Source organism: Paramisgurnus dabryanus, chromosome 2 (assembly GCF_030506205.2).
Source record: "Paramisgurnus dabryanus chromosome 2, PD_genome_1.1, whole genome shotgun sequence".
Taxonomy (NCBI): Eukaryota; Metazoa; Chordata; class Actinopteri; order Cypriniformes; family Cobitidae; genus Paramisgurnus; species Paramisgurnus dabryanus.
Genome location: NC_133338.1, coordinates 34,338,000 through 34,449,683, shown reverse-complemented (window position 1 = coordinate 34,449,683; position 111,684 = coordinate 34,338,000). Strand labels below are relative to the sequence as shown.

Below are 111,684 nucleotides of genomic sequence, written 5' to 3'. Positions count from 1 at the left end.
GTCACACAAAATTGTAAAAAAAGAAGAATTTCACATGGCAAACATATGGGGAGTGTGATAAATAAAAGATGGGTGTTAATAAAGATGAGATGCACATGGGATGCACATATACATAAAATAAAATAGCAAAAGCAGAATGTGTTCCAGCAGAAATCCACACAAACAACATTTTGCATGTGAAGAAAATGAAGGATTTCATTTTCTGAGAGGTGTGTTTTTGTCTGACTGTTTCTCAGAAACCACTTCACAGCAGCCTTTACATTTAAGTCTCAAACAGAGAGCTCATGCAGTTTGTTTTATATTCATTAAGTCTGTTTCAAACATTAGGAATGAAATATGAGTAATTTAATTGCGACCTAAAATTCACACAATTGCACTGGAAAATCTCTGGAGAATTGCTTGCATCACTCATTGGTAAGAACATGTCCTGCTTGAGAAGAAATTACATTAGTTCAAACCAATCAAAATATGTCTGTTTAAAAGTTCTGTGGCAGACTAATTTCTGCTCTGGCATTAAATGTAGAATTTATGTAAAACAGTTTCCCTTTTCAGCTGTTTGACACAATAATTTTCAGGTTAGCAAAGCTCATAACCCTTCATTTTTGTTTGTCTTTTTCTTTCCCCAACTGTTACGGTTTTATTGCTTGTCAAGTAATGATGATAAAATACACTACCAAACAGACTTCAACTAAAAGGAAAATGGGCATGTGAAAAAGGGAAACAAAGAAGCAGGCTGGCAGACAGTGATTACTGGGTATATCAATAGACAGAAACATACAGTATGCATAAAAGGCTCTGTGGGTTGAGAGAATAAACCTCACAAGAACCATCTCTTTTCCTAATTCGGTCTCTTTTTGAGTGTGTGTGTGTGTGTGTGCATGTGTGTGTGCGCGCGTGTGTGTAGGGTCAGGCGGTTTAGGTCAGTGCGGGTGCGTGTGTGGAGTTCAGAGTGAAGGATGTGGTCATGATGATGGGAGGTTTACATAGTGATGCTGTGGTGCAGCTATTGTACAGTATAGTAGCTTGGGCATAGATGTCAGATCACAGCATTCTCACTAGCCAAACTCAGTTTTGGTCACTGTCTGCCACTCAGACCAAACCACACATAGAAATCTTTCTCACTGTTTGTGCCTTTGCATTATGACAGCATGAGACAAATGTACCTGTCTGAGGAAAATATGTACGAACAAAAACGTTATTGCCACACAGCTGCTGGCAACAGAATGGAAATTGCATAAATAAAAAATTGCATGCTGTATGCTTTTTAATATCCAATACTGTGCAATATACTATAATTGAACCGGTATTCAGTACAGACAGATCAGAGATAGAAAAATCCTGACAGTTATTGGAAAAATGCAGTTCTTTAATTAAAAATGCTCTCAGTTTAACCAATTATGTGCTGAGTCAATTGGATCCTCTGTAATTTAAGCATCTCTGGAAATGCATTGGATGTTAAACGATTCTACTTTACTGATGATGTCATGCATGATGTGTATGCCTATACTTAAAAGTGTCTATTTTTGTATAACACTTAACATTGGATACTATCAAAATGCTTTTCACAATTACTTATTTGTATACACGATGCTAAGTACCTGTTTACATGCTCTTTGATTAACAGAGAAAGTCTCCTTTGATCTTTAGTCTACATAACCATATGTTGACAAAGAGGATGTCTGACTCAATCTCTTGAAGCATATAGGATTCCTGATAACTGGGGTCTTGATTAGTTCATTCATCTTAGATTAGACACGTTCAATTCCATACTTTAATCTATGATTTTTATAAGGATCACAGACGTAACAGCCAATCACCATCAGCCAAAGAGAAAGCAGCTCAGTGAGGTCCAATGACACAAGAGCTGAGAGGCATGAGTCATTTAGTGATAGCTGATCTCTCACTGTGTCTAAAAAAGAAAGTAAGACTACACTGAAGCTACACTGAAAATGATGCTGTGCAACTGACGCTACGATTAAGAGCTAGAGTTTAGTAAGAATAGTGTTTTCTCAGCTGTTTGCCAGATAACATGATGTATGTCCTATATTGTAAGTCACTTATGTCTGCCAAAATAGTTTATGTAAATATACTGAATCAGTGATGTCACAGTGTCACGCATCTGTGTGTGAATCCCAGAATAGCACACAACTACTTTCACTTACCTTACTCCAGTGATTTGGTGGATTATATAATCTCCACAATCTAAACCCATTATGCTTTCAGACCAAGTGTTCTAGAAAAAGCAAAAGAAGAACATCAAAAAGGAGCTATGTTATAAGCACCAGAATAATAATTTAGTTAAATCGCAGTACTTTCAAATAGTACATTGTTTGATTTGACGCAGATGTCGCTATTCTGCTCTCCATGTGGCCACATTAATTAAATGGATGTTAAATGTTGAGGTTTGTACTTCTAATTCCTCCATGCAGAGGGATAATTCAAAGCGTACTGCGATGACTCAGTGGTGCTGATGACAGAGAGCGTGGACCAGTTTAGGAGGCAAAGGCCTGGAAAAGAAAACGGTGCTGAGCTCGCGGGATCCTTCACTTACAAACACAACATTATGTCTCCCCCTACCGTTCATTTACCATTACTGACATACATATATTGTAAACAAACTGTTATTATTAATAATATTTTTTTACTTAACTAAACTTACCCTAAAGGGAAGAATACATTTAAAAAATAAGTATTTGTGTGTACATTAAGTGTCTATTTACTCATTTAGGCCACGAGTCCATACAGCAAATGAAGATGAAACACATGTACTGTATATTTAAGATATGCCAAGATTATTAAAAGAAAAGGATAGCAAACATGCAGGTGAAATATATGTATTGCATTTTACAGTCATAAGTCCTGTATGTGGAGTAAAAGCACAAAACAGAGTGGTAGATTTTTTTTAAAGAGGGCATATCATGAAAATAATTCTTTTTCCAAGTTTAAGTGCTATAATTGGGTCCCCAGTGCTTCTATCAATCAATAAAACGTGAAAAAGACCAACCCAGTAACTTAGTTTTGGTAAACCATTCACTGCAAGCATGTGAAGAAATATGTGACTGAAATGTATCTCCCCCTGTGATGTCAGAAGGGGATAATACCGCCACTTAATCTGCACTATCCAACCAAGGCACTGCCATTTAATGCAAAGATCACACCTACAAAGTGGCATTTTTACACTCTATAACAAATTATCTATATGGTATGTTGAGCTTAAATTTCATATATGTACTCTGGGTACACCAAATATTTATTTCACATCTTAAAAAAGCCTTGTGAAATGTCCCCTTTAAGGTAGTTGGCAAGAAAAGAGCCAAGAGGTCTGAAGCAACTCACACATTCCTCTCTCATTTTCAACATTATTGGGCACACTGGGCAGAAAATATCAACAGATACCACACTGGCCCATTTCTTTCCCAGAAAAATATACTATAAAATAATTAAAAAAGAAAAAAACAACAATTTAATAAAGTAATATTTATCAAATTGTATATACAGTGTAATGCATTGCATTGTTATTTGACTTGAGGTGTACTATAGAACTCTTGTAGATTATGTCTAAGATTTTAAACGAAAACATAACAGGTTGAAATTGTAAAATACGTGTAAAAATATAAGATAACCTTACGTACACGTATAGCATAAATCGTCTCTGTTGTCTTTGTAATATCTCTGCCCCACGCTGGGTGCACAGAGTAACTTCACTCAACATGAGTTTCACTGAGTTTACATCCGGGGCTTTTCCCTAGGCAATGGGAGGCGCACTACAACCGTTCCTTAGGCAAAGTGAAATAAATTCGCCGCACCGTTACACAAACTAGTTCTCTTGTTCTAAGTGTTCTTACTCATTCAGCAGTACTTGTTTCAACGCGGTTTGCAGCAATATTGAACTAATTTCCAAAGTGACAAATAATTTTTTGTGTTGTATGAGTTATTTGGTGTGTTTTACGGCACGGTTTTGCTGTCCCATTATCTCTCTTCTACGCGCATTGATATGCCGAGCGCACAAACTGGGGGTGAATGGAATGGAAGAAGAGTTCTTGTTTTGTATGTCAGTTTCTGTCTTTTTATATATATTTCGATTAAATTCAACCGAACAACGCGAAGATTCTCGCTAATAGCCCATTAAAAAACTTTAGGCCGGTAAAAGGAGTAATTTCATCCGCGGGATAGGATTTTGGTGGCGAAATGCCCGGCTGTTTGTAGATATATATTTAAATAATTGGTGAGTGTGTGTGTAAGTGTATGAAGATCGGTGTTTGACTGCTGGAAGAGTGTGTACAAGGGTAAGTGCACCTCGTTTTTTGTTTAAATCTTGATCATGGGAACTTTTAGAGATGGTGTCTTTCAACTCTTTTGCCTTTCTTTATTCGATTGTGTTAGTAGTGATTTGAGTGCATGTGAAAGCGCGGAGGCAGTGCAGGGGGGTTTTGTTCGTTTCTCTTTATTCTAGGAGTTGCGAGAGAGAGAGAGTACAGCTGCAGTAAAAGATACGTTATAACTTACACAATACACCACCGATTAACACCAAAACACTTTACAAACGCCACTTAATAAATATAACGGCGCTAATATGGATAAAAATACGGACTCCAGCGCGTGCCGTAGTTTTCACACCATGCCGTCAAACAGTAATGGGATGCCATTATAAAAGCACTTTGCGCCTACATGGACATTCAAACAGGAAAGCGAGACATTTTAAACGATAAACCGAATAAAGTGTGTGTCTGTACACCTGCTGTCTTCAGCTCGAACAGCCCTCGATGTTGAGCTACTATTATTGTTAAGAACCGCTAGGGCGACAAGACGTGTGATCATGAAAGATTTTTTCCCCCCAGTTCGTTTCCTCGGCACCACGCCTTGACATGTAACATATTCGCACAAACGCGAGAGTGCTGAAATGAAATATGCTGAAATCTGTTGTTCTATAACGTTAAGGAAAGTTATAGGCCCCGTGCAGTGTGAGTTTAATGTGTAATTGTGTGAGTATATAAAGTGATGGTGCTGTTTCCGGTGTGGATGCGCTGGAACGTTAATGATGATGATGATGATGACCTTTCTCAAGCTTTCAGATGGCGCTCGGTCCGGACCGTCTCGAGCTCCTTTCTTAACGTTACTCTCTTAATGTTATCAGGGTTTTACAAGATTGTCAGTGACGGATGTGTGCTTTTTTACAACAAGTACTGCATTTGCTCATTAGTTCTAGTGCTGAATATCGGTAAAACATTGCCATCAAAATCACACCCTGTTTTTGGTCATCTTTGAGCATGAATTTGATGCACGTGAAGTTACTAAAGCATACAGGTTGTTAAAAAGGTCATATTTTATTGTTTACAGTTTGTTATGTTTCACGCATGTCTGTTTGTTCTTCCATTTTCAACAATGTTGACTGTACAGCCATTTTTTCAACCTGTTTTTTTTTTTTACTATGGGTCAACCAGTTCGTTGTGCTTTAGGTGTCTGCATATACATAAAATCAAAAAATTAAATCTTTGTGTATTTAGATGAATAAATACTATTATGTTTATAAGCGACTAATTCAAATATGTGAAATTTTAAAGAAAGCCTATGCAACTGCTAACTGTATCTTTACACATAAACACACACACACGGATATTATTATTTTTAAAGTATTAGATGAATTCTTTCAGAGTAAATGCTAAAGCTAAAACCTGGTGATTAATAATTGACTGTTTAACATGAAGATATTATTGGCGTATACTATGCTGTTCTGAAGTATTGATATATAAATACTGATTGATGAGTTTTTACAATGACTCCAAATAATGGATTTTCCAGAAGAAGCTTGTTCTTTAAATCCTGTCAATCATATAGACATTCACCTCACTTCTCTCATCATTTTTTTCTCTTCCACTTTGTCTGTAATAGTTCAACCATATTATTAAATTAGTAATTTACTTAAATATAATTGTATTATATTGTATAGTCTTACAGTGGTTTAAACACATCTCATCCTTAAACCATTTCTTTTGCGAATAACAACCCAAGCCTTTTTTATTTCACAGTAAATGATTACAATAGCTCTTGAAATGCAACAAAACATATGCTGTGCCTGTTTGTACTGTGTCTGTAAATTATATGGTAATGAAGCTAGTCATGAATGTGAAGGAAATTGCCTTGTGAAATATCGTCAAATATAAATTAATTTTCAGTGCGGGCATATGTCAGACACAGAGTGACTTTACATCACGTTCTAATGTGTAGTTTGAATATCTCATACACTGTGGCCTGTTTACAAAGCCAACAGGTGAGTGTACGGTGTTTGGCAGTGTGATCAAACAGGTGTAATATGTGTTTTAGATCAGTCTGGCTGTCTGCCCTTACTGAATATAAAAGTCCCAAAAAATAAAATTTTCATGAGATCAATTTAATTGCTAAATGCTGCCCTAAACTGAATTAAAGTTGATCATAAATGCCTTCACCGATATAGAGAATGTTGTATTCTGCATTACTGTCCTGAGGCAGATGCATGAATGACTGGTACAGTTAGTGAATGCCACTCTGAAGATGAGTGAGAACCTCTTAGTGTGTGGAGTGCCCATCTGGTAGTCTCTGCATTCATCCTGATGAGAACAGAGCGATGATCTGTATAAGAAAAAGAGATGGATTCTGTGAGACATTTACAAAAATACTTACAAAAAGCATAAACAAAACTGTAGGGATAAAGTGAGTAAATTTTCACTTTCGTTGAGACTGTAAAACGTTCAGTCCTAAATATGCAGTTCAAGCATACTGTTAGCTACTTGCGTACCTGCTGTGTAGGGAACTTGCAGTGATTTAGCAAATAGTATTTTATTTGCTAAAGTATTTTATGGTGTCTGTTTGGAGCCTAAATCTATACCTACAAAGCTAATACATTCCTCCTTACGTTATGTCTTATTTTAATATGTTTTAGATGTGTTTTCAAAGCATTACTGTGTGTAAAGATGCGTAAGAAGATGTGTGCTCTTTACCATCTTCTCTTGTCTATTCCAGCTCCACCCCCCCACCTCTGCCAGTTGGATGGTGTTCAAGACGGCAGACGCTGGGAAGGTATAGAACAAACCAATTGTTATAATGGGGGTGCACACATTCTGACACAAGTGTGATGGTCAGCTGTTATAGTCTTTCATTGGCAAGTTCATAAATTTAAATGTTTATCTGGACTACATGCTGGAATTATTAATATTAGCAGTCTAGTAACAGTTATAGGAAGGTTTAGATAATATTTGATAGATTGTATAGAACACTCCTAAAGGCTGGAGGAGATTGAAACAGTTAACGCATACATCAGCATCATTTCCCCTCAAAGAAATATGACAGAGGGAGAACAAGATTGTGTCTGTGTGTGTATGTGTGCAAACACAGAGAAAGAGTGCTGTTCAGTTTGATCTGTATTGTTCAGGCAGGATTTGATGAGAGTAGTTCTGATTGAATCAGTACACTGAGATATATTCAACTCACACTGAGCAGATTTACACACACTGGCACACCCACACTAACAAATCTCTCACACACATTGTGAGATTTCGAAAATCTCGTTTTTTTATCTGTAATAACACTGTTACAAACCAGTCCATCAGTAAATAATTAAAAAAGCATCCTCTTGTTTTTTAGGCAGCCGTATTGGGTTTGGGAAAGAAAGGATCGATAATGGAGCTGCAAAATTTACAGGAAGCACTTAAAGTGGAAATCCAGATCCATCAGGTACCCCCCTCCCCCAACACACTCTGGTCTCGCCATGTAGTGTAATTGTTGTAGATGCAGTTTCCCTTATTGTCCTCTAGAGGTCAGTACATGTTTCCCACTGCTCTCCTGAAAATCCTAAAACTTTCTCTCTCTTTCTGCAGAAACTCGTCACCCAGATGAAGCAAGATCCACAGGTGTGTTTGCCTCACTGAACATTTATTTTAACTGTTTGATAGATACCCTCTCATTTACTCTGCTCTGTGGCCGCTGGAATAGTGTATCAGGGAGGAGTGTGTGTGTGTTTCTTGTACAGAATGCTGATTTGAAGCTGCAGCTCCGTGACCTGCAGGCCAAGATCACAGCTCTGAGTGAGCGGCAGGTGAGAGCTGCCCTCTGAGAAAACACCTGCTGCTGTATCAGTGTTCTCATGGAGCATATGTGTGTGTGTGTGTATGTGTGAGCTTGCTGAGTTTAAGTTAGTCGGGCAGGGAAAAAAGTACTTGGGCTAAAAAGTGGTCTGAATGTTCTGAACTTAAGGTGATGTTAGGTTACAAAAGTGTAACAAAGCATTGCTTTGTGTTGTGTTGTGCTGAATATTCATTTTTTGTAGTTCCATTACAATATGGTGATTTGTGTGTTGTGGATTTGTGTTGACAAACTAAGTATTTGACAGCACTGTATTTAAAGGGTTAGTTCACCCAAGAATGAACATTTTGTCATTAATGATGCACCCTTATACCGTTCCACACCCCTAAGACCTTTATTCACTTCAAAAAAACACATAAAGATATTTTTGATTATATACGAGAGTTTTCTGAGCCATGTAGACAGCAACTCAACTCACAACTTTCAAGGCCCAGAAAGGCAGTAAAGACATGGTTAAAATAATCCATGTGACTACAGTGGTTTAATCTTTATTTCATAAAGTGACAAAGAATACTTTTTGTGCTCATAAAATGTATTCATGAAAGCAGTGAGTTGCGTTGTTGTCTATGGGGACTTAGAAAGTTCTTGGATTTCATCAAAATATCTTCATTTATGTTCCTAATATAAACAAAGGTCTTATGGGTGTGGAATGACATTGAGTAATGTAAAGGATTTCTCCACTTTTATAAGAAAATTTCCTGATAATTATTTACTCCCCCCCCATGTCATCCAAGATGTTTTATGTCTTTGTTTCTTCAGTCGAAAGGAATTTTATTTTATTTTTTTGAGGAAAACTTTCCAGGATTTTTCTCCATATAGTGGACTTCAGTTAAACCCAACGATTTGAAGGTTCAAATTGCAGTTTAAGGGCTCTAAACAATCGTAGACCGAGGCATACGAGTCTTATTTACGAAACGATCGTCATTTTTGTCCGAAAAAATATTTACTTTATAACCACAACTTCTCGTGTTGCACTAGCCCTAGGATGTGTGTGTCCGCGATTATTTCGTAATTACGTCGAAAGGTCACGCATGACATATGCGAAGCGCATTTTAAACAATAAATTGACACAAAGATATTAAATAGCAACTATTGTAATGTCTGATTCACGGTTTTACATTTCCTTTGGTGTGTAAGTGTGTATTAGTAGATGTTAACGATATGCAAAAGGTACAAACCCCAAAGTAAATGATGGCGCGACTTATAATTTCCAACATAATCTCTTTTCTTGGACTACAACAAACTAACGGATTGTAGGCAACAATTTACTTCCTGGGCCCGTTGACGTGGACATAACCGACGTTATCATAATTCCTTGACTCATAGCCTGTAAGTTTATATAGTCACATTTCCGGCTGACGTCACAGGTATTCAGGCAGAATCACAACGTACAGATTAGCTGGCAAGTCAGGGACACAGCACTTTTCAGATCTATGAGCTTTGTACAAAATCAGAGCATTTGAGGAAAGCAGTATATTTGGAGCTACATAAACTACGCAAACACATTGTATCATACCAAATACATAAAATGACTGTGTTTTTAGCAATGAAATAGGTGCACTTTAATTAAGGTACATTCACACTCATTGCAGTTAAGCGGTGACGCCTCCCATTCACTTTTAATGGGACTTTTAACTGAATTGTGTATCCGTTGGTGCTGCGTCACTGCCTTTGCAGTGCAATTTCTCAACTTTTTAGATGGCAACGAGTGCGTCAGCCAATCAGATCACCTTATGCAAAAAACCTAGGCAGAGCCAGCCAATTACGTTTATGGAAGACCGGAGCATGTGTAGCGGTCACGGTGATTGCCTGTTGGCCACGCTTCAGACAAGCCTTCCTTCAAGCGTTAAAGCTTTTGTCCCGTGTGAATGTACCGTTAGTGTCATGCCTCATACAACAACTTCTGAACGGTCCTTTTTCTCAACACTTGTAAACACTGGAAGACCTTAACACAACCTTTCGACGTGATTGCGTAATACGTAAGGTCTAATACCTAAGGAGCCATTTGAAGCTGCATTGAATCTGCAATTTGGACTTCCAAACCATTGGGTTCAAAAAATTCCTGGAATGTTTTCCTACAAAAACTTAATTTCTTTTCAACTGAAGAAAGAAATACATAAACATCTTGGATGACATTGGGGTGAGTAAATTATCGGGAAATTTTCTTGAAATTAAAATGAAAATGTTCATTCTGGGGTGAATTAACGCTTTAAAGACCCCATGAAATTGCATGACAACAAGGGCAGTTTTCTTTCCTGGGTTGATGTTTTGTTGTTTAAAATATATACATCTGCTAAAAATAATATGCACAAACTCAGTTTTTGTTTTCATGGGGTCTTTTAACACACACACACAAATCTGTTCTCTCGCTTTTTCTTTGCCATTTGTGTAACTGATGATTAATGTGTAGGGATGATTGATTATGTGGTGTAACTCTGTGTAGTGTCCTTCACTATAGTTTACTGTACTGTGCTCTTAGTGCTGTGGAGGAGATGAGATAGAGAAAAGATGTTGTAGACAGCAGGCAAAGAGGAATTTAAATTAGAAGCTTTTTAAAGTAACAGAACAGAGCGTCTGCCATCAACGGGAGAAAAACTCAAACCTGATATCATCTCTCTTTGGGCAAAGAAAAACAAATAAGAAAATCACAAGGTCAGCATACCTTAAGGCACCATAGTGAAAAGATGCACAGACTATGTCAAAGCTTTCACATTCAGAAATAAATTTGCAGCCTGCAGCACAATATAATAAAGTGTGCTCTCGTTTTTGCTCACACACCCCCAGAATCTGTTGAGTTGTAGTGTCCAGAGATATTTTCTCAGATTTAGTAGTGTGTATCTAACAGATGGTTGAGGAAGCCTGTTAAAGCTGTAATAAGTGAGAGGTCTGTGGTGGGGGGGTGCTATTAACTGTCACTCCTGTCTTTACTAGATATCGATTCAACATATCCACAACTAAACACAAATATGCTTTATAGCACATTTGTAATCTGTGAGATGGATTTTCCTAATCATATTGTGTAAACCAGGCACTTATTAGTATTAAATACTTGTTCTTCTCTTTTTTTCCCTATCTTCTCCATATTTATTATTGAATCATGTTTTTTTTCTTTTTGTATGTGTACTCATTTAGTGTGTGTGTGAGTGGGGGCTTAAGTTTTTGATTCCAAACTGTAACAAATAGTCAATGATGTCAGTAAAAACAATAAATGCACTGATAAGATACCAATAATGTCAATAATTTAGAAGCACATTCTGCTTTCTTTATAGAAAATTATATTTGCACAGTTTGCAGAAACAAGCCCCAACAGTGTGATCAGGACTTGACCCGAACTGGAGGGACTTGTATCACACTGAAGGGGCTTATTTCACATAACAATCGACTGCCCGTACATTATCCCACTTATTACACTGCTATTTACATCTTAGGTAAGGTAAGGAACATTCAACATTGAATTGAAATATTTTATTAGCTCATTTTTAATGAATTCAGACCTTCCGCGAGAAAAACCTGTTTATTTTCGGTTTGTAAGAAGACAAGACTTTCAAATGTCACAAACACGCTATTTGGTTTAATTAATTGTAAATTTAAAGGTGCTCTAAGCGAATTCTTGGTTTTAGGCCATAAAACATTTTTTGTTTCATACAGTAAACATCTCCTCACTATCTGCTAGCTGGCTGTCCCCTGAATACACTGTATAAAAACGCGGTCTCTGTTGACAGGCCAGGCTTTACAAACTGAAACAAAAACAAAGTGGTCAAACCTACCACCACGAAACATAACAAAGTGTTCAGGCCAATAAACGACAAGAAGGATTTGGGAGTGGGGGTTGGGCACGTTCATGACTCGTTCAGAAAGCACGGAAGGGAGGGGGAGGAGTTAGCAACGTTCCGTTTTGTTTGAAAACACTTCGAACGTTAAAAAGAAGTGACATCACACAGATTCGCTTAGATCGCCTTTAATGTCATATATGTTGTTAAAAGACATATTTATATTACTTTTTTGTGTACTATTCAACTATACCTGTCAAAATGATTTGCAGCATCTGGGTTGTCTTGTGTTATTATTTTTGAGCAGTTGTAATATAGTTGGAATAACAAACCTGCAAATGTCACGACTGGCCCAATCAGAATCAAGCATTCCAACGAGCTATGTAATAATAGTACTGCAAATTAAAATCACAGGACGTTTAGAGTTACATAATTTGTTACTGGAAATTCACCTGTTATGTACATTTTTTCAACTTCATTGTTAAATTTCCATTCTTCCACATTTGCTTGAAAATGTTCATGCAAATGTTTCTGTTCCATTCATTATTATTGTGTAGGGTGATTTACATTTTTTTGTTTACTTTCTACTACTTCATATGCCACTAAAGCATGTCTGTATTGAATTGTTTTTAGAAAAAAAGGTAAAAATGTGTACCCCAGCTGTCACTGGGGCAGTACTCTTTAAAAATGTCTTAATATATCTGTAAAAATTTGGGACCAATATTAACATTAACATTAATGCATTTGGAAGAAGCTGTTATCCAAAGCAACTTACATTGCATTACAAGGTATACCAGCTTTTTTACCAGGTTGTGTGTTCCCTGGGTTTGAACCCATGACCATTTGCGCTGCTAACATAGTGCTCTACCCCTGACCTACACAAGATGTACCCTTGAAGTACTAATATGAACTCTTTTGGGTGGTTTCCCAGACAGGAATTAGACTAGTCCTAGACTAAAATAAATGTAAAAGCTGTCCAAACTGAAAACAATTTGCACTGACATATCTTAAAGTCAGTGCCCTTTGTTTTGCCTCAAAATGCACACAATTAATGTTTTTAGTAAGGCATGTTTGTTAAAACTAGTTATATTTCCTTAATAAACTAATGCCTAGTCCTTGTTTAAGCTAATCTCTGTCCATGAAACCACTCTTTTAGGTCTAAAGCGCTACCTTTTGAAAGGGTACTGCCCCAGTGATACCTACATATTTTGACTATTTTTCTGGCAGTGTGCAAATTGTCTAGTGTACAATATTTGGGGAAAAATTTGATGTTATTTTATTTGTATATTATAGGTGAAATGTGTCATTTCTGAGCCATTATAGCATCAGTAAATAGTCCTTATTACAGAGTAATTCATGAAATTCATTTAGAAATAGTAGTTGACATATGATTGAGTTTAGACAAGCAGAGCAGTTTTTGGAAAGTGCTTCAGATTTTTTAATCTTAAGGGAAGTCGGTGTACGAATGGCCTTACTTTAAGGTTGCCCATATATTAAGCTGGAATAAAAGGGAACATTTTTTAAAAATACAGTGTAAAATACACAACCAGACATACACTTTAATAAGCATAACTTATAAATAACGGTCTATATAGAAGGAATTTTCACATCATTCCTATTAGATCTTATATAGTATTACTGATGTTATACATGATTTTCAAACATGCCAACATTTCTTTCACGTGAACATCAGACACACAGTTTATAGTTACAAATGTTAATATAATGCTGTTAAAGGTGTCTGTTATTTTTCCATAATCTTGTTTCTTCAAATGCGTTTAAGGTGTTAGATGTTAAAGGCAGATACTATTGGAATTTTGCCTGAAACCGAGAGAGAGAGAAAGAGAGAGAGACAAAACAGAGTGATGTTTAGCTGTAGGAACTCCATGTTCCCACTTGCTGTCAAATGGGCCAAAATCCAGCATCACAAACTCTTATCAACAGCAGGCAGAAAGAAAGGGCATGAGTGAGAGAGACTTCATTGCAGGTACGAGTGACGGAAGAGGAAAAATGAACATGCGCTTGTTCTTTTTCTCTCCCACAGAAAAAGGTAGTGGAGCAGTTAAGGAGAGATCTGCTGGTGAAACAGGACGATATGAAGCTGCAGACACAGACGCTACAAGCCGATGGGCAAACATCTACTCATCTGCTCATTACACAGACACAGACATCGCTGCCTGCTGCCAGCCTCACCACTCCACAGGTACCCACACTATTACAAAGCACACACAGGAAGCTCACATTTTTCATGTTATTGCTTGCCTTTGAGAAATCGCGTTGCTGTTTTTTTCTCGCTTTTGTAAGTTGCTTAGGATAAAAGATCAAACACGGATCTTTACATAAGTAGAGCATTAGGGTTAGAAAAGTAAACTAACTGATAATTGAAGTTTAAAAATGTGTTGACCCTGCAGAACTCTGTGGGTCCTATGATTGCTTCAAAGACTCTACCTCTGGTGCTGAGAGCTGCCACACCCAACTCACCTATCATTATGACACCAGCACCCACTATCACAGTGGTTACAACCCTTGGCAACACTCTCCTGGCAAGCCCTTCCAGTGCAGATCCTCAAAACGCCCCAGTAAACCTCCAACCGGTTATCCAATCAACCAATCAGGGAATAGAGCCACTGCGAGTCATGTCCAAAAGCACCGTTGTTGTAAGTGTTTCTGTTATCATTTTACAACAACATGTTTACTCATTTTCTTTGGCAAACTACATTTGAGGTGGTAGCCAACATTATGTCTTTAGACTTAAGCCATGGTCACAATAGACTTTGATTCTAGAGGCCTATAGGTCAGTACTTCTTGTAATCACATGACTTGTCACCCATGAATTGTCACTCAAAGTTGCAAGGTAGAGGTTATTAAATTTGGACATTTATACACACTGAAATGCATGCTTTGTCACAGAGTTTCTCTGTTCATAGGCGTATACCATTAAGTCAATAAAAACCCAGCGTCTAGCGTGACCGTCCATATTATTTAGGAATTATGCACAGCCCATGAGCACAGGATTGTTTCTTTCTGACTCTAGTTGGTTAATTACCGTAAAACTTCAAATAATAGCCGAGTCCCAAATAGTCTCTTTTAGACGTCTGGTGTGACGACAGGTTTGGGTAAATAAACGCCTGTCTCAAATAAAGGCCTGGTCTGTTTTTTAGTTTCGGGTTGTATTAATCTTCTAAAACCCGTCAGATCGTCTGTTTAAGACAGTTCTATGGTGCAGATTGAACACGCTAAAGTTTTTTTTTGCTTACCGGTAGATGTCACGTGACAGACGCAGTCGTTCCATTACTCATCACTATGACAACACAACGAGCTTCGTCGCCAGGATTGAGGTGATGATGACAGTAGCGAAGTGGCAATCGGGAGAGTCTGGACTTTTCCCGGTGGGCCGGTAGTGTTTTGAGGCCGCTGATAATAGCCGGGTTTCAGTCTTTTGTCATGCATGCACTCCCGCCACACATTGTATTTCTCGCGTGGAAACACTGTTTATCATATTTAATATGCTGCAGCGCCCAAAATGTATCTGGCCGCACTTCTCTCTCTCTCTATCAAGCCCGTCTTCCCTAGAGTTCTAGTCGAGCGAGCCAATACAAAAAAAAGAGAAAGAGGCTACACAATAGCCAATCAGAAAATAGCACTGTTGTATCTGGGTAAGATTTCACGCAACAACCAATAAAAAAACATATCCTTATTTGCTTTATTTATACTGCCAATAATTTAAGACTCTTGTTATTACACAAACTAATTTGTTAAACACCATCAAATTAAAAATAAAACGTAATATGTGGTAACCTCCTGCTGTCATGCTGGAACAATTAAATTAAAGGCCTGTCTCTTATAGACGCCTGTCTTTTTTAGACGCCTGGTGTGATGATAGGTTTGGGAAAATAAAAGCCTGGGCTATTATTTGAAGTTTTACGGTACACAAATATGATAAATATGTTAAAGGTACTTGTTGTAGGAAGTGTGTTGGAACAGTTAGTATGCTAAAGACCTAGGTATAGTTCACTTTTTACGCATATGCGACAGTCAACTAATTTCGACATCAGAATAGTAAGCACAAACTTTATTGCCAGAATTAAGCATACCTTGTACCCGCAGGTCACACATGCACATTTTGGTTTATCCACAAGCTGGCAACTGTGCCCGGGGGGTGTCGATTTACAATGTAGACGATGAAAAACAAAACAGACCGGAAAGCTTGTAAGCTCTGGAGGTACCCTCAATTATCAATCATGAAAGAGTAGGAAGATGTTTACATGCGTTTTAACTAGTGGCGTTGCGAGCTTAAAGCTCCTTAACTGCTCTTTACAGACCCCTGTAGGCCAGGAGAGGTAATGCATGCATCCAATGCCCATGTTTGCATTTAAATGAAGTGTGCTTTGCAAGGCTGTGCGTTCGACTGTGCACGTACATGTAAAAAATGAACTATACTTCCAAGTTAAGAGTGTCTTTGTGTCACAAATAAACGGCTGGTCTTGTCACAGGTTCAAGCAGCCTCACAACCAATCAAAGTTCCTCAGTTTGTCCCTCCCACCAGACAGACAACCCGGCCAGCCACTCTACTGCAGGTTTGTTTCCATGGAAACCCTTCACACCCTAATGCCTGGCTGGACTAGCGAAAAGCCCTCACTGTTAAGTGTTAGTGTGCGTCTGTGTATCTTGGGTGTGTTTTCTTAAGTGCAGATGTTGTTTTTCTTTGCAGTGTTTTTTCTTTGTGGTCCACCTTGTTATATTGCTTTGGGTTTTATTTCTCTTTGCTTGTACAGTGGTGACATTTTCACTCCCTGATTTTGCTTTCGCTCTTTATCCTGAACCGATCCTTAACCCTGATCTTTCTATGGCAGTATTGTATGCTGTTGCATTCTCACTGATGGTGTATGTTGAATATGTGCATATATGTTAGGCATGGGCATGAATAATCACATTTTTGAAAATGTCAAGCTTGTATGCGTGTAGTTATATTCTTTGTTATGGAACTTGATATAGGCAATCCAAAAAAATATGCACGAGAAATAAATGAGTAGCTCAGATGCAAAAGCCGTTTCATTGGACGCACGTGCGTTGTCATGGTTACACGCATGGCACAACGTTCATTTTTGGTCTATTGTTTCTCAGCCTGGCTAGTGGCTAAGGCCTGGGACACACTGGACGATATTTACCATGGTAGACCACAGACATAGGGACAGTGTCAAATGATTTTTAACAGAAACGTGAGATAAAACAGAGTTTTATTTATTTATTTCATTTTTTGACAAATCGGGTGCGGTAAAACACTTATTGGGTCAAATTGGCCTTAAAATCTTCCTGTGTGGCCAGCCTAAACTAACCTCTAGAACTAATATCTTGTCGAAAATACAAATGTTTTGGTTTCCTAAAGACGAGGGGAGACGGTGAGCATGGATCAGTTTGTGAAGAGAGGTTCGGTAGCCAGGCAAAAGTTTAAGGATCTGTAGCTAACATTGTATACATTAAGTTTACACAATAATGTTAGCTCAGCGTAGTTTTTGATACACTTTAGCTATGATTTGACCTAAGGTAATTAGCTTTTTATGTATTTTGCTATAAATAACCACAAACTGAAGCAACACCAACCCCCCCTCCCCAAAGAACCACACTGAAAAGTAACATGTTAAAGAAAATGTCTAACTTTTAACAAGTAATATGACTCTCACCATGTGTGTGCTATGACAGATCCTCTTTCTTGTTAACCTTTGACCTTGGATGTAATTCCCAACATATTTATATTATTTTTAAATAATAGTTTGTATCATAAATAACACCAATGACACATAATCTGAGGACAAATATTCTTTTTAAATTACTTATATTAATTGATAATTATTTTGGGTTAGATTTGTATACATTTATTACGCCATCTACTTGTACTTTTTATTATATATAAAGGAAATGTTTATACATGATACTAAGGTGTTAAACAAAGTGAGGGGGACATATGTTTTTTTTACAAGTACAAAATATGCTAATTTTCCAACTCCCCTAGAGTTAAGGGCCGTTCACATTATAACGATAGCTATAAAAAAATATTGTTTTAAAAATTGTTTTAAATTAAAGACAAAATTGGAGTTCACACGAAGCGGAGGGTCTTGTATCACACTGAAGGGGCTTATTTCCCGATAACTACCGGCTGCCTCTACATTATCCCGCTTATTACACGGCTACTTGCCACATAAAAAAAAAACTGGACATGAATATGAATTTGAAACATTTTATTGGCATATTTGTTTTAAATTAACATTTTTATCCTTCCGCGAAACTTTGCACAGATGCATAAAATGATCGTAATACCTTATTAAGATCCTCTGCTTCATACTTGTCTGTCTCCATTTTTTTCTCTTTTAGCCAGTCTTTGAGATGTTTTAATGCCCATTCTGTATTTTTTTGTGTGTTGGCTTCGTAGCTGTCATGCTCTTATTTTGTCAAGTTCAGTCTCAGTAAGCTCTCTGTGTCTTGTCGTTGTTCGTTCTTCTATCCACTGTTTAAATGTTTTGTTTTTTCCGTACATGTTAAAATTATGGTTGTCCAGTGTTTGTCACAAGATGGCGCCAAACAGCTAGTAATCTTTATTGGCGCGGAGCGATTTTAATCGTACAAGTAGTACCGGCTATGCGTTATTACTTTGGAGCGGTTATTATTTGAAAAGAACGAACCTGCAAATGTCTCAACTGACCAATCAGAATCAAGCATTCCAGAGAGCCGTGTAATAAGCTGTTTTAAACAACTCTGGTGAAGAGATGTGGACGTTTACTTCAGGTGTGCTCGACTTTAAGCAGCATGCGTGTGAAACAGTGCGGGGTAAACGCTACATCTGTATCAAAACGTTATGATTGGCCCGAAGCTGTCAGGGCGTTGTCCGTTCTAATGCCTGTAATCGGGACTATTGACTGCTTCAGTCAATTTTATACTTCTCCAATCATTCAACACATAATTCTCCTCTTTCTCGTGTGTGTGAGCAGGTCAGGCCAAAACCTCCCTCTTCAATATCCCAAGCTGCTCCAGGTCAGGTCTCTATGCAGACCTTACAGTCACCAGTGAAACTGAGCACTGCCCTTCCTTCCTCCGGTCACGTCCAGCAGATGCGTATTCTCAACGGCCTACCTTGCCACAACAGCTGTAACACAGGCATCCTGATTGCTTCATCTACACACACGCAACAACCTGCTCAGACACACACACAGCAGTTAATTCACAACAGCTCAGGCTCTGACAACACGGTGAGTTTCTATAAACATCTATCAATTCAGCAATCATTTCCGACACAGTGGGATGTCATACATTTTGCTTCTTTAGCTCAAATTGAGAATTATTTCACCAAGCGGTCCAACAAATTCTTAACTGCATATGTGCATTAACTGGACCAGTTTTTAAAAACTGTCTCTGGTACATGTCAACACCATGCTGTTTTTCTTTTAGATACCCATAGTGGAATATGGGACAGAGCCAAAGACTTCATTGCTCATCTCGCCAGACACACCGACACACAGTTCACCTCCACAATCCTTGGATACACCATCTTCACCTGCACCCACCAACACACACACGCCTTCCCCCAAACATCAGGATAACCCTCTGGTATAATGATACAGTCATAACATCATGTTTGTTATAAAGAGGATGATGATTATAGTGGTGTGATGATTACTAAGATAATGACATGTTCTGCAGAAACTGGCCTTCATGCTTTCCTTGGGACTGGTCACGCGTGACTATTTAGAAGGTCAGTAGCATAAAATGTGTTTGTGTGTATGCGTGTATATTTGTGAGATGACCTTTCCTGCTTTGTGTGTGTAGAAATTCAGAGCAGGCGTCAGGAGCGCAAGAGACGGACAACTGCAAATCCCATATATAGCGGGGCCACGTTTGAACCAGAGGTAACAGACATTCACACAACAACAAAACAATACAAACAGCTCACAGATTAGAGATGTTTGAATCCACCATGCTTGTGTGTGTTTCAGAGGAAAAGGAGCTCAATGTCATATCTGAGTTCAATAAACCAGTCTAGCAGAAATACAGGTAAGTTCAGACACTCACACCATCTAAGTGTACTGTCCGGGTCCAAGCCTCTACTCATTTCAGTAGAGGATATTATTTAAAGAGTTGTTTATGCTTACTATTTATTCATATCACACATTTAAACTTTTGTAAACTCTCAGTGTACACTGCAGTCTCCAGGCACACAGAATCAGAAACAGCAGTATATTAATAATTCGTAAAAAAATCCATGTCTGGTCATCACAGATGTTGTTGTGAGGATAAAAATTTGAATCGTTTTTTTGTCAGTTGCGAGTGTATATTAGCGGGATTATTTGTTATTTTCCTATGGCATTTGAGCATCGGTTGAACCCAGAAGTGGTCTTTGACGTCAGATTTAACAAGCCCACTGGCGCTTTTTCCCTTGCATTTTCTGCCCTGAACGGTTCAGAATAGCTAACTTTTGGGGGGGGTTTATTGTGTGGAATCAGTACCACCATTTCAATCGATATGCTTCGTTGCTCCCGTGTTGAGCATTTGTTTGTAAAACGAGCTGAGCCCAGCCGCATGGTACTGAGCCTTGTCATACCACACAATCAAATGGGTTGGGCATACGCGTCAAACTCAATTTTGAAGAAACTATGACAAAAAATGAAAACATACTAGATTATTAATGAATTAAATGTTTTATCAACTGGCAGTTATCCTCCAGGCAGTGACGGACCATGTCTTTCTCTCATTTCGGCCATGTGGTGCGCGTGCCCTGTTCGCTATTCTCCGAGATGCACTTGACGGCCTTTTGTGAGGCGAAATTTTTTTTTAGTTAAGGTGGTAGGGTTTCCCAGCTTAGGTGGGCTGCCCGAACTGAAAAGTGCTGCGGGAAACCCTGCAATGGAAAAGCGATTTATGTAACCCAGTCTGTGAAAACCCATCCTTAAGTCAGTTTTTTGTGATTTATGTGAAATATAACCTTAATATCATTAATATTGACTGAGTAAGGCCATGTCAAAGATTGAAATCAATAAATGAAATCAAAATTGATGATACTCCTAATTTTATGATCAAATTATGGGGCGGTTTTCCAGACAGGGCTTATGCTAGTCACAGACTAAAATGTGTGAGCTGCCTTAATTTAAAAACATTTTGCACGGTTGATTGTCGGAGCCATTGGTGTAGTGGGCAGCTCTCCGACATGTGGTGCTTTCGCACTTTCGGCGACCCGAGTTCGATTCCCGGCTCGTGGTCATTTGCCGATCCCACACCCCTTTCTCCTCCCTGTAGTTTCCTGTCCTCTTCTAAACTCACTGTTAAATAAAGGCAAAAACTGGGCAAAAAATAAATGAATAAAAAAAAAATTGCACTGAGATATCTTAAGGGGATCACACACCGGACGCGCAGCTCACCGGCGTTCTAAAAAAATCGAACAAATTGTTTCCTTTGAGTATACGCACACCGGCTCCGCCAGGTGGCGCCTGTCTGCGCCGCCCAGCTTTGACTCAGAAAGTTGCTCAAATCCATATCGCGCCACACAGCGCCACTCACATAGTTTAACATTAAATAACATCATATTTGTCCCAAATCATTGACGATTAACATTGGCTGCTAGCGTATATTTAGCGTTTTGAAGTAGACGCTATCTAACGAAGCTCGCATTATTTAATGTGCACTTCCAGTTTACGATACCTCCAAGTTGTCCTAGATGCGACTTGATGCGGTGCGACGCTGAGCTACGCGGCCGGTGTGCGAACCCCCTTTTAACATATATCAAGTGCCATTGTTTTGTCTTAAGATGCACACCAGTATTGTTATTTTGTAAGGTATGCTTGTAAAAAACTAATTAAATGCCCTAATATAACTAAGGCATAGTCCTGGATTAATCTAAAACCTATCCAGGAAACTGCCCATTTGAGACTTAAGCCTGGTTTTCACAAACAGGGTCACATATAGGGTAGGTTCCCATTGGTGGGAATCATTAATGTGAAATGTAAACATCTCATTTTAATTATTATTTTAATAAAATCCAATGCAAAAGAGCTTTGAAGAACACAGGTTAGATAATCTTGGAAATGTGACTTCATTATTAACATTATTTTGTTTAAAAAAAAAACAAATCCTTCGAAACACAAGCCAGTCATTATTTCATGCTTAAAGCTCTTTCTCCTCTCATAACCTTTTTTTAACACCCCTCGTCTTGGACTAATCCGCACTGTTTTACTGCCTTCAGTCAGTCTCTGCCCATCTATCTCACACAAGCACACATTCAGCAGTAATGACTGTTTGATTATGTAATGTGCTCACAGGCACTCGGCTGTGGAGTGGTCCTGAAATGTGTGTGTGAGACAGAAAGAAATGACCCTGCAATGTGTTAAGTGGGATAATGAGTGTCTTTGGGCTGCTGTAGAAGTGTATACATTAGTAAAAGCGTCAGACGGTGTTCTCAAACTACTGTATAGATTCACAGTTTGGTTAGTTTTGCACATTTTACATTTGCAAGAATATCTCCTCATTAGTGTTCCTTCAGTTCTTGTGTTGGTGTCACAGAGCGCACATTCATCATTTTCTTGGAATAGAAAACTAGCAAACACAGATTGCTTCTCTTCAGATTGCTGCACTAAACAGAGGATGCCTCAGCTTGCCCAAAGGAGCTGTCACTGTTGCATATGCAGTTTTAACTGTTGGCAAAACTGAAGTCATTAGTAACGAAAGTGTAGATGTATCTGTTCAAGGTAAACAGAAATTGTAGATAATGTGATTTAGGCTGGAATCAGACTTTGTTAGTAGAAGTGACATTTTCTTTCGGGAATTTTTTTTTGCCTTTTATATTTAATAGATAGATAGATAGAAAAAAATATAGATTTTGTATTAAAGCAATACTATTGATACTCACTGAGATCTGTAATTTTACTGTTAATGCCCACAAAAATGTGGAGTACCACTTTATTGATGATAGAAACAATACATTAACTTAAAAACATTTGACATTATCTGCGCTATATATACAAGCCCTTTGATCCTTCTTTGTGGGTACAATTTCTTAACCCCATCTGCCTAAATGTACTGCCACTGGCTTTTACCAGCTGATCTCAGTCCAACATTTTCAGAATATGTTGTTACCCAGCATGCAAAGCTTCCTTTGTAATCTAACATTGCTCTCTTCCTCCCAACCAACCACCAACCCCAACCCGCCTTCTTCCTGCTACCCTAGCCAATGAGGACAGCTTGTCAGAGGTATGCTACACCAATGTTTTGTCTTCTTTCTTTCCTTTTCTGTTTTGTTTGTCCTTTTGTTTCATTTCACTCAGATTGCGGGGGTGTGGCGTGGGGGCCCCTCCCCCCAACCACCAGCAGCCATCATTCTGCCTCCCCAGACCTACAGCGGCCCACCACGGGCAGTCCATTCTCCCATGCCCTTTCACTCACCCCTCCATCACATTCACTCTCACCCAGCCCCAACTCGGCGGGGGATGTAAGTAGCTGTGATAGTACACTGCTGTTAATAAGACCCGATTTAGGCTCTGTCCCAAATGCCGCGCTAAACCCTTGCGGTCCTCCACCCCCGAGAGCACTTTGGTTATTAATTGCCGCGTAGACTGTTGAGTAATGCAGCATGCAACGGTCCACAAAGGGGGGTGCTTGTGAGCACTATTTGAAAATGCAAATTGCGCCATGTGGGACAGGGCCTTAGACTTCCCTATCCTAATGTTTACTATGCTTACCAGCAACATCTAGTGGTAGTGGAGGTGAATTGTGAGTGGTTGGTAACAGGGTTACAGTATTGCTAGATTATTGCTGTTCCCTCTTAAATAATTTCGTTTTTCTCACTTTGTTGCTTTCTTAAAAAAAAGGAGAAAGTCTTTATATCATTTTATATTTTTCAATTGTTTTTAACAGAAATATCTGATTTCTTTGATTAAATGAAGAATGAAAAGGCAGTGTACTAACTGTTTTACTTAAAGTCCTGCTTACTATTTTTTTATTTGGTTAAATTCAGAATGGAATAGAGTCAATATTTATCAGCAGGTATTGTGAAGCTGCTTTAAATGCAGAAACCAGGTAAATCCTTAGGGCACCTAAAGTAGAAAAATATTTCAAAATAATGCTGTCTATTTCCATTTCCAAACTCCCATATACTCAAAGCAGCCAACTGCATTAAGACCGCTTAAGACTTCGTAAGTTTAGTCAGCCTCATTTTCTCCACTTCATTTCTTTTCACTTCTATACATTAATTTTCCACATTCATTTTCATCGTTTTGTTGTACTGTATGTATACTGTACATTTAAATGCAGGATGTGATTAGGGGTGTATTTGAGTAACACACAGTACACGTGTTTCCATCAGATACTGCAAAAGGAAGATGATATTGAGTGGCCAGGGACACTTGCCATTGTCCATTCCTACATCTCTTATAAAGCAGGTGAGTTTCTCATACAACCATTGCTTTACCACTTGAACAGTAAACCTACAATAGGGGAGAGCAGGGCACAAAGTAACACTTTTTAACTTTGGCTCTATCATTCAAAAAATATTTAAAGAGCCAGTAAGGTGCAAATTTTAAGCACCCTATCACTGTTTATGAGTCCCAGACAACAGGTTTAAATGCATGCAAGGTCAAAAAACACTGTTATTTTCTCAAAATATAAATTTAGAATTACCCAATTTCTCAGAGATCCCCAAACAATTTGTGTGAAGCCGTTCAATGACTCAGTCTGCCTAAACCCCACCTTTCAGTAGCCTACTCTGCTCTGATTGGTCAACTGACACAGTATCCGCACAGATCAGTGGCACAGACCAACCATAGTGCAAAATGTATTGACCTAGTGCTAACATGATTTACTGAGAAGACATTATCGACATCAATACACAACATTCATCATTAATCCAAGCAATAAAAACAAGACACAAACTAACATTTTACACTCATTTAAGCAAGTATGTAAGGTAACCGAACTATAGCAAAAATGTAAACACTGAAGTTAGTGCACATGCGTTAGCCGCTTGCTAACATGACTCTTTGACAATATATTAAGAGTTTAAACAACGTCATCAATACACATCATTCATCATAAATCCAAGCAATAAAAACGACCACAGACACTAACATTTTACACTCATTAAAGCAAGTTTGAAACTTACAGGTTGTGGTTAGGAGACGCGTGTTGTTCCAAAAGTGGTACTAAACCATTTGGGTATCTTTTCTCATTGAAAAAGTAATTTTAACCACTGATTCTTCATATCTTCATCCAACTAGCTTAAAGGTCTGCAGGCAGGTCACAATTTTCGTTTCTCCCGGCAAGGCTGTAGGCGGAGATTATTATGCAAAGTGTTTGTATTACGTGGATAAAGACAGGCAGGAGATTCAATTCATATGATGACTCGTTTCAGCAATTCAGAGTCGACTCCCTACTTTAGAAGCCAATAACTTTATTAATCGTGCACTTTTTTGCACATTGTTTACATTGATGGACAACTACATGACACACTGCAATACAGGTAATTTTCGATTTTGGATCTGTGGGGCTCTTTAAGTTAGATTAATCTTTTTTTTACACAATCAACACACATCTCTGCTACAAATAAACACTTAAAGTTTGTTTATGAAAACTACTGTTATCATACAATTACACCAAAAGTGCAAAACATTCAACTTATTAATTGTAACAAACAGGGGGTTTGTTGTAACACCTTCTAGAAAATTTAGTTTAAATACAAAAAATTCAATAAAATTCTCTCTATATACTAAAGGTGGATAGTGTTTATCTATCTGCCTATAATAGATATCCACACATTCATCCATGCATGATCCTTCATCTAACCATCCTTGTATTATGCATCAATGCATATAAATATATATTTTTTAAAAGGGCTGCACAATTATTCCAAAAAATCATAGTTGTCCGGTATTTATTAACAGTTATCATTTTGGTTAATAGTATTTACATTGTATTCATTTCATTATGATTGTGTACCTGAGGCTTAATTGTAACACTGTTTTACAACTAACCCCACCTGTAAAAATATTTCAATCCCAGCTATCAGTTACTAGGAGTTGCTGTTTCAAAATAGTGTTATGATTATTAGGTAACAAGACAGTGGTGAAGATGAAGAAATTTACTTCCGTGCCTCCAAACCACTCTTTCTTTAATATCTTAACGAAAACACATCAAAACACAAAAATTCACAGGAGAACATAAGCACAGATGGCTTGTACCTGTATAAATATGTAAAGTAGCCATGTTACAATTAACCTCACATTAGTTTGTGCCCCGCTCACCCCTACTTATGTTATAAGCCTCTTATATAAGATTTACAAGTACACTTATTTCCTGATAGCTAAAGAGGGAGAAAAAGATCGTCTGGTGAGGTGGAGCACAGAGCTGCGTCAGGAGAGAGAGACACTGGAACACAGAGCAGGACAGCTCAGCAACTCTATAACGGTGAGAGAATGGTTAAATGGCATTAGTATGGCAAGTAGCCCGGTTTTATATTTCTTGGTGTAGCGTAAGATTGATTAATCCCATAACTAAAGCACGATGAGTCACTCTCTCATTGCAGACTGCTCAAAATTTTATGCATCCCTTCACGATGCACTAAATTTTGTATTCCATAACTATATGATGATGTGATTTCAGTTGTATGAGTCAACGTTGTGCCCTCTCTCTGCACAGAGTTGTATGGATGGCAAAAACAGCGTACTGTCCCGACAGAAAGAGATGGAGACCTCGCTGGAGAAAATTAGAGGGTTGGTACGTCTTATCAGAGGGATCCAGTTGCCTCCTCTCTCCTACCCAGAGTTCATCTCTCCTGTGGGCATGGCTAACGGAGATACGTACCAAAATGGAGCTTCCAAACCCAGCAGCTCCGGCACAGACACAAACAATAACACAAATAATGCGACAAGCTCCTGCGAAACTACGGTGATAATTAGCACTCTTACAAGTTTAAGCGATACCGTAAACCAAAATGCTACAAATAATAACACGGTTCAGACCGATACGACAAACACAAGTGGCAGTGAGGGAACTGACGACAGCGCACAAATAAAAAGCGTGCCCAGAATCAAAAGTGAACCCACAAACAGCACAGCTTTCAGCAATAACAGCAGCAACCAGGGGGTTCCCAGTACCAACGGAACGGTGTGTGCAGAAGAGGAAAATCTAAAAAAACATAAAAACAACAGTGACCTCAGCGTCATCCCACAAGCCCTCCTCGGCCCAATCGTACCCCTTACGGAAGTGACGGAGGGGGTGAAATAGCATCAAATCCTGCACCGCATTTGGGGCCTAAAGTGTGCCAGTTAACAGTATTGTTTGTGTTTTTGTTTCATCTCTTGTATCTATGAGGGAAAGAAAATCCATAGTGCCATTTACTACATACAGGAAGGAGGTTCCTAAAGTACCAGCAATGTGTATGCTCACGTATGCACACCGAAAAGATTTCTACAAAGAATAATGCTATAGAAAAGAGTAATAAAATTTTAAGATATCACACCGTTGTGTGCCTGATAAAGTTGCCATAGCACCTCTGAGTGGGAAAGCTTCTGAAGAAAGGGGTGAAGGTCTCATTCCTGTATCCCTCTGGAATAGTGCAGCTTCCTATCAGGTCCTGTAGCTCTGATCTAAGACATAAGATATGAAGTATTGAGGCGTTCTCTGTCTGTTTTGTCTGTGAAATGCAGCCGAGGTGCAGTTGTTTCATCTAGTTTTGAGTTGTTGTATCTAAGGCTCCAGACCAGAACATGGAGCACAAAATATGTTATCACATATAAAGGTCTTCCAGACGTTCTGCTGGAGATTTAACCAGAATTATCATTTTTATTTCTATATTAGTGTTTTTTAAACATTTCTGTAAATACATTTTGGTATTTTTACACATTTTTTCGTCATAAAATATCCTTAAGTTCTGTTTTGCCAAATAATTGATGCCACAGGGAACTGTTATTTTATGTTACTCGGAACATTCAATAGATATTTATAAGTAGTAGAATAGTATTTGTAGTGTCAGTCCTGAATTGTCTGTGAGGTACCAATTCTGATCATGCCTTATCTTCTGAACAGATGTGATTTAATGAGAGCGCAGTTTTATCTCAGTCACTGATCATTTTTAACAGAAGGGCATGATTTGAGACATACTGATCTCTCTCGCTCCATTAAAACTCTGTCTTCATATCCACGTCCTACCATGGTGTAGCAGGGGTCTCATGCCTTGTCCAATAACTTGGATTCCTTAAAGCTATAAAAATATATTTTTGGCGTACGCACATGCAGTCAAAAGTGTCCCATAAAACCAGTGTGCCGGTAACGTTATGCTTATTGGCCAGTTTAAGGGCTTCTGTTCTGTATCATCGTCACCTTACTAGGTGTTTTATAAACCTGTCTAAAAGCACAACACAGCAGGCGTACGTTTAATGCTTAGTGTCACTGTTTTACCATGGTGTCCCGGGGGTTGTTATCACAATAATTTAACATCTGGTTGCATTACTTGACTCGTATGCCCCTTTACCACTGTTTATTTCAAACAGTGCACGTGATCAAGCACAGAGGAAAATCGACAGACTGATTCCAACATACGGCCAACTGAGATACAATGTCGGGAAAGTTTAAACACTGTATCCTGTGCCAAAATGACACTTTCATAGTGTTTAAGAAAGCACAAGAAAAAAGAAACACGGTGGTGTCAAACACACAGGGGATGCATTGCTGTTGATAATAGACAGAAATCTCTACACAGTGATTCAATCTTACTTTCAGGTTTGTGAGTGTTTATGTTTTCAGTGCTGAACAAGCAGTTCTGGCCTACAGTAGCCTCTGTGTATTGGTTGCCTTATAGATATGTTAGGCTGTTTTATTGTAGTGTTGTCAGTGTGTTAGAGTCAGTTGTCAGCACAAGGAGTGAGATTTTCACTATTATGAAACAGAAGTGTCGGATCATTCTGGTTGTGGACATACTGAGCTGTTAGTGAGGACTGTGCCTGCGCTGCCTAGAGCGAATCTAATCACTACACATAACAACTCTTAAGTGCTTACATCGTAAAACACAACACGAATTGCTTGTATATTTATTCACTTTTTTTAAAAGACTGTAAAAAGTGTCTGCCCCTCTTTTTACATCACATCTGAGCTTTCAAAGATACAATATTTCAACAAAATCACACATTATAATAGTACAAATATTTTATCATAACTGCAAAAATTCCAAAGTGACATCCAGAGAAACATGCATTATGAACGAAAAGGGTCTCCCTTACGTAAATGCTCATTGGATGTGACATTTGCAAATGTCATACGGCTAAGATGCCTAAGGCCAGATGTGGCTAATAGGACGCAGTGGTTCTGTGACAAATAGAAAGGAATCTACTGTGTCTCCAGATTTGTGTGATTTCCAAATGAGAATTTTGTAAAAACCTGATCTCCTCAGATATTAATGTTTACTGAGAGCTCAGGCGTTTGTTCATGTTCTCGAGATGACAATTCACATTCTTACACCTCATGCTGTTACCTCATTCAGGTTGATGAAACCCTTAAGTAAAATCAAGGATGGATTATTGCAACAGAAAATATCACTGCTTAATCTAATGTCCTAAACTATAAATTAAAAACACAACTTACATTTATTTGTTGTATAAAAAGTGTCTAGATTCTTTCATAATAGTTTTTAAAAAAGGATGTGTATTGCTCTTTCGTTTCATTTACTTTTATACCATTTTGTATGTTTTGTTTGTTAATCTTGTGTGTTGCCTGATGTCTGTTTACCTTTTTTTCATAGTCCATTTGTAAGTTATTTGAATATATAACTTCATGATTTTGTTCTGTTGAGAAAGCTGGAGAGTATTACTGGAGCATTTGATCAATTTGTATTTATTTATTTTTATCATTTTTGCTAAATAAAATTGTAAATTTAATAGTTTCTTTTTGTTCTATGGACATAATTCACATCTGACTGAAGTGTAAGAGACTTAATAAGATAAGAATAATCCGTATACTACTGTACATTTATATGCTATATTCACAATACAAACATTTGTCTTATAATAGACTGTCCTGAAACATTATGGAGAAATATTTTACCCTCATTTAAGTGGATTTTGTCTTCACCTTTCTGCCTGCATATGAAACATCTAAAAAAAAAATGTCTGCCTAAAAATAACATTATAAAACTAGTTCTGCCCCTACTTGACATTTCAATCTCATATGGCATTTGAGAGTAAAACTGGACTGAAAGAGCATCCAAACATCGAAAATTATAATACGGATCTGCCATGATGCACACCATCTGCCCAATTTATGCAAAGCCTATTAAAATGACCTTAGCACCTACAAAAATATACAGCATGACTTACCACCCTTACAACCGGGTGGCTTACAACTACTCTAAAAACAAACGGTGCTATATAGCACCAAAAGTGGTTCTTTGCTCGTAATCATAGAAGAACCATTTTAGTGCTATAAAGCACCGGTGAAGCACCTGTATAGCACCTGTGTAGAACCATTAAGGGGCCATATAGCACCACATATGGTTCTACACGGGTGCTTCACTGGTGCTTTATGGCACTAAAAATGGTTCTTCTGTGATAACGAGCAAAGAATCACTTTTGGTGCTATATAGCACCGTTTGTTTTTAGAGTCTATTTAAACAGGGATGTTTAAATTAAAGAAATGTACAATCAGAAATAGCAGCAGTATCCCAATAACAGTGAAAGTAAATGAGCAGTATATGGTCAATGGAGCTTAAAGGTAAACTGTGTCATTTGCAAATGTTAACCTGTACCAGTTAAATGTGCAGAGACAACTACGTTTTTCAGTGATCATCCAATAGCATATGTTTGGGCACATTAACCTATTTGGGACCTGATGGGCCTGATACTATTTTTGGCACAAAAATGTTACATTGCACAGTTAAAAGTAATACTATAATGTGTAGCTGCTTTCATAAACTGCACAAATGCAGATAAAACTGTCCATAACAGTACTTGGAAATCCAGTAGACATTAAATTAAATCCATACTGATGTTTGGTTTGGGCACTGTGGTTGTGAATGCAGGGAGTATGTCTGCATTTAGTCTGGTCACCACTGCATGGTTTTGCTCCGTGTGAGTTTGCTTTTGAGCACATGCCTCATCTGCAACATACGTGACCGCTTGTCCATAGCCAGCAGATGTCGCTGAAACTCCTGACGCACTTCACGCACCAGCTGGCAGAATGAAGCCTCCACTGCTGTAGTGTCCTCTGCTACAGAGAGCTCAAAGAAACTGCACCTATATCACCAACAGCAAAGCTATGCTGTTACATATCAACAACAACCAAAACACAGCGGTGTATAGTATAGTTTATCAAAGAACAAAAAATGAGTCCATCTTTTAGTCACCCTCAAGGTGTACATGACTTTCTTCTTTCAGCCAAACACAGTCTGAGTTATATTAAATAATATCCTGGCTCTTTTCAGCTTTATAATGCCATTGGATAGTAGTGCCCCATATAAAAAGCTCAAAAAAAAAAAAAAAAGAGTAGGGGTGTGCCTCGGCATCCTGGCCAAACTTACCCATTGGCCTACTAATCATCCCCATATATAGCCTATAACTGGCTATATCACTCTGTCTCCTCTCCACTAATAAGCTGGTGCGTGGTGGGTGTCTGGCACAATATGGCTGCCGTCGCATCATCTAGGTGGATGCTGCACATTGGTAGTGAGAAGATTCACCCATTCATATGTAAAGCGCTTTGAGTGCTGCAGAAAAGCGCAATATAAATATAACAAAATATAAATTACTAACATTATAAAATGGAATTCCATGGTTTTTGATGGAATGTGCCTGGCTAAAAAAAAAAAGATGTACGGCTATGGCTTGAAGGTGAATAAAATATGGTCTCATTTTCATTTTGGGGTGAACTAATCCTTTAATAGCTAATGTAAAAGGGAAACTTATACCCTACGGATCCCCGGAACCACAACATTGAATAAAGGTAAAATTATTTTTTCTTCCTTAAAGGACAAGTTTTTTACACTTAAAGCCCTGTTTTCAGATTGTTTATGATGAAATAGAACGGTTTTGACTGAAATTTCGACCTATCTGCGGCTGCCCCGAGAATTTTCGGGAGTTTGTGTTTCACCTCCCACCTCTATAATGGGTTGTATAGGTGCACTGGAACAATCCTTCCTAAAAAGCATTCAACTTTCGTTTACAAAGACATGAAAGTCACCGAGTGGTCAGGGGTGTTCACTGATATGCTCACACAAAAATCGCCGCAAAAGACGCATTCCAACGGGTTTTATTGTAGTTTTTGCCAACTCCATTGACATGTATTAGATGTCTTGTGAGGTACGGTATTACTCCGCGCCGGGAACTTTGTTTCTATTCGTGCTATTGGCAATGGCGGATTAGCGCCACCACCTGGGCTGGAGTGTCTATTATTCAAGCTCTCAGCGGAAGAATGTACGGGTGTGAGACGTTTGGAAAAATAGGTCCACAAGTTAACAACGAATGCTAAAACAGCTGTTGGAAAGCATCTTTTGCAGCGATTTTTATGTGGGCATACATACCAGTGAACCCCCCTGACTCGGTGAGTTTCACGTCTTTGTAAACGAAAGTTTAATGCATTTTAGAAAGGATTGTTCCAGTGCACCTATAAACCCATTGTAAAGGTGGAAGGTGAAACACAAACACCCGAAAATTCTCGGGGCAGCCGCATATGTCGAAATTTCAGTCAAAACCGTTCTATTTCACCATAAACAATCTGAAAACAGGGCTTTAAGTGTAAAATACCGAACTTGTCCTTTAAAATAAGTGTTTATCTTCCAAGTAATTATATTTCTCATTTTTTATTTATGGGCTCCCATAAAACCCCACCCTTTAGGGGAAAAATAGGTCATTCTCAATTTTAGGTAAAAAAATTACCCAATGCTGGGTTATTTTAACCCAAATGCTGGGTTATTATCCCCCTTGGTTGCATAACAACAACCCAACATTGGGTCATTTTTAACCCAGCAAAAACAACCCAGCAATTTTTAGAGTGCACTCATCACGTGATACAGACCTGAGGTCTGAAGCCAAAGCCTGTCCTTCATCTGTCCTTACTTCTCGTCCATTCTCCATGTCACATTTATTGGCTACAATGACTGTTGGAATGCCTGAAAATATACAAACCGCATAAAAAACATTAAAATGACAGGAACTGAAGATAGATTATAAAGACGGAAGTACTGTGATGGGATATTTGTCCCCATCTCTCTCGCAATGCATCTATATATCTCATATTAGCTAGCTTACTGTTACAAAAGGCTGTTTAGTACTATATTAAGAGAGTCAAACTGTTTTTTGCCAGAAGTAAAACCTCTGAACTGAGACCTATTAAAGCAGGATGAGTCACAGTGATGAATAACAGTAAAGAGTCTACACATAACTTAAATCTAGCACAATACAATATGTTTTAACGTCCAACGAGGCACTGATGATGCCAGAACAGTGTTATTAAATAACAACTATTTGTCTACAGTATTAGTCTTATAGTCAGTATTACCAAGTGTCTGTTTAATGTGATCAATTAATTTCTTCAGGCGTGAAACAGCCTCAAAACTGCTGCGATCCGTCACTGAGTACATTATGAGAAACCCATCACCCCATTTAATGGAACTTTCCAGAGAGGATGAGGCAGGACCTACACACTCCTGAACACAGACACACACACAGACACATTTTAGTATTTCATCACCTCTTGCATGGGATGAGGTAAGTGAAGGTCTAAGATGATGTAATAGTGCAGGTGATGAACAGCTAGGCTTTCTCAGATGTGACTCTGATACACAATTCTGGAGCACAAAGGATGTGATCCCCATCAACTCTCACATAAAGCAGCCCTACAAGTTACCTAACCCTGTAAATTAACACATGTCGCTCTACTCTGTAACATGATCAATGGCAGGCGGACTGTTAAAGCCCCTCAGGCAGCCTGAGATTGAACACAAGAGACATGAAAGGAATGGAACAGTTCAGAGAGTCCTGTATCTCATCTGCGGTTTTAAAAAACATCCAGTTGTCTTTCTTTTTAATGGTGGATAAAATGTGCCTGTAAAACAGCAGCAGATGCAAAACGACACTGAGACGACCCCTTATTAGGTATGAAACAGGATGAGCGATAAAAGCATTATGGATGGGACAAAACTTGAAGTATAAAGTCACAGTCTATTTACGAGTTTTCTATGAAAGTGAAACATGCATGTGTTATGGATGTGACAAATAAGGAAACAAGTTTATGGGAAACAAAATACATTGTAGGAATTATGTGTAGGGGCAAACAAGAAGCAATAACCAACAAATGAAAAGTATGTCTCTTTAAAGAACATTTAATACTTATTTAATTTTATATGTGGATTTCAACAATATTATGGATGTGACGATTCTGATATTTACACTTACTTAACTAAAATAATAATACAAAATGCTTTAAAAACTTTAACAGAGATTTTGCATGGGCATTTAAACCACCAAATACTGACATCTGAGATATCATTGTGGTTCAAAAAAATAAAGTTGCCATTTGCATGGAATTGCCAGAATACAACTGATCTCATGCATGCCGTACCTTATTAACAGTGTCTAAAATCTCCAGTTCAATCAGCTCTTTATCCACGATTTTCTGACACCTGTAGGTGACCTCTAAGATACACACAAAATATATGGCAAAAGAAAAATTCAGCACTCCAGACTAAAGGAAAACCACTTCAACAGATTGTGCATTCTGTTGCCAGATTCAAAATGACAGGTTTCCTGTTTGCTCAGTCAATAGACAAACAGTGTATATTATTTGAATTGTGTTACCCCTTTTATGTTCATACTCTCCAATAAATCGCTTGGTGATGAATCTGACACACAGAGCTGGAGTTCAAAAGAGGAACAGATCAAGTCAAAAGTAGTCTCACAGACCTAGAATCATTAAAATCATATAAAGCACTGCATATTACCGGTCTTCCCACAGTTATCCCTTCCTAAAACCACCAGCTTTGCCCTCATCATCTTCCGAATAGATTCTGTCATGATCACTGTGGATAAAGAGGAAGAAATTATATATGATTCTACTATTACTGTTACTATTATAATACTATTATTATCAGTAATAGTATACTATATTATACTATAATAGTAATAGTATACTATTATTACTAATAATAGAAAAATAATAATAATAATAATAATAATAATACACCAAAAATAACAACCAATTGTTATATTACTGCAGATAATTAATAACTTTTTTAATAATAATATATCAAAGATAATAAACACTTAAGAACATTAGTGCAGCTTGGCTAAAACCTTTGTAGCACTTTTGAACAATAATCAATTTATAAACAACAATCTTTCATAGATGTTATAATAAAGTTAATTAGTGCAGCTAATGGCTACGATTTTCATTTAGATTGCATCCAGATCAGCCAGCGGATAAGATATAAATGCGGTAAAGTCAATGATGGCCTTATTCTCAACTTAAAATACAAAGAGTCAAAGAAAACGACACGGTCGCACATAAATACTTACTTTGTTCTCGAAAGTTGTTTAAAGAGTATAGAAGAATAGCGGAGGTCTTTATTGCAATGGTGGTCCAGTGTAGTCTCGCTGGTTTTGTGCTCTCCTGACTGCCTAAAGTAATGACATTACAAAATGAGCACGCGCGCGCGCACACACACTGAGCACAGGACGTCATTGTTCACCGCGGTCTCTCTTCTTATTCCACACATTCATCACCGGACGAGACTGCGACTCTCATTAAACAACCAGTTGATTTATCTCCTTTGACAGCCAAGCCGCCGGAGCAGCAGAAGCAGTCTACTTACTCTTACCGCCAACAATGCAATAAATTAACCAGTTAAATTCAAAAGGCTTTTACTTTTGGGCTGATATATCGTTAAGTGGTGTTTAAGAACACCAGTGTATTTGTCTTATGTTGTATCAGCATTTGTAAAGACAAAATTTCTAATGAGTCATCTACGTGTGTCTAATGTTAGGCACTAAACAAAATGAGAGTACGGACTTAATACATTTTAACTTTTAAAGGTTTGCCTTGTTTGGAAAGAGCTTTTAAGACAAAAGTCACCTTTTATTTATCCTCAATTCCAGCATGTATGACTATTTTTGTGGCGAGAACCCATTAATCTATACAAAAGTTAATCCTCACACACATTGGGGGAATGATAACTTGACATGTCCAGTTTACCTAACCTGCTAGTTTTTGGCATGTGGGAGGAAACAAGAGAACCTGGAGTAAACTAATACTCCTCTACAAACTCTACACATAAAGAGATACTGTATAAAAGCACACACCGTTGTTGTAATGTTTTATTATTGATTTTTTTTAAACTGATAACATCAAACAGAAGAAAATAAAACACAATAAATAAATCACATTTAAAAATCTCTTTCCCTTATTCCTTACAGTCATAATTCTGTTTATTACTAAAATGAATAAAAGCCTCCAAATCTGCAGTTCTTGTGTTTACAAAGACCACAACTGAGCCACACATTACACTGTGCAATCATAACAAAATCTTGGCACGCAGGAAAACAACAGCATATAGTGTGAAATGGTGAATCGTATTTTCTTTAGCTAAAATGGTTTTGGATGAGTTCCTGTCTAATTCTTAGAGCCTCTGGATCAACGGTATCAGTGGGATCTTTATCCTCCTCCGACTGATCTGTGGCCTCCGTCCTCTCAAAAGTCCAGGCATCAAGGCCAGATTGCAAGGAAATGTTATGTAGCACACAACAGGCCTGAATGATACTAGAGCATTTCTCTGGGGAATACTGCAGGTAACCCTTTGCACCATCCAGACACCGAAAACGTGTCTGAATAGCTCTGAATGTGCGGTCCACAATCTCATGCGTTGTTGTGTGAGCCATATTAAAGCGATAGTCAGCAGGAGACTCTGGGCTCTGCACTGGAGTCATCAGCCACTTCTTTAAAGGATAACGGTTATCACCTGTAAAAGTCATAAAACATTGTAGTAGAAGTACAGAGAAGTATTTCTTAGGAAACATCTAGAACAATTTAAACAACATAGCAAGCAAAACAATAGGTCTCACCTAAAAGCCAGCCATCGACATTATCCGTCTCTTCAAACAGCTTTGACACACCGGACTGCTTAAAGACGGCTCTGTCTGTCAGACTACCTGGCCAATGAGTCTCAGCACTAAGCAACAAGCCTCTGGCATCACATACTAATTGGCAATTGATGGAGTGAAATCCTTTTTTATTAAAATAGGAAGAGTCATCTGCATTAGGTGCTTTTATGGCTATATGTGCACAGTCCACTACTCCCATGACATTTGGGATTCCTGCTATTCTGTAGAACTCCTCTTTGGACTGCTGCTTGGTTGTCTCATCCCTTGTGAAGCCAATAAACTCAGGTGCTTTCTCAATCAGAGCTTTAGTAACATTGGAAACACAGCGACTCATGGAGGCCTGACTGATGCCAATCGCATCTCCCATCTTGCTCTGAAAGGATCCTGTTGTGTAGAAACCCAGGGCCGCAAGTATCTGAACATCAGGGCTAATGGCTCTAGACCTCTGTGTGCGTCTCAACAAATCATCCTTTAACAGTTCCACCAGGTAATAAATGAACTCACGTGGAAAACCAAATGTTGTCAGAAGAAATTCATCTGATACTGTTTCAATATCAAACCGATCAAGGGTTTTGTGCCCACGACCATGCAGCAGTAGGTCACAGTCTAGGATTGCAATAGATATTGCCATTCTACACATCATTCAGGAGGACCTGTGGACAAATGTTAATAAGTGAATGTAAATAAGTGAAATAAAACATGATTTCAATAACTAAACCACAGTGCACCCAAATACAGCATCCTAGTTTGCAGTGTTATATATAAATTCATTACCTAAACGTTGAATTACAGGATAAAATACTAGGTAAGTTATACTACAAATATAACATCGCTATGACAAAATCTGAACGCATTAATCGTTTTTTTTTAAGCCTGATAATTTCTTGTTTAAACAATATAACAGTATTTAGCATTCACTTAAATTAACAGAGCTAGTTACATGATTCAGATTTTCGTCTGACTATATTTTAAAGATAACGAAGCGCAACTAACTTTTAAAACAAACTCTTTCACATCACTCAACGGATTTACGTATAAGACAGACACAAAATGATTAAAAACGTATATACTTAAAATTGTTGTTTCATTTTCAGCACCGTGGATTGTTTGTGTACGCCGACATTCAAATTTGACGTCACGTTGGAATATTTTGCCTTTCGCGCTCTGCACTTTCGATATTTGAGTTTGCTTGTTTAATTAAAGCTGAAACAATGTATATATTAGTTCAATATATGGTATATTATAATGTGTATGTTATTCTTAAATATAATATGTTAGAATAAACATCCCAATGTTATTAGATATATTTATCTATATTTAACAATAAAACGAAAGTGGCGTTGTTGAATCGATCGAGCGACCACGTCATTTTTGACCTGGCCAAGAAGCAAAACAAACAAAAATGGGACGACTGTCATTATGTAGCGTTGTGGTGGTGTGATTTTTTGAAAATACAGACGTTTTTGTGCTGTATTTTGTCGTTTCAAACAGTCAGTCACTGCGTACTGTTAACAGTTTAATTTGGACTCTGTGATGAGCTGTAAGTATGTGCGTGTGTTTTGCTAAAGCGTTAGCACAGAGATATGATTGTAAACCATCTGGACATATGCGTTACTTATTGACATGATTTTCAATTATTTTTAAATGCATCAGAAAATATTAGATTAATGTGTTTTATGTCTCAGGCTCGTGTGAAAATGGATAGTGATCTCAGCCCACAGGACAAGAAAGACTTGGATAAATTCATCAAATTTTTTGCCTTGAAGGTATCTGCATTATTCACTCAACATCAAAGCTAAAATTCTGTGTTGCACCTGACCCAAGTCGACAAGGTGATGATGAGCCTTGGTTTGTGTTTATTTTTCAGACAGTGCAAGTCATAGTTCAAGCACGTCTCGGGGAAAAGATCAGCACTTGCTCATCCTCATCACCAACAGGTTCAGACTGGGTAAGACATGCCCGGGATGATCTCTGACAAGTGTACTGTTTTTTATATTGTAACTAAGATAAAATCTTTTTTTTCTGTGTTTATTGTTCTCTTTCAGTTTAATCTGGCAATTAAAGACATCCCCGAGGTGACCCATGAGGCAAAGAAAGCTCTTGCTGGGCAACTGCCTGGCATCGGCCGATCCATGTGTGTGGAGATCTCCCTTAAAACATCAGAGGTCCAATTTTTCTTTTAATTCACTGTCAATATTATGTTTGACTCTGCCTGACCTATAGAAGTCATTTTTGGTAATTAACTGTTTTCCACATAAATCATTCTGTGAAAATATAACCTTGATATCATACATATACATCAGGGGTGCCCAAACCCGGTCCTGGAGGGCTGGTGTCCTGCAGGGTTTAGCTCAAACTTGCCTCAACATATCTGCCTGGAAGTTTATAGTATGCTTAGGAAGACCTTAATAAGCTGCTTCATGTGTTTCATTAGGCCCTCCAGCACCGAGTTTGGGGACCCCCTGATACATAAATGTCAAAGATTGAAATCAATGCCTCACACTTTGTTGCTCCTAATCTCAAAAATAGATTGAGACTTTAGCTTGGATTCCACTGGCAGGGTCACATATTAAATATACTATGATACAGTAAATGAATTGCCTTACTTGGTAAGGTGATGCTTACCTTGGTGGTTCTGTTTACCCATGTAGGGGGACTCCATGGAGCTGGAGACATGGTGTTTGGAAATGAATGAGAAGTAAGTACCCTTACTCCCCCCCCCCCCCCCAACACACAAACAGAAAAAGCATTTAGCTATCCACATTTACATTATCAGCAAGTCTGTGCTTTCAATGGCAATTGTTAAGCAGTGTTTGCAGTTAATGATCTTTTTCCTAGGTGTGATAAGGACATTAAGGTGTCCTATACAGTTTATAATCGACTGTCTTTGCTGCTTAAGTCTTTACTGGCCATCACCAGAGTGACACCTGCTTACAAGCTTTCACGTAAACAAGGCCATGATTATGTCATACTGTACAGGTACATCATACATCTGCTCTCTCACATTCCTGTTGATAACACTTCAATTCACTTCACAATGCTACTTATATCATGTATATGATCATTAATGTTTTTTGTTAGGATTTATTTTGGAGATGTCCAACTGACAGGTCTCGGGGAAGGTAATATTATAGTAATAAAAAATAAATAACCGGCACGTAGATGTTCTCTGAAGAGCTTGTTTGTATTTATTTATTTGTCTTTTTCTTGCTGCAGGATTTCAGACGGTGCGGGTGGGTATTGTAGGCACTCCATTAGGCACCATCACTTTGTCCTGTGCTTACCGCACTAACCTGGCCCTAATGTCTTCAAGGTATACATTACAGCTTCCTGTATGCAACTTTCAAATATGATGAAACATTTTTTTTTTATTATTGTTCCTTTGTGGTGGTGTGATGTTTTTTTATTGTATTTAACAGGCAGTTTGAGAGAACAGGTCCCATTATGGGTATCATCATTGATCATTTTGTTGAGCGTCCCTTCACCAATATGGCACACATGCATCCCTGCAGCTACAGGTGCAATTAACACAAAATAAATCAGTTACTGTATGAATGTACCATGCAATATCATTTTCAAACAAAGTTACAATTAAAAATTGTATTTAGTCGAAAGTTCTACATTTCTATATAGGATGTAAAGAAGTATTACACATGTTGTAATTAACCCTTGTGTGAAATCTCTGCAATAGATTTTAAATGAGGTGGAGATAAACTTTTAATACCAGTATTTTACCTTTAGCTGGTTTATTTACATACCACCAGTAATATAGTGTTTCAAACTGTCTTGTTTCATCTCCCATCTCATTATTTCTTTCCACTTTCTCAGAGCACCCGGAGAGGATGATGGAGGAGCCTATGCCGGGATAGAAGACTCACAGGAAGTGTGCACTACGTCCTTTTCCACTTCCCCACCATCACAGGTAATAACTCTTGTCGTCATCTGCCCATCTGTCCTATCAACAGTAGCCCTTCCACAGTTTCTTTGCACAGGTGAAGCCTCATAGGTGGTTCAACATATTATTTAGTGATCAATTGTAAACTTTTAATATTACATCACTAAAAAAGACCGAAAAAAAGACAGTAATGCCCATTTATGATACCATGCCACCAGATTCTCTCTCTCTTCAGTATCTCTTCCTATGTTAGTGCTTTCATTTCTGTTTCTATGTTCTTTCTTTCTTTCTTTCTTTGTTCTTTCTTTCTTTCCTTCTTTCTTTCTTTGTGTAAGTGTGTGTGCACTGTAAGTCAGGCACATTTTAAGACACCTAAGCCAGCTCTGATGGCAACGCTGAAGGTTCCCCTCATGGGGCTTGGCATCTCACAGCAAGTGAGTCCAGTGTGTGTGTGATGTGTACACGCATGCAGCTGGATAATTAATAACAGAGTGTGTGTGGCCTGCCCCAGTAACCCCAAATCCACTGCTTATCCTTCATAACATCTTATAACCTTTTTATTAAGAGGGTTATACAGCATCACCTGAGCCTGTAAGTGATCGTTTGAGCACAGTTTCGAAATAAAGCACACTACAGTCACTGCTGTTTTCTCCTTAAGCTCACCTGCCTGCCATTCGAAGCCTTTGTGTGTTTGCTGAGACACACCTTCTTTTGTTTCTTGCTTTCTGCTCTGCAATAAAATTACAGGACAGGAAATGTTTTTCTGACATCTGATGCTGATCAGTCTTTCTGTGTCTTACAGCTGTACAGCTCCCGTCTGTCATATCAGACTCCACCCCTGGGCACTGTCGATTTGTGCCACCCTACAGCTTGTACTGCTGCTGCACATCCTCACCAGGTACTGTACACACTGTGCTGCCCACAGAACATTGCAGAATTGGGTGCATCTTTATGGGTAGTTCTTCCCTGGCTGATGTGAACATGTGTATGTCTGTTTCTAATCAGATGGTCGTGCCTGCTAAAGAGGGTGGAGTCCCACAGGTGCCAGCACAGCCAAATCATGGCACTGCAGCTGACCATGGTCGTACCCCATCATGTCCTACTAGACAATCACCACAACCAGCCCCACCCACATCCTGCAGCAAGTAAGAGTGTAATAAGATTCAAATTAATAATCATTGTCATCTTGTCAGATTAAGTATGATTCAAGAGCAAGGATGTGTATGTTATAGTGAGGTGAAGACTGGGTCCCCATCTGATGCTCCAGAGACGACCTTCACCAGGAAAGTTGGAGCTTTTGTCAACAAAACCACCACTCAGGTCAGAATACTTTCACAGCTAAGTGAGCAATACTGGGCTTTCAGCACAAACATTATTTTTACCAATAATACGATTTATTTACATACATTCATTCATAGATGTATAATGAATGTATAATAAAGGAACTGTGAGTGGCATTGTGGATAAAGCATCTAATGAAAGCATGTAAATGTAGTAACTTTCAAATGTAGTGTGTTCATATGAAGGATTTTTTTCTGATGTGCTCAGGTGACGATGACTGGTCTTGATCTCCCTTTTGCTGCCTTTGCTCCAAGAGCCTATGACCTGGAGGAGAATGACCCAATGGTATTAAAACTACAAAAATATATATATATATATTCCAGATATAGCAAACTTACAAATACAAAACAATACAAACATAATGATTAAAACAACCTGTTTCTAACAGTGTTAATCTCTGCCCGCAGGTGCATCCTCCTCCATCTCCGGACCCTTCATCCCCACTGCAAGGCAGTCTGCATTCAAATAACTCTAGCCACAGCGGGGGGCAGCCACAAGATGACTTTGTCATGGTTGACTTTGTAAGTGTACCAGCACATAGTTAAACAATGTGGGAGAATTAGCTGGTTCCCTTTCAATACGGTTCACTTCGCATTGCGTCAGTTTGCTGACGCTATGGGGGAAACTCCTGTTTACTCCGTGATTGAAGCCTATTGGTTAACGTCTGTAGAAAATACAGACCAATGACGTTTGAGCCCGCGCGGGGGCGTGGCACACGTCCCTATATAAGCCGGTGAAATACGTCAAGAGCTCATTACTTTTCTCCTTCAGCGCGAACCTTCTCGCTGCTCCGAAGAAGAAGCCCTTACTCGCCGTCGATCCAAGCACTGCAGCGGACTACAACACACCAGCGTGTTCCCCTGCCGCTTTCCGGTGAGACTAAAAAGAGTTATCTAAGAGAGCAGAAGCGCGTTGAGATAATGTCGCTTCGGCATTGCGGCTCCTGCCGAGCCCCTTTGCCTGTGGAGGATTTCCACAAGGAGTGCGTCATCTGTCTGGGTCCTGCCCACGCCGAGGCCGTACTCGCTGAGGCGGGCTGCGCCCACTGCGAGCTCCTTCCTATCGCGGTGCTGCGCTCCCGCCTCGAGATCTTTAAACGGAAGGCTTCCTGTGCTCTCCCGCCTAAACAGCAGCGGAGCCGTGAAGCTGGAAGACGCCCTGAGACCGAGTCCACGCCGGCTCATCCCCCGCGTGCTCTGTCTCCCCGCCGTCACCCTGTCACCTTCGCCCATGAGGACCTACGCCCCCTGCCGAGTGCTAGCGGCATGGTTTCCTTTGGGTCCGGTGACAACTTGGAAGTGATGTCATCCTCTGAGGAGTTAGAGGATTGGGCGGCTTCGGATGACGACGCCCACGGAGCCGCCGCTGATGAACCTACCGAGTCGCGTCCTCACGACTCTGAGCTCATCCGCATCTTGACGCAAGCTACGGCGGAGCTCAACATTAAGTGGTCGCCGCCGTCAGAGCCTCAACTCAGCCGGTTGGACGAATGGTTTCTGCAGCCCGGGCGCCGTCAATCGTCCCGCCAACGGCAGGCGCCGTTTTTCCCTGAGGTTCACCAGGAGCTCACCAAATCTTGGCGTGCTCCCCACTCCACCCGAGCTCAGAGCGCCGTCTCCCACGTCCTCTCCGTAGTGGACGGCGCCGACGAACACGGCTACTCCAAGATGCCGCCGCTCGAGGAAACTGTCGCCGCCCATCTCTGCCCGTCTTCAGCCGGCGGATGGAGGGCGAAGTTGAACCACCCATCAAAGCCCTGTCGCCTGACATCGACCCTGGCGTCGAAATCCTACGCCGCCGACGGCCACGCTGCATCCGCTCTCCATACGATGGCGGTGCTGCAGGTATACCAGGCAAAACTCCTCCGTGACATGGACGAGGCAGGTCCGGACCCGTCGACCTTTCAGAACCTGCGCAGCGCGACTGATCTGGCCCTTCGCCGCCACTAAAGTCGCCACTCAGGCTGTAGGAAGAGCCATGGCCAGCCTGGTTGTTCTGGAGAGACATCTGTGGCTGAACTTGACGGAGATAAAGGACACGGATCGGGTTGCCCTTCTTGACTCGCCCGTGTCACCGTCGGGGCTCTTCGGCTCCGCTGTGGAGGGGTTCACCCAGCGCTTCACTGAGGCACAGAAATCGTCGCAGGCTATGCGGCATTTTCTACCAAAACGATCTGCCTCAGCGTCTGAGACCGGCCGCCCAAAACCGCCGCCAGCTCAACGCCCTAAGCCAGCACCAGCTCAGCCCCAGCAGAGAGCTGAACCGGAGGTCAAGCGCCAGCGTCCTGCACGACCGGCTGGCCCGCCTCGACGCCGCGGTCCCCGTCCTCGGATTACGCTGGACCCGACGCCGGCGCCGCCTCCCTGAAGAGAGTCTGAGGAGGAAAAGAGGCTCTGGTCCCGCTTCGGCCGGCCCGCCCTCGAAAGTTCTGCGTGTTTCAGTCCCCTCGGGCGCTGGACACACCCTCGCTGTAACAGCGAAACAAAAATTTTTACCTTTTCACAAAAAGAGCAAATTTCCTCCTCTGTACACACAAACACACACACACGGCTTAACGTCCATAAGCATATCGACGCTCGCCGTCAAATTTCACGTTTGGCAATCCACCCCCGGAATGCCGGGCTGGATTCTAAACGTAATCCAACACGGTTATTCACTTCAATTCGCCCGGAGACCACCCCGGTTTCGCGGCGTTCTCTACACCACTGTCCCAGACGATCGTGTACAGATCCTCAGGGAAGAGGTGCGTTCTTTATTACTAAAAGACGCGATAGAGACGGTCCCGGCGGATCAAAGCGAATCAGGCTTTTACAGTCGTTATTTTCTCGTTCCAAAGAAAGACGGCGGCCTCAGACCGATATTGGATCTACGCGTTTTGAATCGCGCTCTTGCCAAACGGCCGTTCAAAATGCTTACAGCCAGACGAATCATGGCGTTAATTCGACCGGGCGATTGGTTCATATCAGTGGATCTGAAAGACGCTTACTTTCACATTCCGATAGCGCCACGTCACAGGCCGTTCCTAAGATTCGCGTTCGACGGGACAGCATACCAGTACAAAGTTCTGCCCTTCGGATTATCTCTGGCACCACGCACATTTACCAAATGTGCGGATGCGGCTCTCGCCCCTCTCAGACAGAGCGGCATCCGCATATTGAATTACCTCGACGATTGGCTTATTCTAGCACAGTCAGAGAGGGAAATTACTGCGCACAAGACCGTTGTACTCCAGCATTTGGAGAATTTGGGGTTCAAAATCAACCTCCAGAAGAGTTTGCTCACCCCCACGCAGCGAATCGCGTTCTTAGGCACGACGCTCGACTCATTAAAGATGCGGGCATGGCTTACACAGGAACGCGCGCTCACGGTCAGACGCGAGGCGGCATCGTTCAAAGCGGGTTCACATCTCCCTCTCAAACGATTCCAAAAAATGCTGGGTCTGATGGCAGCAGCATCCCCACTAATACCGTTGGGAATGCTGTTCATGAGGCCGCTTCAGTTTTGGTTGAAAGCGAAAGTTCCGCCCCGTGCTTGGTTGTCGGGCCGCTTATTAATCAAAATCACGTACAGCTGCGTGAAAGCGCTTTCGATATGGACATCCCCTCACCTTTTCCTCTCGGGCACGGAGCTCGGCTCCGTGAGCAGGAGGAAAGTGGTGACTACGGATGCGTCTGCGACGGGTTGGGGCGCTCACTGCGACGGCGAGCTCGCCTTCGGTGCGTGGAACAACCAGTTGTCTCAGCTACATATCAACCACCTCGAGATGTGGGCGGTTATCTTGGCGCTACGACACTTTCGACCGAAACTCCAACATCAACACGTTCTAGTGCGGTCGGACAGTATGACGGTGGTTTCGTTCATAAACCACCAAGGAGGGCTGAGATCTCGCTCCCTATCCAGGCTGGCGAAACGGCTTTTATTATGGGCTCACGCGAACGTACGTTCGTTAAAGGCGACTCACGTACCGGGTGTAGCCAATACGGGTGCAGACATTCTCTCGCGCAACGGTCCGCCGCCGGGAGAATGGAGACTGCATCCTCAGACGTTCGAGAGAATATGGACCGTCTTCGGCCGGGCGGAGATCGATCTGTTTGCATCAGACGAGAACGCGCATTGCCCGATCTTCTTCTCGAGACATCACGATGCCCTGTCGCAAGCATGGCCGGCGTGTCTTCTGTATGCTTTTCCTCCGGTGGCTCTGTTACCACAGGTCCTTCAGAGGATAAGAGAGACGAAATGCGCGATAATTCTGGTCGCCCCGTTTTGGCACAATCAACCGTGGCTCCCCGACCTATGGCAGCTGAAAACATCAGCACCATGGCCAGTACCGCTGAGGAAAGACCTCCTATCTCAGGCGAGAGGGACGATATGGCATCCACAGCCGGAGCTATGGAATCTACACGTTTGGTCTCTGAACGGCAACCATCACGCCTTTCAGGACGGGTGTTAAATACTCTAACTGAAGCTAGGGCCCCATCTACCAGGCGCCTTTACGCTCAAAAGTGGTCTATTTTTTCTGACTGGTGCACGACGAAAGACTTAAACCCAAACACCTGTGAAGTGGAGCATATTCTCTCCTTTCTGCAGGAAATGCTGGACAGCGGTCGCGCGCCCTCGACGCTTAAAGTGTATGTGGCGGCGATAACGGCGAATCACGCCCTTATCGCCGGTCGCACCGTGGGAAAACATGATCTCATCATTAAATTCCTCAGAGGCGCTCGCAGACTAAACCCACCGCGACCTAACACGGTCCCGTCTTGGGATCTGTCCACGGTCCTGAAAGCGCTGCGCGGTCCCCCTTTCGAGCCCCTCGAACAGGCTGACCTGCGCGCTCTCTCGTTTAAAACCGCTCTCCTCCTGGCGTTGGCATCGGTTAAACGAGTGGGCGATTTACACGCGTTTTCAATTGACCCGTCGTGTCTGGAATTCGGTCCTAACGATAGCAAAGTGATCCTTAGACCGAGAGCGGGATACATTCCTAAAGTTTTGACCACGCCATTTAGAGTTCAGGTGGTTTCACTTCTCGCCCTTCCGACGGCGGACGGCGAACAAACCCCGAACACGCTCTGCCCCGTCAGAGCGTTAAGAATATACACGGACCGTTCTGCCTCATACCGCAAGTCAGATCAGCTGTTCGTAAGCTTCGCGCAACATTCCTTAGGTATGCCGCTCACTAAACAGAGGCTATCTAAATGGATCGTCGAAGCCATTGCTTTGGCTTACGCCTCCCTGAATGAACATTGTCCAGTTGGTTTAAAAGCTCACTCCACGAGGGGTATGGCTTCATCTTGGGCTTGGTCTACGGGGATTTCTATCGTTGACATTTGTAACGCGGCCGGCTGGTCCTCGCCGTCTACGTTTGTCAGATTTTATAGCCTGGATGTCCCTGCCTTACAAGCACAGGTCTTATCGGCTTAATGATTCACGCGACTGCGTTTCTGTATGCCTTCACGGTGCGTTGTTAGCTCACCGTCATGGCTACCTATTAATAATTCATGCACAGCTCGCGGCGCGCTCAGAGAACCCGCCGTCTTGTGCTCTATTGTATATGCATCATGGTGCGTTTAGAAACTTCACTGTATGCGTATTACTGTCTCATATATGGTGCTTACACTTGCGCTCGCTAGAGCTATGTATATGCTGGGTTAGGGCCACATGCAGTGTCTCTCCGGTAAGGGCACCTCAGTCCGTTGTGTATGCACGGCGGGATGGGATTACGTTCCCCCATAGCGTCAGCAAACTGACGCAATGCGAAGTGAACCGTATTGAAAGGGAACGCTTAGGTTACTCACGTAACCCCGGTTCCCTGAAATAACGGGAACGAAGCATTGCGTCGCTGGCCGTGCTACAAACGTCTACGCAGCGAGTGTTATTCGGCTGCGCGCTTCAGTCGAATAATAATGAGCTCTTGACGTATTTCACCGGCTTATATAGGGACGTGTGCCACGCCCCCGCGCGGGCTCAAACGTCATTGGTCTGTATTTTCTACAGACGTTAACCAATAGGCTTCAATCACGGAGTAAACAGGAGTTTCCCCCATAGCGTCAGCAAACTGACGCAATGCTTCGTTCCCGTTATTTCAGGGAACCGGGGTTACGTGAGTAACCTAAGCGATTCCTTCTGCAGATGTTGATAACTATATTTTCATGCAAAGCTAGCAAATTGAGAAGCACTGCATCAGCAGAAAGTTGAGTGAATAGGGAGCTGATTAGAATAAGGTCAAAAAGAGGGACTGGAGGCCTTTTTGTGATTGACTCTACGTAAGAGAAAAGACTGACGGCAAAAGGGATTTTATCAAGCCCTTAACAGGGAATCTATTGATTCAGACAAGTCAATTATTCATAAAATAAGAAAGCCTAAACTCTGAGCTGAAAGTCAAAGCTATATGATTGCTGTATCATTTATCTAATGCCGACTCTACTCATTTCAAATCATTAATACATTATGTTGAGTGATGCAGTTTTGTACATCAAATTGAAGCTTTTGAGTTTGTGATTACTTAAGGAGGCTAAAAAAAGCATGCACTCTAGGGCAGTGCAAAAAATAACGATTCTCATGCGTGTGTCATCAGTAAAGCCGGTTACGTGATTAGATGTAAATTGCGATCAGCTGCTTTCATATGGAGTGGCATTTACTACACAGAACCGTAGTTCAACCGTAGATTATCGGAGTCGATTTTCCTTGATTATGAGCACGATTTTGCCTAGCTTCTCTGGGAACTACGGCTCTTTGTAGTAAACGCAGCTCCATCTGAACGCAGCTGATGGCAATTTACTACTAATCAAGAACCGGCATTACTGATGAAACAAGCATGAGAATCGCAGGCGTTTTTTTGCACAGCCCTAATGCACTCACACTGTACTTTGACCGATCCGAACCAAGGCATGCTTTCGTCATTAGGATGTGAATGTTTTGAAGAAAGCAGGAAGTAAAGAGCTATGTTAACAATGGATACCATCATAATGTTAAATCTATGTGTTTTTTGTTTATTCTGAGTCCTTTGGTGCACGATGATATAGACCAATTTCGTGTTTGCAAACAGAGATGACGTTTTTTGTGGGCGGAGCCAAACTGGTTGCAGAAAGTGACTGCTCCGCAGTAGGGTTGTGAAGTGTTTTAGCATTAAACCGTGATTTTTATGGATCCGGTGTTCTGTCGAAGTCTGATTCCCCTATGTTTCCCTTTAGTGCAATGTTTCTTATAGCGTTTTAATCACGTTACGTTTATTTTTTAGATAGATAAAAATTTTAAATGGCTTGGCTACTGTAATGCATGTATGTAATGTAAATGTATTGTTCTTTTTTGCTAAATCAATTATTTTTATAGTCTGAATCGCTAAAGTACATATAAAAGCAATACTATCATGTATTATATATAATAGCGTTTATTAAATATTTCATCATTTTCCTGTTTTTTATTATTTCTTCCTTATATTTATCTTACGTGTTTGTTCTAAAACTATTTTAAAAGTATTATGTTTAAACATACATTAAAAAGGCCTGTTTATATATTAATAACACTTTACATCATGTGTGTGTGTGTGTGTGTGTGTGTGCGCTATATTTATATATTTATTAAGTATGTAAACTTAATAATTTTAGAACAAACAGGAAGAAGACATAAGCTAAAATATAAGGAAATAAAAAGAAATAATAGAAAACGAAAAAATTATGAAATATAATTTTTTTTGTTGATATTATTGTTTTTTCAGTATAAAAAAACATTTATTCTGAATAAATTATAATTGTAATGTGATAAAAACGCTATAAGAAACACATGGAGGGAACAGACTTCGACAGAACACCGGACATCTTCTCTTATTATTTTCTATTCTAATTATTAAAAGATTTCCAGATTATTTCCTCGCTCCATTCTGTCCGTTTAAGGGCTTATTGTAATCATAAACACCTACGTTTATCTTCAAATGATGTCTTCGACGATGGTATTCTATAAAAATGAAAGCCATCTTTTTTGGCATTCTTATTCTGACACTTAACAGCACAACAGGACATTTTCTAGTGAGTTATCTTGTTCTTTTCACTCGTGTCTAATTCATTTCCACTGTTTTTCTGCAACCGCATTGCGCGCGCAGCTTGCAGTGACGTAACTGTGACGTCTACTCTAAATTGGTCTATTGCTTAGTTGATTTGTCACGTGTGCAGCCCAGACGTTCACATAAACCTGCTGCGCACATCAGAAGGTTTTTACGAAGGCAAATGAATGTTAGTGGTTGCACAGCTGACGTCTCTCCTTTTGAACTGCGCTCTGGCGCGATTTGCAATCACCCCTGCAAGCCGGCCAGGGTTCGATTAACCAAACCGCACCCGGTACAGACTACAGAGCGAATCCCACTAGTCAAATGAACCAGGCTTTAGGGGTCAAACGCATCAGGCGCGGTTTGGTTGGGATAATGTGAACGCAGCCCGCCCCTAGTCACAGGAGCCTGGAAGGCCGTTGTCCTGCAGAGTTTAGCTCCAACCCTGATCAAACACACCTGAAGCAGCTAATTAAGGTCTTACTAAGCGTACTAGAAACTTCCAGACAGGTGTGCTGAGGCAAGTTTGAGCTAAACGCTGCAGGACACCGGCCCTCCAGGACGGAGTATTGGCAGCCCTGCTCTAGTATGTGTTTTTGAGCTAAAAATAAATAACACTTCCTGTAGAAAAGTCCACCTTGTTTACTGTGGATTCTGTGTTTATGTGTGCTGAACAGAAACCTGCGTTCTCTAAGGACGACCTTCTGCCAATGGACCTGGGCACTTTCTATAGAGAGTTTCAAAATCCTCCTCAGCTTGCGAGTCTGTCTATTGAAGTCAGCGCTCAGTCTATGGCAGAAGACTTGGTAAAAAAACAACAACATATTCTCCACACACTACATACCTAACATTTTTGCAATCTGTATGGGGACCATTAAGTCAAATATTCTGAAATTAAAACATGAGAATCATGCAGTTGTATTACACATACTATTGGATACTCAAGAGTATTGTGTATTATTATTATTAGGAGAGAGCGGGACACAACCTAACGCTTTTTGGTTTTGGCTCAGTCATTCAAAAAATATTTGAGTTGATTAATTATATTTTTACACAAGCAACACACACATCTCTGCTACAAATGAACATTTGAAGTTTGTTTCTAGTACTTACCATTCTTGGACAATTACACCAAACGTGAAAGAAGTGCAAATGTTACAACTCACCCCATAGGTGGGGTTAATTGTAACAGTTAGTTGTAACACTTGCTAAAAATTAAGTTTGCTGGCAAATATTTCAATACTATTTTGTCTATATACTTAAAGTGGATATTGTTTATATATTCTGTCTATAATAGACAGGTACCCACACTATATTCATTCATCCAGCCCTTTTCTAACAATAGTTAGAATTAAAAATGGATACAAATGTTTAAATATGTGAGAAAAAGCAGCACAATTATGACAAAACTGTATTACGTTAGCAGTTTTCATATCGTAAGTGCTGAGGGGTTAGTTGTAACACAGCATTACTACTTACCCCGCTGGTTCAAAATATTTTCAAGCCCACCAAAAAAGTTACTAGAGCTGCAGACATATTCAAACGATGCTATGTTTTAGTCAACAAGACACTGATTAATATGACAAAGCATTGGATTTGGTATCTTACACACCCAACTTAGAAACCGAAAATGTTTACTTACATGCCACCAAAACACTCGTTCATCATCAACTCTCTGGAAAAACATTATACATTTCTAATAATTTGCGGGACAGCATCTTTTGGATGAAAAAAAAAACGGGAAATTTTTTTTTGTAACAACTGAAAAACAAAATGCTTAACCTTGTGCAACAATGTAAACAGTCCGTGTTACAACTAACCCTGCGCTCCCCTACTAAATAATGATTTGTGTTGATAATATATTAATTTAAATATTTGTTAGTGGTCAAAAATTCAAAAATTTTACAATACAACCCTTTTTGCAGGACTCGCTTCCAGGGAAACTGGCGATTTATGAGAAGAACATTGACGAGTTTGATGCTTTTGTGGACACCCTACAGTAGATCCTTTTAAACCTCTTTACTCTTCTTTTGTTCACAAATGAAGCATCTTTCATTGGATGTTTTCTTTAATCATGTTTTATGTCAGTTCTACCTTGAGAAAAAACTATTACAAAAATCATCATTAGGGAAAAAGTGAACAGAGCTTGGTTAAATAAGAAATCACCTGTTAAGATACAAAGAAAAACATTTGTATTTATTAAGATGACATATAGAACCTTGTAAGTAAATCTCAATATAATGAATGTATGAACCTGTACAAGCCTTTTCTTTGCCATAGAAACACAACCAGCTCTCTGGCTCGTCACTGAAACTGATTACTGTCACTGTAGCACTGACACTCATCTAAAGTCTCAAAATATGTCCAGTTTGTAAGGCTTATATGTGAATGATACTAGTGAACATTGACAACAATGAGTCTTACCTGCTTACCTGATCCTTGTAAATGCCCCCCCAAAATGCATTCTACAGTTTCATTCATTCTTTAAGGTACAGTTCATGATCACTACATGTCACGATTTTAAATATGAAGATTGCTTATTGTTTTTTTTCGTAATCTAGTTTAAGGCTTTATTTTACATCATTTAGGAGCTGGACCTTCTTCGACTGTTTTATTTCCCTCACTTTGTTAATATGGCATGTAAATGTTGTGTATTAAATGATTTATTTCAAAAGAGCTGTTCTTCTATTTTATTTTATACAAACTAGGAAAGGTGTCTCTTGCAAGTGAAATACAAATAATACTATGGTTAAGGCTTAGTGCATGTTATTAACCAAGAGAGATTGGCTCATGACTATTAATCGGTGTAAGTGACCGGACGGTTATTACGCAATATGTCAGCTGTTTTAATATTCATGAGAACCTTAGCTGTGGTAGAATTTGTAATACTTCCTTATTAGGGCAAATCGGGTGTTAGGTGTTATTTTCACCACAGTTGGACAATGGTTTCCTATCGTCCACAAAAAATCCTTTATGCAAACCTGTCTGGCTGTGCAGTTATTCCTGCTCACAAAAGCGACGACAGTTATATTTTAGGCGCCATAAGTTTTACTAGGTATTACGTAACTTGGTACGTCAGAAATTATATCTTTATAGTACAATGTGTACACAGTGCTCCACTATCTGCTTGTACTGTACACACACAAATTTCAAAATATAAGCGAACTGTCAGCATGGCACAGGTTACTGTTTATATCAGGAGTCTCCAACCTTTTTGTGAACAAGGGCTACCACAATGGAAAAACAAGGAGGGCTACTTTTTTAAATAGTCTACTCAAAACTTTTTTGTTATACTTGTTGAAATGTTTTATCACTGTTAAAATGCATAAAATCAGCCAAGCTAATATAACAAAAATACTAAAATTGGGGCTATTAATATTAAGTTGGTTTATATTTTACTCATAAGCTTGTTATTGATGTAGAAAAATCTAAAATAAATGTTGCTGTTACTTAAATTTGTTTTTTAAAACTATTAGTTTATTTGCTCACTTTATTAGCTACTGATATATAGTAAAACTAAAACAAACAAACAACACATCTACCACCTCTTACAATTTTTTACTCAGAATTCACAAAATAATGTACAAAAGTAAAGAATTTGAAAACGATGGAATACAATTTAACAGCCGAACTGGAAGAAAAGAAACTTCACAAAAGAAGTAATGCAAAGTTCCACCTGGAAACCAGAAATACACATTTACAGTACAGAAAAACAGGCAGGCATTTTGATACAACAAAATGGCACAAAGTTTACAGATTTGTCCAGAAAAGGAGGATTAAACAGCCAGTCATTCCAGTAAGGCACACAAACACGTTGGTTTGAGGGAGCTTTGCTTAAACTATTTAAGCCACTGGTCCACATGCCAATGCTCAGATGTATTGACATGAACAGGATGTTTACATGACACAATTACAATTAAACAGCAAGTTCATATGACACTTATTTGTACCTGCTTTATGAAACAAGCCTACTTTGTGCAAAATCCGTAGCATTATATCCATTTATCGTCAAACTGAAGCAAATAAGAGAGTTCCCGCTCCACACTATGATATGTCTTATAGATAAAAACACCAGCAAATGTTTTGAGTTTCCTTTTCTTAAATGGCATTGTTCATGACAGACAGTACATCTTACAGGTACAATATGTCACAAACCATATAATCTTGTATGGGGTAAAATAATACAACAGCATTACTGAACACACGCACAAAGATCTACACACACATTCAAAGAGAATATATTTGTATAAACACTGAATTAAACAGAACATATATAATAAAAGATATGAAATGCTTTCAAAACGGATCCCAAAAAGCCCTCCCCAAAACCTATTTAATTATTTGTCTTAAATTAACATTCCCCTTAAGTAATGTGTGGATATATCCTGTGCTGGCCTTACTGTATCGGTTCCTTAAACCACTGAAATAAACAGGTGATGCAGTGAAGGTGACTAGATAATAGAAAAAAATATTAGATATATTAAAAAAATGAAGATTGAATGAAAGCTCAATAAGATAATACATAATATCATAGACCTTACATAATAAAACAGAAACGTGTTAAAATAAGTGTTTCAAGTTTGAGTAGTGCTTCGAACTGGCCCATAGTTGTTTACTATGGCTCACAATTTTCATTTAATTTTGATGAAAATTCTTCTCCAAAAACGGCAATGAATTCACACTGGTCGAGTCAATACCACTAAATAAGCCCGAAAATGGACATAACAGCTATGTATTCATTGCTGGTTCACTGATTTAGGTCTCTATACAGTTATTCTGCCTAGGCAGTACCATAGTAACTTAGCTACAAGATTTCTGCGGAAGAGAAAAGGAAGTGATTGTCACAGCCTAATCTTTTGTGAAAGCCCAACAATAGGTCTTTTCATTTCAATCAAATTAATTCTGCCCCCTCGATTATTATTTCTGTGTAGCTTCATACAGTTTAAATACTCATGCATTTGGCAACAAAGGGTAGATACCAAGGAGGACGGTGCACGGCAACAGAGGGGCAACAAATGGGGTGGAGTTAAAGTCTTCTGCTGCTCCTCACTTGGTAAAAATCTCTTGATTGAGGTCAAGCAGAATGCGTGTGAAATTGTTGATTGGTCCGATCGCGCTGAGTGTCATGGCAGCATCTTGGCCCCAGAGCAAATTGGGCCCAAACACTACAGCCAGGTTGGGATTGGTCATTTTATTGACATCACTGTTAGCAGATACCTACACATATAAACACAATAATGACGTGAATAAAGAAGTAATGTAACTAGGAAATTAACTATTGAGGAAAGCCAATTAGTACCTGAGCAAGGAACTGGACAAGGAAGCGCAGTGATGCATAGCTCTCCTCAGTTAGTGACATCAGCATGTTTCTAATTGTTTCTGCCTTAGACTGGCTGTCAACATCTGTCAATAACACAACACAACACAAATAAGGTAGTTTAAATTTGCGTGTGGGTATTTCAGTACAGGAGGCATATATAAAGGTGGCATGTGAGTGCTTGTGTGTCTTCTCACTGTGGAAGTTGACAATGTCGTTGTAGAGTTGGTAGGTGAGCAGCGGCTCTGGCAGTTCTCGGAGGAAGGTTTTTAGGATCACAGCTGCCAAGTGGACATCACCCTGAGAGAAATTCACTTCCTCTCCTATACACACATAAGCATACACATACACCATTCAGAGGACTAATGCTTATCATTCCTAGTGACAGGAAGTATTAAAGTCCCCCTGTGGTGAAAATCACGTTTTTATAGTTGTTTATGTATGTGCTGTTTTAATATGCTTTAAAGGGCACATATTATGCCCATTTTTACGAAATGTAATATGTCTCAGGTGTGCCCAGAATATGTCTGTAAGTTTCAACTCAAATAAATAAATAAATTGTATTGCATCTCCGAAATGCCTCTATTTGGGTGGGAGCAAAAATGTGCCGTTTCCGTGTCTGTACCTTTAAATGCAAATGAGCTACAGCTCCTCACCTTCCTACCAAAAGAGACAGCGAGTGCTTTCAGTTAAAATAGATCTGATTCCTGTGAATACAGTCTGACACAATAGTATCTCACTAATAATGGTAGTGCACAGGTAATGCTAAAGAATTAGTGCTGCAAATGCAAGTTTCATATATGCATTGTGTAAAACCGGACTTAATAGTTATGTGTCCGAATATGCCGAATGTAGCATCTATTTACATATATATCTATGGTCAGAGGTGGTGAAGACGGGGGACTATTTTGCATATTCATATCTACAGTCCGAGCTGGGTGATCGAGTAGAGAACTAAATTACATATTTACAGATCCATGTAAACTAAATAAGGCAAGGGCGTATAGTTACATTTAAGCTGTTTTACAGCATGAAACAATTATGATGCTCAAAGATGAGTTTAAGTTTATGAAATTATCAACTACAGGGGGACTTTAAAAGATGTGTGCCCTGCATATCTGCATACAGATCAGAAAATCATGTGACTGTACCTGAGTTATATTTCTGCTTAATCTCCTTAACCTGAAAAACATTTGCAGAACGCCTGAAAATTCCCTCTGTCTGTAGACCTAAAGAAAAGATACGAGTGAAAGATTCAAAACAGGCCAAAATAATTTGACCTGCCACCTTTTTATGTCGTTTACAGCAATTTTGGTTTCTAGCAAGGAACGTAACAAAAAACAAGAAATCAGTAAGACACCTACCATTCTCCTGCAGGAATCCAATAGTCTGAAACATCACTAGTGGAATTCCTTCAGCGTTTGCACCCCTCTCTCTCAATCTATACAAACATAAAGTACAATAAAACTTTTGACACTCACATCTCACCAAACCACCTTACAAAACATGACATGGCGATAAAGAACTTCTCACAATTTATAAAAATAGTTGAATGTGAACAACATCCTATAATGTTTTGACAGATTAACATTTTGGTGATCATTCATTAGGTAATCATTAGGTGCTACAATAAACAATAAGAACATCACACATAACAGTACTGCACTAAATAAATGTTATTGCATAAAATAATGATACATAGATGCACATAATACTGCTCATATTGTGCGTGAGCTGTGAGAGGAAAGGGATTAAAAAAAACTCACATTAACAGAGGGACACCAAATTGCTGGAAAGGAAGGGAAGGACTAAGTGTGGGTGAGTCCAGTACAGTGACGGCTGACGGCTTCTGAGACAGACGAATCTTATCATCATACCTACACATGAATAGCAACTTCAATGCATCTCAATTTTGTTGACCACATACAGTATATTTAACTATTAACCATTCTTTCTATATAGTTTTCAGAAAAATTAGGGTATGTAGAAGATGTATGTAGTTTATTTCTTACTCTCTGACTGTTCTGGGGATCACCAGCTGTTCACACTTCACAACCTCCTCCAGCTCACTCAAATAATTGATGTAGTTTATTTTACGGCCAAACTTAAAGCTGTGAAAGCAACATAAACACATACAATGTAGGTTGTAGAGCACAGGAACTCCATATTCATATGAAAAACAAACTACACACTGTAATATACAGAATCCCACACTACTGTGGGACAGTATCACAAGTAAAATGTCCAGTATCATTATTAGAGCGAGCAACTGACCTGATGATGGGTTTGAAGAGAATAAGGATGGTTCTGATAAACATGGTGGGATGGACGATGTATAGTGCCTTGATATTTTTCTTATACCTGCAAACACCCATCAAAACTTCAGCTTAAAAATACGAACAAGGTTTTTGTATCTGTTAAAGCCCGACACCAACAGCAGCATCACTCACTTTCTGTCAAACTCCCGGTAGGCATCTCGAATCCAGTTAAGAGAGGGCTTGTTATCGCTGGTCATACCGTGATGAAAGTAGATGAGCGTATAGTCACTCTCCACATACTTATCAAGAGTCTGCTTCAAATACCTGCACACATTCATCAATGGATAAACACACATTAGCACTCTTACACTCTTAACACATCATCAAATTCATCAAAACTAACTTCTGTAAGCAAGTACAATATCAAGAACAATCTGTACACTTTTTATACGGGTAAACCAGTCGGGGGGGAGGGGGGTATTTGTTTTATATGTAGACCTTTATGGTAACTCAATTCTACCATCACTATAGTTCCTTACAGTTTTTATAACTTCACTTCATGAAACATGTTTGTCTTAAGACATTACAGTGCCCTCAACTCACGAGCACATGATTGAGTGCATGCAACACTCAGCATATTGGGTGTTGACAAAGTTAAAACAGTGGAACACAAAATGAAAATGAAACTGTTGTACTAAATATGAAGAGCTCAGATGCAAAACCATCTAAGTCCATCTGACATGTTTTCCTGTAAATTAGCATATTTTAATGGATTCTGCAAAGTGGTATTTCTGAATAGCCTGAGGCCGGGATTAAGCGGATTTGAAGTGAAAGTATTTACATGCTGCAAATATTTACATGCTATTTTGACAGAGGTGGCATTTAGCGGCTTTTGCACCTGACATTTGCATTTTTTACTAACCATCCCCTGGTTTTACAGACAAGGCTAAAGGCTAGTCCTAGACTTAAACACATGTTTGTGCTGTCTCTACCAGACAAGACTTTTACTGACAGATTTTAAATTATGCCTGTGCCATTGATTTATCTCAAGATAAACACCTGTAATGTCTTATTCGAAGGCTTAATCATGAAAGATGCTTAAACATCTTAATAGACTTTATGCCCAGCTGCACTACTTCCTGAACTTCAGCCAGCTCCTTGTTTCCTGTCTGCCATTATTGGACAAACTGGTTAATCCAGGTGTGCCTGACCTCAGTAGTCACAAACAAACTGATTAATCCAGGTGTCCCTGACCTCAGAAGTCACAACAACAATAATCAGACACACCTGGATTAATCAGTTTGTCCAATAATGGCAGACAGGAAACAAGGAGCTGGCTGAAGTTCAGGAAGTAGTGCAGCTGGGCATAGAGCCTATTTAAGGCTTAGTCCTGGCTTTAGCAAAGCTTTGACTGTGAAACCAGACCAGATAACTTGATAAATGAAACATAATGGGGCGGTTTCCCGGACCAGGATTAGCTTAATCCAGGACTAGGCCTTAGTTTAATTAGGAAATATAACTAGTTTTAACAAACATGCCTTACTTAAAACATTACCTGTGTGCATTTTGAGGTAAAACAAAGGGCACTGATGTATTTTAAGATATGTCAGTGCAAGTTATTTTCAGTTTGGAGAGCTCTTAAAAGTGTTTAAGTCTAGGACTAGTCTAATCCCTGTCCGGGAAACCGCCCCAAGGAGGCGGTTTTCTGGATAGTGCTTATCCTAACCCCAGACTAAAATGCATGTTTGAGCTGCCCTTATCTAAAAACATCTTGCACTGCCATATTTTAACAAACTATCTATCAGTGCCATTGTTTTGTCTCAAGATGCACACCAGCATTGTTTTTTGTAAGGTTTGTTTGTAAAAACTACTTGAATGTCCTATAACTAAGGCCTAGTTCTGAATTAATCTAAACCCTGTCCGGGTAAACTACCCCTAAATGATTTTGTGTCACACCATAGAAAATAACTAAATGTTTTTTACATTCCAGGAAAACCAATGAGTTACACAAGCTTATGCCTTTATAAAATTAACAGAATAAAACTTTCAGGGTGTAACTCACATAAACATGAGATGATAAGATAAGATGTCTTCTGCTTTCACATAAACATTCAGATATTTACAACACTAGAAAATCACATATGATTGCCTACATGAGTAATTTGTGGTGATCCAGCTGATGTTGAGGAGGCATGCGACAAGCGTTAAAAACAATGACTTTTCGACCAAAGTGATCATCACCTGTAAAAAGAGGGAGCAAAAGAAAATGTAGTGGCATTTCTGAGTGCTTTACACAGTGTCTAAAAGCTAGAAAATGTCTCACCCGCCACCTCCACAATCTGATGTCTTGCGATGTCATAAAAGGGGTCGTCCCAGGGCAGATGTGAGGTACCACCAAGATTTTTAATGTCTGAAGCTGAAGGAAGGACAATAATGAACATTAAACCTATGTACCACCGCTCTTTGATCAGAAGGAAGTCCTTATCAGTCTAACAACACTCATCAAACAAAATCATTATACATATTCTTTATTATCATAAAAATACTTGAAAAGGTTTGCAGAACAGAAATATAAATATGCTACTATGCATTTCCTAGAGTTTCAGCTTCTTAGATCTCACTTTTTCCACTGTACCAAACCCTTGGGAGCTCAGTCTAATCTAGATTTTAAACAAATAAATTATACAGGATTTTACATGCACATCCAGTTATCATCAACTCTCTGTACCGTGTTACAGAATGGCATGCGTATGTGTTGTAAGCGTGTGTTTATATGCATCTGTACACTGTGAGTAATGCTGCATGACTTCTTCGGTTTTCTACTGCCTCTTAAATAGACCATGACAATTATCGCAACTGGAAGCCACTTGGTTCTAAATATAGCCTATGATAAATATTTGTGATAAAAATGAGTTCTTGGCAGCTGCTTCCTTTTGTGACCAATTACCAGAACTCAGATTTTCTTCTGATAAATGATTCTGCAAAATAAAAAAATTGAAACTTACAACTCCTTGGGCACTCACCAGATTTGCTCAGGCTAACAGGTTCATCTGGTGGCCATTGATTGCTCTGTACCAGTTGAAGATGGTCCAAGGCAGCAGGGCTAGGAGAGTCATCCTGTAAGTCCACCAGCTGGTCAGAGGACATGATGGTCCTCTGAAACATCAAAAAAAAAAACACACAAACTGTCAGACAGATAAAAGAACAATAATATGAACTACACAAAACTATTTTTATCCATTCTGTCATCTGTCATTTATATTCTTATAGGCAGCTGGCACACACTTACGTGACTAGCTGACTCACACTGGGTGACCACATGTAACGAAAACAGCTCACTGCCAGTTTCGTAACACAGTCTTGCATTCAGTATCTTCCATAATACAGTACACAGTGCCACACATCACTTGGCCAATTTTATTTATTTTTTGCTTTGATACAGAATCTTAAATTTATATCTGGCATATTTCTGGTAGATGCAAATTATTAACTCAAAAGCCTGCAGATAGAGTTTACTGCAAATTCATGCATGTAGTGAAATTAAACAGTCAACACTCACTTGGTGACTTGGACTTGATCCAGTCTTTACTTACAGTTCTAGTTGGGGTCTTGCAATAAACAACATGCAAGCAGCACAATGCTCTTTTATATGCATGCCACTACTTCATGCCAACAACTGTTAACATCTCATAATGGGATTTTTTTTAGCAAGTCAGACAAAATCAACCTTCGTAGCTTCGTAACAGCTTTCAGAAACTGCATAAAAGATCAAGCTTTGCAGAAATAATTAAATTCTTTATATAAACACTTGTTTATTTAGGGGAACTGCGGAAGTGTGATAGTTAAATCAGTCGGTGTGTGTGTGTATAGCTGTAAGGCTACAAGCACAGGCGTTTTTTCAGACAGTAATCTGCTGTGACAGTCCCTTGAGCGGCAACGTTGCCGGCCATCCGTATACTAACAGGGCATCTCGGTTTTAACCTTTGCTCCTATTTATATCCTCAAGCCATATTAGAGCCAGCTTCATGCTTATCAACATCTTCCATATAATTCTGTTATCAGACCCACATCCATATATGACAATGAAAAGGTGACATAACCAAATCAAACTGATAAAAAAAGTGGAGCTTATCTCAGTTTATTCTAGTCATTGGCAATTTTCTTTATATTTTTAAGTCGTATATCCTTTGAGTTAGCTTAAGAGCCCAAGTCCAAATTTTGATTTATAGTTTTTTCTTATTCATTAAAAGGTTTACCAGACCATCAGCAAAAACAATGTGACTCATTCACAGTTGTGCTTCAGAGGCATCAGGGCGGCACTCTGTGAAGTCCACCATCCAGCAATGTAGTACAGAAACAAAGACCCCAAAGTTAAAACAAGATTTCTAATGAAAACCTGTTCACCTCCAAAACCAACAGATCTCTGTTTACTTATTGACTAAAACATAGCAAGAATGCAGTATTAAGCAAATCATTAACAGAATACTATCAGTAATGCCGCTAAAATTATGGATCAAGCAATTTTGCACTTTTTAAGTGAATGATGAATCACCTGTGTTGTTACATTTTTATGTTATTTTAAATAAAGAGATCTATTAAAATATAAATGCAATGATTATAAAGAAGAAAACAAACTGGCCCACTTTACACCTTTGATTCGGTTTCTGTTAAAGCTCTCTGGTAGGGTTCAGATGCACAATCTAGCAGATGAAAGCAGACAGGCAGACAGAAAATGTGGTGGTCTAAAACTTAGCAGTAGCATCATGTGATTCTGCTCATCTCTTACCAAATGATACACAGCCAAATACAGAATTAAAAATACCATTTAAAGATAGTGACATACTGATATAATGCTTTGATATATTGTTTTTTTATTATTTGTATCATCAGATAAATCTTTCTATACTTTTGTCATTTACTTGATCATACTTGACTTTCAGCATGTTTTTCATTACATTTTTGTTTTATTATCCACAGTGCTTTCCTAATATCGGCATATAAGCCACCAATTAAAGAAACCCATTATGAATGATCGTAACTATACAACTTAGCAAACACACACTAAGACAGGGTTTCACTGGAATTTACTTAAAAAAAAAAACTATATAAAGCGGATAGAAGTCGTCGACATTAAGAACGGTGATCACACTTTAAGGGTGTGCCCATACACACTGACAGACAGTCATGTAAGAAATCTTCTGCTCTTGACAACTCGCGTTAAACTAAAACAACAAAGCCAAAGGTTTAGTTTTCATTATTTGCTGCATAGGTTTAATACACACTGTCGTCAGATGCGTACAGATAGCGTCAGATTCCTCAGCGTTTCTAAGGGAACGCAACATCTGGATTTGTGTTTACATCGCATTTAACAGACAAGAAGCGAACATAGCACACAAAGGAAATGTAATCACTATTGTGCGATTTAAAAAAGGTGCATCACCGTTTCTCTCACTGACATTGATTAGGCTGAAGCCAGATGCTGCAATTATGGTTCGACAGTCTGCTAAGCTAACTAGCTGCAAACCTGCTTTAACTTAACATATCTAACAAGTGTTTCTATACGGTATGGCTAGAGGGTTGTGTGTCTTATCATCGCGGAAAAAATCAGCAGGTTACACCGAGGCAAACAAAGAGAAACTAGATTACCTAATTTTCAGCGCTCCCTATTGAAGTCCTCAGAACTCTGTCAATCTTGCAATTTTATTGCTGCACTTCCTGTTTGAGATCCGCGTAGTTCAGCGTAAACGCCCCGGAAGCAAGATAAATCACCCCCTTGAGCGAGTGGCCACGCCCCCCAGTGTGTCTCGAACGGAGGGCTGCATCCTCCGGAGGTCGCATATGCAGGCTGCATACGTCATCAAGTTTCGTTTATTTAAGCTAATTGAGCATTACATTCGCAAGTCATAAATCACATTACAACAATTTACGATTAATTAAGTATAATAATAAAGTTAATAGCTGTTAATATTCTGAAATGGGACAGTCTTTATAAGTCATGCAGCCTGCAAATGCAACCTCCGAAGGATGCATCCTTCCGTTTGAAAAGTACCAGTTCGCCAAATTACAGTGTGCTCTAAAACTACTGTTTTTGTTATGGAAAGCATAGAGATTTAGTACTGATAAATCGTCGTTAACAAATTAAAGCATTCCGAGTTGTGTAGCTCACCTTACTATTCTTTCTGTTACTGTTTTGGACAAACTGACCCAAAATCAAAATGGTCAAAAGCAAAATCTGTTATCTCATTAGAAAACAAACAGCATTTCTTTGACTGGACACAAGGAAAGAAACACACACATATGTACAACATAAAGAACTAAGAATTTTATTAATCAATTTGCACGATCAAATTTAACCAAAGTGGTTCTTGTGTGGTAAAGGTCCCTTTATAAAGGTTGGAGGATCATTCATCATCTGCTGAGCTTGTTTTGTCGATGACTTTCCTCATCCAGCGACGCATTCGGAACAGGTGTGTGTAGAATCCATATTTGCCATCACGGTCGCAACCCTCACCCCATGACACGATGCCAATCTGATACCAACGTTTATCTGTAGGACTCTGTGGGCATTGAGAGGTTTCATGAGGACTTTTAAAAATCTACTTATGAAACAATAAAGTCTTAAACATAATGACTCCCATGTTTTTGTAATAGGCTACCTGTGTTGGGCAAATATAGATGCATAAATATTTGACATAAATACATTTTTAGGCATTTTTATGTTTTTAAAATAGTTTTTTGTTAAATGCTCAATAGTAGTTTTGTCAAGTGTATGTTATTGTTTAACTTGAACGTGTTATTAACTTGGAAATACAAGTTTTTATAGGTGCACTTATATGCAGAATTCAATTGTTTTTTAAACAATTTTTCATACCTTCATCACAAAAGGCCCACCACTGTCTCCCTCACAAGCGTCACCTCTAGCTGAGTCTTCTGGCTTATAACCTGTAAAATAAAAGATGACACCTGAGTGCAAAAACCTTACTTGAAATTACAGTTGTCTGAATTTATAAGTCTGAAATAAGGATCCTAATGTGAAATAGTTTGGCTGGTCTTACCAGCACAGAACATATTGTCAGTGATTATGACAGAGGTGGATTCGCGGCAGATGCTTTGATCCACAATCGGCAAGTGAATCTGTTGCAGCACTGCTGGAAGATTTCCGGGGTTAGAGGTCCATGATTCCTTGAGGTTCCCCCAACCAGTCACACGGCCCTTGTAGCCAGCAAACATCAAACTTCATAAATGAGAGGAAAAAAGGAAGTTAAATCATGTATTATTACAAAATTAGTATTGAATATATATATACGGTCTCTATGACAACTTTTGAAATGAATAAAAATGATTGTTATTAGTACATTTCACCATTCATAACATAAGTTAGACCAATGCATAAAATAACCTGCTTTGAAGGTTAGTAGCTTATTAAACTATTTTAAGTACTGTTACTTTTTTGCGATGCTTTTGGTAGGCAGACAGACAGGGTGGATCTCAGCAGTAAAGGCTACAGGCTTCTTCATGTGCAGAAGTGCAATGTCTCTGTTCAGGTTTTCCTTCCAGTTATATTTAGGGTGGACAATTATTTCATCAATGGCCACAATCTTCTCAGTGCCCTTCTCATACCTGAAAATAGAAAAGGTTTCAAAAACCTCCAGTAACAGAAACATTACACAGAAAACAATGCTTACATACGGATTTTTCAAATTTCTACATGGAATTCACAATTTTAAAGCTTCACAGCCTACATATACACACACATATGTGACCATGTATGTGATATTCAGGCTAAAGTCTCAATGTATTTATTTTCACAGAATGTTCTTTAAATTATGTGGGATGATTTTACATAGAAAACAGGAAATCACAAAAGAAATGACTTTACAAACTGGTTCACATTTCCTGCATTCAGATCTGCCCTTTAATAGTAGATGTTATTTTCTTTGCCTCAGGGTTACTGTCATTGTATAATATACCTGTTGGCATCTATACAACTACACAAGAGTTTTAAGGGCTCACTTGGTACGAGAGTGTTTTCCAAGACGAACAAGGATATCATTGGTCGTGAAGTTCTTGTTCCAAGGTGGGTAAAGAATGCAGTGAGCTGCAGTCAGAATCCATTCATCACTGATTAGACTGGCACCACAGAGCAGCTCTTGAGGACTACGCTTATACAGCATTACCTGCCTAAAATAGCATCAGTCACAACATACAACACATAATTAGCATCAATAATGCCAAGAAAGGCAACGAAGTTCAGTGTACGAAGTACAGATGACTTCAAGTAAAGATTTTGAGTCTCAAACAAACAGTCACTGCTTATAAAATATATATCTGATGTTACTGCCGTTATATTCACCATGGAGCGCTGGCCACTTCAGCTTCATCTCCACGCACAATTCTGCTTCCAGTGTATGACTTCAACAGCTCCTTCTCATTTTTATCTTCTTTATTGATCTTCTCATATAAGGGGCGCACTCCACAATCTAACAAAATATATAATCATTAACTTTACACTTAGTTTATAACTAAATAAATCAAACCTCCTCCAGTGATAACATCAATAAAACAACAGTTGTGAGTCTCTTACCTTGCTCTCCATTACCAAAGGTGCGAGGGTTAAAGAAAGATTTCCTCTCTTCTTGAGTTGTTCTCTCTCGACCACCTGCATCCTCCACAAACTGGTCCAGAGGAGCATCTAGGAGTACATGACAAAGATAAATAGTTTAGTGTGGTGTTTTCATCATTTATCTAATGTGCAATCGGATGTGAAATATTTTTCTTGATGAATAAAATGAGTAAAAAGATAATGCTCACCACACAACTCAAGGTCACAATAATCAATGGTTATGTTTCCACTTGCTTCCTTTACATAGCACCACGGTCCATCCATATCTCCATCTGGATTTCTACAGTGGTTCTTTACCAGCTGAACTTCAGGCAGAAAATCTTTCCCCTTTAGCAAGGCTTGCACTTCTGCTTTGTTCCAATCCAGACAGGTGTGACCCCCCAAAGACACAGACAGATCTCCCGAGTAGGCCTCCCCGTTTCCATGTAGACAGTTACTTTTAACGTAACTATCCTGAGCCTTGACTGTAGGAGGTTGAGGAGGAGCAGGAGCAGTTTCACCTGAGGAGGAAAGACTGAGATGATCAGGACTGGTGGTAAAATTCATTTAAAAATATTGATTTATTGGTAAAATGTTCAAAAAGCAATGGCTCATGGACGAAAGCTTACGAGGACCAAACCAGCAACTTTCTGGTTACCAGTCCTTACCTTTAGCCATTCCACCACACCATGCTTATATGTTTTGGTCTGTTGTGTGATTTTCTTACCGCATTTTGGCACACTGCAAGACTCCCTCCTGACCGTGGGATCTCTTGTAAAACACCAGGGTCCACCACTGCTCTTATCTGGATTTCTGCAGCGGTTCGCCGGTAGCTGCGTGACACTCAATTCACTACAGGTTCCACCACTGCTCTTATCTACATTTTTGCAGTTGATCTCTGCGTGCTGCAGCTGTGTGACATTAATTTCACTATAGAAGAGAAACAAGTCAACATTAAGCTAGAGAAGCTACCACATAAGTCAGCATTTAACCATGATTAGCCAATGCGTTAAAATGGCACTGCTAGATACTGTTACATTGCATGTGCCTTTTTGCGGTTTAATAAAAAAACAACATACTGAATCCTGTGGGGGAAGTTGCTTTTCCAGTACTGGCACTCTCTTCCAGATTTGGTGACAGACACACTGCCTCTGTAATTTTCACCAATACCGATGTAGCAGTCATCTGTCAATCACGGATGCAAACGCAAGGGTTGTTTTACTAAACAAAACTTTGGGAAACAAGTTGCTACCTTTCACCAACAATGTCTGTTACAATAATTACCTAATTAAGTTTTAGTAACATGTTTGTTTAAGTATGTTGGAGTAAGTTTGCATCGCTATGTCGCGTAACACATTTTGATAGTCTGATTTTTACCAACTATCAGAGGCGGACACTACTTAAGTATTTTTACTTTCTACATAAAAGTACATTTTCAAGTATTCATATTTTATCAGTGTTTTTTATCTTTGGAAAACATACATTCCAAAGCATATTATCTTAATTTTTACTCCTCTACATTTCATAATTTCAAGTTTTTGGTTAATATGTAATATTTAAGTACATTAAACATCTAGTATTTTTTACTTTTACTTAAGTAAAAAGTACTTTGAAAAGTAAACGTACACCATTTTTTGTAATTAGGTATTAAATAAATTTTAATATGCAATATAAAAGGAATACACAGTATGATTCTATTCTTTAGAATGTAGTGAACATTTTTTAGTAAAAAGTAAATTTTTTCCCAAGACAAACCTCTCATAAATCACAGATGCTTGGAAAATGTACTTAAAATACTCAAGTAGGGTCCGCCTCTGCCAACTATAAGTGACTTCTTGTCAACTTGCATTCATTGATGTTTTAGAAGATTATGTAAGTGATGGTTTCCCATCAGACATTTTACAGACTGTCTATTAATACTCTGAGGGGCGGTTTCCCAGACAGGGATTAACTAAAGCCTGGACTAGGCCTTAGTTTAATTATGAAATAGAACTAGTTTTAACAAACACGCCTTACTAAAAACATTACTTGTGCATTTTGAGGCAAAACAAAGGGCATTAAGATATGTCAGTTCAAGTTGTTTTCAGTTTGGACAGCTCTTACATTTACTTATTTTAGTCTAGGGCTAGTCTAATCTCTGTCTGGGAAACCGCCCCTGAGAGTTTGTTGACATGTAGCTGCAAACTAATGAGAATTAGTTGAGAAGCAGTTTATAAGTAGGTATAGTGACGTGATTTATTATAAGTTGCTTCAAGTAAGTAGTAGGTCTAAAGCAGGGGTCTCCAACCTTTTTGTGAGCAAGGGCTACCACAACGGATAAAAAATCTGGAGGGCTACTTTTTGATGTAGTTTACTCTCAAAAGTTTGTTTTACTAGTTGCTTTTATTTATTTTAGTTGTTGATATGTTTTAGTATTGTTTAAAATGTTAACATAATTAAACCAATCCAAGGTAATATGTAAACAATATGTAATAAATAAATATTAAAATTGAGACTATTAATAGAATGTGCTTTGGCGGGCACCATACAAACTCTGTGCAGGCTTCCTGGTGCCCGTGGGCACCTATGTTGGAGACACCTGTTCTAAAGTTTACTATCGAAATAAAGTTTATTCACATTACCCTCTTTCTTCACGCATGTTCTCAAACTGTCAATATTTGTTTTTGTCCTTAGTAATGTTGTTCCTTTACAGTCTGTGGAAAGAAGATGAAACAGGAAAAATGTTACAAAGCTTTCTAAAGAACTTCAATGTCTTTACATTAGTTGCTAATACTACTCAACTCACACAACACTTAAATTTGTATATTACAGAAAAAGCCAGTGAAAACGCACTTTGTCCCTGGTTCAATAGAAAGTGTTTACACAAAATGTTGTCACTGTTTACACTAAACCTTATGTCAAAGTTTCATAGATCTATAAATTCTTACCTAAATATTTTTTCCAAAAGCTTTCCTGAAAAAAATGCAAGACAGAAATCATTCCAACAGTAATAATAAAGCCAGTACATTAGTGCATTAAATACTACATTAAATAAGTTTTTCAAATGCCATAAAGATATACTATCTAAGGGAAAGAAACATCCCATATACATTTAAAGCGTTTTAAATATGTTTCCATTTCCTACAATTCAAAATGCATCTGCTCACCGTTGTATCAACTCTCTCAAACACCTCTCGAGCTTCCTCGTGGTCACATATCTCTTCCACACATTCTCTCTCCAGATTCCCTGGCTTTAGCTCCTCGAAAAGTGTGTTAGCTCTCTTTGCCCTGATGATCTGAGAAGCTTCCTTATTGTCAATAAACACTAAAGAACAAAAAGTAAACACTTCTTTAAATGCTACATCTATACACAATACAATTATATGTTTTAAAAATAATGTTTTATTTGTATATAAACCTCAAGACTGTAAATTCCTGTTTCAGATCAGGTTCTTACCATCATAACACAAAGTGAGCTGGAGAACTTGACCAAGAAGTAAAGAGAGCAGTAAAGGTGCTTGCTTTGCTCCCATCTTTGTGGACGGCTGAGGCTGTAATCCTAAAAGGACGTGGAGCATCTCATGCAGTCTATCACCAACTCAGTCAGAAAGCTGCGCTTACCACAAGTTAATATTGAACTACCAGAGTTCAAAGAGAACAAAGTGTCTGAACTCTTTTTGATATCGCTCAACACTAACACTGTCATACACCCTCATATCACTGTGGAACATTCTTTACTTTCTGAGGAACATCAATAACAACTATATTTAATACAAAGTGATAACACTGAGGCTTTATATCTTTATGCCTGCTGATTAGATCTATTTAAATTTAAGGAAGAAATTAAATAACATAAAACAACTAAATAAATAAGTCTCTTTATTTCTCTTAAATCCATCAAGTTAAATAGTTTTCAACTGTTCAAATCTTACCCAGTTTGTACCTCTCAACAAGCAATATAATTTTTTTAAGCTAATGTACCAATAATCAGATTCCTGTTAACATAACAAAACAACAAGTGAAGATAGCTAAACGTTTCTTACGAACGCACACATTGTAATGTATCTGAACAGTTTGTAAATGACATCATCTTAATTTCTTCAACAAAATAGATATATTATGGAATTTCCTCCCACATTAGCGTATTTTCCGATAGGTTCTCTTTGCAAATGTGCAATGTCTGTATAAACAGTAAAGAAACAAGGTCCACTGCACACCGGAGTCAATATTTACTGATATCGGCAATGAGCAATCCTAAAACTAAAAGAACATCAAGTCATTAATTCAAAAGAGCTGAAAAGTTTATTTGACACAGGTGTAAAATGACTGTTTCAGTGATTGTAGTTGTTTTGTTACTTTGGTTAAAGACAGTATAAATTATCTTATATAAATATCAAATTTGAAACCAAAGCCTTTACTGTTACACCCCTGTTTCTATTTCTACAGTTTCAGCTACTGAGCTTAAATCATCCTGACCTTGTAATATGACCAAACAATTATTAACATCCTCTTCTGAAACTACAATACAGTTGTCGTTGGGATTATTGTCCTGGACAACTAAATCATTGGATTCCTGTTCCTCTATACATATGACACTAGAAGGCTGTTCTTGTACTACCATACACTGAGCATTGCTTTGCGGGACAACAATCTCAAAAATATTCTCACTGAGCTCAATTTGTTCAAGCCCCTTCTCAACTCCCTTTCCCAAAACTATTGAGCCATGATGGTAAACTCCAGAGTCCAAAACTACACCTTCGGGATGAGACACTATTGTGAAGTCCTGAGGGGGTTGAATGTACGCCACAGCCTGTCCCACCTCCGATCCGATGACGTCACTCTTCCCAGGCTTGCTCGATGCTTTACGTCCTGACCCTTTATGTCGACCCTGCGTTAGAACCAATTGTACAGCGTGGTGCTTGTGTGACTTCAAATGCCTCTGAAGACTCTGCATCATTGTGTATTTAACTCCACACACGTGGCACTGGTATGGCTTCTCCCCAAGATGAGAATTCAAGTGGCGCCGCAGCTTGGATGCCATCGTGTACCCTTTCCCACATTGTTCACATTTATGGGGCCTGTCTCCTGTGTGCAGGCGTTCATGGGCCCTTAGTGTCTGAGGGTCCCGTAAAGCCTTACCACACACAGGACACAGATACAGCTCACCCGTGTGTACAATCAGATGTCTGCGCAGTTCCGGCAGCTGAGAAAAGCGCTGGTCACAGTTTTTGCACTTGTAAGGTTTCTCTCCAGTATGAATGCGTAAGTGTCCAAGCAGATTCCCACGTTGCCGAAAGCTCTTGTTGCAGTGCTGGCAGACATACGGCCGTTCTCCACTGTGCAGACGCATGTGGTTCCTCAAAGAAGCAGAATTGGCCAGTTCTTTATTGCATTCTGGGCACTTGTGCTTAGTAACCTGGTAGTCAGGCCCTTTGCTTCGATGAACTTCTGTGTGGACGCGCAGCGAGGCTCGTCGCACAAAAGCTTTTCCACAGATGTCACAGACATACGGTTTTTCACCCGTGTGGATTACCTGATGGTCTTTGAGGTCACGTTTTAAGCCGTAGCTTTTGTCACAGTGTTGGCATTTAAAGGGCTTCTGACCTTGGTGCATTAGCAGGTGGGCTTGGAAGCTTTCCTGTGAGCTGTAGCCTTTACCACATTCAGTGCACATGTAACGCTTCTGATCTTGATGTGTAAATTTGTGTTTCTTTAGATGACACACCTGAAAAAAACGCTTGTCACATTGGTCACATTTGTGTCTCTTTTCTCGTAAATTAAGGAAAAGGAGATCCAGAGAGTCTTGCTTTGCTTTATGGTTGTAACCTGTCTGCTTTTTGTCGTTACTTCTCTCAGCTTTATCTGAAAGCTTTTTGGTGCGGCGTAACTCCTCCTTAGGTGTTTGAAATTCGAAGGAATCTTCGGCTGAGTGCACCTTTCGAGGTTTAGCTGCAAGGCGAGAGCTGGCTCTCAGGTTTTTCTTTGGCTCCAGCTGTTCTGATGAAAGGGCTTGTAATGTAGACTCACTGCTGTTTTGAATCTCCTCTCTGAGATTAAGCTCTTCGCCATGCTCATCTTTATTCTCTTCATGCGTCTCATCTTTCCCATTCTGCCCTTGGGAAGTAGAGGCTTTAGAGTCCTTTGGATTTCTTTTCATCTTGATTCGAGGTTTACTTCTGTTAATTTGAGGTTTTGTATCGTCTTGCATGACTTTTATATCAGTATTTTGTTCTGAACCACTGTGAACAGGATCTGCTGGATGACACAATTTGCATTAGATATTACAGGCACAAGACCATATCATATCACCATATCTGACCATCATCACGAACAGAACAGCACATATATTATGCATTTACTCACTTGCACAGCCTGCAGGCTGATCTAAAGAGGTCACTGCCAGAGCTTCCACTTGCTCTCTTTTTGGTTGTCCATATTTGCAGGCTTCTATTTGCATTGCTGCCGTTTTATCTTCTGGCTTCATAGGCTCAAGGAGGAGATTTTGTTGATCTGCCCAGAGGAGCAATTCTTTTCCAGGTTTAATGTCTTGGCTGACCTGAAGACACGGCCTTCCATCCACCTCAAGCAATCCGACATTCATCTCTTCCATATTCTGAGTACTGCAGGCATATCTGTGGAGGCAACAGAACAAGTAAAACAAGCCTGATGCTATAGTTTTTTCATAAATTGTGCAAAATATACTGATAACAAAATGCATGTAAGAAGGACAACAAATAAATACACATACCTCATCCAATACATTTCATCTGTGAGTTGCCCTTTGAACACAGACTGCCTTTTACTTTGTAATACCTGCTGAATTAGAATACATATTCACTTATTGTGGTATTACTCATCATAATAGTTAATAGAAATAACAACATACCTTTAAAAGCATCTGTACTGTTAAAATACATGAATGATATGCCAAAACAACAAATTAACTAACAAACAACTACAGTTTCATTTATTCACTTGGCAGGAAATGTAATTCAAACCAACATGCAGCGCATTATAAAATCTACATTTATGCAGAATTGCATTTAAAAACAGTTTAGTATATATGGGCAAGCATACCTCTTCCAACCTTTCCTTTGTGAGCATTTTGTCAGGTTCCCCCAGACCTAGCAGAGTGCCTTTTTCTAACCCTTGCCCAACACACCACAAACCCAGCTGTCCATCTATGGCCAGAGATGGGCCTAGAGTCAGCCCTCGTGGTAATGATCTCAGCACACTGTGAATGGAATCTCTCATGTTCACAGAGTCGTTATTCCTTCCAATGTATGTAGTCACTAGACAGAAATAAAAAATATTGATAGAAGATGGTAAACTGACTTTTCGAAAAAAAAGAAAGAAAAAAACTTTTCGAAAGCTTAATTAAAGGGATAGTTTACCCAAAAAATATCACCTGTATAAATTTCTTTGTGCTGATGAACACAAAGGAAGATATTTTGAGAAATAATAAATGTTTGTAACTAAACCGTTTGTTGACCCCATTCACTTCCATAGCAGGAAAAATAATTCTATTGAAGTAAACGGACGGTTTGCAAAATATCTTCCTTTGTATTCATCAGAACAAAGACATTTATACAGGTTTGTAACAACATAAGAGTGAGTAAATGATGACATAATTTTCATTCTTGGGTGAACAATCCTTTTAAGTGGCAATTAAGTTGCACATGTGATTTCACAGAATCTTGTCATTAATAGTTTCCACAATAATAATAATAATAATAATATTTATATCTCATAAAAACAGAGAAAAATTTGACATCGGCATCTACAGCTATAAAAGTCGACTTAAGTTATGGAGTTGAGCTATTCCTACAAAATATGCCATATTAAAGATTACGAAAGTAACACACCATTCTATATTAATTTAAAACCGTTTTACAGTAGTAAAAATAAAGCTAGTAAAAGTAACAAAAACAGACTGGTGGACACAGTAATCACGTGCATGAGTAAAGAGCCACTTCTTTAATTCAACACATGTTGCATTTCAATAACGTTACTAAGTAAATATTAAACATTCACAGATAACGCGTGCACAGAATAGAGAGCTAACGTTAGCTGATTCGACAAAATTGGTCAAAATGACTAAAGCTAGCTTGAAGATTTATCTTGTTGTCACATAAACCATGTGAACAAAAGTTACAAAAGACCTCCAGCTAAATGTTGTTTTTGTTGTGCACCTATAAGGTTACAATCTATACATTTGATAGCCAAGTAGAACATGATGCTAACCAACAGCGTTATCATATAAGTAATTGTTAAATCTGTTTGCTTATTTAAACGTCGTTTTAAACATAAATATGGAAAAAATATTTCAACTAACTCAGGGTTATATTTCCTCTGCGTGTTGGCCACTTGGTGCTTTATCCAGCTTAAACTCCGGGAAAATTATCGTTCTCCAGCCAACGAACCAGCGACCGGAAGTCAGGTAATTGTTACAGAGAAACTGTTCCCACTAGAAACAGTTCTATCTACAATCTACGCACTCTCTTTAATTTTTATTATGCATAATACATACAGTTACATAATAAGGCAAAAGCATAACAGGATGCAAGAGATCAATTTCAACGAACAAAGCAAACTTTAAAGAAAGGAATAATTAAAAAAATAAAAAATAAAAAGAAGAGAACAAAGAAAAGCAAAATCTAACCTAAACGCCCTATCTTTAAACAATGTATTTTAAAGTGAGTGTTAATTATAAAGGTATTATAGAGAGTACCAGGTTTAAATATTTTTTATCTATTCGTATCGATCATTTTAAATTAAAATTTTTATAGTTTTTGAAGATGACTACAATTAAATAATTATGTGATTTTGAAAGGATAAAAGTATAATAAATCTATAAGTCATAAGTATTTTGATGTGTCAGAGCGTCCCCAATAGTGTACTATCTATTTTTTTTTAATAGTTGTAATGACCCATGCTGCCCAAAACGTTTATCCAACCTATATGCAGAAATACTTTTCAGCACAAGATGGGGCTAGAGAGACATTTTTTACGCGCTCGCACGCACACACACTAAAGACCACTGTAAACGTATTGATATTTTCTTTAAATACTTCTACCAGTTGCGCACACTGCTGTTAAAAACACTACAGGATCTTTCAAATGGTTTATTGAACTCGTTTTTTTACTCATATTTTACGTATTTTGACGACCTTGCAGTGAGAAATGTGGTACTAGTCCTAGAGATAGTCTAGTTTAGAGATAACATAAAACTGAACATATTATCTTTTATGCGTGTTTATGAGTTCAGAAGGCTTTTAGAGAATAAGGTTAAGCGAGACTTCGATCAGTACCTGACTGAATTGTTACTGATTCAGCTACGAAGTAAAGTTGTTCCAGAGGCAGAACAAGTTATTTAATTTTGTCCACAATAAAGGTCAGGGAATATATATTATTCAATTGTAAGTGACTTTTACATTAGCATGTTTCTGAAAACGTATTTACATTTAGATTATTGACCAATATGGTAGTTAAAGAAAAACAGATAATAGTCTCAGAGGACACAACGAGTCACAGCACTGTTTCAGAATTGAAACTCTATCAGTTTGTTTTTCTGATGATCAATCTCCTAATCCTTTTCAGTTTTTCTCCTTCTCTATCTCAGTTACCTTCCCCTTATCCTCTTATCTCTTACTCCTTGTCCCAGTTATTGATCTTTCTACTCTGGCAATATTGATGTACCTGCCTTGTATTGAATTTTTTGTTATAACCTTGGAATCTTGTGTGTTTTAGTAATGAGTCAAAACCTGAGATGATGAATTGTAATTATGTTGTTTAACGCAAAACCACACCTCTTACATTACAAGCGTGTTGAATACAGAAACGATCCCAATAACCCAGCCTTTTCACATCACCTTGGCAACATGGATCCGTCTGGCCCAGGAGAGACTGAAGGGAGAGTCAGGGCAAATTGGATGCACAAATGATGCAAGCTATGGCTTACAGTATAAAACACAAGCAGCCTTCATTCAGTTCACATGTTTAATTGTTAAAGGCTTATTGTATATAGAGGACATTTTTTCCCAATAACATCACCACCCTCTCTTTGTCCATTAATAAGAGACAAGGGGTGTGTGGGAGATGTAATTGTGATAATCTATGCTTATTATTTGCTGGCTGGAGCTGTAGTCATTGTTGATCAGTGTCTGTTTGTGAGAGAGCCTCAGCTTCTGTCTTGCTCATGTGTTTAAATTCATTAGACAGGTTTCACGAGGAGGTAAAATCCAGACATTACTGGATCTTCTTTCCTTATACAGCTGATGGTTATGGATGAGATCCTACTAATGAAGCCTCTCTTGTTTTATCTGATGCAGAATGGTTAATTTTTTTGGTGTGGGGGGGGTCTCTTTGCTTATTTAATTAAGATTAAATGCATTTATCTCATTCTGTTTTTTTTAACTCTGGTAATAGTATTTTGGTAACACTTTACAATAATATTGTGTGAGTATACAATAGTAAATGCATGAACTAACATAAACACAATATGGACAATATTGTTTTCAACATGGATTCATTTGTTCATCCATTTGCATAAAGCTTTGTATAGTTAGAACCCCAGTCATGTTTTTGAATGGTCATGCATAATTTTCTCAGTTGCCGCTGAGACAGGAGAAATACAGATGTCAGTGTTGCACTTCCTTCTTTCAATGATGTAAAAATCATAATTTTGCATCATTGAAAGAAGGAAGTCCAATATCTTTGTTGAGGGAGTGAGACTACAAACACCCCTTTTCTCGGTCAAATAGGCACCAAATTCTAAATGTATGTTACATTTCGACTACAAATATGACACACTTTCAATAAAGATTCATGTTTCTACGGGTGAAATGCTCCTTTAATGTCAACAGTTATTCATGTTCACGGTGCATTCACTTATGTTAACAGTAACAACACTTGATTTTATAAATAGTAATTGAAGTAATGTATCAGCTGTCTCTGCCCTGGCTCTGTTAGTCATTGCAAATGCAACATTCATACTGAACAGATAACACAAGGGAGGGAGAAAGAAAAGAGATTGATGCCGAAAAGTACATCTAGTAAAAATGTGTCTTTTGTGTTGTGAGAGTTAAACTCAAAGAGCAAGTTGCAGCTTTACTCATCTAAACATCCGACAGAAACATTTTCTAGGTCAGATTTTCCTCTCCATTTATCTTTTATGTGTTAGTTCTGTAAGAAAGAGGGTGAAGATGTTCTCTCTCTCTCTCTCTTTTTAAATAACAGTCCTGCAAAATTAATATCATGTGTCTTGTTTTAGTTTTTGTTAGATAGCTATTGCATGTAGCATTCATAACATTTGTAGAGCACAACCCTAATAAATAAGCCTGTGATCCATGCTAAGAGCAAGCTTAAAAGCCATTTGTCATGTGACACATAGTGTGCCGGATGTCTCATTTATTCATTCATTTATTCATACACACAGACACAACTCAAGATGAGAAGCCAGCAAAATAATTTTAGCTCTGGCAAGGAAATATATCCAGCAGGTGGGAGTTTGTTTTTTATCAGTTGGATTATATAAGATGCTCATCAGTGATGCACTGCAGTTACTGCTAGTATCATTCTCATCCATTCTGTGTATACATTGCTTTAATATAAACTAGCTGCTGTGCCCTGCCTGCCCACTAATGCCACCAGAGAAAACATGAATAGTAACTGTTGTGCAACGGAAAGAAAACGAGGAGAAACAGAGGAGAAAGATGACAGAGAGAAGACTTTAATGTGCTGTGATCAAGTCCTGCGGCCACATTTTTTATTTATAAATCAGTGTTAATTTGATGCTGCTTGTGGGAGGCCAGTCTGTCACTTCCTGACCATTCTCATCTTTGTGTCATGGAATTTGACTGATTCTATAAAACAGATTAGTCATATGATATATTACAAACCACACATGCGAAACACCTTTAGAGAAAGGAATATTTATTTCACACATAACACAAAACTTTTTGTTTCACAAAAAGAAGAAACTGGATTAAAAAAAGTGAATAGTTGGATCAGATTTCCATGATTATAACAATTCGTAGGTCATGCCTGGTATTAAACATGTACAGAAATAAACATTTGATCATGAATATTTTAACGTGTCAATTGCAACAAATAATACTATGTATAAATCAAGAAGATCATGCATCATTGGGAAATTACGATGCTTATTGCTACCAAAGGAAACTACTTTAAAAGTACCTTTAAAGCTTGAATTTGCTATCTGATATTTCTCTGATGAAACTATTAATGAACAAAATTATTAGCAATTAAAACATTGCACAGAATTTAAAACCCTGCATGTAGGTGCATCACCCGGCTTTAGGCTTACGTTATCAGATTCAATATAGATTATTGTTACCAGATCACACAAAACAGATAACAGTAAAACACATACAATAAATACTTTAGCAAATATCCAGTGCTTCTGAGCTGATTACTCACTTTAGCTGCTGTTTGGTTATAGCAGATTACTGTTTACACATGTCTAAGTATGTATATATCCAAGAAGCACAAAACATATTATATAAATCGTTTGTTTCACGGCACCTGGATGAAGAAGCAGCTGTGGTGAGAATCAGTTTGATCATATTCACTTACAAATTATAGACCTTTAGCCTGATAGCTCTATTCAAACCGAGTGTTTTTGGTTTAGGTCGTTTTTAGCAGGCATGTTTAAGAAAACATACATTCATTAACTTTCATCATTAAGGACATAACTTGCATTCTGCAAAAACCTGACTATTTGAGTTGCCACAGTGGAAATTTTATTAACCTTATTATTAACTTGGTGAAAAGTCATACATTAACACGACAATTAGGAGAATAAGCGAGCCACACATCTAAGATCCACACATGCACCTTGAGAAGTATAAAGCTGCCTTTATAAGACCCTGCAGATTTATTGTGTGATTATAGAAGTATTAACAGTATTCTACAATTGGTAGCCAGGGCTGTACTGATGTTAAAGGAATAGTTCACCAAAAATGAAAATTCTCATAATTTACTTACCCCTTGCCATCCCAGATATGACTTTTATTACTTTAGTGAACGCAATCATAGATATATGAAATAATATCCTGCCACTTCACAGCTTTGTAATGTAACCCTATATGAGACTTTGGTGTTATGTATTATCTGTTCAGTCAAAACTGGCAAGATACAGCCCAGCAAGCAATTTTGTGTTTTAAAAGACATCTAATAGCCGTCCCAACACAGTAGATGTTTGTTTGCCTAAAACCAGGCAACATTTGGGCTGTGAAAATTGTATAGATGTCTATCCATAGCCCAAAAATAAATAAATAAATAAACAAAACCAATGACCTTGTAATCACTGTTGACTTTGCTTACACAATGGAGTATCATACATCTCACAAGTTCTTTTGGCAAAGACGAACTGTAACTAAATTCAAATTTATTTTGACTAGAAGACGGTTACTTAGCCGGACAAGATGGCTTTTGTTTGCTAATCAATTTTGTACCTAACGGTTGTTGTGAAAGATCACTCTAAAAATGGGTGGGTTATTTTTTAAACTATAGGACAGAACACATTTCTGGGTTAAAATGACCCAAATAATGGGTTGTTTTAACCCAACTGCTGGGTTATTGTTAATCAACCATGTTGAAACAACCCAGCAGTTGGGTTAAAACAACCCATTATTTGGGTCACTTTAACCCAGAAATGTGTTCTGTCCAATAGTTACCCAGCCCGGGGTTAAAAACAACCCAATATTTTTTAGAGTGAGAACACGTGCTGATTTAAAAATAACCCCATGTTGTTATGCAACCATGGGGTATAATAACCCAGCAGTTGGGTTAAAATAACCCAGAATTGGATCAGTTTTCAACCCAGCGCCGGTTCTGTCCAATATTTACCCATAATGGGTCAAAAATAACCTAGCCATTTTTAGAGTGATTGGGGTGGCTCCCACTCACACCAATTCATAATAGTAAGATTTTTAAACACACTGACAACAACATCAAAGATAAATGCCGCACTGCTTACAATAAAAGACTACTTATTAGTACTGTAACTGTCCTATTTCAGCTTTACCTTAACCTCTGCAGAGAACGTACAGTGATAACTATTGGGTTCACTCATATCTACCTACAGTATTGTAAAATACATCAACAGATTTAACCATTCATTGTGTATACAGTGCCTGGATGTGGTGGTGTTTTAGAGAGTATTATCTAAATGTTTAGGCATACAATGGATGCCACATTGCAATTTGCTTGCGTGGATTATCTAGCATTTGTTTCCAGTGCTGCAGACCTGTGCCGGATGTTTGGAGTCCCAGCATGCAGCGCCCCAGGGGGAGCAGGGTCCCAGGCCCAGCCAGGTTCAGTACCTCCATCTCAATGCTGGATTTAGATAGTAGCTCGCTTGGGAGTTCCAGCATCATCATCTCGTTCCAGACGGGATTAATCTTGTGTTTTACCCGCCGTGTCTGCTTCTTCTTCAGCTTGACATTTTGATGTTTCAGAGTGAGCTTTACAGATAGATCTATCAGGTAACATAGAGAGCAAAACAATGTTAGGTTTACTACAGCTAAAAATTTTGTTCTTAATATTTTGTAATGCACAGGTTCTCATCTTAGAACTTAGCTCCACCTTGATACCATCTGAAGCTAATTACTAGAAATGATTACTAAGGTCATGTAAGTTTGAACAGGGGCAATTTTGGATGAAGGTGGACCTTGAGAGCGAAAGATAAGAGCCTCTTCCATAATGTACTGTATGGGTTTAATAAAATAGCTAATTTGGTCCATTTTTTTATGTCAGAACTGATGGGACATGGTATGCTTTCTATTCTGTGTAAGGCAATTGATTTAGGATCACTTATAATGTTTGTGTCAGCACAGTGTAGTTACAGGTGAAAAAGGTTTATATTTTTAAGTGGAAATACCTATGTTGTCTTTAAGTTTGTCTGACAGAAGTCCTCTAGCCTTCATCACAACCACTCCAAGTCTATTGGCCGCAGGCAAATAACTGAGCGACAACAAAAGCTCACCGGCTGAGGATGTCACTTCCTGCTGAGAAACGACAATCAGTATTGTCAATCAGTAAGTCTAGAAAAATACAGAAAGTTTAGGTCAATCTCTTGCAATTAAAAACTTTCTGTGTACACATATAGATTTTTTAAAATAACCTTATGCAAATGATTTAGTCATTTGACTCCACTCAAGGCAAAAATTGCTAATTTAAATTACCAATTTGTCAGCATAGCACTGAGGTTAAACACTCAGAATAATTGTATTTCATTACCATAATGACCTTATACAAATTCAGCACTGTCTTCTGTCAGCCCCACTTAACCATCTGCCTGAACAGAACATTACAATTTATTTCAAGAAGTAGGTCTAAATTTAATCTGGTGCTTTTGAATCAGCATCGACTAGACAATGTTGATCGAACCTTCATGTTTTTTATTTCATTGATGTGACAGTCAGAGTGAAAAATGTATAATATGTGACCCTGTCTGTGAAGGCTTGTTCTCACAATCTAATTATGACATTAGCCGGAGCATTAAAGTTTGATTTCACTCATTGATTTCACATCGATTTCAATCTTTGACATAGCAACATCAATATTAAGATATAAAGGTTGTATTTTCTATTATCGTATTGATTTTATGTAGAAAACAGTAAATCACAAAAAGTACTTTAGCTGGGTTTTCCAAAGGTAACATATTGTGAGCTCAAACGGGTTCAAATGAATAAGTTCAGTTTATCTTTCATTCCTTCATTCATGAATAGTGTTTTTTAAAACATGAAGTTGTAATTGAAAGTATTAAAGTATTAAAAAGGTAGATCAAGGTCTTTACCAAGACCCATCCTGAATAATCTATTCAAACATGAATCATGTGCTTATAAGAGCTGTGTGCGTGTGTGTCAACCCTCTTATATTACATGTGAATATTAAAGTGTGAACATGTCGCTATAAACAAATCATTTTGAATGGTACCCATACCACCCAGTGCCACATGCATCATCCTCTTCATTAATGGCTTGGCCTATTACACACACACATACAAATGCCAAACAACTGCCCACAAATTGGCCAAGAGCTTCAGGTCCTCTCAGGTAGCTTATTTAATTTTGCTTCATTTCCTCTCTCTCCTCTCTCGCTCATTCGCTTTCTCTGCAGTCTAGTTGGTAGTAATAAATTCCTGGCACGTCTGTATGTATGTGTGTTTGTGTGTGTGCACTGGAACCGGATCTCCTCTGGGAGGTGTGATGACGCAGATTAAGATTCCCAGCTCTGGAGGTCTATGACATCATAAACAGATCACACAGAATCGGGGGTGGAAAGCATGCTTGTGTGTGTGTTTGTTCAAACATGTATGAACCCAAAAAATCGGAGAAGATGCAAAGGATCCATCCAAAAAGAAATAATACCGGAATAATTCTGTACCACTTCTTGTGCACAATAAACTGCGTATATGCAATACTTTGTCTGAATTATACATTAATGTTTATATTTGCACTGGTGAAGATTCGGAAACAGAAAAAAATCATGTTTTAATGTATAATTTCCTTGATGAAAATGTAGGATTATTTGTCAGTTTTGTACTATATAATATATTTTCAAATTTGCATGTGAATAAACTTTATCTCCATCTTTCTGGTAAAGGAGTGCATGGAGTGAATAGCTTCTTGGTATGTCTGTGCATCAATAAGATTCAAATACAGAACACCTGCATGACTCACTGGCTTTTCCCTTTCTCAGTAGACCAGTTGCCTAATAATACATTTTTAAAGGTCACAAAATGTCCATTGATATCTTTTTCCTTGATCTGCCAGTATACATCATGCCCATGAAGCTGTGTTTTAGTTATTTGCTGTTTTATGCAAGGTCTTAAACTACCAGCCCTGATACAGATTCCTACCTTCGCTTAAGTGTTCACAGTTTATACAAACATTTGACATACAAATCTTTCTTCATATTCCATTTGGCTTAACCGCTATCCCATATTTTTTTATGAAGAATTAACCTTGAGCAGTACTGTAGCCCATACACAATTCAGGTCAAAATCTAAATAAATCTATACTGTAGATGGTGATCGCTGTATTTCTTAGCCAAATTTGACAATGCAAGAAATGTTTTTCACCTGTTTCGGTGGCTGTAAGTCAACCCAGCAGTCAGCGTCCAACATCATGTTCACATCAGCCAGTTTAAAGCGCATTGTCCCCAGAGTGGAATTCTGGGAAAATCGATCACAGCATTGAAGTGATAGGGACACCTCTCCTTCTAGACCATCTGCCCCCAGTGTGCCCTCCAAGGGCAAGGCAAACACAAGGTCCTCATCCCACTGTACCCGTGCTGCCAACTTGTGGACTGCTGTATGGGCATGCTTCTGCTCTTCAGAGACACTTACACACCCTGATATATACCCCTCACATCCTGGAACCACTGATATGTTCTCCGCTGCATGAAAATATGGAAAGAGAAAATGACGATTCAGATTATAACATGGAGCCGAATGACAAGTATAGGCTTCATGTAAGTCTTCTATCCCTTCACTGATTTTTTTTATGACTCCTTACTTTTTATCATCTCAGACAGCATAATTAAGCCACATTTCTCTTTTCTGTTTGGATGAGCAGAATAGAGGAATTGAGTTTAAAGCAGATTTACTCTCATTACCGATAATGATGCGTATCAGTCACGGCTGCAACTATTGAAATGGTAATTCTGTGATTGAGAGGCTTTAAGCGGCATGAAAGATTCCTTTATTCCTCCAAAACATTGCTTTAATCACAGAGATGTTTGAATATCATTTCTCTATCTGTTGCAGTCTCAACAGCAGAGCCAAACTGCCCCACATGGCTTCTGTGCTCTTTATTCTATGCACAAACATGATACACCTGGCTAAACTATTAGAGGATAAAGTATGAAACCAAAGCCTGTTTTATTGCAGAATGTATTCAATAGATGTACAGTAAAAAGCTCCATTTAAAAATGCAAAATTTATGTCAAATCTAAATGTATTTTTATGCTACTTTCAACATTTATTTTTATGCTACTTTAACTTTAAAAAATTATTTCAAACAGTTAACAACTATAACTAGTTTTTATTAGCTATGCCAATACTCACAGGTCAAAACTTAAAATAGTATGTTGAATTAACTTGCAAAGCCAAGTTGTTTTAACTTCAAGATTTTTTTAAGATGTCAAATAAATCTTTGGTGTCCCCAGAGTATGTATGTCAAGTCCTAGCTCTATAGATAATTTATTATAGCATGTTAAAATGGCCATTTTGGGGTGTGTCCTTTTAAAAGCAAATGAGCTGATCTCTGCCCCAAGGGTTACTGGGTTGTTATTTTTCCAATTTTCTAGTTTGATAGAAGCACTTTGGAACCAATTAAAGCAGTTAAACATGGAAAAAGACAAATTGTCATGATATGTTGGCTTTAAAAAATGGGTATGTGGAGTTACATACCACCCCAGTGACGACCAGTTGTACTGCAAAAGGTAGAGTTTTTGGGCATTTTTTTCTGAGAGTGTACTTGACAGTATACTGAAAACTGAAGACAGTATACTGCTTTTCATACAGCTTTACATATCTTTCATGTACATTTATGTAAGATGCCTTTAAGACCTTTTTATAGTTTATAAATTTCTGAAATTTTCAAACATTTTTTACTTCTTCACCAGCTTACAGTAGCTTACACCAGTTTTACATCAATTTTTGATTGTGGCTCACAGCCATCACCTAGAATCTTTCTAGAAACAGAGGAATATATATTTAGTGGAAGTGGGTTACCTTCCACAATGTTGATGTGTAGCTCTCCACTCTCTTTGTGCAGGCTAATGGAAAAGTGCAATTTGGGATACAGGATGGAGCTACTTGTCGTCATGGCACCAGTTTGCTCAGATGTATAAGGCGTCTCATCTGCAGAAGCTGATATATAAAAGGTAAGTTTTAATTATCAACAAACATCTAATGAGTAATTTAGGCACTCTCATTAACATAATTGTCTTTATTCAGATCAGAAAAGCATGACATTTAGTCAAATCTGGTCCTTAGAGAACAGATGCAAATTCACTTCTGGGTGAGTGGAAGTTTAGTCCTAATTACAAGAGAGGCCTCGGTTATTCATTATTTCAGGTACATTCTATTTATTGTTACAGAAGCTGTGCACTGAGTCAGATCAATGTATGACAACCGTTTTGGGAGCAGTTTTTACTGCTTTAATCTGAAAAGGTTAGCAATGGCGTCTGGGGAAGATATGCACAGAATTTATTGACATCAGTATATGCCACTGATGTCCACAATGTTATGGCTTTAATGCCAGAATTTCAACTTGCCCCTAAACTTTTAGGGGCGATTTGACATTGTTCACAATTCAACAACTTAATTTAATAGCCACATAAATAAATTACTCATAGATAAAATTAATTAATAAAAATGCATACATTTCTGAAATAGTCTGTGTTCCTGTAGCTCAGTGGGAAGTATTGTGTTAGCAGCTCGAAGGTTGTGGGTGGACTGAAATGAGCAACAGAAATTGGCCACACCTTCTCCCCCATTGTTTTAATATTCCATTAGATAGTAACTAATAGAAATTCCTTACCTTGCCGCGGGAGGGAGAAGACCTCATCACATCCTGTTGCCTGGTTACAGGTGTTGAGCTCGGCCGCAAATGTGTCGCTGACAGATGATCCATGATCTTTCTGGTTTATTACCTCTTGAGAACGGACTGAGGGTTTGGGCCAGTATATTTTAGGGAACTTCAGAGATGCTTGAGGCTGGATCGGTTCTGTCAACTTCTGCACACTAAACTAAAATAAGTGAGAAATAAATGATGAGCTAGAGTAAAAGAGTTGAGTTGACAGAAAAAGGCATTTGAACAACATGTGTCCTTAAACTGTTTATTTAAACCAGTAAAATATTTTTATAGCCTACCATTAATGGGATGTTTAGGACAAAAACACTGAACATGCAAAGTAAATGATTTTAACAGTAAATCAAATGTGACCCTGGATCCCAAAATCATCTTAAGGGTATTTTTTTTTAAATTGAGATATACATCACTTGAAAGCTGGATTAATAACCTTTAATATGTGTGGTTTGTTAGTAGTTTTTTTTCCTGGAATAAAATCTGGAATCCGAGGTTGCAAAATATTTTGCCAAATAAAGATCTTAGCAACACATATTACTAATAATAAATACATTTTTATTAGTGCTGCATGGGCAAAGATTAATTGCGATTAATCGCATACAAAATAAAAGTGCATTTTTGTCTAATATATGTGTCTGTACTATGTGTAATTATTATGTATATTTAAACACACATATACATTTCAGAACATTTTTATTTATATATTCATTTTTATTGTTAAAATAAAATATAGAATATATAAAAATATAAATAAATATATATACACATGTAAATGTTTCTTAAATGCATACAAGAATGTGTGAGTGTGTATTGATATATACATAATAATCTTTTTGTATATTTTTATATATTTATGGTAGGAAATTTACCAAATATCTTCATTTTTTGAATGAAAAATCAATACTTTTGACACATACAATGTATTTTTGGCTATTATTACAAATATACATGTGCTACTTATAACTTGTTTTGTGGTTCAGCGTCACATATCTAGTTATAAAAGGAAGTGACCTTGATGACCCCAAAATTTTCCCCAGAGAAAAAAATGGCCAAAAGTAAACCAAGAAGGGCTGAAAACGATGAGAACAGAAAACAGTGTCTTGAATCCAAATTACTGTTAATTTTGCTCAGAGGAAGTAAGACAAAAAAAGACATACTCAGAGGTGAATCTGACCTATTAATACTGGCAGGTTTGTTGCATTATACATTATTAAATTTCCTTCTTTTCATATGATACAATTCACATTTGCATTGTTTTAAACTACCCTACAATGTCATAGATTTGAGACAGTGAATGGTTTTCATTCGGGAGCTTTTTGCTGGCTGGGTTCATGATTCATTGGGGTTTTGATGTGAAGCATCTGACATGAAAAAAAAAACAGGGAAGCATGAATGAAAAAAATCAATAGCAGAGCACTCCATTTCCCAGTGTGGGCAGTTATCATGCTGACAGTGAGTGCACAAAAAAAGGAGCAGAAAGAAATTCTTATATTCCTTTCAGATCCCCATGCCTTTATTAATATTTAATACTGGTGCATTAAGACATTGCTAGCCTACTTTACAATCCAGATTAAAGACTGACCTTAACAATAAATCGAGACTTCAACATCATTTTTCAGTGGTACTGATTTAATTGTGACTGTTTTTTCTAGACAGTAGCAGTAAATCTGCTATCATTTATTGCACAGGTCAAATAATTTTATTTATTTGCTCATATGTGACCCTGCCTGTTAAAACCCAGCTAAAGTCATTTTTTTGTCATTTACAGTTTTTTACATAAAATCATCCGGTGAAAATGTGATCTTGATATCTTGAATATTGACTAAGATCATGTCAAAGATTGAGATCAATGTGAAATCATTGATTATAATCTAACTTTGATGATTCAAATCTCATAATATGATTTAAAGACTTTAGCATGCAGAAAGGATTGCATAAAAAGAACACAGATTTAATAATCATCACATTCTCGATAACAAAAGAAAAGAAAATGGGAGCTGAGATAAGGCTGAGCAATGTTCCTGTGTGACTCCTGTCACTTTAAGAAGATCAGACCTAATAGTAAATGAAGATGTTTTAGCAAAATGTGTGAATGCGGTGAATGTTATGTGCAGCTTGTGTGGCCTGATGTTTTTGGTGAGATTTCTTTCTGCAAACATATATTCTGGACAGCACAGGTGATTATTCATGACTGGATATAAATAGTCACAAACTAAGATTTTATGTGTGTATATGGTAATGTGAGTCGTGACTCTGGGTTGGTTCAGGGAAAGCACAGCACTCGGCAGACGCACAAAGGCATTGCAGAGAAGTGTGTGTTTGTGTGTGTGTGTGTGTGTGTGTGTGTGTGTGTGTGTGTGTGTGTGTGTGTGTGTGTCAATCTGTCTGGGTGATTGTATATAAATGCCAGTACAAATCATTCCTAAATCAATTATCTTTGATAAAAGCACTCTGGATAACATTCTAATAATAACAGACATGTCTCTCACTTTCCCCTGTGTGATTGTATTAGGCATAAGCCTCTGTCTCTTACTGGGGAATGTTTTTTGATACTTTGAAAGTTTTATGACACAAAACAGCTGATCTGAAGTCTGTGATTTCCTTTCATATTTTTAACATGGATATATCATTAAAGATAAGTGTTTCTCTCTCAGAGAGGCAAACATGATACTGGAGATGGCATGTTGTTTCCTGTATGAAACAGGAATTATATTTTTCACCATAATAGTCATCCAGCTTAAATACATTTGCAAATCTTTTATCATATGTAAGCAGTTTAATCATAATAACAGCTTTATAACTATTTCAGTATAAATAATATTGTTTGTGTCTCAGACAGAGCTAACCGGCATTATGTAAGCACCACTTCCATCCATCCACTTAGAGTGCACTTGTTCTGTACAGTGTGTTCTTGGTTCTCACATCTGTGGCTTTGGTTTCCTCTAATATGTGTTGTATACAGATATCGCTCATGTAAGTTTGTGTCTATATTATGACTCATATGTAAGGATGCTGGTTCTGTTTGCATGTGTAAGTTTGACTCTTACCTGCGTGAGACTGTGCAGGATGCTTGGTTGGGCTTTCTCAGGATCAGTATCATCCCTTCTCTCAAGTTTTCCCTTTTTACAGCTCTTGCAAAGCAAGGAGAGACCGCACAGTGTCAGGACTCCAGACACGGTACCTAGTGTTGCCCCCAACAGCGCTGTCGCAGACATGAGCACTCCCAGCCAGGAACAGACACCCAAACACACAGAATGAAGTGTAGAGGAGAGAAGATTAATAAACAGGACGAATAATCCAGTCTTTACTGATGTGCTTTCATGTTGAGGTAGAAGACTGAGAGCGGAGATGCTGAGGAGAGCCGGTCTTGGTAGGAAGACACAGAGTGGCACGTGTGCTTGAGCATGTGTGTGTGTAATGTTCTGTCTGAAACCAACTCAGCCAGATTGGGAGAGAGATACAAAAAGAGAGAGGGGGTAAGAGAGATAGACAGAAGTGAGGTAATGAAATGGGAGGGGTTTGGATGGCTGGCAACCCCTCCTCAATAAGCATGAGTCTGTCATTGAAGCCACAAGCACACCACCATCATAACCAAAGAGGCTGTACGTCAGCTTTAACGTCAGAGCTGCGTGAACTCACCTTCACACACTGAGTGTGCTTTATCTTATGAATGTATATACAGTATGGAGAAAATATTTGAGGAATAAATGAAAAAGGAAATGATGTGGTTTAATTGTGCATCTTCTACTTTTTGCCCATATAGATGGGTGAAGAAAACAGCGTTCATATGAATATAAAGTATTACTTAGGACAATAAAGGTAGAATTGTGTAAATATGGCAACAATTAATTGATAAATCTGTAATTGTTGCTGATTACATGTTATATGAACTGGTATCAGCAAAAAGACTGGACTGGACTGGCACAGTTTTGTTCATGCTCATTTTTGTGTGCCCGCTGAAAAATTTGGATACAAGGGTGTAGGCCTACATCTTATATTATTATTATTTATTTATTTTTTCAGAAATGTTTATGTTTATTACTTCAGTTCAGGACCCCTTCATTATAAACCTTTCTTCTCATATGCTTTGACATTTTAGTAATTTCAGGCATTTCAATTAATTGGACATTTTAACTTAATTGTAATGTTATCATAAGGTCAGGATGTATTTTTAAAGCCTGGCCTGATTTTAGGAATATTTTTGACGTTGGCTACAGTAGGCTACTAGCTTTAAAGGATCATATAGTTAGCTTGAGTGCTTTGACCTTGAGAAAGCCGATGAGAGAATGGATCTGTGATGCCATCTTGAGGTGATAAAAAGACAAACATTTATTGCAGATCAACGCAAAGGATGACTGTAAAACTTTCCTTTATTTAATTCAATAAACGAAATATTTCAATACGAAAAATACTGTAGTATATTTTAGTGTTTACCCTAGTAAAATTCTACACTGTATCTATACAGCCTATAGTGTTTACTATAGTTAACAATAACTATACAAACACAGTATATTAGCAACGTGTGGCAATTTCTATAATATTCTATACTACATTTTAAAATATTAAACTTACAATTCACTAAGTTTACTACAAGCATTTTTCACGTGGGTAATTTTTTCCGTGTAATGTAATTTTATGTTTCCGTGGTTATCGCCTCATCGCTCACTTTCACATGGTAAATAGTCAGTTTCATTACATGTGCGCATTATTTGATAACAGAGCAGCGTGCGGACACGCCTTCATGTCATCGCAGTGAAGGGGGCGGGGTTTCAGCTCTGCATTTGGTATCAAGATGGCAACGTCCATAACACTCAGCCTGGACAACTTACCCTCCGATCCGTTACTGCTGGTGCTGTCATTTCTGGACTTCAGAGATCTGAGCAGGTAAACTCCTTTGCATGAAATATTCAGTCAGACTGCGCAATAGCAAACAAGTTTTAAGAGTGTTTGTTGCAGGAATGAGCGGAAAAACATATCGCTTGTACAGTTAGCTGACAGTGCTAGCAGGATAGCTTGTACTTAAGCAAGTGATGATCGAGTTTGATAGTCTGATATTAAATGAAATCTATTATTAATCACGCATCTTACACTTTGTTGCTACTGGTTATGTCATGCTTCTTATGTTTGGAGATAAAACTGCCTTTATGTAAATAGTCAGCAACGGGTTGTGCGGTATATGTGGCTGCGGCTGATAAAAGTGTCAAATCTTTATGTGTATAGCAACTACACTCTCACAGTAGTTGTAAACTTTTTTGGTGTCTCAAGTTGAATCAAGTTTCGAGGATAAATATTTTGTTTTGTGAAATGAGTGGGGATCACGTGACGCTGAGTATCCTAAAGTGACAGTGTCAGTGTAATTCCTTTTCACTGTTCATCGATGCTTATGTAAAGCCTTTTAGAAACCGAATCGAAAGTCACACGGTTTACGTTTAATCAATTCCCTTAATTGTTTTTTCCCTCAGTTGCAGTTTTGTAAATCGTAGACTCAATGAACTAACTGGTCATAACCCACTATGGAAGAGGCTTTGTCAAAAGCACTGGCTACTTACAGAGTAAGTTAACCACATCAAAGAAAATTCAATACATTTATTGATACATATACTTGCTCATTATATATCTCTCTTGTAACTAAAACACAATTTGTGTCGATTAATTATTGGGGTAATAACTGATGCCACTTGTCTTTCATTTTCAGGAGAGATAAAACTCAGAGAGGCCTGACCTGGAAGGAACTGTTTCGGGAGTATTACACTGATCGGGGACGTTACCTTGACTATTACAGCACTCTCAAGAAAGCCTGGGATGACCTAAAGAACTACCTAAATCAGAAATGCCCTCGAATGATAGCTTCACTTAAAGGTCTGTCCACTCCAACAACCACCATCAATCCTATGAGAAATCGTTGTAAAGTGCATTAGTGTTGCAATTCAAACAAGTTTATTTCCATAATATGAGTCACTCCCACTATAAAACTTTAATGAGGGAATATCTTTTAAATATTAAACTTCCCTCCGGTTTCACAGACAAGGCTTAAGACTAGTCCTAGACATGTTTTAGCTGTCTCTCTCAACTGAATATTACTTGCACTGACAGATCTTAAAATAAGCCAGTGCAACGATTTGTCCTAGGATACACACAAGTAATGTATTTTGTTAAAGGTATGTTTATAAAAGATGCATAAATGTTTTAATTTAACTAAGGCTTAGTCCTGGTTTTATCGAAGCATTGTCTGTAAAACCGGGTCTAAGTGTTTCGTTTCTCTTTTTTTGATTAGAGGGCGTGAAAGAGGATGAGCTAGATGCCATTGAGGCTCAGATTGGCTGCAAACTTCCTAATGACTACCGTTGCTCCTATAGGATACACAATGGGCAGAAACTAGTGGTTCCTGGGTAAAACTTATCTCTCTTTTACTAAACACTGGTGTATCAAAGTACTATGCATAAGCCTAAACATTAATGACTATGTGTGTCGTGCATGTAAGGTCATGTAAACACCTTTTTAATAGCCTTTATAAAAATTCTATCAGCCTACTCCGTATGCACGTGGCTGAATATTAGGATACTGAAAGATTTACATGTTTATTTGCATGCACCCTTAAAAAAAAATAAAAATATTTGAAAATTAGATTAGTTTTTATATACCACTTGGTTGTTTAAGACTTATTTTAAAGGGACACGCCACTTTTTTGAAAATATGCTCATTTTCCAGCTCCCCTTGAGTTAAACATTTGATTTTTACCATTTTGGAATCCATTTAGCTGATCTCCATGTCCGGCGGTACCACTTTTAGCATAGCATAATCCACTAAATCTGATTAGACCATTGCGCTCAAAAGTAACCAAAGAGTTTCGATATTTTTTCCTATTTAAAACTTGACTTTTCTGTAGTTACATCGTGTACTAAGGCTGATGGAAAATTTAAACGTTGCGATTTTCCAGGCAGATATGGTTAGGAACTATACTCTCATTCTGGCGTAATAATCAAGGACTTTGTTACTGCAACATTTCTGCAGCAGGCGTAGTGATATTACGCACTGCCCGAAAATAGTACCCTTGGTTACTTTCAGTAGCAGGGGAGTATTCTCAGGCGCTGTGTAATATTATTGCGCCTGCTGCAGCCATGTTACAGCTTCAAAATCGCAACTTTTAATTATCTGTCGGTCTTAGTACACGATGAAACTACAGAAGATTCAAGTTTCAAATAAGAAAAATTTCAAAACTCTTTGGTTATTTTTTAGCGCGATGCTAATTGTCTAATCAGATTCAATAAATTATGCTAACCTATGCTAAAAATGGAACAGCCAGAACCGGAGATCAGCTGAATTGATTCAAAACCATAAAAATCTAATGTTTAACTCTAGGCGAGCTGGAAAATGAGCATGTATTTAAAAAAAGTGGAGTGTCTCTTTAACAGGTTTCAATTTAAAATGCCACTTTGTTCCCTTGCATAGGTTGATGGGCAGCATGGCTTTGTCCAACCACTATCGGTCAGAGGACCTGCTGGACATTGAGACCGCAGCAGGAGGATTTCAACAGAGGAAAGGCATGCGTCAGTGTCTTCCCCTAACTTTTTGCTTCCACACCGGCCTCAGTCAGTACATGGCCCTGGAGAGCACAGAGGGACGGACACACAATGAGATCTTCTATCAATGCCCGGTTAGATCACCACTATCAGACTTTAACACCCTGTCATGCACTAACACACTTACAAAGGTCTGATTTTGGGCTGAACTCTAATGAAGGTGAAACATTAATGCAAATGTGTCATGTAGTCAGGAGCCACGGCACTAACTAATGCTAGCTCTGTCTAAGCTTTATATAGTGGCTCAAACTGTGTTTTGACCTGTAAGTGCTTATGAAGCAGTTCAGCACATCATATATGGGGTGCTCTAGTCTAGGGTTAAAATGTTTTAGTTTTCTTTTACTTTCATTGTTGCATTTTGACCAGTGAGAGGCGCTCTTGTCCTCCTGCATCAAAGGCCCTCTTGCTTATGCTGCTATGTTTTTATTTGATAGGATCAGCTGGCACAAGATCCGTCTGCTATTGACATGTTTATTACAGGTAACATGCAATGCAAGTTATCAGTATTTAAAGCACTTCAGTTCCAAAAACACATTTTAACTCTTTACTTTTCTCTGTTATTCAGGTTCTAGCTTTACAGAGTGGTTTACCTCTTATGTCGATAATGTTGTAACAGGAGAATACCCCATAATTCGGGATCAGATATTCAGGTTGTCTATGCACCATACGATTTTATTTTACACATACAATCTGATGATAAACAGTGATTTTCGTTTTGTTTTTGGGTGATCTGACATTAGAAAAGCAAATAATACGCCTTACTCATTTTTATTCCTCTTCCTGTTTGCTCAGGTATGTACATGACAAGCGCTGTGTGGCTACCACTGGTGACATCACCGTATCCGTCTCTACCTCATTCCTGCCAGAGCTCAGTTCGGTCCATCCACCACACTTTTTCTTCACCTATAGGATCAGGTACTTCACTTGTGACTACAGTAAACAGATTCAGGCTATTTAAGCAATAATTAAGCTCTGTTAACAGTACATTGTAATATTTTGTACTTGAGAACATTTGGTCTGTTTCCAGTATATTCAAACAGCATTTTTTCATTAGTTATTGAAATGTTATAGCAGCTCTCTTACCAAAAATAGGAATCTCAGTAGAGTAGATTAAGAAAATGTTTTTAAAAGATGCTGACAGTGTTTGTTGGAATCAAATACTTTAGTTCTTACTAAAATCACCCAGCTGTTGTCTGCTATTGCCAAAGTAAACAACTCAATGCAGCTGCGGTTTGAAATGGGTTTATACAGTGGGTTAATACCTGCAACCTCTGACCTGTGCGATATGGATATATCAGGATCGAGATGGCAAAGTCGGCCCTGCCAGAGAACGCATGCCAGCTAGACAGTCGATACTGGAAGATCACAAATGCAAATGGAAATGTGGAAGAGGTCCGTGGCCCCGGTGTTGTGGGTAAGACCCATCTCTGTTTCGTAAAAATCTACTTTCCTCTGGTAACAATTTGAAATCTGAATCAGAACGTGTTTGTGGAAAGTCACTGCATTATAGATCACAAAATGCACTTTCACCCTAATGCCCTAAAAGTCTTGTTAACACTGGTGCTTTTTACATGCAATGTACGTAAAGGTGAGTTTCCAGTAATGACGCCCGGGAAAGTTCACGAGTACGCCAGTTGTACCACATTTTCCACGACCTCCGAGTACATGGAAGGCTACTACACATTCCACCGGCTCAAGAACAAAGAGGAAGTGTTTGACGTAGCGATCCCACGATTCCATATGGTGTGCCCACCATTCCGTGAATCGGTGGTACGGTCGGTGAGTCGGTACTGTCTTTCTATTAGATTCAAAAATAAGCTACAGTGTTTAAATTTGGATTTGTTTAGGAGTCAGTGCTAATTTTGTATGGCTCATTATTTATTTCTCTCCATTTAGGGCTCAGTAAGTGAAGTCTCTGCTCTTTATAATGATGAGAATTCATCGGACACAGATGACTATGAGGAGGGAGACATGCGTGGAATGAACATGGCTGACCCGGGAGGACGCTGTCCCCGGCACGTCTGATGCACTTTTACATGTAACTGCTTGGCAGCACCCACCCACAAACAGGCATGTTCACTCAAACACAAGCGTTGGAGGACAAACAGAGCGTTTAGGAATCCATTGTTTATTGTACAACGCCTTTGTGCCTGACACCTCATGGGCTCTTTCTCCATTTTGTGAGAGCATGTGTCTAGTTGAGAGTCTGTGTGTGTGTGTGTGTGTTTGTGTGCGAATGTATGAGATCATTGTATATATGTATGAGCCTGCAAATGTATTTTGTGGATGAGTGAATGCAGCAGAGTTTATTGTATATGTGAAAGATTGGTTGTACTTGCCTCTCAATGACTTGTCACTTTCTGAAGATTACAAATTTGTAGAAATCCTTGGGAGCACAGAGAAAAAGTACTTTTCTTTTGTAAAAAGAAAAATACACACACACACCGGATTGGGAATACTTATTCTGTCTATTCTGTCTACTTTTTCTTGTTGGTTTGCGTGTGTGTATAATTATAGTGCGAGAGACTATGAATATTCTTATTTTAGTTCGCAAAATAAATGAATTGCATTTGTTTTGTTAATTGTGAAGCGTGTATGTATTTGTGTATATGTGTTTGAGAGTTTCAGCTGAGATTTTGAAATTATATGAAACCGATCCGATTAGAGGGTGAAAAGCACATGTGCCCAAACCAAGCAATTTATGCACAGCATCAGCTTCAACACAGTGATCATTAAGTTTATATCAGTTAAATTGCGAGTTAGCTGTTTAGATGCCCTGTTCTCAGACACATCCAGATAGATGTAAACTGAAAGTCAACCAGACATCCAAATCTGGAATCTTCTGTGTATCCTTGTACAGGGTTTTCTTCTTAGTTAAGCTCATCTCAAGGGCTGGTGATGTTATCCAGGCTGGTGCAAATAGCAAGATTATTTGATTTTTTTTGCATTATTATGACTTTCTCAGCTTTTATATTTAAAATCATGTTTTTTGGGTGGTGCAAGAGGTAAAGAATTAAGAATAATGTGCAGTCCTGAATAAAATTTTGACACAAACTTATCTTGCCTAAAAACGTGTGAATTAAATTTTCATGTTAATGACTGCAATTGTATTGTAATCTTTGTAAAATAATGCAATGCAGTGGGATTTTTCAGCAGTTTGTTCAGCCCTGTTTAGATCTTTCTTATTGGTTAGTAACACCCTGTTTTTTATTTTGTATATGTACATTTTTTTTTTATTTGAAGTAAATAAAGAGGTAATGGTGTATTGATATCATATTTTATTTATATTATTATTTGTTTACTTTCTCATATAGATCAGAATGTTTTCTGTTACATGAATACAAAAAGGCCATTGATCTTGTTTAAATAATTACCATAGCCATTGTCTCATGCTGTTTGAAACAAAAACTTACTGTTTTGACAACACAAAACGGGGAGTCATTTCTATCATTCTGACCCAAACACTGGCCCACCCTATTTGTGACCGTTGTCATGGCAACAAGTTAAAAGGCCTTTTTGTAATTTGTCTGATGTTTCTTTGTTGGGCTCTTTTGTTTTTTGGGTCAAATCTCCTACAGTACCATCCTGTTTCTTTTTAATTTTTATATGAAAGCATGCATACATTCTTAAAACGAATGTGTTAAAATAACACATCTTGTGGCTAGTTAAGGACAACACTTAACACATCTCTGTGTTATTTTTAGAACTTTGTATTGTTTTAACACATCTTGTGTTGTCCCTTTTATTTATTTGAACATAGAATCAACCCAAAATGACACATAATGTGTTAAAATAGGATAACACAAAACAACGTGTTAAAATGAACACATCCTTTCTTAGGGTGACAAGATTTGCCCATATAACACATTTATAACTGAATCCAGCATTTCTTAAGTTACCCAAGGTACACTCATAAATGATGTTTTTTGTTGTCCTCAGTGGTCACATCAAGTCATTAGGGCTGCCCATGTGAGAGATCATTTCAAATCTTGTTTTCCAGTTATTATTGTTTATTACAGATTGCTGCTTGTTGATCATGTAAATTGACCGTTGACAACGTTTCTCATTCTACCTCACATTCATCTGTTCATCTGTGCCACAACAAAATGGGTTCTTGTCTGACCACGTGTACAGTAATGATACATGCAGAAAGCCCAGGATGTGCCTGCAGTAAATTACTGTAAATATGTTGTTTTGATAGCCACTACTCAAGTAAGTTATCATGAAGTGTCAAGTATGCACAGATATTGTGTAATTCTTGATAAATCAATTGTTTATTAACTTTACTTCAGTAATATAAGGATTTTTGTTCTGTTTCATATAAAAACAAAAACCGAAGTGCTAGATTTACATATCAGAATGTTACTTTTTTAGGACTGTAGGTGGGCATTTTGATTTTAAATGATTGGTCAAAAAGTAATTGTAATACAATGAATAAAAGATTTGTTGAGCATTGTGGGCGTGTTTTGGAGAGAGTGAGCGAGACTCAAGCTCTTCAGCTGTCAAAGTGGTCTGGATTTCTCTGCAGTTGGATAACTTCTTTACATCTGGGTAAGACTACAGAGACACAAATGCAAAATAATGCCATTAAAACTGAGGAAAATGTTTTGTTTACCTCATGAATATGCTTTGCTTGTGTGCCAGGTCAATTCAAATTTTATTTGATTTAATCAATTAGATTTTATAACTTTTCTAAAAAAAATTTAAGCAATATTTTTCACAAGACGAAAAGTGTGACTAATCTTCTGTTCTCATTTTTTTTTGTACATTCCTAATCTAAAGGTTTATATTTTTCAGAACAAGTTTTGAACATTAAGTAATTTAATAGGCTATAGCAACATATTTATTGATTGTTCTTTCTAAGTTTCAAGTATACTTGAAACTTAGAAAGGACAATCAATAAATGTATGTAATACATTTATTAAGGCTAGATGAGGATAAGTGTGTCCAACTGTTTGTTTTTACTAGAAGTCATTAACTTTTTAAAAACCTAACAAAAATATGTCTTATACTATTATATTTTTAGTCTGAGAATTGCATCCAAATGTAAAATATGCCATAATTTGGATAAACATTATGGACAAGCTTGGTATTATAGATTTTCACTGAAATGTTGAATGTTTTGTTTTGTTGTTCTGTTTCTGGTTGTAATTTCAATCTGTTGAAAGTTATTATACTATCTCTGTTTATTTATTGATTATTTTGTTTGTGTTTTACTGTTAGACTGTTTTAGGGTTTTATTTACTTTATATAGTTTTAAATATTTTAATCAGTGTGCAGGATCCCACATTGACAATTTGCCTCATATAACTTAATCTAAGAAAATGTTTTAAAGAATTTAACAGCTTGCCTCAGTCTTCTTTATGCAGTGTTGCAGATGTGTGCTGTTTCTGCAAAGGTGGTTATATAATTGATCTTGGTCATTATTTTAAGCATAATAGTTTAAACAAGTGGGTATATAACTCAAGCTAAGGTGCAGTACAGATATAGGAAATATATAATCGCATACAATGTCTAAAACTTAATTACTGTAATACATATTATTAAAAACAAACAACAGAGGATAAATCTAGTGTGTAAAAAATCATTTTAAATCAACCCCTGAGCAGAACAGTCAGTGTTGTTAGTAGTGATGACCGAAATCAAATAAGTTATAAAACATAATTTTCTATAATAATCTCCTTCCCACAATTACGTGGTTTCATTCCCCTAGAATCAAATGTCATTCTGAATATGAAGGTTTGAAAGCAATGAACACACCATGACATCACATTCAAACCAAATGATACATTTTTGCATGTCTCTTTATCTCCCTCTCCTGATCAGGATTCAGCTGGTAAATTAAAGTCATTATGAAAACTTCAGTTGGAGTGTGTGTGGTGTTCAGTCTCGCACTGTTGGGTCTTGGTATGTATTCATATTCATTGATTGTCACTGATCCTCTTTTCAGACATGCAGAACATATGTAACATAACTGTAACATATTTTCTTTCTCTCTCTCAAGGTTCTGCCATTAAATGCTACAATTGTAAGGACTACACAGGCACATGCACTACAACCAGAAACTGCTACCAGGATGATGCTTGCTTGACAGTCTATGAGAGAGGTTGGTACAAAACATTTATAACTCTCACAAAAAATGTCTTTCTGTGATCTACAAAATGTACAGTTTTTAAAAAATGTTTTGACAAGTCTCACCCTTTCCTCTGTTTTAGGTGGTGACACATACAGGCAGTGTATAAAATACTCAGAATGTGATCATAACACAATCTCCCAGAAATTTCCCAACATACAGAAATTCAAGTTTTCTTGCTGTACCTCTGACCTGTGTAACGCAGCCAATGTGTCAATGGCCAGCCGCTCTGTGTTGGGAATCCTGCTCTCACTGGCCCTCTTCTGGTGGTGTGTCCTCTAAATGTTCACGAAGTTGTCCTTTATAAACCTGGTAGTGGTATCATGCAGTGAGAAAGCAGATTTTCTGTCTCTCTTAAATTAAGTGGAAAAGATTTCACAGCTTAGATCTCAACTGCATGTTTAAACTGTGTGTGCACACTGCTAAGGCTTGTAAGCATTGTTTTTGTTTAGCACTTAACAGTGAAAGGGAAACTGTCTGATCATAATTGATTGTGGCTTTTATTGTGTATGTTTAGTTTATCAAGGCTAATTCATGTTACAGAGAATATTGGAGAGACTAGTAAGTGTGCTCATTCTGGTTTGGAGAATTGCAAGGTAGTTTTCTAAAGGTTAGGCCTATACTGTAGGCCTACCACTGCACTTTCATAAAACTGTACCACTGCGCTTTTTCTCAGCCTTGTTTACGAATGTCTATTTAAAAACGTAAAACCTTTTAAAAAACCTTGTGTGCAATATATTTTTAGCATATACTGATCAGCTTTTTGTTGTCACTGTAGCCAGCAGAACCTACTGAACCTTTATGACCAATAAAAGGAAAATGCTGCAAATTGAGAGTTTGAGAATCTGTTATATACAATAATTAGCCAGTCATGTTTTTACTGATTATATAGTGCTAAAGAATATGCTTGTAGGCTGTATTAATAATAATAATAGTAATACATGAATAAAATAGTTTTTTTTATTTTTTTTTAAAACGCAAGAAATCCATTTTGACAAATTTTGGTAAAAACGTGTATTCTATTCCAAGAAAGTGACAAGATGAAAACCACTATTTTCTGTTACAAACTTTCACATGGCATCTTTAGGTTATAAAACATTAAAAATTCAAATCCATAACTTGATTTTCAAAGATTTATTGTAAAAACTGATTATTTTTTCCACAAAATGCAGTAAATCCATGACAAGTTTTTTTTTCAAAATTCTATAAATCTATTGGATCAGTATAAATGTGCATTAATTTTTGCCTTTTAATATTAATTTAGTTGAACAGTTGTACACACTGATAAAAAAATAAACATTAATGGCATTAATCAAAACACTTACTTTGTCATATTAAGAACACTGTCACTGCTGCGGTTATACTTGAGGTTGTCGCTTAACATTTTTCACAGCAATCAGCTGTAAAATGTTTTGGTCCTGCTCGATTCTCGTTGACTTTGAGTAAAATAATGGAAAGTTTTTCATAAGATCCCTTGGGGTCAATGTGTTAGCACAAGAGAAGCTTGATGCTGTCGGGAGAACAAGCAACTGGCTCCGAGTGCCTCTCACGTAAATTATTAGATGTTGATTGCTTACGTTTCTTTCCCGTCACAGAAAACCACAGGTTGTTTTTGTTTGTTTGTTGATCACGAAGTACAAAGTAGATGAGAAAAACTAGGACTCTGTGTACTCAACGCGCCGCCATTGTTTGTTTACATGGTGCGCTGTAATTTGTGGAGCGGATTTATTGCATTCTGTAAAAAAGGAGGAGTGGCATTTATTGCGTTTTGGGAAAAAAGGGAGAAAAGATGACAGAGTTACATGGCGGATATTGGATTTTGCGTAAAATTAAGAATTTACTTCATATATATATATATATATATATATATATATATATATATATATATATATATATATATATATGCCTACTACCAAAAATATCCAATGGTCAAATTACTTCAGTATATAGGCTACTGTGTTAAGGCATACTAAAAGCGCTATTTCCTTGGCTCATGAATCATCGTAGGCTAATTCCCGCATAAACACAAGAGCTAGGTCTTGGAATCGACTAGGTTCCGCTTGTTTTTTTGGCTAAAAGGTATACAGCAAACAGTGCTACCCTTTAAGCAAAGAGTATAGAAGTTTTACGGTTTTACCAAAGAGTATAGAAGTACAAGAGGGGAAACTCTCATTCGTTTTTGGCAACAGTCACTAGGTGGCGCTTCAGTAGCGCGGCCGCCATTTTGGAATGAAATTTCTCACAGCCAATTCCTTCTCAATTCATTCTCAGCGAATCTCACAGCCAAATCATAAGCGTAATAGTACGTTTCTTAAATTAAAATTTTGTTCACTTGCTACACCTACACGAAACGCTGTATTGTCTCGTATGTATGTGTTGATTTGTTGTTGTTATCAGTTGTGGAATCCAATCATTAAATAGGTACATTTGAGGTAGTTTTTTCTTGCTTTATTATGTAATTCTATTTTATGCTACTTTACACATTTACTACTATTAGTTACCAACTCCACTAGGTATGAAATATATTTTGTACTAGCTGGATCCCGCTACAAACATTATAATCTTATAGAACATGATGCATTGCTCTGTCTGTTATCCTACACAGTAACAGGACAGTGGCTGTTTTTTTTTATTAATCCATTTCGAGCAATTCAGATGTATATGTGTATAAGTGTATGTATATGAATACAAAATATTATTGTGTGTGGATGCGTTTATGTCAGTATGTATCTATGTAAAATACGCCTATATAAAAGTGGAAGACTTGTCTAAATATCTGAAAATAAGCTGTAAAAAGGGATTAATGATCACTGGTCTGATTGTATGTTATTCTGTGTCATCATCATTCAGTTTGAATTTGATCTTTTAATGTACAAAGTAGCTGATATTGCCATTACTTCTAGTTGACTTCCGATTCGCTTTCATTCCAAAATGGCTGATTCGTTGGGCTGCTGCTGGGCGTGGGGTTGCAATGGAACGTTCTATTGAGTTTCCCCTCTTGTACTTCTATACTCTTTGGCTAAGGGAGAAGAGCACATCATGCGTCGTACCCACGCTTAGCCCATATCAAGACAGTCTGTGGGCGTGACGTCCGAGGCTGAGACTACATGCGTCGAGATTCGAGGCTCACAACAACGGAAGAGGCATAACGCTAGGTAAGCTCCATTTAATACGCTTGTTTTATTTATTTGACATATATTTTAATTATTTGTTAAGTCGGCATTATGTCCACGTTATAAAAAAACCCCGCCGTCAAACGTTTTAGTAATTAGCGGATCTCAGTTATGTAACGTTACATAACAATATCTAGCATTTCGGGGGTGTTTCCTGGACATGGTTTAGATCCAGGACTAGGCCTTTGTTATATTCGGACATTCAAGTAGTTTTTACAAACATACCTTATAAAAATCAATACTGGTGTGTATCTTGATACAAAACAATGGCATTGATATATGTTAAGACATATCAGTAGCAGGGGTTTTTAAATCATGGCAGCTCAAATATGAATTTTAGTCTGGTACTAGTATAAGTACTGTCTTGGAAACTGCCCCTGAGTGTTCAAGGATAGATTTTGATCATTCAGTTGAAATGTTTTTATATAGACGGTGCCGTAATGAGTTAACTGTTTTCAACAGGGCCTTTACAAGGTCCCCACCCAAAGCATAAACACATATCGCAGTTTATGTTGTCATTTATTCAAGGTTGCCATCCAAAGTCATTTAAAAGGCAGCGTTATAAGAGCAAAAGAATCTGTGTTTTATGTGTGTTATTAGTTTTTATTAAAAAAAAACACATGTATTTTATATAATAAACCTGCTTAACTTGTTCTCTCGGTAGAGAAGGAAACGCATTATGAAATCTCTGGTTGTTTTGGTGTTTGGTCTGGCTCTTCTGGAGCTTGGTATGTACAGTATGAATGTTTACTTAATGTCACTTAATGTAGTTGTTGTCCAAAATTCACACACTTCCTTGAGATGACATATACCACATTTCATACAGACAAATAAAACAAATTATTACATTACTTAATAATGAGTGTTGTTATTGATATTTTGGTCTTTATATGAAAATTAACGGTCATGTTTTTTTTTAGTGTATTATTAATCATTATCCTTTCTCTCTCAAGGTTCTGCACTTAAGTGCTATACATGCGATAAAGGATTATGTAATAAAACTCAGGTTTGCACCACGGAAGACTCCTGTTTGTCTGCCAGTAGTGGAGGTATTTTCTTAAGCATATTATTTTTAATAGTCTAATAGTTTAAATATTGCATAATATACTTTTACTCTTTATAATAAATACAACTATATTGGTAAATTGTAACTATATTTTGTAAAAAAATGTAGCACATTTCATCTTCTTACATCCTCCTCTACACTTTTCTTTCAGTTAACAAATACAAGCAATGCCTCAAGTATGACGATTGCAACGTGATGAAACTCCTCCAAATGTTTCCTGGTTCTCAAGAAATACAATTCAAATGCTGTACGTCAGACATGTGTAACGCAGCATCATTGTCGGTTGCCAGCCACTTAGTGTTGGGATTACTGCTTTCAATAGCACTTTTCTGGTGGGGTGTTCTTCTGTAATTGTCGTTGTTCACAAACAGAACATCACGTCATGCATCCTTTTCAAGGGAGTAATTTTTTGAGATCTAATAAATGTTGTTTGTATATGCACTTTGATTTGGCTTGTATTTTTGTATTTTTAGGAATGTACTAATGTTCAGATTTTATAAGTCAATTATATACATCTCTCATCACTAAAACAGTCACATAAAAGTGTTTCTTTCAGAAAATGCCTTTTCCGAATACACAATTTAACAAATTATTAATAGAAGTCTTTTTTATCAGTTTTTATTTTGCCTTGTTTCTTTATAATGGATTAAAATTCATTTAAACATAGTATTACTATTATAACAGAGCATCTTGTAAATCATGTCCCAAGTCAAATGGACTAGTATAAAAAACATTGCAGTATTGAAAGCAATAGAAAACATGTAGACTTTAAAAGTGATTATAACCACTGCATTAATGTGTATTGAAATATAATTTTAATACTGTTAGTGATAAGAGGAATTGGCTCAAGAAATTGACTAAAATATTGCACTACTGCTGAACTATTCTATTTGTATTAGTACAATTGCTTATTCAACCTGTTTGTTTAAGAAAATGCACTGCCTGAATAAAGATTAAGAATAAGTTGATCAAGGCTTTTTTACTTTTTTTTTTAAAGGGGATTGCTATAAATTTTTGCTGAGAGACTCGGTTCTCTGTAACAAACCTACTTTGACATAAATATACGTTTCTCAGTGAACAACTCACTATTAACCTCAACAACGGCATCTTTAAATATTGTCATTGCATTGCCTCGTAAATAGTTGCCCTGCTGACTCCATCAGAATATTCTTAAAGACAAATAAGTCCCTTTTTCATTCTTATTGAAAGTCTCAAGGCACACACATGCACAAAGTCCACAGAAGTGAATGCTTGAGTTTCGGAAGTGTTTAAACAGTGTTACATCCAGACTGATCAAACAGTTCATGCAGACCTCAAACATTCAGCTAAATGAAGAAACATATAAATCGATTAAGCAGGCAAAGAGTTCACACACATTAACACGAAAGGTTCTAGGTTTTAGAGTGATATTTTAAATATTCATATGTTTTTTTTGTTCATATTCATTCAAGTTTATTGATGCCCTCCTCATTTTTTTTTTGCAATTTTTCGTATACAGAGGATGAAGAAGATGAACATGTGTGATTTGAATCTACCTATCTGTTTCTTAAATATTTTAATGAAGTGAAATATAATTACCCCAACATAATAAATATAAATTCACTTTGATAGTCTTGTCTGAGCTAAGAGTAATAAAATTGATCAGAATAAACTGTTGCCTTAGATCCTTTAATATGATTATGATGACATGTTAATTCACAGACTTAGATTTTTAGTGAATTAAAGACTATTCAGACATGTGCTGACCTATGAACTATGCTGTCTTCATAACAACAGACCATTGTGTCTCCTTTGGTAGACCATTGTTTATAAGACCGTGTACCCTTATGTAGGCAGTGTTTGTGTGTACCGTCAGCCTTGGATGGTTACTACTGTCAAAGACATTGTCATGTATATAATGCTCCTTTCAACCTTAAGGTGTTCAGGCCAGTGTAAGTATCAATAATGTGAGTTTACTCAGTCTGTTCAAAGATGGGACTGTTTGAGAATCTCACAAAACTGCTACTGGGGTGGTCCTAGGAGGGAAAAGAAGTAAAGATGGGGACAGCAAAGGGTGGGAGAGGGGTCTATAAAAAGAAGAAACCTCTGCTGTAAGTGGGACACAGAAGGAAACTTTGGCAGAATGACAACTTAGCTTGAGATAGAGACCAACAACACAGAGAAGGAGAGTGGACACTTTGAATGAAACAGAAGCAGTGACTCTTCAGGACCCAGCAGGTATGAAATGCTTTGCTTCATGTTGGGTTTTCCTTTGATGCATCACATGCAAGACTTTTGTGGGAATAATTTTATTTATTATGTCTGCAGCTTTTGTATGTGACCCTGTATATGAGATTCAAACTAAAGTCTCAGGATCTAAGATATCAAGGTTATATTTTTACATAATTATCTTTACATTATTGCATGACTTTATGTAGAAAACAGTAAATAACAAAAAATATTCCCAGGCAGGGTCACATTGTTTATTTTTTATATTTGAAGAATGATTTTTGTTGTGATCAGTTTTATGATTGTTTCATGTAAAATTAAATTGTCAGCTGCGGTTTAAAAATGTATATGCACTTAAAACAAATGCTGGATTGTTTCAACCTGTGTTTGGGTAAAATTTGGATAAACCCAACCGTTGGTTTAAATTAACCTAGAAAATATCCATATTTGATCCAACCATTGAAAAATAAACAATCCAGTATTGGATAATTTAAACCCAACTGTTGGATTTGTCCATAATTTACTCAACCATGGGTTGAAACAACTCTAACCTTTATTTTTCTTTTGTCTGTAGTAATATCAGTGGAGATCAATGGGATCTGAAGAAAATGAAAGTCTCTCTTCATTCACTTCCTCTAATAAAACTGAAAAGTGTTTGCTTAAAGCACAAGGATAAAAGAGCTCCCATTACCAGTTCACATAGTTAAGAGAATCTTTCCCAGAAAATTATCACAACCCTCTTAATTCCTTTCCTCATACACCTTCTAAGACTTTTACAAACCACTACAGTAAACCAAGTTGTAACTCTTCCACAATCTCTGCTCATGTCAGGTGTGAGTTTGGGTCTTGCCTCGATGTCTGAGTGGTCTTCTCCCTTCCCTTCTCCCACCCCCTTTCCCTCATGTGACTATAGTGAATGGTCTCCAACCTGGGTGCTCATTCCAAGTGTGTACCTCCTGGTTTTTGTCGTGGGCTCCCTAGGTAATGGCCTGGTCCTGTGGGCATACCTGGACCGCAGAACAAGAGGACGAGGGAGGATGGGAAGCTGTGGGAAACTTTCCCAGACCCCTGATCCAACTCCAAGGCCTTCCCCCACATCTGGTTCAGTGACAGAGTCTTTAATAGCCAATTTAGCATTGGCTGACTTGGCTTTCGTTATGACCCTGCCATTATGGGCGGCATACACAGCATTGGGCTACCACTGGCCATTTGGCCCCTTTCTGTGCCGGGTGAGCAGTTACATAGTGGCTCTGAACATGTATGCAAGTGTTTTTTCTTTGACTGGGCTCAGTGTGGAGCGTTATTGTGTCATCACACGACGCTGTGGTAACAGCACACAACGATGTGGATCAACCACACGGGCCAAATGGATTGTGGGCTGTGTTTGGGTGGCAGCAGGAATCCTGGCACTTCCTGCTCTCCTTCTACGGACCGTTAGGGAGGTGGACATGGAAGCGGGACCGGATGGTGACTGGCAGGATGGACGGGCATACTTTTGCTTGTGTGATATGGACTACTCCAGTTTAATCTCAAGCGAGCTGGACCCAGCAGCTGCGGAGCAGGCAGAGCTGATGTGGTCAGCAGCTTTGGGGTTAAAGTCGACTGTGCTCGGCTTCCTGCTTCCTCTGGTAGTGCTTCTGCTATGCTACGGCTTGCTGGGGCGACTCCTTTCCCGACACTTCAGGCTTGGGCCACGTCCTGATCACGCACGTCAACGAAGGCTTCTCCGTATCATCATCACCCTCGTACTGGCCTTCTTCCTCTGCTGGCTGCCTTTTCACACCAACAAGACTCTCTCAGCTTTGGTGGAATTGGGCATCCTTCCCTTTTCCTGTAGATTTGATCAGTGGTTGGTAGCAGCCCATCCATATGCCATCTGTCTGGGTTATGTCAACAGCTGTTTAAACCCTCTGCTGTACGCTTGCTGTGACCCAGCATTTCGTAGACACTGCAGAGGGCTGCTTGTGTGCGCATGGAGCAAATGCCAAGGAGCAAAGGAGCAGAAAGATTGCAACGACAGTTCCCCAATACCATCAGGAACACATGAAATGACAGTTAGCAAAGATGAACTATGAAAAGTGAAAGAGATTTGGCAAAAGAACTCTGCGAAAGATGAAGAATCACCGTATATGGATTCTTAAGCACGAGCATTTGTTGTCAGATACTAAAAAAATTCAGAGCTGGATCTTTTCTCTGGAAAATTCTGGAACAAGAATGTAAGAATCAGGCTACTGATTTTTTCTACTATGAGATTTTGAATGAACTTCATCTTTAAGATGCCAAGACTGTGGAAAAAGTTAAAATATTTTCCATGTTTTGCCTGATAATAAAAAAAACTTTTAGGGGCGAGACTAAAATGCATGTTTGAGCTGCTCTAATTTAAAAACACCTTGTCCTGTTTAATGCCTGTTTTTGTAAGGTATGTATGTGAAAACGTCTTAAATGACCTTATATTAATAAGGCCTAGTCCCTGATTAACCTTAACCCTCCGGAAAACCGCCCCTTTATGTTTAACTTTTAATACTTGCAATGCAATTCAAACTGTTATAGCATGTTTCTTCATCTTGTATTGAATTATTAAAAGCTGCTGCCATAAGTCACAATATGTAAAATAAAGCTGATTCAATTGTATTTTTAACCAATTTCAATGTCATTTAGGACCTGCAGAAAGTTCTTCAAGTGTAGTCAGGGCTGTGTTTCAGCAAGAATCTGATGATACAATACACATTACGACACAGATGTTGCAATACAATATAATGCAATACACATTGCAATCCGCAAGGCTATACACCGTTGGATTTTTTTTAACCCAGGGCTGGGTAACTATTGGACAGAACATATTTCTGGGTTAAAATGACCCAAACAATGGGTTATTTTTACCAACTACTGGGTTATTGTTAATCAACCATGTTGAAACAACCCAGCAGTTGGGTTAATACAACCCATTATTTGGGTAATTTTAACCCAGAAATGTGTTCTGTCCTATAGTGACCCAACCCTGGGTTAAAAACAACCCAATATTTTTTATCTCCCAATATATTGGGAGATTTCTTATAGAATAAAATATCCTAGGAGAAAGAACCTCCTGGTTTTTAGTCAGGAAGAAAAAGTCCTAGGAGGGAAAAAACCCTTGAGAGAGCCAGACATAGCTAAATCTGCAGAGGATATACTATACTATTTTATACAATTGTATGTGAATTAAAACATTTAAAATATATATTTATATACACATACACACGAATAAGTAGATTAAATGGGGCGGCCGGTGGTCGCTGGTCAGACATCGGCTGGGAAAGTTGCAGAAAGGCCAGTAGATTAGTGGTGTGATTACCTTCACTGCAGCCGGAACTGGGTCTGTTTGTCTCATTGTCCTCTGGATTAAGGACGAGACAGGGAAAGAGAAACAAAATCCTATTAGTGTAGGGACCGTTTGCATGTAATGCAAGTCAAGTGTCATACCGTATTGTGGTTTAATATCCGCTCGGTTCCAGACAGGCTAACTATTGTGGCATAAGTTTATTTACTAGACAAATTATGTAAATGCCTTGTTAAAGAGAAATTTCTTTAGACTTAAAATGATCAACTGTGTCTGATTCTCAAAAATTTTTTGGTAAATCATTCCAGAGATTAGGGGCTAAGTAGAAAAAGGATCAACCACCTTTACACACTTTTGATATTTTATGGATAATTAAGTGACCAGAATTTTGCAACCGCAGTGTGCATGATTGTATTCTGATAGTAGTTCTCTAAGATACGAAGGTGCTAGGCCATTTAGGCAAATAGACAATATTTTGAAATGTATGCAATATTTAACTGGTAACCAGAGTAAAGTTGTCACGGGGTGACGATCTTTCAGGGCGGAACCAAAAGTTGAGGAAGTTTTGGTTCCGCCCGGATGTTTCCGTCCAGACCGGAGAACGGAAACACCGGACATCCGGCAGATTCGCGGAGGCTGTAATCAGCCGATTGGGCACAGCTGTGCCTAGTTGAAGAGATCGCCGGGCAATTGGATGACTGAAGTACAGAGAGGAGTATATAAAGCACAGTTAGAACACAGTTGGAGGTGCGTAGTGTGTGCTGAGAAACGGAGCTGTGCTCATTGTTGGACGTGGTGGCTGTCTGGTTTCTCTCTCTCTCTCTCTCTCTCTCTCTCTCTCGTTGTAGTCTCTATTGTGGACCTGCTGGAGTAAACAGGAAAATCCTATGGGTAAAAAGGAACTTTGTTCTAACCAATACTGAAGGAGTAAAGCAGGAAGAAAATTGACCTTCTGGTACAACGTAAACAAAGGCTATTCGCCGTGAGTATACCCTTTTGGTGTGGAGTAACTTGCAAAAATTAACTTGTGTAACCATTGGAAACCTCCAGGAGAAGGAGGGCGGCCCTACCCCTACAATAGTGTGGTGGGCGAGCCGTTAGAAGTACAAATTCAAACAGCCACCGCTACAAGACTTTATTGTGGTCGTATTTCCCATCGCCCCTAGCTTAGCCCAAGCGCAGTGGAGGACACCGGGCACTTCCCTTGTTGTGGTGCACTTATAGTGTGGTGAGTGAGACTGTGTAATAAATCTTTTCACGTTGGAGTGGTGCTGTGTATTTGCTGTGGGTTGCTGTGTGTCTTGTAGACGAAGCCCCGCATCATCCATTTTCTTCCACTGGGCAGAGGACGGAGAGGCCAACGACCTCAGAAATTACTGTTACCATATGTAGTGTGTAGGGCTGGGATAAACGATTATTTTTTTAACGATTAATCTAGCGATTCTTTTTTCGATGCATCGATTAATCTAACGATTCATTTTGTCAGTCCGATTCGACTTCGATTCGATTCTCGATTATCTCCCCATTAATTAACTAATAGCAAGTTATACATGTTGATTTACATATCTGAATGTAAACATTTCAATATATCTTTATTGCTCTTAAAATTTCAAAATAAAAAAAGACTATACAAGTGCAAAATAATGCATTCTTAGACAGAGGTAGCATTCAGTAAAGCATTTGCAGTGCATACTGTGCAGTTAAGTAACCGTATAAAAATCTCAAGTTCAAATTACTTTATTTTACATGCATTTATGAGCAAAACCTCTTCAGTGTGCCTTTTGATGGTCTGTGTAATTTTTATAACTAGATTTGTTTAATCCACATTGTTTTCGTGCTGTTCTAGTCCATTTAATGACAGATATAAACTTAAGATAGACTTATTATAGACTTAAGAAGCACATATATTATTAAATCTCTTTCTCTTAAGTTTGTTCAAATAGATTAGGACTCATTTACTGCTGGACAGAGAGTGAATGAAAGCGCAGTCTTCTGGCAACAGTGACATATTTCATTGCTTTCTGTTAAATTGCTCAAATGACTGTTTAAAACACACTTGGCATCACATTCATGATTTTATGGTAAAATAACACTTTTTCGCGTAAATCCACGAGCATTTAAACCATAAACAAAGCACTTTCACTTTAATTGAGCGTGAGCAA

At 38.2% G+C, this 111,684-nt stretch overlaps 11 protein-coding genes across 21 annotated transcripts; 5 read left to right on the top strand and 6 right to left on the bottom strand.

The window, feature by feature from the left end:
* The first annotated feature begins 4,003 nt into the window (after window positions 1-4,003).
* On the top strand, window positions 4,004-29,785 carry phf21aa (PHD finger protein 21Aa). Of its 6 annotated transcripts, XR_010544642.2 has the most exons (18): window positions 4,004-4,047; window positions 6,997-7,053; window positions 7,618-7,707; window positions 7,851-7,883; window positions 8,003-8,068; window positions 13,930-14,088; window positions 14,297-14,542; window positions 16,379-16,462; window positions 18,869-19,126; window positions 19,326-19,484; window positions 19,578-19,629; window positions 19,704-19,783; window positions 19,871-19,928; window positions 23,092-23,114; window positions 23,189-23,352; window positions 24,226-24,301; window positions 26,218-26,321; window positions 26,553-26,690. XR_010544642.2 is itself a non-coding variant. In XM_065289471.2 (17 exons), exons 1-17 carry the CDS (start codon window positions 4,021-4,023, stop codon window positions 27,138-27,140), a joined length of 2,160 nt encoding a protein of 719 aa, XP_065145543.1. In that variant the 5' UTR covers window positions 4,004-4,020; the 3' UTR covers window positions 27,141-29,785. The 6 variants fall into 6 exon arrangements, 5 of the variants coding, with proteins under 5 accessions (XP_065145543.1, XP_065145545.1, XP_065145546.1 ...); XM_065289471.2 differs by lacking the exon at window positions 23,189-23,352 and having other exon boundaries at window positions 26,553-29,785; XM_065289472.1 differs by lacking the exon at window positions 23,189-23,352 and having other exon boundaries at window positions 4,011-4,286; window positions 26,553-29,785.
* Window positions 29,786-30,507: 722 nt separating this feature from the next.
* On the bottom strand, window positions 30,508-35,871 carry LOC135778945 (ras-related and estrogen-regulated growth inhibitor). Its single transcript, XM_065289592.1, has 7 exons — window positions 35,414-35,871; window positions 34,840-34,917; window positions 34,697-34,753; window positions 34,461-34,534; window positions 33,399-33,546; window positions 32,916-33,009; window positions 30,508-31,138 (listed from the first exon to the last, which is right to left on the bottom strand). Exons 1-7 carry the CDS (start codon window positions 35,577-35,579, stop codon window positions 30,949-30,951), a joined length of 807 nt encoding a protein of 268 aa, XP_065145664.1. The 5' UTR covers window positions 35,580-35,871; the 3' UTR covers window positions 30,508-30,948.
* A 371-nt stretch (window positions 35,872-36,242) lies between these two features.
* On the bottom strand, window positions 36,243-38,154 carry harbi1 (harbinger transposase derived 1). The gene is made up of 3 exons (XM_065289593.2): window positions 38,065-38,154; window positions 36,956-37,647; window positions 36,243-36,852 (listed from the first exon to the last, which is right to left on the bottom strand). Exons 2-3 carry the CDS (start codon window positions 37,635-37,637, stop codon window positions 36,476-36,478), a joined length of 1,059 nt encoding a protein of 352 aa, XP_065145665.1. The 5' UTR covers window positions 37,638-37,647; window positions 38,065-38,154; the 3' UTR covers window positions 36,243-36,475.
* Window positions 38,155-38,347: 193 nt separating this feature from the next.
* Window positions 38,348-52,455, top strand: atg13 (ATG13 autophagy related 13 homolog (S. cerevisiae)). Of its 2 annotated transcripts, XM_065289480.2 has the most exons (18): window positions 38,348-38,534; window positions 38,680-38,760; window positions 38,862-38,942; window positions 39,040-39,159; window positions 39,646-39,692; window positions 39,833-39,973; window positions 40,076-40,116; window positions 40,211-40,307; window positions 40,414-40,512; window positions 40,823-40,916; window positions 41,225-41,323; window positions 41,692-41,787; window positions 41,895-42,034; window positions 42,122-42,209; window positions 42,438-42,515; window positions 42,638-42,751; window positions 50,943-51,071; window positions 52,191-52,455. In XM_065289480.2, exons 2-18 carry the CDS (start codon window positions 38,692-38,694, stop codon window positions 52,266-52,268), a joined length of 1,611 nt encoding a protein of 536 aa, XP_065145552.1. In that variant the 5' UTR covers window positions 38,348-38,534; window positions 38,680-38,691; the 3' UTR covers window positions 52,269-52,455. The 2 variants fall into 2 exon arrangements, with proteins under 2 accessions (XP_065145552.1, XP_065145553.1); XM_065289481.2 differs by lacking the exon at window positions 41,225-41,323.
* A 1,352-nt stretch (window positions 52,456-53,807) lies between these two features.
* On the bottom strand, window positions 53,808-63,620 carry arhgap1 (Rho GTPase activating protein 1). The gene is made up of 13 exons (XM_065289483.2): window positions 63,487-63,620; window positions 60,864-60,996; window positions 60,164-60,256; window positions 59,994-60,081; window positions 58,033-58,164; window positions 57,857-57,943; window positions 57,595-57,693; window positions 57,349-57,459; window positions 56,947-57,023; window positions 56,734-56,811; window positions 55,780-55,905; window positions 55,565-55,668; window positions 53,808-55,482 (listed from the first exon to the last, which is right to left on the bottom strand). The coding sequence occupies exons 2-13, from the start codon at window positions 60,985-60,987 to the stop codon at window positions 55,312-55,314; spliced, it is 1,290 nt and encodes a 429-aa protein (XP_065145555.1). The 5' UTR covers window positions 60,988-60,996; window positions 63,487-63,620; the 3' UTR covers window positions 53,808-55,311.
* A 520-nt stretch (window positions 63,621-64,140) lies between these two features.
* Window positions 64,141-70,492, bottom strand: f2 (coagulation factor II (thrombin)). The gene is made up of 15 exons (XM_065289479.2): window positions 70,354-70,492; window positions 69,879-70,059; window positions 69,589-69,746; window positions 69,370-69,394; window positions 69,064-69,135; window positions 67,522-67,627; window positions 67,170-67,372; window positions 66,652-66,963; window positions 66,425-66,532; window positions 66,194-66,320; window positions 65,854-66,021; window positions 65,287-65,460; window positions 64,896-65,074; window positions 64,712-64,782; window positions 64,141-64,397 (listed from the first exon to the last, which is right to left on the bottom strand). The coding sequence occupies exons 2-15, from the start codon at window positions 69,997-69,999 to the stop codon at window positions 64,242-64,244; spliced, it is 1,980 nt and encodes a 659-aa protein (XP_065145551.1). The 5' UTR covers window positions 70,000-70,059; window positions 70,354-70,492; the 3' UTR covers window positions 64,141-64,241.
* Window positions 70,493-70,657: 165 nt separating this feature from the next.
* On the bottom strand, window positions 70,658-74,886 carry znf408 (zinc finger protein 408). 3 transcript variants are annotated; one of them, XM_065289476.2, is made up of 5 exons: window positions 74,757-74,886; window positions 73,499-73,713; window positions 73,170-73,237; window positions 72,785-73,053; window positions 70,658-72,676 (listed from the first exon to the last, which is right to left on the bottom strand). In XM_065289476.2, coding segments are annotated over exons 1-5 (2,388 nt in total). In that variant the 5' UTR covers window positions 74,758-74,886; the 3' UTR covers window positions 70,658-70,841. The 3 variants fall into 3 exon arrangements, with proteins under 3 accessions (XP_065145548.1, XP_065145549.1, XP_065145550.1); XM_065289477.2 differs by having other exon boundaries at window positions 70,658-72,673; XM_065289478.2 differs by having other exon boundaries at window positions 73,170-73,234.
* Window positions 74,887-78,344: 3,458 nt separating this feature from the next.
* On the bottom strand, window positions 78,345-89,497 carry syt13 (synaptotagmin XIII). Of its 2 annotated transcripts, none has more exons than XM_065289484.1 (6): window positions 89,094-89,497; window positions 85,999-86,206; window positions 85,188-85,325; window positions 83,532-83,848; window positions 81,327-81,453; window positions 78,345-80,924 (listed from the first exon to the last, which is right to left on the bottom strand). In XM_065289484.1, exons 1-6 carry the CDS (start codon window positions 89,259-89,261, stop codon window positions 80,620-80,622), a joined length of 1,263 nt encoding a protein of 420 aa, XP_065145556.1. In that variant the 5' UTR covers window positions 89,262-89,497; the 3' UTR covers window positions 78,345-80,619. The 2 variants fall into 2 exon arrangements, with proteins under 2 accessions (XP_065145556.1, XP_065145557.1); XM_065289485.1 differs by having other exon boundaries at window positions 81,327-81,450.
* A 1,317-nt stretch (window positions 89,498-90,814) lies between these two features.
* fbxo3 (F-box protein 3) lies at window positions 90,815-96,895 on the top strand. 2 transcript variants are annotated; one of them, XM_065289486.1, is made up of 11 exons: window positions 90,815-90,930; window positions 91,509-91,598; window positions 91,742-91,905; window positions 92,321-92,435; window positions 93,496-93,700; window positions 94,061-94,106; window positions 94,192-94,276; window positions 94,419-94,541; window positions 94,925-95,040; window positions 95,215-95,405; window positions 95,523-96,895. In XM_065289486.1, exons 1-11 carry the CDS (start codon window positions 90,839-90,841, stop codon window positions 95,649-95,651), a joined length of 1,356 nt encoding a protein of 451 aa, XP_065145558.1. In that variant the 5' UTR covers window positions 90,815-90,838; the 3' UTR covers window positions 95,652-96,895. The 2 variants fall into 2 exon arrangements, with proteins under 2 accessions (XP_065145558.1, XP_065145559.1); XM_065289487.1 differs by having other exon boundaries at window positions 95,215-95,413.
* A 1,206-nt stretch (window positions 96,896-98,101) lies between these two features.
* cd59a (CD59 molecule (CD59 blood group) a) lies at window positions 98,102-104,966 on the top strand. The gene is made up of 7 exons (XM_065289488.2): window positions 98,102-98,177; window positions 99,453-99,533; window positions 99,631-99,732; window positions 99,842-102,914; window positions 103,597-103,660; window positions 103,886-103,981; window positions 104,150-104,966. Exons 2-4 carry the CDS (start codon window positions 99,479-99,481, stop codon window positions 100,039-100,041), a joined length of 357 nt encoding a protein of 118 aa, XP_065145560.1. The 5' UTR covers window positions 98,102-98,177; window positions 99,453-99,478; the 3' UTR covers window positions 100,042-102,914; window positions 103,597-103,660; window positions 103,886-103,981; window positions 104,150-104,966.
* Window positions 104,967-106,559: 1,593 nt separating this feature from the next.
* On the top strand, window positions 106,560-108,844 carry aplnr2 (apelin receptor 2). Its single transcript, XM_065289489.2, has one exon. The coding sequence runs from the start codon at window positions 107,031-107,033 to the stop codon at window positions 108,279-108,281; it is 1,251 nt and encodes a 416-aa protein (XP_065145561.1). The 5' UTR covers window positions 106,560-107,030; the 3' UTR covers window positions 108,282-108,844.
* The last annotated feature ends 2,840 nt before the right edge of the window (window positions 108,845-111,684 follow it).

Bases quoted from the DNA above. Each gene is read 5' to 3' on its own strand.
- phf21aa (XM_065289471.2), top strand. From the start codon at position 4,021: ATGGAATGGAAGAAGAGTTCTTGTTTT. The intron at 23,115-24,225 runs GTATGCTACACC...TGTTTCCATCAG, and splicing joins ATGAGGACAGCTTGTCAGAG to ATACTGCAAAAGGAAGATGA. The intron at 24,302-26,217 runs GTGAGTTTCTCA...ATTTCCTGATAG, and splicing joins CTACATCTCTTATAAAGCAG to CTAAAGAGGGAGAAAAAGAT.
- LOC135778945 (XM_065289592.1), bottom strand. From the start codon at position 35,579: ATGACGTCCTGTGCTCAGTGTGTGTGCGCGCGCGCGTGCTCATTTTGT. The intron at 34,535-34,696 runs GTAACACAATTC...TGTGTATCTTAG, and splicing joins AGAGTATGAACATAAAAGGG to AGGTCACCTACAGGTGTCAG. The intron at 31,139-32,915 runs GTCTGTATCACG...TTGGTGATATAG, and splicing joins GCTTTGGCTTCAGACCTCAG to GTGCAGTTTCTTTGAGCTCT.
- harbi1 (XM_065289593.2), bottom strand. From the start codon at position 37,637: ATGATGTGTAGAATGGCAATATCTATTGCAATCCTAGACTGTGACCTA. The intron at 36,853-36,955 runs GTGAGACCTATT...TGACTTTTACAG, and splicing joins TGTCGATGGCTGGCTTTTAG to GTGATAACCGTTATCCTTTA.
- atg13 (XM_065289480.2), top strand. From the start codon at position 38,692: ATGGATAGTGATCTCAGCCCACAGGACAAGAAAGACTTGGATAAATTC. The intron at 39,974-40,075 runs GTACATCATACA...GTTTTTTGTTAG, and splicing joins GATTATGTCATACTGTACAG to GATTTATTTTGGAGATGTCC. The intron at 42,516-42,637 runs GTATTAAAACTA...CTCTGCCCGCAG, and splicing joins TGGAGGAGAATGACCCAATG to GTGCATCCTCCTCCATCTCC.
- arhgap1 (XM_065289483.2), bottom strand. From the start codon at position 60,987: ATGTCCTCTGACCAGCTGGTGGACTTACAGGATGACTCTCCTAGCCCT. The intron at 56,812-56,946 runs GTAGGTGTCTTA...TCTTTTCTTTAG, and splicing joins TGGATTCCTGCAGGAGAATG to GTCTACAGACAGAGGGAATT. The intron at 55,906-56,733 runs GTACAGTCACAT...ATGTGTGTATAG, and splicing joins TAAGCAGAAATATAACTCAG to GAGAGGAAGTGAATTTCTCT.
- f2 (XM_065289479.2), bottom strand. From the start codon at position 69,999: ATGCTCCACGTCCTTTTAGGATTACAGCCTCAGCCGTCCACAAAGATG. The intron at 66,533-66,651 runs GTGAGCATTATC...ATGTACTCCTAG, and splicing joins TTGTGACCTTGAGTTGTGTG to ATGCTCCTCTGGACCAGTTT. The intron at 64,783-64,895 runs GTAAGACCAGCC...TTTATTTTACAG, and splicing joins TGACAATATGTTCTGTGCTG to GTTATAAGCCAGAAGACTCA.
- znf408 (XM_065289476.2), bottom strand. The intron at 73,238-73,498 runs GTATGCTTGCCC...ATTCTAATTCAG, and splicing joins CAAAGGAAAGGTTGGAAGAG to CAGGTATTACAAAGTAAAAG. The intron at 72,677-72,784 runs GTGAGTAAATGC...TGTGTCATCCAG, and splicing joins TCAGCCTGCAGGCTGTGCAA to CAGATCCTGTTCACAGTGGT.
- syt13 (XM_065289484.1), bottom strand. From the start codon at position 89,261: ATGTCTGCGACAGCGCTGTTGGGGGCAACACTAGGTACCGTGTCTGGA. The intron at 83,849-85,187 runs GTAACCCACTTC...ATTTTCATGCAG, and splicing joins ACACATCAACATTGTGGAAG to CGGAGAACATATCAGTGGTT. The intron at 81,454-83,531 runs GTGAAAAACATT...GTCGTTTCTCAG, and splicing joins ACTTACAGCCACCGAAACAG to CAGGAAGTGACATCCTCAGC.
- fbxo3 (XM_065289486.1), top strand. From the start codon at position 90,839: ATGGCAACGTCCATAACACTCAGCCTGGACAACTTACCCTCCGATCCG. The intron at 93,701-94,060 runs GTTAGATCACCA...TTTATTTGATAG, and splicing joins AGATCTTCTATCAATGCCCG to GATCAGCTGGCACAAGATCC. The intron at 95,041-95,214 runs GTAAGACCCATC...ATGTACGTAAAG, and splicing joins CCGTGGCCCCGGTGTTGTGG to GTGAGTTTCCAGTAATGACG.
- cd59a (XM_065289488.2), top strand. From the start codon at position 99,479: ATGAAAACTTCAGTTGGAGTGTGTGTGGTGTTCAGTCTCGCACTGTTG. The intron at 99,534-99,630 runs GTATGTATTCAT...CTCTCTCTCAAG, and splicing joins TCTCGCACTGTTGGGTCTTG to GTTCTGCCATTAAATGCTAC. The intron at 99,733-99,841 runs GTTGGTACAAAA...CCTCTGTTTTAG, and splicing joins CTTGACAGTCTATGAGAGAG to GTGGTGACACATACAGGCAG.
- aplnr2 (XM_065289489.2), top strand. From the start codon at position 107,031: ATGTCAGGTGTGAGTTTGGGTCTTGCCTCGATGTCTGAGTGGTCTTCT.